This window comes from Grampus griseus (assembly GCF_964374135.1).
Source record: "Grampus griseus genome assembly, chromosome: 15".
In the NCBI taxonomy this organism is placed as follows: Eukaryota; Metazoa; Chordata; class Mammalia; order Artiodactyla; family Delphinidae; genus Grampus; species Grampus griseus.
Window position 1 is genome coordinate 77,444,981 of NC_139009.1, and position 121,896 is coordinate 77,566,876.

At 44.6% G+C, this 121,896-nt stretch overlaps 1 protein-coding gene across 1 annotated transcript; it reads right to left on the minus strand.

The window, feature by feature from the left end:
* Positions 1-8,047: 8,047 nt before the first annotated feature.
* MERTK (MER proto-oncogene, tyrosine kinase) lies at positions 8,048-121,543 on the minus strand (the record flags this gene model as incomplete). Its single annotated transcript, XM_082672844.1, has 19 exons — positions 8,048-9,062; positions 15,702-15,838; positions 16,511-16,670; positions 18,677-18,786; positions 25,061-25,179; positions 26,707-26,799; positions 32,019-32,099; positions 32,822-32,917; positions 34,878-34,963; positions 37,959-38,112; positions 41,688-41,841; positions 55,349-55,500; positions 63,099-63,282; positions 68,847-68,962; positions 72,271-72,357; positions 82,993-83,166; positions 86,260-86,360; positions 96,962-97,382; positions 121,483-121,543. The coding sequence occupies 19 exons, from the start codon at positions 121,541-121,543 to the stop codon at positions 8,549-8,551; spliced, it is 3,000 nt and encodes a 999-aa protein (XP_082528970.1). The 3' UTR covers positions 8,048-8,548.
* Between the last annotated feature and the right edge of the window lie 353 nt (positions 121,544-121,896).

Below are 121,896 nucleotides of genomic sequence, written 5' to 3' on the forward strand. Positions count from 1 at the left end.
ATAATAACAACAGCATATATGTTATTTATTTTTTAAACATCTTTATTAGAGTATAATTGCTTTACAATGGTGTGTCAGTTTCTGCTTTATAACAAAGTGAATCAGTTATACATATACATATGTTCCCATATCTCTTCCCTCTTGTGTCTCCCTCACTCCCCCCCTCCCTATCCCACCCCTCTAGGTGGTCACAAAGCACTGAGCTGATCTCCCTGGGCTATGCGGCTGCCGCCCACTAGCTATCTATTTTACATTTGGTAGTATATGTAAGTCCATGCCACTTTCTCACTTCATCCCAGCTTACCCTTCCCCCTCCCCGTGTCCTCAAGTCCGTTCTCTACGTCTGCGTCTTTATTCCTGTCCTGCCCCTAGGTTCTTCAGAACCATGTTTTTTTTAGATTCTGTATATATGTGTTAGTATTTGTTTTTCTCTTTCTGACTTACTTCACTCTGTATGACAGACTCTAGGTCCATCCACCTCACTACAAATAACTCAATTTCGTTTCTTTTTATGGCTGAGTAATATTCCATTGTATATATGTGCCACATCTTCTTTATCCATTAATCTGTCGGTGGACACTTAGGTTGCTTCCATGTCCTGGCTATTATAAATAGAGCTGCAATGAACATTGTGGTACATATCATACTATTTTGATGATGGTAGATTTGTTTTTTGTTTTGGATGTATTAGGTCTTTGTTGCTGCACGTAGGCTTTCTCTAGTTGTGGCGAGTGGGGGCTACTCTTTATTGCAGTATGTGGGCTTCTCATTGCAGTGGCTTCTCTTGTTGTGGAGCACAGGCTCTAGTAGGCCTGTGGGCAGGCTTCAGTAGCTGCAGCATGTGGGGTCAGTAGTTGTGGCGTGTGGGCCCTAGAGTGCACGGGCTTCATTAGTTGTGGCTCATGGGCTCCAGAGCGCAGGCTCAGTAGTTGTGGTGCACAGACTTCATTGCTCCACAGCATGTGGGATCTTCCCGGACCAGGGCTCGAACCCGTGTCCCCTGAATTGTCAGGTGGATTCTTAACCATTGCGCCACCAGGGAAGTCCCTGCATTATATTTTGAAATCAGAAAGCATGATACCTCCAGCTTTGTTCTCCTTTCTCAAGATTGTTTTGGTTATTTGTGGTGCTTTGTGTTTCCAAGTGCCCATTAATAGATGAATGGATAAAGAAGATGTGACATATATATATACACAATGGAATATTAGCCATAAAAACTAATGAAATCTTGCCATTTGCAACAACATGGATGGACCTAGAGGGTATTATGCTTAGTGAAGTAAGTCAGACAGAATAAGACAAATACTGTATGATTTCACTTATATGTGGAATCTAAAAAACAAATGAACAAATATAGCAAAACAGAAACAAAGTCATAGATACAGAGAATAAACATGTGGTTGCCAGAAGGGAGGGAGGTGGCGGGGAGGAGAGAAATAGGTGAGGGAGATTAAGAGGTACAAACTTCCAGTTGCAAAATAAATAAGCCATGGATATGAAATGTACAGTGTGGGAAATATAGTCAAGAAATATGTAATATCTTTGTATGGTGACACATGGTAACTAGATTTATCCTGGTGATCATTTTGAAATGTATAGAATCACAATGTTGTGTAACAGGAACTAACATAGTGTTGTAGGTCAATTATACTTGAAAAACAAACAAACTCATAGAAGAAGAGATTAGGTTTCTGATTTCCAGAAGTAGAGGGTAGAGAGAGGCAGAACTGGATGAAGGCATTCAAAAGGTACACACTTTCAGTTATAAGATAAATAAGTACTAGGGATGTAACGTTATACATGAAATGTGTTCAGTGAGTAAATCCCAAGAGTTCTCAACACAAGGAAAAAATTTTTTTCTATTTCTTTAGTTTTGTATCTATATGAGATGATGGATGTTCACTAAACTTATTGTGGTGATCATTTCATGATGTGTGTAAGTCAAATCATGATGCTGTACACCTTAAACTTATACTGTGCTGTATGTCAATTATATCTTTATAAAACTGGAAGAAAAATATAAAAATTAGGTTGTCATTTTACTGTTGAGTTGTAAGAATTATGTATAAATTCTGGATAAAAGTTCCTTTTATCCAGACTGATGATCTGTGATTTTGGATTGGAATATTTAATCCATTCACATTTAGTGAACTACTCATCACTGGCTAAGCAAGAAACACTGGGAATGCCAGGCAGACTTGTAAACTTCCTGAACTTGGAATATATTATCCAAGCCACAGACAGATCCATAAACAAAATGTGGAGGCCTCATTGGCCCAAGATGTTTAAGTACAACGTCTGATCAATGATTGGCTTACTACTAAGCTCTGCTTGACTCCCGGATGACCCCTTAAAAGCCAGACTTAAAAATAAAAATGCGAATAATTTTAAAAAAGCAACTGAGCAGAGGCACCAGTGTTCAAACATTGCAGGAGAAACGCAATCTACAGGATTAGTTCAGGCAAACCCCTAAAGAAACAGTGATAACAACCACCCCTGGAAGGAGAGACAAATTAGAATCCATAGTTGTTGCAATATATGATCTGAAATATCCAGTTTCAACAGAAATAGATTAAATGGGTAAATAAACAAGAATATTAATGTGTACACAGGAAAAAAGTAGTCAATAGAAACTTTCCCTGAAGGGATCCAGATGTTGGACTGAACAGACATTTTATATGTAAAAAAGCATCTATTTATAAATATGTTCAAACAATGAAAGAAAACCATTTTTTTTAATCAAATAGAGAATATCAATAAAGAAAGAGAAGTTATTAAAGTAACTGAATGGAACTTCTGGAGTTGAAAAAATACAATTACTAAGATGAAAAACTCACTAGAAGGGCCCAACAGCAGACATGAGCCAGCAGAAGGAAGAATCAGTGAACCTGAAGGTAGATCATCACTGATAATCTCACCTAAACGACAGGAAGAAAAAGAGTTGGAGAACCACACATTTTTGAATGAGAAACTATCTTCTGCCTCTGGAGAAACTATGTTAAAACAAGCCTCGTGGAGTTAAGTACTCATGGAGTACTCCGTGGAGTTAAAGAAGCAGCCTGCATTCTCTTGTTCAGACTTGTAACATGATGGAATTTTGGTTTTCAAACTCCAGCTGATGGCCCTTTAATTTTAAGTCCGATGGGGCGGGGCCTTGGAGCCTGCTTCCAGGAAAAGCGTTTGATCTAGCTCTGAAGTTTGTTACAGAGTCTGGACAGCATCTGCAGGCCTGGCTGATCTGCTTTACCGTGGTATTAATAGACTTCAATAAAATGTGCAAGTCAGAGCCCTCTGAGGAATAGTCTTTAAAAGAAAGTATTCATTTGAAGCCTTCTATTCCCTCTTCTGGACTGTTATCCAAGACAGCAAGGTCTAGATTGCTGTGCTTTGCAAATCCCAATGTCCCAGTTCTGTTCAGAATATAGTCACTAATATTCTCAGTGAGTATCAGTTGAATGGGTGAGTTGATTGTATCCGCACATGGTTGATGTTCAAAAACACTTTTCTTCTTTCAAAAATACTTTTTTGGTTAGAATTTGTAGATGTGCAGTTTCAGTAAATCCAGAGATTCATTTAAAATGATTGTGTCCTTAAGAGGTAGGAAGGGTTAATATACATAATTCTCAAGCGTCTCTTCCGAATATCTATGCATGGAATCCTAGATATTATACATTAAAATATTCTAAAGTAGTGGTCTTTGGGTTACAATTTCTGGAAATAATCACTACATTAAAATACAAATAAGTTAGGTAATTTAGACATGCTTTTTAAAGTTAAACAGGATTGGCAATTTTACTTCTATTCTTAGACCTTTAAAAGGGAGAAAATAAAACCTACATATAGAAACATCACACGTTACTGAAATGTTCATTAAAGAAAGCAAAACTTCCAGTTTTCCCATTTGTCACTCAAGGTACCTAAATGTCTTTAGAGAAGTTAAGTTGCTGTTATAACTGGTTTATTTTTGGGTGAGTTACTTTCCTACCGACTCAGCAGAAGTTCCAACTTGCTTTTTTCATTTACCAGGAGAAGTTACAAAATTCTTTACTTTCATGAGTCAGGACAAGTCTGGCCAGAATCGACCTGATTTGTAAGATAAGAGCTGTGGTTTGGCCTGTTTCCTGAGAGGGAATCTCTGCTTGGTCTGGGGGACATGGAAGAAGAGGGAGGGTCTCCTCCTCCCTGGAGGGCACTCTGACACCTCAGGTCCCCAAATCCTGTTGGTAAAGTCACCACTGCTTGCCATCACCCATATATGGAAAGAGAATGGTCACTGAAGCTCAAATAACTAAACTCCAGGACGAGACTGATAGGAGAGGTATCTGGGCATCGCTGTGTAGGCAGGTGCCGGCCTCTGGGGGATGAGGACCACTCTCCTGCACCCTGGCCACTTCCCCTACTGTGTGCATCAGTGGCAAAGATTAAGTCTTTTTCTTTTCCTCCTCTCCTTTCTCCTCTCCTCTCCTCTCCTCTCCCTCTTTCTCCCTTCCTTCCTCTCTCCCTCCCTTCCTGCCTCCCTTCTTTCTCTCTCTCTCTATTCTCATTATTATTATTTTTTGGCTGCATTGGGTCTTAGTTGCGGGATCCTTCATTATGGCGCTCGGGCTTCTCTCTAGTTGTAGTGTGCAGGTTTTTCTCTCTAGTTGTGGCGCGAGGGCTCCAGAGCGTGTGGGCTTTGCAGTTTGTGGCATGCAGGCTCTCTAGTTGAGGCGTGTGAGTTCAATAGTCGTCGCATGCTGGGCTTAGTTGCCCTGCGGCATGGGAGATCTCAGTTGGACCAAGGATCGAACCCACGTCCCCTGCATTGGAAGGCGGATTCTTTACTACTGGACCACAAGGGAAGTCCCTTTTTCTTTTCTTTTTTGAATTAGTTTGCGTTATTTTGGAGGCGGTTGATAACATAATCAGGGACAATATTTCTACTATGACAAATGGTGAGTTTGTACTGCATAAGCAATGAAATTGGGAGAAGCCTCTGATTGGGAGAAGCCTCGATAACAAGCATAAGGTCCTTTCAAGGACCTTGCCACCTCCCCTTCCTACAGGGGGTTGCAGGAGGTGTTGCAATCTCTACTGTACACTGATGGACACTTGGGCTCCGGGAGATCAAAGTGACCTGACCAAGATTGCCCAAGGAATGCTCACAGGACTGGTTCCTGTCTAGCCCTTGCTGTTGGCTGCGTGGTCTGACTCCTGAGGCCCTGATTCTTCTCACTTCTCCTTTCTACTCAGAAAGAAAGGCCAGAAAAAGGAATGGAAAGGGGGGTGGGGAGGAGGGGAGAAAAGAAAAGGAAAGGAAAAAGAAGAAAAAAGGAGAGAGGTGGGGAGGGGAGTGAGGGAGGGAGGGAAGGAGGGGAGGAAAAAATAACCCTCCCAAGGCAGAGCTAGTCTCACCTGTAGGTCACAAGTATTTCTGGTATTTGTTTATTTCTCTTGCTCTCCCCAGCCCTGTCCCAGCCCTGTCCCAGCCCGGCTGAAGAGAATGACTGTCTTGTTTCTCCCTGTTTTCTCTCCCAGACTTTTGGCCCATAGGAGTCACTTACAAAAGTAATTTGAGTTTATACAAAAGAGAACTTGAAGGGCTATGTTCAGTTCATGCTCAGAAGTCTATACAAGACTTTGCCAGGGATCGGGTCCTCTGAAAGTTACTTCTTTCAAACATTCCAGCGTGGCTGAGAGAAGAACATGGTGGTAGCGACCGTCTCAGCGAGTGTCTGAACGAGGGGAGTCCGGCTCCATTCTCCTGTTGAGAAAAGGAGGCTGGGATGGGAGTTCTGCCCATCACGCCCCATTTACCCAAGGCCCTGGGGCATCGCTGTGGGGTTGAAGTGAATTTCTCTGCCATGTTTGTTACTGTCTCAGGAAAAGCCGGAAGTCACAGCTTTCTCTCTACAGCAGAACTGGCCCAGGCTTTCCAGCCCTTCTCGGGCCACACGGCATATACTGAGCAAACTGGACAGGATTTGGGGGGCTGTGGGCATTTGACGACCTATTCATTATATATTTATTTACATTATGTAATTAAAATTAGAAACACAAAACACAAAGTGTATTAGTTTAGATATTTAATATTAAATGTGTATGAAACTCCCAAGTATGTTTTTCAATTTGCTTATTTATCTTACAGATGCAAATATACATTTTAAAAAAAATATTTATTTAATTTATTTATTTGGTTGCGCTGGGTCTTAGTTGCAGCAGGTGGGCTTCTTCGTTGTGGCTCATGGGCTCCTTAGTTGCGGCATGTGTGCTCCTTAGTTGCAGTGGCGGCCTTCTTAGTTGTGGCTCATTGGGTCCTTAGTTGCGGATCACCAGCTCCTTAGTTGTGGCATGCAAACTCTTAGTTGCAGCATGCATGTGGGATGCAGTTTCCTGACCAGGGATCGAACCCGGGCCCCCTGCATTGGGAGCACAGAGTCTTAACCACTGTGCCACCAGGAAGTCCCGAACATACCTTTTTTTGGTGGGAGGGGAGCTGCACGGCTTGCAGGATCTTAGTTCCCTGAGCAGGGATCAAACCCATGCCCCTTGCAGTGGAAGCACAGAGTCCTAACCACTGGACCACCAGGGAAGTCCCCACGAACATACCTTTTTACCTTGGGTTTTTTTGCTTAAACTAGCCAGTCAGTTCCTGATCAAGACATTCTCAATAGTTACCACCAGTAGGAAACTTTATTTGCACAAAGTAAAAAAATAAAAATTTTCTACGGATTTTCAAATAACCATTCAAAATTGTCCAACAGTAGAAATGATCTTTCTAGGCTCTAACAGCCTTTTGTTTTTTTCCTTTCACGGATAAAATGTGGTGCTAGCATTTCTCCTAACAATGCAGTTTCCTCGCCAACCCGCAGAACTTTCTTGTCTGGAGCATTTCACAGTAACAATAGAGCTGGCAGACCCTGGAGACTGGGGCATCTGGGCTGGCATCCGGGACCAGGACCCAGACTGTGAGGGCCACACACTGATCCCTGCAGGCTGCAGTGGCTTGGGTGAGGCTACTCACAATTGCAACACACCTGGGGATGCCAGTGGCCCTGCGCCTGCGTGGCTGCCCCAGGGGCTGAAGGGATCAACACTGAAACTGACCACATCAGTCTACTGCTTTACTAGCAGAGTAAGTGAGCCTCCTCTTGCCTCAGTCTGCCCAGCTGTGACATGGAGATAATAACAGTAGTACCTACCTGGTAGGGTTGTTATGAGGATTAAATGACTGCCAGGCCTGGCCACATAATAAGGGCTATCTATGTGTTTGTTAAAAAAAGTTAAAAGGTCGAGAGGCTCTAGAACAGACCCCCAAATCACATGCTTAGAGCCAGCCAGAACTGGATTCCTTCGTTCTGAATTCTAGCTCCCGCCCTCTCTAGACACGGGCCATAGCAGGCCCTCAACCTTTCCAGCCTCTGTTTCCTGGCCCATGCGTGATGATGGCACTGGTACCCACGTTAATGATGTACATATTAATGTACAGTTCACATAAAGTGCTTGAGACATAACAAGTGCTCAACCAGCAATGGCTGTTATGACCCAGCAGAGCCAGGACGTGAACTCAGGGGTCCTAAGCTCTGAGCTTGTTCCCTGTCCACTGCCCGCGTCTCCCTCCTACGAGTCTCGCCTTCCCACAGAAAAGTGCTTAACTTCTTGGACCCTCTTCTAGAATTTTTTTTTTTTTTGGCCATGCCACGTGGCATGCAGGATCTTAGTTCCCTGATCAGGGATTGAACCTGTGCCTCCTGCAGTGGAAGGGCAGAGTCCTAACCACTAGACCACCAGGGAAGTCCCTTCTACGATTTATTTGAAATCTTTCCACTCAGATTGTATTTTTCAACCCTCTAATATTTTGTTTTGTTCTTCATCTTTGGGCTCTCTGGAGTGGTTTTTCCATATCTTTAAAAAAAACAATGTCAAGTGGTCAGAGCAATTGCATCGAGGGCCCCGCATCAAGGGAATTCCTTTGCAAAGGCACTGAGGCAGCCAGTGGCCATGTCTTTCCAAGTCTCAAGTAAGTACCACGCATCTTTCCTCATTCATATTTTATTAGGAAGCCAGATCGGAGAATTCATCAGTTATAAAACTTTAAATATGAAATGAATCTCTCTTATCAAAGAGATGATTCAGGTGGGAATACCAGATTTTTCTTAAGAGCAGAAGCAAAGGCAAATATGGCATTTTATTTTACAAATATTTAATAGTCATGAAAAAGGAAAAGAACTTTAAAAAAACAACTTTGTGCCAACGTGAACATCCAGGAACTGCTGTGGAGATGGGGCTGTTAGAGCTTAAATGTTAAGATCATCCAGAAAAGTGACATAAGTCATCTTTTATTAAAATAGAATATCTTTGTCTCTTTCCACCATATACATATAGATATTTTCTCTTTAAATAAATATATGTTACGTATTCTAAACGATGACTTACTTGACAACATTCACGTGGTGCTTTTGGGCCAGGGCATTGACTTGGTAAGGAAGACATATACCAAAAACATCGAGTGTATGTGGGTTCTCGTATGGAGGAATTTCCAGGATTTGGGAATGTGTCTCAGCTCTCCTCACATGAGGACTTCTGAGTCTTCTGAGGAGTCGTTGGCAAATAAGAGTTCATCTGACGCTGGGCTCCCCAAGGGCAGCGTGCTGGACTGGGACCAGGAGACCCCATTCCTTACCAGCCTGTCCTCCAGTAAAACACCGTTCCTTCCCGCCGTCCCCGTCGCCGGGGCAGCAGGAGCCTGCTCTTCCCAGCCCTCGCTGACCCCGTTCAGGATGTACCTTCCCTCGTGAGGTCTGTTGTCATGGATTTCTGCGGTGACCACACTGACGGTGGCGCCGGGTGTGCAAGAAGCAATGACCAAGTCGGGATGGATGTTCACGTCCAGCTGAGCAAGTGCCGAGCCCTCGGCCGGGCCCTCGCAGCTCCCCGGAAACTGTGTGTTGACGTAAATGATGTCGGCTTCGTCCTGAACTTCAGGCAGGCTTTCCAAGAGCTTTTCTAGCTGCAGCCTCAGCATTGAAAACGTGGGGCGGTCCAAGGGCTCAGCTCTCCAGCAAGAGTGCATGACTTCATACCTAGAAGCAAAGAAGAGTGTTATCTCCTGGCTCAGCACGCACAGCCCAAGTGCAATCCGCCCCTGCTTCTCCCACTCAGGTGGGAGTGGAGGGGCTGGGGGAGGGGGAGGGGAGCGGGGGTCCTGGGAGCAGACAGGTGTCGGCGCCAGCTCCACACTCACCATCGTTCCAGGCCTTGGGAGGCTCGAGGCATGAAATCGAGAGGGGGGCTGGCGTGGGCAGGTGTGTGAAGAATAAGGGCAGTGCTGTGACAGCGGCAGGTGAGCCCTGGGCTGGGACAGCCCCTGATTTGAGGCGGCCGCAGCTTCGTGGCACGTGTAGGGCTGCTGAACCTTGGCCACCTGATGCTGTTCCGTGAAGGAGAAACGCTCGGGGGCCCCTGCTCTTCTCCGTGACTTCGACCTCCTCCAGTAAAAGTAATAACCGCTGACCTGTCACTGGCATTTACTATCCGACAGCCGTCGTGTAAGGTACTTTTAGAGACACTAGCCTGCTTGGCAGCACGAGCCCACACACAGGTACTGTGATCCCCATTTTACAGAGGATCCCGAGAGCGTGATGCTTGGCCCCAGGACGAGGGTGAAGCTGTGACCCACATCAAAGAGTGTCTGACGCCAGAGCCCATGTTCTTAACCACGGGGCAGCCCTGCTTGCCATGGGTCAGACCCTGACGGGTTTAGGTTCTACCCCGTGGGCAAGGGGGAACCACAGAAAGATTGTGCTTCAGTGCGGTCCCATGACCAGATGATAATTTTAGGAAAGTTGCTTTGGATGTCACCCAAAGGATGTATCAGGATCCTGGGGGTGATGAGAACAAGTCAGGAGACAGAGGAGCCTGCACTCCCCTGTAGGAAACAGGGATCCGCTCGTTCACGTACATATACTGTGGATGTCACTGCGCCAAAGTTCCCACAAGTGTCACCACCCCCAGGCCCCGCCAAGCCCTGGACCTCTGTGGTCTGACAGTACTAGCAGACCCCGTTTTATTGCACTTCGTTTTATCACGCTCCAAAGATACTGCGTTTTTTTTTTTTTTTTTTACCAGTTGAAGGTTTGCGGGAACTCTGCATCGAGCAAGTCTATTGGTGTCATTTTCCCAGAAGCATTTGCTCACTTGGTGTCTCCGTGTCACAGTTTGGGAATTCTGACAATATTTCCAACTTTTTCCATTATCGTTATGTTTGTTAGGGTGACCTGTGATCTTTGATGTTACTAGGATAATATTTTTGAGGTGCCGCACACCGTGTCCACGTAAGACAGCAGATTCAATCAAAGGACGTCGTGCATGTTCTGACTGCTCCACCGACCGGCCATCCTCTGCCTCTCTCCTTCTGCTCGGGCCTTTCTATTCCCTGAGACACAACGCCAGTGAAATGACGCCAGTTAATAACCCTAGAATGGCTTCTAAGCGTTCAACTGAAAGGAAGAGTCGCAGGCCTCTCACTTTAAGTAAGCTAGAAATGATTAAACTTAGTGAGGAAGGCGTGTCAAAAGCTGAGGCAGCCCGAAAGCTAGGCCTCTAGTGCCGAACAGCCCAGGTGTGGATGCAAAGGAAAAGTTCTTGAAGGAAATTAAAGGTGCTACTGCAGTGAACACATGAGTGATGAGAAAGCAAAACGGCCTTATTGCTGATGCGGAGAGTCTGAGCGGTCTGGATGGAAGATCAAACCAGCCACAACATTCTCTTAAGCCAAAGCCCAATCCAAAGCAAGGCCCTACGCAGTGGTTGAGAGTCCGCCTGCCGATGCAGGGGACGCGGGTTCGTGCCCCGGTCCGGGAGGATGCCACATGCCGCGGAGCGGCTGGGCCCGTGAGCCATGGCCGCTGAGCCTGCGTGTCCGGAGCCTGTGCTACACAACGGGAGAGGCCACAGCAGTGAGAGGACTGCGTACTGCAAAAAAAAAACAAAACCAAAAAAAAAAACCAAAGCAAGGCCCTAACTCTCTTCAGTTCTATGAAGGCTGAGAGAGGTGAGGGAGCTGCAGAAGAGAAGTGTGAAGCTAGTAGAGGTTGGTCCATGAGGTTTCAGGAAAGAAGCCGTCTCCATAACAAAAGGACAAGGTGCTGGTGTAGAAGCAAGTTATCCAGAAGATCTAGTTAAGATCATTAATGAAGGTGGCTACACTAAACAGCAGATTTCCAATGTTGACAAAACGGCCTTATATTGGAAGAAGATGCCACCTAGGACTTTCACAGCCAGAGAGGAGAAATCAATGCCTTGTTTCAACGCTTCAAAGGACAGGCTGACTCTCTTGTTTGGGACTAACGCAGTTAGCAGGTGACTTTAAGTTGAAGCCAATGCTCATTTACCATTCCAAAAGTCCCAGGGCCCTTGATAATTATGCTAAACCTACTCTTCCTGTGCTCTATAAAGGGACCAACAAAGCCTGGATGACAGCACACCTGTTTACAACATGGTTTAATGAATATTTTCAGCCCACTGTTGGGACCTACTGCTCAGAAAAATGGATTCCTTTCAAAATATTCCTGCTCATTGACAATGTACCTGGTCACCCGAGAGCTCTGATGGAGATGTATAATGAGATGAGTGTTGTTTTCATGACTGCTAACACGACATCATACTGTAGCCCAGGGATCAAGGAGTAATTTAGATTTTCCCATCTTATTATTTAAGAAATATATTTTGTAAAGCTAGAGTTGCCATGGATAAGAGATTCCTCTGATGAATCTGAACAAAGTAAATTGAAAACCTTCTTGAAAAGATTCACCATTCTAGATGCCGTTAAGAACATCTGTGATTCATGGCAAGAGGTCAAAATATCAACATACACAGGAGTTTGAAAGAAGTTGATTCCAACCCTCATGGATGACTTCGAGGGGTTCAAGGCTTCAGTAGAATAAGTAACTGCAGATGTGGGGGGAAGAGCAAGGGAACCAGAATTAGAAGTGGAGCCTGAAGATGCGACTGAACTGCTGCAATTTTAACCTGTGGTTTTTTTTTTGGCTACACGGAGCAGCTTGCGGGATCTTAGTTTCCCAACCAGGGATCAACCTGGGCCCTCGGCAGTGAAAGTGTGCAGTCCTAACTACTGGACCGCCAGGGAATTCCCTGAATTGCTGCAATTTTATGAATTTTAATGGATAAGGAGTTGCTTCTCATGGATGAGCAAAGAAAGTGGTTTCCTGAGATGGAATCTACTCCTGGTGCAGATGCTGTGAAGATTGTTGAAATGACAATAAAGGATTTAGAATATTACATAAACTGAGTTAACAAAGCAGCAGCAGGGTTTGAGAGGATTGACTCCAAGTCTGAACGAAGTTCTCCTGGGGGTAAAATGCTATCAGACAGCATCGCGTGCTACAGAGAAATCGTTCATGAAAGGAAGAGTCGATCGATGCAGCAAACTTCGCTGTTGTCTTATTTTAAGAAACTGCCACGATAACCCCAGCCTTCAGCAGCCACCGCCCTGATCAGTCAGCGGCCACCAACATCGAGGCAAGACCCTCCACCAGCAAAAGGATTATGACTTGCTGAAGGCTCCAATGATGGTTAGCATTTTTTAGCAATAAAGCGTTTCTTTAAAAAAAATTTATTTATTCGGCTGCGCCAGGTCTTAGTTGTGGCATGTGGGATCCAGTTCCCTGACCAGGGATCGAACCCGGGCCTCCTGCCTTGGGAGCACAGAGCCTAAGCCACTGGACCACCAGGGAAGTCCCCATGGAGTGTTTTCAAAATTAAGGTATGTACACCATTTTCTAGACATAATGCTATTGCACACTTAACAGACGACATAACTTTTATATGCACTGGGAAACCAAAAGATTCCTGTGACTCACTCTACTGCAGTGCTCTGGAGCTGAACCCGCAATATCTGGGAGGCACGCTTGTACTGGGGAAAGGGGGACCCTGAAAGACACCTGCTGGCTGTGGGGACCCAGTGAGATAAGAAAGAACAAGGTGGCCTCTGTGTGTCACCCTGGAGATGAGGAGACTGAGGGCCGGTGCCACGAACCACAGTGGCTGCAGCTGGGAGGCTGTGAGTTCGGCCAAGGAAAGGTCCCCCGGAGGTGATGGGCGCACCGCCCAGAGCGGCCTCTTGGGTGATGGGGACCTGGTCATCCAGAGGTGGGGGTGATGCCGTAAGAAGAGGTGGCCCTCAGCGGGCAGGACCGGGGAGCGGGGCTCCAAGCACACCCTGTTATTTCCATTGCTGTATTTCTCAGGGTTGACTGTAAAATGACCGAGGGGCAACCAAACACAGGAGTCAACTCATCTCCACCAAGGTGAGACAGCAAACAGAGGTGCTCCGAAATATCTGCCTCAGTTTTAAAAGAAAAGACCCCAGATATGGAAATGCAGAGAGCTCTCTGTCCTTCGCCAGTATCCAGACTCAGAGGGGACCTGGGGAGCGGGCTTGGCTCACCAGAGCCTCTGCGAGCCCGCGGTGTGAGGAACCAGCCTGGGGGTGGGGACCGCGGGGCCGCTGCTTCCTCCGGCTTTTCCCCAGCCTCCCTCCCCCAGCCGCAGGGCACTGCTGACACTGCAGCTCCTTCACCTAAAAACCACCTCTCAAAAACCGCCTCAGCATTCCCTCGTCATGGCTCTACACGCAGCATCTAAAACCACAACGCGACACAGCTTAGACCTTGCTAAGACCCCAGATAATCAACTTCCCCTGGAGCACCGAAGAAGCCAAGAAAGAAACAGCCACAAAAGTCTCCATTCAGTATTGGTTGACAGAAATGGCTTCCTCATTTGCAGAAGCAAACGTTTCGTTCATGTGGCCCTTTCAGAAAGGACCGTGAAGCCTCAGATCTAATTGAATTAGGATTTTATGATGTTTCTTTTAAAGGGCTTATGATTTCTGTGTCTGTTCTAAATGTTATAGATTTACAACCATAATCACCACCACCACTACCATACCCCCCCAAGCAGTGTGAGGCTCTGATCAAAAAAAACTTTCCTTCTGTTTGGCCACGGTGGATCTGGGAGGCCCATGTGCAAACTGACCGGGGCCTCCTCACCGGTACGAGGAAGCAGGGCCAGAGTGTGAGTGTGGGTGCGTGTGTGTGGCGCCCTGCACAGGCCCACCTGCCCGAGCAGCGCGGCCCGGCGTTCCACGGCGGAGCCCACGCAGGCCCACGGTCCTGAAATGTTCTTGCTAAACATGGTGAGAATACCCCTCTCCAAGCCCATGACCCCTGTTACGCTGGGGACAGACTCATCATTAGGAAGGTTCAGATCACCAAGCTAGAGGCAGTGCCACAAGAAATGAGTTTTTAAAAGTCGGCAAGGTGTTTGGGAGGGGATCGAGTTGTAAAGATGCTATTAATCACGGGCACCATATGTGACACTTAGCGTGCGTGCTTCCTGCAGGCTGAGAACTCCACACACTTCTCTGTTAACCCTCCAGATACCTCTGCAGAATACGTGACTACACTTTTTTGGTGGCTGGTCACGTGGCACGGAGTGGTCAAGTCAGCTGCAGTGGCCACAAACGTGGCTAGTTAGGAGGCAGAGCCTGGCCTCTCTGACTCCAAGTCCCAGGCCTCTCCCCGTACTGTCCACCCTGAAGAGAGAGGGGCCTGTTGGGATGGGAAGGGCGCTGTGGTCCTGCACGCTGGGAGCTGGGGGGCGTCTCACGCCGGCTGAGTGTACAGTCTCCCTGGGATAGTTTTTTTTTTTTAACAATATTATTATTTTTATAAATTTATTTATTCATTTAGTTATTTTTGGCTGCGTTGGGTCTTTGTTGCGGTGCGCGGGCTTCTCATTGCGGTGGCTTCTCTTGCTGTGGAGCACGGGCTCTAGGGGCACGGGCTTCAGTAGCTGTGGCACACGGCCTCAGTAGTTGTGGCTCACTGGCTCAGTAGTTGTGGCTCGTGAGCTTTAGAGCGCAGGCTCAGTAGTTGTGGTGCACGGGCTTAGTTGCTCCACAGCATGTGGGATCTTCCCGGACCAGGGCTCGAACCCGTGTCCCCTGCATTGGCAGGCGGATTCTTAACCACTGCACCACCAGGGAAGTTCATCCCTGGGATAGTTTTAAAACATATACATTTCTGGGCCTGCTCTGTACCAAGAGAATCACAGTCTCCAGGCACAGGGCTGAGGAATCACATTCTTAGAATCTCCCCTAAGCAATTCTGAGGACCAGCCTGAAAGCAAAGCCACTGGCTCAGATTTCTAAATTTCCTGATTCAAGATATTCCTGTGATTGGTTTGTTTAAGATGTTGAATGAAAAGAGAAGCATGACTGCTTCAAAAGAGGGCAGAGAATTATCCAAGTACCTCACGCATTGTAAAGTCGGCCTATTTATCTATAGGATATATAGTCATCCCTCGGTGTCTATGACAGATGGGTTCCCAAAGCCCCAGCGGATACCAAGATCTGCAGACCCCTTACAGTCAGTTGGCCCCCCCCGTATCTGTGGGTTCTGCATCCGCCCGTACAGAGGGCCGACTGTATTTCCTAGAGGGGCTTACAGAACTTCAGAACACGTGCGGGCTCACTGGAGATGTGCACACACCGCTTCCCACACCAGGAGAGGCTCCTGTGCCGGACATCTGCGTGTGTCATCTTCTGCCCACACCCGCCTGGCTGAGTGTCCCCACCCACTATGGCTGTGTGTCCCCCAGGTCTTTGCACGGTGCCCCGAGATGAAGAGCAGCTGACTCACAGTTCATCCAAGCAGTCCTCTGGCTGTTTCAGCCTGTGGCCGTGCAGAAGGTAGTCATATATTTCGTGGTTCTGGACTCCGGGATAGGGGGTCATTCCTCGTGTGGCTATTTCCCACATGGTCACGCCAAATGCCCACTGAGGACAAAGTGACAACGTCAGGATGCAAGTCTTTTCAGAAAGGCTGAATGGACTTTTTCATCGGGAAAGGTCATTTCCTTAGAGCCCCGGCAGTCATGCACAAAGCTCACAATTATGTTTGAGATACGCCGCTCTCCCAAAACGGCAATAACGTGGGGTCGGAACGTCACAGTTCCCCATTTTTACTAAAGCTGTTTGGGAAATGAGACAAAGGCAGATCTAGCCTTGTGTCACATCAGTGCTCTGTTTAATGTTCTGTTCCTACTGTTGTCGGCAAGAGTTTTCTTTTCCTGATCTCTGGTTAAGGGTATCCATACACAGTACCTTTTATACAGCACCCTAGTCCCAAACAGCCATGGGATGAATTCATTTAATTTAATGTGAATATGAAATATCTTAGTTGCAGACAATGCATCACTATACTGTAGCAGAGGAAAGTGGAGATGAATTAAGGGCCTTTGCCATCCTCTGAATGTCAGGCTACTTCATCAGAATCTAATGTTCCGCCTGAATTAAAGCATCTAGCGATAAATAGAGAAGTGTGAGCTGCCCCAATCCTCAGTTGATCAAAGAGTAAGATGTCCTGCATCACCAGCTTAAGCCATCTCTTTCAGCAGGGCTTCATCTTTGCAATGCGGGGCCCCGAATCAAAACTCTGTACGTACGTACCACGTCACTTTTACTGGTGTATACTCGGTCCGCGAGACTCTCTATGGCGATCCATTTCACAGGCATCTTAGCGATGCGGCCCTGGCGGTAGTAGTCGCCACTGTAAATCTTCTTAGAGAGGCCGAAGTCCGCGACGCAGACGGTCATGTCGTCTCGCAACCTACAGAGAGAGACAGAGTGAGTTCATGTCCTCAGCGACCTCAGAGGCAAAGCCTGAAATCACAGGTCTGCACCTGATGCAGCTGAAAACATTCACGACGAGTAACCAAAAGACAGAGACCCCACAGCCTGGGAGGGTCCTGCTTTGGGACCAATGGCAGAGCAAGTGAGGGGGAACCAGATGAGTTATAACTTTCTACCCTTCTGGTCTGTGTGGGAATCTGGACCAACCAGGGCACCTGGGCACAGAGGATGGAACCATCTGGAGGAACAGAGGGGCACGGGAGTAGAAAGATAAGCAGCTCCAAGCCAGGGCCCCCTCGTGGACTCATCTAGAGCCCAGTAGCCTTCCTGCCTGACGTCTGGAAGCAGCACTGGCTCCATAGATTAAACCACCTGACAGATTGGGGGAGGTGGGGAAGCACGTGCTGTGCGCGGGGGACACTGGACTTCCTGCTAAGACGGTGCCAGGTGGTACCTGAGGAATTAACTGGAAAATTAAAGGAATACAATTGCATTTACAGCCCAAGCAGTTAAAATTGATCTTAGACAAGAAGGAGAGGAGGAGGGGGAGGAATGAGTGGTCTGGACGTAGGGCGACTACCTTGTCCCTGTTTGCCTGACGCTAACATTTAAAACTAAAAGTCCCACATCCTGGGAAATCCCTCAATGCTGGACAAACCGGACAGCTGGTCACGCTACCTCGTGGGAAAACCATGAAAGAAATGTTAAGGGGAAGAAGAGGTTTTCATGATTCTCCCTCCATGGTAGACAAATTATTTAAATAAAAAACAAAACCAAGGGCTTCCCTGCTGGTGCAGTGGTTGAGAGTCCACCTGCCGATGCAGGGGACGCGGGTTCGTGCCCCGGTCTGGGAAGATCCCACATGCCGCGGAGTGGCTGGGCCCGTGAGCCATGGCCACTGAGGCTGTGCGTCCAGAGCCTGTGCTCCGCAACGGGAGAGGCCACAGCAGTGAGAGGCCTGCGTACCGCAAAAAAAACAAAAAACAAAAAACAAAACAAAAAAAACCAAAACCAAGACCCTTCTGGTTTTCAAAAATGAGGTGAAAGTGACAGAGGGCCGGGGGGCAGGGTTGGTTTGGAGGAGGCAGGGGACAGGCTCCACTGTCACATCTCCAACAAAGAAAAACGAGTAACAGCAATACATTTAAGGAACACTCTCTCTTCTTGCAATAGTGAATTTCCAATCAAGAAATAGTTATTGTTTTTGAAGATTTACAGCAGATAATGGCTGTTGAAGCAGACTGAAGAGATGGGGAAGGTGAAATTCGAAGTTCTTGCTTAAGCCCTTGTCTCTCTGCTGCAAAAGGAAAGCTACGGTGTAGTCAGGACAAAACGACTTCACAAGGCAGTATCATGAAAACTCAGGGACAAAACCATTATGATCTTCACACTGTCTTCATGATCAGCTGACTTATATGTAACTCTGGATCCAAACAAGCTGATGGCAGTTGGGGAGGATCCCAGAGTTCACACCTAGTGCTCCTAGCTGAGTGAGAGTGTGAAAATAAAGAAGTAGTCACACATAAACACATGACTATATAGAAAATAGATAACGAATAAGGACCTACTATATGGCACAGGGAACTCTACTCAGTACTCTGTAATGGTCTATATGGGAAAAGAATCTAGAAAGGAGTGGATATATGTATATGTATAACTGATCACTTTGCTGTACACCTGAAACTAACACAACATTGTAAATCAACTATACTCCAATAAAAATTAAAAAAAAAAAAAAAAAAGAAGTCCCAGGGGAGTTTTGGAGGCCAGCCAGACTCTTAGTGGCAGAGGTAGTGAAAACCCTCAAGCAAACACCCAGTCATGTGTCAGGGCGGTAGAAACCCCAACTCCAGAGCCTGCCCCACTGTCACCTCCCAAGCCTAATCTTCCTCCATACTTTAACATCAACAGGCCACCCCACAGGCCCACAAATATCTACCACCATGAGGTCCAACCCACTCCAGGATGGGCCAGGGCTCTTACATGCAGTTTCGAGCAGCTAAATCTCGATGAAGAAAGTTCCTGTTGCTCAGATACTCCATTCCCTGGGCAATGTCCACCATGAACTTCAATAGTGTCTGCACAGGAATATGCTAGGGGGTGGAAGACACAAGGAGACAGATTATTATTATTATTATTATTATTTTTCTGGCCACACCATGTGGCTTGCAGGATCTTAGTTCCCTGACTAGGGAATGAACCCGGGCCCTGGCAGTGAAAGCGCAGAGTCCTAACCACTGGACCGCCAGGGGATTCCTGAGAGACTATTATTATTATTATTTTTGATAAATTTATTTATTTATTTATTTATGGCTGCGTTGGGTCTTGGTTGCTGTGCCTGGGCTTTCTCTAGTTGCAGCGAGCAGGGGCTACTCTTTGTTACGGTGCGTGGGCTTCTTATTGCAGTGGCTTCTCTTGTTGTGGAGCACAGGCTCTAGGCACGCAGGCTTCAGTAGTTGTGGCACGCAGGCTTCAGTAGTTGTGGTTCGGGCTCTAGAGCGCAGGCTCAGTAGTTGTGGAGCATAGGCTTAGCTGCTCTGCGGCATGTGGGATCTTCCCAGACCAGGGCCCGAACATGTGTCCCCTGAGTGGGCAGGCAGATTCCTAAGCACTGCGCCACCAGGAAAGTCCAGGATTATATTTTCAAAGGAAACCAAGTTACTTCCATTTGAGGGGGTGAAATGATGGCTTTATGACTGAGAAGCGTGGCCATGAAACAAGTAAATTTCCATATCACTAATGTCACAAATAAGGTTTTAAAAATGAATGAAAAACAAACAAAACCCAACAAACCCTAAAACTTCTTGGTAAGTATCACGTTTTCTTCTCCTCGTCTTTAAAGGTATTAAAAAAATCAATTTATAACTTTAATGCAATTCCAAAGATACCGCCAACAATTTATTTTGTGTGTGTGGCCAGTTAATAACATTCTTTTCACAAGTTATGAGCTCAAATGCGATCCTTGTGTCCTTCTGAGTGGCAGTGGGACAAAGAGGGGAAAAGAAGGGGGGTCTGGCCTCAGTGGGGGAGGATCTAATGCTTTGACAGCAAAAAGCCCATGGAGAAGGAGCTGTTCCCAATTATGCACCCACATCTGGTATCATTTTATTTTGAAATGTTTCAAAAGAGGCTTTTTTTCTTCTGGACAGAAAGTAGGATGGTCTTTACCCCTTATCGTGGGACCAAAGTACCACAAGTAAGTATTCGGGAATTTTCACTTTTGTTTCTCTAGGGTCTTCCTGTAAGTTTTAACAGCCTAGTGTTTTTTTTCCTACGTTGTAAAAATCAAACCAGACTGTGTGTTAGAAAACCTGCCGTGTTGGGACTGATTACGAGGATGATGACTAATGAAGACTTCTGTGTAGTAATTCAATGTTTTAGTGCAGTCAGAGCCCTGAAGAAAAGGGTTCACAAAGTTCCTAGAAATCATAAATGGGTCCACCCGTGATATATTCTTCCCCAAAGCATTGGATTTATGGTTTATTCTAGTCTTCTGAAGTGGTACTCGTGAAAACACTGAATTTTTTTTTTTTTTTTTTAATTGGGCTGTGCTGGGTCTTAGCTGTGGCATGCAGGCTCTTAGCTGAGGCAGGCGGGATCTAGTTCCCTGACCAAGGATCGAACCCAGGCCCCCTGATTTGGGAGCATGGAGTCTTCACCACTGGACCACCACAGAAGTCCTGACACTGAATTGTTAATGATTTATATTTCTCAACTAAGACACGTGTCAGTCACAGACTGTATATATAACAAAAATGCTTTATCCTTTACCCTTACATAATGGAGTTGTTAAAAAAAAGGTAAGTAAGTCAGGCATGAAAGCCTTACGCCTCTGCTCTATATATGTGGGGTATTTGATTTTCTGGATGCTAATTTCCAGGAAAGGACTTGGGTGCTAAGAAATATCCAATCTGCTGACATTCATGAAAGTATAATGAATATCCGGTGCTATTCGTTTGTGTTAGTTTTTTCCAAGCAGAACTATGTTAATCTTGCAGGCTGTGACCAAAGGTCATTTAAAAGATCATTGTGTGGTAAAACTAATAAATGAGGTCAATAAGGTCGCAGGATACTAGATTGACATGCAAAACTCCACTGCATTTCTACACACTAACAATGAACTGTCTGAAAATGAAATTAAGAAAACAACATCTGCAAAAGAATCCACAACAAAATACTTAGGAATAAATTTAACAGAAGAAGTGCAAAACTTATACTCTGAGAACTACAAAAGCAAAGAATTAAATTAGTTTCTAAATGAATGGAAAGGTATCCAGTGTTCATGGATTGGAAGAACAGGCATGCTATTCACACAGAGGACAGAATGGCACCCAGGTCCTGCTGAAGAAGCACACTTATATGACTGAGACCTAGTCTTGGGCCACTCTAGCAGGACCAGAGGTATTTATTGCCAAGGAACTGACTGATAAGGCAGTAGAGATTTGAATAAAAGCTTGATTTTCTAGTTTGTCTATGACGCATTTTGTGACTTTCAGCTTTACATGTGGCTACAAAGTGTCAAAATATGAAAATACATTCCTTTTAAAAATATTCCTTTAAAATTTTTATAAAACCTGGGAGTTTCCATCATTGGAGATATACTTTATATTTCTGCAAATCGAAACTATTCATTAGTCAGTAAAATGCTGTGTACTTGTTTCCTTGTTATTCTGTTCAAAAGAACATAAGATGACAGCAGTACTTTTGGCAGACACAAACTGATTCTATAATTTATACAGAAGGGCAACAAAACTAGAATAGCAAAAACAACTCTGAAAAAGTAGGATAAATTTGGAGGAATCACATTACCTGATTTTAAGACAATAAAGCTACAGTAATCTCAATGGTGTGATGGGGCGAAGGATGGCGCATAGCTAAACGGAACAGAACAGAGAACTCAGAAATAGACCCACACGTGTACAACTGATTTTTCACAAAGGTGCAAAAGCAATTAGTGGATTAAGGATAGTCTTTTCACAAATGATGCTGGTCATCTATATGCAAAAAAAGCAACGAACTAAATTTCACACCTTATACAAAAATTAATTCAAAATGGGTCACAGACTTAAACGTAACATGTAAACCCACGAATTTTTAGAAGAAAACACAGAAGAAAATCTTTTTTATCTGGAGTTAGGCAACGAGTTCTTAGAAATGACAGTGAAGGTATGATCCATTAAAAGAAAAAACTGATGAACTATACTTCATCAAAATTAAACTTTTTTTGCTCATGTTAAGAGAATACAAAGCCAAGTTACAAACTGGAAGAAAAGTCTTTGCAAATCACATATCCAACAGAGGAACTGTAGCTAAAGAACTCTCAAAACTCAACAAGAAAACCAACAACCCAATTAAAAAATAAACAAAAGACTTTAACACTCACCAAAGAGGATATAAAGATGGTAAATAAACACAAGATGCTCAACATCATTAATCATTAGGGAAATGCAAATAAATTTCATGATAAGCTATCACTATACACCTATCAGAGCAGCTAAAAACAAAACAAAACAAAAAACTACAGATAATACCAAGTGCTAACAAGAATGCAGAGCAACTGAATTTCTCATACCTTCCTGGTGGAAATGTAAAATGGTACAGCCATTCTGGAAAGTAGTTTAGCAGTTTACTATAAAGATAAACATACATTTTCCATATGACCTAGCATCCCATTCATGGGTATTTAGCCTAGAGAAATGAAAAGTTATGTTCCCTCAAAAACCTGTATGTGAATTTTTATAGCAACTCAAAACTGTCATAGGTCCTTCAATAGGCCAATGGAAAAAGCAAACTGTGATACAGCCATACAATAGAAGCCTTCACAGCAATAAAAAGAGCAATGAACTCCTGATACATGCAACTTGGATGGCTTCCAAAGGCGTAATACTGAGTGAAGGAGGCCAGTCTCAAAGAATTACAAACTATATAATTCCATTTATACGGCATTCTCTAAAAGACAAACTGTAGTGATGGAGAACAGATCAGTGGTTGCCAGGGGTTAGCCATGTGGGCAAGGTGTAACTATAAAGGGGTAGTAGCAGGAGGAGGAGTTTTTGGTGATGGAACTGTTCTGTATCCTGATTGTAACGGTAGTATATGAATCTATACATGCATTATAATTTATATAACTATAAACCAAAAAGGGAAAAAAGTCACTTTTTTCTGTATAATTAAAAAAAATTTTTTTTTAAAGCAGAGGTCTTCTTAGAAGCCCATATGATTTAAATTTATTTGTTTATTTATTTATTTTGGCTGTGTTGGGTCTTGGTTTCTGTGCGAGGGCTTTCTCTACTTGTGGCAAGCGGGGGCCACTCTTCATTGCGGTGCGCAGGCCTCTCACTATCACGGCCTCTCTTGTTGCGGAGCACAGGCTCCAGACGTGCAGGGTCAGTAGTTGTGGCTCACGGGCCCAGCTGCTCGGCGGCATGTGGGATCTTCCCGGACCAGGGCTCGAACCCGTGTCCCCTGCATTGGCAGGCAGATTCTCAACACTGCACCACCAGGGAAGCCCTTAAAGTATTTTTATAAAGGATATAAATGGTCTATTTCTCTTCTACAAAGATTCAAGAAAGACATCCAATCTGAGGCTCACTACACTTGCACAGGGGTCCAAAAAAGGGAGGAGAGTTAAGCTTCACAAGACGGATGATTGCTGGTCATCAAACAAACCTGTGTATTTTTATTTTTTTTTACTACAGAAATCACTCTTGTGAAATATGAAATCCCCCCCTGCAAATTATTAGAAAAATCATACCATATACCAGGAAATTAAATGTAGGCAAAATCACTCATCAACATGAAGTGAAATCCATTCAAGGGGATGCCATGCAGCCATTCACAGACATCTGTCTGGAGGCTGCCCTATCGGGCAGGGGCACCTATGGGATGGGGCAGAGAAGAACTAAAGGCATGGGGTCTGCAGCCAGTTCTGCCTCCACCACTGCTGCTTCATGCCTCAGTTTCCTCACCTGAGATTCTATTCGTAATTACTCATTATGGTGGCGGTGCCACTGATATATGCGAAACACAGGCTGGCCTCTGCCAAACATTTGAGAGACGTTAGCCCCTGTTGTTGGCCTACAGACAGATGTGTACATACGGAGCCCCTGCCTGTGAAACACACAGATGTGGAATAAACGGTTGCGATGTGAACGTCCAAGGATGCCAGCGTTGGGAATTATGGGTAATATTTTCTTCTTCTCCAGGCTTCTTAGCATGTTACTGTTTCTTGGGAGACGGGGAAGAGAAGGAAAGCACTCAGCCATGCTGAGTCCCCTACTTTGGATTAGGCCCTTCACCTCTTTGGAGGAGCCCCAGTGACTTTGTAATAGGTCTGTGATGTGGCTACAATTTCCTGTCTCTGGTTAGTATTTGTGCTGGTGAAAGACTTAAAGAAGCCATGAACAAAACAGGTGTGAGCACAGGACCATGGGGTTAGCTAAAAAAAGGAAGGGGCTCTCTTTCCCGTTTAGGTCCCTTACGCCGTCCCTGGAAAGAACAGAACAAGTACAAGAAAAAGGAAAGCAAAAATCTCCTGGCCTGTTCATAACACACAGGCATAAACTACCAACAGGGGCAGCCAGACACAGGGAAGAAGGCTCTAGAAAATGTTCCCCCTAAATTGGGTCTCAAGTTTTATGTTTTTTTCAACTGCCTCGCCGTATTATAAATAAATGGCCGTTCCTACAGGTTCACCTGTCTCTTGGGATGAGGACCTTCCCTATGACGCTCCCCAGGCACCATCTTATTACTACTATCTCATCACGACTCTTTCCACCACCTGTGACCGGTGGGCGAGGTGTTTCAGTCTAAGAGCTCGTTTCCATTTGGTGTCTCTGCTCTGTGGGGCTTCAGGGCAGGGTTTGCCCTGTGGGGTCAGTGTTCCTCTCAGGGGCACCTTGGAAGGCAGGCAGGCTGGCCCACCAAATCCCAACACACTTTCTGATTCTGAGGACAGAGCGGCTCGGGATAAAGAGAAACACGGACCCCCTCAGGGTCTCTGAAAAACAACTCAATGCAACTTCTCCCTGAAAACTGAGATGGCTCCGGCATTCAGGAATTTCAGAGTGAACAATCTAAAAAGAGGAGACTTTCAAGGAAAGAGACCACCCTGACAGCAAGAGGGGCGCCCTCTGCTCCACTCCCAGCCTGCTTCTCCCTCACATAAAACAGGAATAATGAAATCTATGGGCAGGCCGGTTATGAGGACCACATTTCAACCCCCAGGGTGCACAGTGAGCACGGAACAGAGGCCAATGTCCCCTCCTTCCCTCCTTCATTTTCTAGGTTAGATGCTGGTGTTGTCCAGGCCCTGTCACGGGAGCCCCAAGCACTGTTCAGAAGCCACGCAACCGGGTGATTAATTACCTTTGGTCCCGTCTCCAATCGGGAGTAGAGTAAATAGGTGTGCAGATCCCCGTATTTCATGAAGGGTAAAATTACCATGGGCCTGGGGATGCCTTGAGGGCTAATTTCTATACACACACCTGGAATTAAAAACAGAGAGTAAGTTACAAAGAGCCCTTGTTACCAGTGACCAGAAAAAACACTGCAGGAGCGCTGGCCAAATTGAAAACATGTGCTCTCAAGTTAGCGGTTAAAAAAACAAAACAAAACCAAACCCTCACAACTCACGCTGTATTCTAGAATATGGAACACACACTGGGTCCACTTCTTGGTATTTCTTTTTCTTTCAGACTACTGCCAATCTTTGCATGAAAGCTCTCAAAAATTAATCGATACCAAGTACAGCCATCTATAAACCCATGGCGTTTCTGTTATACTGAGTCTAAGTGAGGGGTAGTGACTGCAGCAGAATTCAAGGGCAAACTAGTTTCATGTGATGGTTCAATACTTAAGCGTATGAAGAAGTCCCCTGCAACCGAATGCTTAAAACTATTGGAAGAATTCTGAGGGCCAATAGGTGAAATTCACATCTCTAAATGTTAACACATACACGGGGGGAAAAAAAACATCATTTGTCATGGATGCTAGAATCAGAGCCTGTCTGTCACCTGAGATCAAGCTTACAATGCTCTTGCACATGGTGGCACAATTACAAAGCACCACTGTTCTCAGAGTCCGCCGAAGTCAATAGTCACAAATGAGCAACAGTAGTTTCTTTGACATAACGTCGTCTCCAAACATTAGTTTTCCCATCTCTCTGCAGTGTTCATCATAATAAACCTTTGAAAGTTCCCCAAAGAATTTAGCATTTATCAAGTCACAGGACAGCAAAAAAAAAAAAAAGTCAGCAGAATATTCAATTATTTTTAAGTCGCTCTTCCCTCCTGGAATAGTATCACACAGCAACCACTTGATACGGGCTCTCCATTTTGTGTTTTTTAGCAAACAGTGCCATAAAACCAAATTCTGCCCATTAAATCACTGACTCAAATCACTTGAATCGAGTGCCATGAAATTGTCAGTGCAGATCCCGAGAAATCAGTACTTGAAATATGTCAATAAATTGTTTCTCAAGATGATCCCTGGAATTTGTCTACTTTTACAGCTTTACTCCACTAGCTTTTGATTCACGGGTAAACTCAGTCAATACAAATTATAGCATAACCAGCTTTCATGTGTTGTAACTGGGGTGACCGGGGGCTGTTTTAATCCACAATCACCTAGAACTCTGTGGACACTGAACAGTCCTGAGCCCACTGATGTCCAGGAAAATGCAGGCCTATTTTTACGACCAGCCTCAGAAAATATAACCATAAGAAGTCTTTTGGGTGAAAACGCCCTTATTTTTATTTTATTTTATTTTTTGCCACACTGTGCGGCTTGCAGGATCTTAGTTCCCTGACCAGGGATTGAACTCGGGCCCCCTGCAGTGGAAGCACCCAGTCCTAACCACTGGACCGCCAGGGAAGTCCCGAAAAACCCGATGTTATAAACAGCTTCGGAGTTACACAAGGTGTAAAATTTATCTGCCCCAGAGATGTTTCCTGTGGCCCAGAGTGGATCAGCTGAGCCCCTCTGGCCACCCAGTCCTATGTTTCTCTGAGTACCTAGGAGTCGGATGACATTTGGGTGGTTGAAGTCTTTCATGCACGCAGCCTCACTGAGAAACTCCTCAATCTCTCGCTGCGAAAAGTTGTCCACTAAAAGAAAAGACAGAAAATGTTAGGCACGAGTTATTTACTCAGAGAAGGGGAGGGGCAATAGCAATTTTGTTCTTTAAAAGTAACATCAGGCAAAGGCAAAATGATAGCAACAGTAAACAGATGAGTGGTTGTCAGAGACTGGTGGGGGGAGGGATGAATAGACGGCATATGGGGGTTTTAGGAAGCTGAAACTTCTGTATGACCCTGGAATGGTGGACACAGGGCATTATGTATTTGTCAAAACCCACAGAACATACAACACAAGGGGAACCCTAATGTAACCTATGAGTTTCAGTTAATAATGTATCACTACGGGTTCATCAATTATAAAAAATGTACCATACCCATGCAAGATGTTAACAGGGGAGACTGTGTGAGGGGAGGGGGCATATGGGAACCCTCTACTTTCTGCCCAATTTTTTTTTTTTTTTTTCAGCTGAGCTGCAAGGCATACGGGATCTTAGTTCCTTGGCCAGGGGTCAAACCCATGCCCCCTGCAGTGGAAGCCCCGTGTCTTAATTACTGGACTGCCAGGGAAGTCCCTGCCCAATTTTTCTATAAACCTAAAACTGCTCTAAAATGAAAGCATATTAGTTTAAAAAAACTAAAATCAAATCCAACTGATCTGTTGCAAAGATTTTTGCCTTCAAAAAAGAAAGAACACATGCTTCTCTCTCTCACCACGTTTCTTGCAAGTCTGGTTGCCCAATCACGCTTTGTGAACTAGATACACTTTCATACCAAGTTTTTGCAATTAAGCCAATTTAAGAGAAACATTTAAAATTCTATATTATGGTAAGTGAAATAAGTCAGTCACATGAGGACAAATCCTGTATGATTCCGCTTTTATGAGGTATTTAGAGAAGTCAAATTCACAGAGACAGAAAGTAGAATGGTGGCTGCCAGAAGGAGGGGGCACGGGGGGTGGAGGGTTGTTGTTTAATGGGTACGGAGTTACGGTTTTGCAAGGCGAAAAAGTTCTGGAGATGCATGGTGGTGATGGTTGCACAACAGTGTGAATGTACTGAATGTCCCTGAACTGTACACTTAAAAATGGTTAGGATGGTATATCTTATGTTATGTGTATTTCACCAGTTAAAATCAAACACAGAGCCAAGCATGCCTTAGGGAATCTGCTTTAACAGGGGGGAAGTGTTGATTGAAATTACATGTAAGAGCATGGAGTACAGCGTCTGTACCTCCTATGGGCTTAAGATATATTAACCTTCCTATCAAAGCAAATTTAAGCAAAAAAATTCTATAGACCTGCAAGATGTCTGCCAACTTTGCCCCAAACAACCAGGTGAAGTGGGCAACCCCCTCCCCCAGGGTCTAACCCCTCCAGGCAAATGTAGATGAGCCTGGGATTCAGAGGTCAGAGACTGGGCTTTTAATCTTTGATAATTAGCATGGATGCAATTCACATACAAGTTACTCTAACTAAGTTAAAGGATTGCAGAGCCAAGGCCAGAGAGGAAACAGGTTCCAGCTCCTTTTACTAGGGCCCCTAAACTTTCTACTCGGTGAATTGGGATAACTGATGGAAGGAGCCTTCCTAGGGACACACTGGGGGGTTAACAGAAAAATGAGAGAGGCAGGAAGGATGCTGACTGTGGCTTGATACCCAGACTCGGTTCCACATGGGTTCAGCTCTAGTAAGTACTCTAACTTCGGGTTTTCTCAGTCTATGGAGGAGATGACCCACACCTACCTCCTAGTTGCATTGATTTCCTGCTCCTGCTGTACTGATGAAATGTGGGAATAACTGCAGTGCCCTCTGGCACACAGTAAGAATTACATAAGTATTGGCCATTATTATGTATATAGAAAGCTTCCGTCTGACTTATTGGTTATTAGGGTTACTTTTTATATTTAAATTAAAACTTCAGCCTCCAATTCTGGTTAAGAAGTCTCAGTACATGCTTATAATCTAACTGATGCTTTAATGCCCAATAAACAGTGGATTTAAATTTTAGGAAGAAACCAATTTTACTTTACCCCTTGATCAAAAATAATATTGAATATATCCAAGGGGTAAATGAGGAAGCAATATTAAGAGCATTAACAAACACAGCACCAAATAATTTTCCTCTGTATGAATGGTGAGGACAATTCAGGTGAATGGTATACGATCATGGTCAATTTCATGGGTGCCCAGCTGGACACCTGAAGAACCGAACTTAGACAATCATGTGTCTCCAGGCCCTGGAGATGTTTCCTGGAGAAGGGCATGGGGGGACCCGTTATCATGTTCCGCCATTGCAGTCTGGTCAATCTATGGTGAGGAAAACTCTGGCCCGACCCTCCTTCTTTCTAGCTATTTGATTTGGACAAGTCACCACCTTTCTGAGCCTTCGTTTCCTCGTCTAGATGGACATGGGCACAGACTCTGAAAGGGCTCTAACTGGCATCTGCCACTATTTTTGTCAACACTGTAATTCATTCTCCTCCATGCTGCAACCAAAGTGAACTTTCTAGAATGTAATAATATGCTCTTGTCCTCATTTGCTTAAGACTCTTAATAGCACTTTACTACTTGTGGGATGAAAACAGATTCTGTGTGATGACTTCTCAGGCCCCTCCTGACCCAGATGTAAGCACTCTTCCCAGCTCCCCTGGAGACTGCAGTTTATGATTATAGCTCTTGATATGCCTTTAACCAAAGAATATTTCTCCTCTCTCTGGGAATCTTACCTTCCAGGCAGTGCACAGCCTCCTGCAGGCCATACAACCACCCTCAAGTGAGGAAGTGAACCCACCAAGCCAAGTCAGACCAACCCCTGGGGTCAGATGCTGCTACCAGCTCAGTCCTGCCTTGGAAATTCATGCTTTACTTTGGAATCATTATCTCTACTAAGTGATGACAGAGGGGGAGGGAGAGAGTAAAAATAACAAATGTTATTGCCTTGAGTGTGCTGGGGCTCAGGGTGGGCCACCCCAAAATATGTCATGATGGCATATTGATTACTTTGAATTACAGTTACTTAGGAAATGGCCAGTGCAAGGGGGACACTTTGACACTCTAACACTCCTTTCTGTCTTCCTGAAAGCAGGAAATAACTCTCTCATGTGAAGGATGAAGGACACCCTTATTGCCAGAGAGAGGGAATTCTGGCTGAAGAAGCCTGTATAAACAAACCTTGTTAGTTCTTTCTTTCTTTCTTTTTTAACATCTTTATTGGAGTATAATTGCTTTACAATGGTGTGTTAGTTTCTGCTTTATAACAAAGTGAGTTAGCTACACATATACATATATCCCCACATCTCCTCCCTCTTGAGCCTCCCTCCCACCCTCCCTTTCCCACCCCTCTAGGTGGTCACAAAGCCCTGAGCTGATCTCCCTGGGCTATGCAGCTGCTTCCCACTATCTATCTATTTCACATTTGGTAGTGTATATATGTCCATGCCACTCTCTCACTTTGTCCCAGCTTACCCTTCCCCCTCCCCGTGTCCTCAAGTCCACTCTCTACGTCTGCGTCTTTATTCCTGTCCTGCCCCTAGGTTCTTCAGGACCATTTTTTTTTCTTAGATTCCATATATATGTGTTAGCATACGGTATTTTTCTCTTTCTGACTTACTTCACTCTATATGACAGACTCTAGGTCCATCCACCTCACTACAAATAACTCAGTTTCGTTTTTTTTATGGCTGAGTAATATCCCATTGTATATATGTGCCACATCTTCTTTATCCATTCATCTGTCAATGGACACTTAGGCTGTTTCCATGTCCTGGCTATTGTAAACAGAGCTGCAATGAACACTGTGGTACATGACTCTTTTTGAATTATGGTTTTCTCAGGGTATATGCCCAGTAGTGGGATTGCTGGGTCGTATGGTAGTTCTATTTTCAGTTTTTTTTTTTTTTTTTTTTTTTTTTTGCGTACATGGGCCTCTCCCGTTGTGGAGCACAGGCTCCGGATGCACAGGCTCAGCGGCCATGGCTCGCGGGCCCAGCCGCTCCATGGCATGTGGGATCTTCCCAGACCAAGGCCCGAACCCGTGTCCCCTGCATCGACAGGCGGACTCTCAACCACTGCGCCACCAGGGAAGCCCCTATTTTCAGTTTTTTAAGGAACCTCCATACTGTTCTCCATAGTGGCTGTATCAATTTACATTCCCACCAACAGTGCAAGAGGGTTCCCTTTTCTCCACACCTTCTCCCTTGTTAGTTCTTTAAATTGACTACCCCAAGCCCAAACTTTGAGCTTTGCTTTGATTCTTCATTTATTGAGCACCTAAAACCCACGTTTCTTTGTCCTGTCAATTCCTCACAAATTTACTATTTCTTTGTCTAAAACATATAAAAGCTGCCTCTTCCGCCACTTCGTAGGTCCCATTTCTATGACATTTCCTGCACATGAATTAAAACTTATTTCTTTTTCTCCTGTTAATCTGTCTTGTGTCAATTTTATTAGGCCAGCCACAAGAACTTAAAAGGGGTGGAGGGGGAAATTTCCCCCTCCCTGACAAGTGTAAAGAGTATATAATATTCTGAATCACTTTGCTGTACATCTGAAACATTGTAAACCAACTATACTTCAATAATAAATAAATACATAAACAAATACATAAATAAATAAAACCAAACATTAAAAAAAAAAAAAGAGGGCTTCCCTGGTGGCGCAGTGGTTGAGAGTCTGCCTGCCGATGCAGGGGACATGGGTTCGAGCCCTGGTCTGGGAAGATCCCACATGCCACGGAGCAACTGGGCCCGTGAGCCACAGTTACTGAGCCTGCGCGTCTGGAGCCTGTGCTCCACAACAAGAGAGGCCGCGATAGTGAGAGGCCCATGTACCGCGATGAAGAGTGGCCCCCGCTTGCCACAACTAGAGAAAGCCCTCGCACAGAAACAAAGACCCAACACAGCCATAAATAAATACGTAAATAAATTAAAAAAAAAAAAAAAAGCACCATCAGAGCTTCAGACCCCTCCCCCAAACAGACAAGCCCTGAATTACTGTTTCCTCATGTTCAGTTTGGAAAAAAAAAAAAAAATATATATATATATATATATATATAAAATGCAGGTATGAAGAACTCATTACAGTAACTTTCCATCTGTGACCTTAACAGTGCTCTGGATGGCCTTCTGACCCATTGGTGACCGAGACCATGACACATGAACTCCATCATTCATCACTGGCCTGATGAAGCACCGGATACTGAAGCAGCTGCCCACCCCTAGAAGAATGGGTTTCATCAGGGTTAACTCACACTTCATGGTTTTCACGGCCACCTTCTGAGAGGTCCCATCCTGCTGATTAAGATTTCCTTCCACGACAGACCCAAACTCTCCTGTGAAGTAAAACAACATCTATATTGACCTTGTGCAAAATCTCTCTTGCCCACAGAAATGCAATAGCACTGTAGCTGCTGTTTTCACGTGGCTCCATTGTGACCCCAACACAGCAGCCGGGCAGAGCTGGCCAGGTCACCCACACTGGTAAACCCAGGGCACAGGCCATGGCCTAGCCTCCTGCTTGTCACAAGCTTGGTTGGCTCAGACTTAGCTCAGCTCATCACTTTATTAAGCATCATAACTGATTCAAGAAACTTACAAGACAACATGGAAATTGTTACTGACGTGCATCAAGTACAAACTCTTAATACCATTATCATTTATCCTAAGACCATTTTGACAAATAAGTATTTTCACCTCTGTTCCTATTTAATTAGGAAGGTGACAAGAATACTAAACTTAAGAACTAGAGGAATAAATTGAAAATATATAGGAAGCCGACCCATGAATTGCATTGCATTTTAATGAAGAGAGGAAATGAATATTTTTCGAGAGCCTACCGTGTTTGTTAGGCTCTGCAGAGGCCTTTTTCATAGGCCAAATATGAGTTTCAAAAATCACTATTTCCTTTGTCATTTTAAAAGTTATAAGACAGAACTATTTGTATTATAACTTCAAGTCACAAAAATGGTATTTTATTTAATAAATATATATTTTTAAAAATGACTGTGAACTGTTTACCTTCTCACTCATATTTTAAAAGAATGAAACTGCTTACCTTCACCCAGAATTTTTCCAAGAATTAGAAGGTTCCTGTCAATCACGACATCCTCTAGTTTATTTTGCAGTTCCTCACTGACTCCCAAGCTATGTACTATAAAAGGAGTCACAGAACATACATGACCTGTCAGTACGCTTCCTTTCATCTGAATATAATTAAAATTGTATATAAAGTCCTATAAAAAAGTTAAACATTTTTCTCATTTTATATCCGTAGCTCTCCCCCCAAAATGCCAGTAGTAAAATATCACACTGAATTGTACTTAATGATTAAACTGAGTCGAATGTTTCAGGGCAAAATTAATCCTGCAGGATTATAAAAATCAGAACCGTATTTCTCTTCCCGTTGGGTGGTAGCAGCAGCTGGCACTCCGATGCATGCAGGGGACCTTTGCCCTTGACTCTAAAGGAGTGAGGAAGCTAAGTTCATATTCTTTCTTTTCTTTTTTTTAATTTTTAAATATTTATTTATAAATTTATGTGGCCGCGCTGGGTCTTAGTTGCAGTACGCGGGATCTTAGTTGCCGCCTGAGGGATCTTCGTTGCGTCACGCGGGATCTAGTTCCCTGACCGGGGATCAAACCCGGGCCCCCTGCATTGAGAGCTCGGAGTCTTAACCACTGGACCACCAGGGCAGTCCCCAGTCAATATTCTTTCTAGTGGAGCATTTACTAGTATACCCCTAAGTGTGGGATACAAAAAAAGTCATCAGGACACCTCCCCTGCCCTCCCATGCCAGGGAAGGTGGCACAGAATCCACAGGAAACATGTAGAGAACAAGGTACAGTTGGTTTTACATATGGTATATAGAACCTCATTATAATGACATAGAAAGCGCTAAATTGAATACTTGGTGGGGGACTGAAGGTTAAGATTTTCTATGAGGTGTAGATATGCAGCACAGGCAATCAGTGTTATCAATAAAGGCTGTTAACCAGGAGAGGGAGACCAATTCAATAGCCATTGGGCAAATGATTCAGCTTGTGCCATAGTTAGGGAACGAGCAAGACTTAGAAAGAAAAAAAAATGTGGTAATTACAAAGGACACATTAGCTTTTAGTGAAAAAATTTTACCCAAATAGTGCTTCAATCAAGGAAAGAAACTGGTCTAAATGACAGATTTTTTTTAAATGCAAGAATAGACATCTAAAAGGCAAAACTTCTAGATTAGAGAAGTAATAACATCCTACATCAAATGAGTTTTTGTTTCATAGTAACCTGTCTTCCATCATCCTTATATTTATTTGTTGTTGTTTGTTTTGTTTTTTGGCAAACATCCTGAAGCTTGAATTTGATAATATTCACACACTTCCAACACTGTTTCTTTCTTTTTTTTTTTTTTTTGCGGTACGCGGGCCTCTCACTGATGTGGCCTCTCCCGTTGCGGAGCACAGGCTCCGGACGCGCAGGCTCAGCAGCCATGGCTCACGGGCCCAGGTGCTCCGCGGCATGTGGGATCTTCCCGGACTGGGGCACGAACCCGTGTCCCCTGCATCGGCAGGCGGACTCTCAACCACTGCGCCACCAGGGAAGCCCGTACCAACACTGTTTCTGAAATTATTCAAGAACACAGCTATCTGTCTTTCCCATTCTTTGAAACTAAAAGAGTTCCCGCTCTGATTCAGCAAAGCTCAAACCATAACTGTCACAAAGCATACTAGCAAATTGTTCCCTGACTTGGTTGTCAGGAAAAAACAGGAAATGAGCTCAAGATTATGACAGTTGCTTTGCTGTTTCCTTTAAATCCCTCTGCCCACATCTTCTCCTCTCACCCTGAGAGTTCCTTCTTCCCTCCATGTTTCATGGCATCGGGAGTCCTTAACCCCTGTCACTTCACCGTGGGTCCAGCTCCAGATTTCCAGGAAACTGGCCAGTAGGGAAGCCCAGGGCCATGTCTGACTCTCTACTTGTTGGTTTCCAGAGACATTTTGCATATTAAAGATAAGACATTCTTCGACTCCTTTGGCTTTTGTTAGAAATCTATCAATTTGTGGTTTTCTTTGCTCTCAACCATTTTAACTTTTGCCAAAACAGAGAAATGAGAGTCAACTTACAGGTGAGTTCAATGGCTCGCCGACAGAAGGACTTCTTTGCTATGTAACTGACAACCAATTCTGAATCCTCCTCTGTGAAGGCGCTCCTGGGTGAATGAGAACAGACATCTCACACAAGCAGCAGAAGGCTACCCAGGCTGGGGCTGGTTCCACAAGATGCTACTAAGCTTCTGACTGTTAAAAGGGCTCTTCTAGTACAAAGACCTTTCTCACTGGGAGAAATAGGCTTCTTTCCTTAGATCCATTTTAGGCTTACCTGGCAATATCAAACAACCCTGTCTAGGAACCATCAAGAGCTGAGAACAACTCATAAGCTCCCAACGGCCAAAGCTGCAACAGTTTGAGCAACACGATAGTCGTATTGGATTATAACCCAAAGTATAAAATGAATATTCATGAGTCCAGACTGATAATACACACACACGCATGTGTGTGTGTATATGTGTATAAATAAATAAAATGGGGGAAAGAGAGAAGTCTCCTGCGCAGAAGAATTCCAAATATTTTATATAGATACTCTGTCTTTAAGAGATGGGGGTAGCGTTAACTCCTTACCCTGTAAGTGTGAGCTGCATATATGGACTTGCTTCCTAAGAGCCCAGTATAAAAAGGGAGAAAAAATAACTATGGTAGAGAAATCAGGCAGACACCACCTCAGCCAGGTGATCAGGATTAACATCAACAGTGATAAATCATGTTGACAGTGTGTATCCTCGAAGTAATGGGATGAAGATAGCACTCTACCTCTGTAGTCTTCCACTCAATAACCTGTAACCCCAGTCTAATCATGAGCAGAACATCACACAAATTCCAAGAGAGGGCATCCTACAAAATACCTGAGCAGTACTCCCGGAAACTATCAAGTTCAACAAAAACAAGGAAAGTCTGGGAAACTGCCATGGCCAAGAGGAGCCTAAGGAGACATGATGACAAAATGTAATGTGGTGTCCTGGACAGGCCTCTGGGAAAGAAAAGGGATATTAGGCAAAAACAAAGGAAATCTGAATAAAGTATGGACTTTGTTAATGACAATGTATTGATATTGTTTGACTGATTGTAGCAAATATACTGTCCTAACATAAAATGTTAATAACAGGGGACCCTGGAGGTGATGTATATGGAAAGTCTCTGTACTACCTTCTCAATTTTTCTGTAAATTTAAAACTTTTTTCTGAAAAATAAAACCTATTTAAAAAAATCCATTTAGTCACTGTTTTAGACTAATTGGTGGCAAGTACTATGAATTCATGAGTCTAAATTATAGACTTAACCTCACGTTATCTTGCATATATAGATTATTTTAAAAGAGAGAACACATTTAAAAAATAATATATTTGTATGCAAAGTAAAGAATTTGGAAGGATTTATGCCAAAATAGCAACTGAGACCAGGTATAAACCCTGGAGTTACAGGTGGGTTTCACTTTCTACTTTCAACTATTCTATATAATTTGATTTTTTAAAAAAACTAGAAGAATGTTACTTTTATAAGTGGAAAATAAAGGTATTTTCATTAAAAAATGAACAAATGAAAGGTGCTTGTACAAAATGAACAAATGAAGAGGGTGTTGCAGTGAAGACCCAAGGAAACTGACTTCAGTATAAAATAATGTATAAAATAACCTGTGATCAACTTCTCACTTGTTTTCCGGTTCTGCTCAGCTTAATGGTTCTTGGAGATAATTTTATTTCTAAATATTTGAAACAGTACTGGAATCTTATTAATATATCTGCTGTACTTTGCAGCCCCACTTTTTGGTAAGTTTTAAAACATTCAACATTAAACTTCTCCAAATTTTTACAGCTAGGGTTGAATCAGATAATATCTAAGATCTATTTTGGTGGTAAGCTTCTGGGCTCTGTGGAACCATGAGTTAGTGGAGGACTAGCTGATAAGAATGTTTTCACACGGAGCATTTTCTTCTGCATTTCTTAACTGCTAGACTATAAGCTACATGTGGGCAGCCCCATGCTTGTCTTGTTCATCTCTCTCCATCCAATCCCTAGAACAGGTTCTGTTTTTTGAACATTCCTTCCTTTCTCCACAGATCTGAAATGCAATCTTCATTGTATATTCTATTCCCACACACATATGGGCACCCTGTGATGTCCATACACTGAGTTCTCACCAATACCTCGCTGTTCTAATCATTTAACATGTTTTCATACCTAGTAGGATGAGCCCTCTCCACCCAAACTTTTGTGTTTTTCAAAACTGTCTTGGCTGTCTCTGCTCATTTACTCTTCAAGGTAAATCTTCTTTCTTTCTTTTTTTTTTTAAAGATGTTTTTTGAGGTGGACCTTTTTTAAAGTCTTTATTGAATTTGTTACAACATTGCTTCTGTTTTATGTTTTGGTGTTTTGGCCACGAGGCATATGGGATCCTAGCTCCCTGACCAGGGATCGAACCTGCACCCCCTGCATTAAACCCACACCCACTGCATTGGAAGGCAAAGTCTCAACCACCGGACTGCCAGGGAAGTCCCTCAGGTAAATTTTCAAATCAGCTTTTATCAACAATCCTGCAGCAATTTAGATGGTGATTATATTGAATTTATGGTTAACTTGGGGAAAAATGATCTCTTGACAAAACTGAGCCTTCCCATCTATGAACATGGTACACATCTTTCCATTTATTTGCGTTGTCTTCTGCAATGTCAGTAAAGCTTAATAAGTTTTTCCACAAAGCTCTTGTACATATATTGGGTTTCTTCTTAGGAACCTTATAGTTCTCGTGCTCTTGTGGATGGGATGTCATTCTAGCACCTTGACTTTAATGTATTTTAAAACCAGAATCAAAATATTTTCACAACATTTAATGTCCTAAAAAATATTAAGTTTCCTCTTAAAGGAAAACAAGAAAGGAGGAAAGCAAGAAGAGACTTTGGAAGAAGTAAAAAGCTTTCACTATTGCCTGCCTTTGTGGCACTGGCCTAAGTAAGGAAGCTGCCTCCCCCCGGGGTGTGCATAATACAGGGACCCAGCTGGGTACCGGAGCTGGGCCAGCAGAAGAGGCATTAACGCTTGGCAGAGCAACTTCATCGATACCACTGAGCAAAACATTGTAAACTGAGAAACTTACCCAAACTTTGTCTCCTGGAATCTTTTCCTGATGGCCAGAGATATATATAAAGTCAACCCGATCAAAACAAATCCACAAAAACAGCCAAGGATGATGAGCACAGGATCTTTGTTGCCAGGTGCTGGGGTTGACGAGGGGGCAAAGTTGACCCAACCTGGTAAAACACCAATAGACTCAATTCAAAACATCTCTTTGGGATTCGGGGTAGCTGATTTACAGTATTGGGGAACTCTCTTCATGTCAGTTATGAATGTATAAGCAATGGAAAAAATAGTAAAACTAGTATTTAACTGGTATGTTCTGGAAATACTGAGAATCAAAATGCTTTATTTCTTTGTTAAAAAAAGTATCAAGCGTAGTTTGAACACTGCTTGCCAGCTTCTAGCCACATAGCTCAGGATATAGAGAGAATGTATTTTCCATGCCCTGACAAATGTCATACTCCTTTCCAAGTTTGGATCAGCTTCCAATGCTTTATCCTTTGTGCTTTCAGTGTCGTAAAATACCTCTGTGAGTTCCTTTAATGTTGTGATGAGAAGGCAGAGACTTTGAGTTGCTGCTGAGGCATTTTCTTTTATTTTATTAAAAAATATTTATTTATTTATCTATTTACTTATTTGGCTGTGTCAGGTCTTAGTTGCGGCACGTGGGATCTTTTGTTGTGGCGCACGGGCTCTTTGTTGTGGCGTGCAGGCTTCTCTCTAGTCGTGGCGTGCATGGTCCAGAGTGCGCGGCCTCAGTAGTTGCAGTGCATGGGCTCTCTACCTGTGGCGCGCAGGCTCACTTTCCTGTCGGCATGTGGGATCTTAGTTCCCCAACCAGGGATCGAACCCGTGACCCCTGCATTGGAAGGCGGATTCTTAACCACTGGACTGCCAGGGAAGTCCCTGCTGAGGCACTGTACAGTATGACAACCCTGCTTGCAACCCAGTATGACAATTCAGAGTCTGGGCATTTTGATGAGGATCTGAGCTTAGGAGTCCTGCTGCAAGTTTCTGCTTTGCTTTTCCAGGGGCACCTTTTAAAATAACCATTTAGAGTTGAGCCTCTGAAAAGTTAAGTACAGGCGTTTTCTATCCCCTCTCTACCGCCTGCTCTGACGTGGGATGAAGGACCACCCTTGCTCTGGCTCTCCCACCTCCTCACCCCACACCCACATCTGGGATCTGTAATAGATCTTGTGACTCTGCTTCCTTTGTGTGGGTGTATTGAAACTGCACAATCAAAATGACCCCAGGGTTTTCACTTCCCCAAAGTGGCAGCTCAGATGCTGAGGGAACTATCTACCCACCCCATGGGGGTGGTGTGCGCTCCTCATTCAGTGGGCCATAATCTGCATATTCTCAATTCAGTACATCAGCTTCGGGGCCCCTGACACACAGGTGAAGACTGTGGCCAGTGTAACTCCCTCTGGGACATCTTTCGCCTTTTCAGCACAACCAGTTCACTCATGTGGGTAAGTCTACCTTCACTGAGTTCCCTGGCTGCACGTCTCATGGACCAAATGGCAGCAGCGTCAACATGCCCACAGTCAACTACTTCTTTCGTAATTCCACACACATTCAATTCAAATTCCACTTCCAACACTATCACTTTTTCTTTCTTCTCTACATTTTCATCTTTGTTCACCAGCTCCGTCTCTCAATTATCTGCTTCTGTGAAATGTCATGTGGGTTCGCCCCTGCGAGACAAGGAAGTAGCACAGCTCTATGCCTGTTAGACGCATGTGAACTGAATAAGGAAAGCACGGTGACCAACCACAGACTTTGAAAGAAGTGACCCGACTGGTCACAACCAAGATGCCCCTGTTATTTATGGAGTGATCTGTGTACTGAAGAGCTGGCGGTGAAGTTTATCAATTACTCACAGTTAATATGTGCTGGCACCTTAAATTTGAACCATATTGTTGGGGAACAGGTGTGATGTCACTAAACTGTGGTAACTGAAATGTATGCAGACAGGAACCATGCAAAACCAGGACTGCCAGAACAGCAAAGCTTTTTACAGTTTTGGACAGTTTATTATGAATGAAGATGAAAGCTCTGTCATCTTAAACCCTGACTTTTTTAAAAAAAATTGAAGAATAGGACTTCCCTGGCAGTCCAGTGGTTAAGACTCTGTGCTTCCACTGCAGAGGCCGTGGGTTCGATCCCTGGTCTGGGAACTAAGATCCTAGATCCCACGTGCCACAAGATGTGGGGAAAAAAAAATGAAGTATAGTTGATTTACAATGCTGTGTTAGTTTCTGGTGTACAGCAAAGTGATTCAGTTATATGTCTGTGTGTGTGTGTGTGTGTGTGTATATATATATATTATATATATAATATATATATTCTTTTTCATATGCTTTTCCATTATGGTTTGTTACAATATATTGAATATAGTTCCCTGGGCTACACAGTAGGACCTAATTGTTTATCTATTTTATATGTACTAGTTTGTATTTGCTAATCCCAAACTCCTAATTTATCCCTCTCCCACCCCCTTTCCCCTTTGGTAACCATAAGTTTGTTTTCTATGTCTGTGTTAAACTCTGATTTTTAACCTGTGCCTCTAGAATCAGAATCTCATTGTCCCTGAATTTCTGCCAGGTAGGCATGCCTTGTGTCCCCAACACCAGTTACTAATGTTCCCTCGGGACTGGGCTTATGGGCTGTAGGAGCTGTAATATGGATCCAATTTGGCACTAAAAGGGAGAACATACTTGAGGGTCACTGGGACAGACATAGGGGGACTCAACGGTCTGTTCCCAAGTCCTGTCTGCTACGGCTACAAAGGCTATATATTTGGCAAGAACTTGTAAATGCACAAATCACACCCATATAGATGTCTGCGTAGAGTTCATGGTAGCAGTTCATTAGCAAACAACCTAGGGCAGGTCAGAGTCAGAACGAAGGCGGCTGCCCTGGTCTAAAGAAGCAAACACAGCATTTGGGCCACTTGGGGCACCATGGCGTCACCTTGCTTAAGGCCACTCCAACAACAAGCAGAAACCAGAACGCAGGGATGGGCATTTAGCTGAGCGAGCCCAGCGCCGTGTAAAGATGGCTTCTATAGGAAACGCTTCTTGTTCTGTACCAATGAATCACAAAGCATGTTACCTAAGGTTTGAATGGCTAATAACTGAGCAACCTGCACCGCTTAAAGCAAACAAAGAAAAACGGTGCCAATCATAGAGAGCTGAGGATTAGCCACATTGCCTACCCAAAATTCAGTCATGTAGTATGGACGCATTTAAACAAATTCAATACTATATATAAAATAGCTAACTAATAAGGACCTACCGTATAGCACAGGGGACTCTACTCAATGCTCTGTAATGAGCTATGTGGGAAAAGAATCTAAAAAAGAGTGGATATATGTACATGTATAACTGACTGACCTTGCCGTACACCTGAAGCTAACACAACATTGTAAATCAATTATACTCTAATAAAAGTTAAAAGCAAAACCAAAACACCTAAATTCATTAAGTCCAGTCAAATTCTGGGTTCTGAAAGGGACGAATCTTCCTAGGAAGTTATTACACTGGAGAGTAACAGTCGTGGGAAGACTCAAGGGTACCGACAGCTCTGTGATCAGCGATCAACTACCCTCATCCCTGCGAAATTTCCTTTTGGTCTTTATGTTTCATTCTTAAACAAGCCGTCCATGCCACAGGCTACTCTCTGGCCACCTGTGTGCTGCCCGGACTGATGTTCCGTCAGTCAGTCGGGCACCAGCGCTCACCGTGTGCGGGGACAAATATTTTCACTGGGTCACTGAAGGGCCCGACTCCCCCTCTGGTGACGGCTGCAATCCTCACGGTGCACGAGGCGTTGTGGACTTGAACAGAAAGCCGAGCGAGACTGTCGTTCTGGCCGACTTCTTCTGAGAGCTCTTTCTGGGGACAGAGAGGAAAGGAAAGGAAAGGAGATACTGAGGCACCAGGGGCCTTGTTGCCTGAGGGAAGTTCTTCCGAGGGAAGCTGCCCCACCCACATCCCAGGGGCAGCGGCCGTGTTCCCACAGCATCCCTTCCTCACTCAGCCCACAGCCAAGGGAGCCAATAGGTGGGCAGTGATGCAGGACAGGCTGGCAGCATCCTCAGGTCTTGGGGATCTGGGCCTACTAGGGTCGTGCGAACATGGTACTTAGAGAGGTCGGTGAAGAAACCTCTGGAAGAAAGGGAATATGTGGCAGATGCACCCGAAGGCAAAAGCAAGACTGTCTCCTCGACACTCCCGCCCTCAGAACCCCCAGAGAACACTGCCCAGGAGCTGCACTGAACCTTGACATTGACCCCCTGCCAGCTTCCCTGAACCAGCACAAGTGGGCTCGTGTTCCTTGCAATTCTAAGAGTGGTGACTACAGTCTACATTTAGAAGGGCACTGACACTTTTTCTTCCAGCGACAGACACACAATGTGCTCCGTTTTCAAAAATCTGGCTTTACTTATTTTGTTTTAAAGCCATCGCTGCACAACTTGACCCATTAAAACATGGGGGATGGGGGAGATTTTTGAAAAAATAACCAGGGGAAAAAATACTTTCCCCTTTGGTTCCAAACCTTGACTATCATGGTGTTCTCTGGTGCGGGAAACTAATTTTGCGTTTGAGATTGGCTTTTCAAATAGGAACCACAGGGTTGGTGAAGGCTGAAATGTAGCACTAGGAACATGTCTTTAATTCTGAATTAGGGAGATTTGTTTTCACAGAGAGATATCACACATGGAGCACAGATACCATGGATCAGCAATGGAGAGCAGGGGCCTGGTGTGGGTGGTAACTTCCTCCCCCAGTCACTCATGCTGGTCACTTCTCCCAATGGTGCTGGGTGGAACCCGGTCAGCCCTTACGGAGAGGGCAGTCCCATCACTCATGACCAGTGGGGACACCTGGGTCAGCCACCTGGAGACTGTTTATAATCTAAACAGACAGTGACCATCAGGACCTAGAAGCGTCCCCAGACAAGGGATGAAAGGGAAAACTATGGTCTTAATTTTTTTTTTTTTTTTTGGTGTTTTAACCCCATCGGACTCAGTGCCTAAAAGATTTGCCACAGATTTTTTGTTAATTAGGTAGACAAATTAGTCATTTTTTCTGATATATCAAAAAGCATTTTCTGTATGGCTAACCCAGTTTTGATTATGTGTTAGTTGGTCATTCTCTGTATAATTTGGGAAGAACAGAAAATCATCAAGTAGAGTAACTTCATTGTCAAAGCCCTCACAGTCATGGGACCGTGACGGGCAGCTGAGAAATAGTGCATATACCCCACAGCTTAAAACCTAACAGCTCTTCAAAGTACAAAAGACTTCATGCCTGACAAGGAACGTGGGGCCTGCTCCTGGTGTCATACATTTTGTCTGCAAAGATTCAAACACGATACCTTGTTTATGAGAAAAACTGTCTTAAAATAAGGGGACACACATAGTTTTGAAAGAACTCAATCCCAAGAAGAAGAGAAATCCTAACAAAACCAAAATTATCCTTTTGGAAATGAACATAAAAGCAGTTGATAACACCTATTCCCATAGGGCCTATAACTCCCTATGAAAACCCAGAGGAGTTACTTTTTAATTTCCACCTCCTACTCTTTGAGTTAATAAATTTAAGGAGTTAATCTGTGAAGTGCTTGAAACAGTGCCTGACCCAGAGCAAAGGTTATCCAAGAGTCACAATGGCCACCATCACAGTTGGCATTATCCTGAATCTTTTAAAAATTTAATTAACTAATTAATTTTACAAAATTATTTATTTATTTTTGGCTGCGTTGGGTCTTCGTTGCTGCACGCGGGCGTTCTCTAGTTGCGGGGAGCGGGGGCTACTCCTCGTTGCAGTGCACAGGTTTCTCATTGCGTTGGCTTCTCTTGTTGCGAGCACGGGCTCTAGGCGCACGGGCTTCAGTAGTTGTGGCACATGGGCTCAATAGTTGTGGCTCACGGGCTCTAGAGCACAGGCTCAGTAGTTGTGGCGCAGGGGCTTAGCTGCTCCGCGGCACGTGGGATCTTCCCAGACCGGGGATCAAACCCGTGTCTCCTGGTTAAGGTGGATTCTTAACCACTGCGCCACCAGGGAAGTCCTATCCTGAATCTTGAAGCATGGAAATGATGCCAGCCACCGCTCACTGGGAATCCATTTTGGAAATACATAAAAAATCATCCCACTTTAGGGGTGGAATTGTAATCAATGTTGAAGTAGTGATTAGAAAGATAAATGATAAACACTTAGTGTAGGTGTCCAATTTTCTCCAAGAATATCCTTAAATAGTAATCTCAAATATAATTTAAACATGATTTCCAATGTTAAAAACTAATGTAATTTATTCATACTGTTTTGATGCCAAATACGTAAAGAAAGGTGTGAGCACATCCATATCCCCAAGTATTTTAGTTTTGATCTTGAAAGGTGGCAGAGATCCTTCTAATTTCAGACAGCTGTAGGAGCCCCCCGCTCACCCCCGTGTGTTATCTCTCTTGCTGTCAGGGTGCAGACCGCTGAAGGAGGGGTCATCTCATTGGCACAATGTGGTCGGGCCACAGGACACAGGTCATGGGTCAGCTGCACATTTCTCATTTAGTGAGCTTTCAATTTCACCAACACAGGCCCATATCTCTAAGAACTCAAAACCTAAAGGCATTGGCAGGTAATGAAATCAGTTTGACTACAGCTTTGCTTACACAGAAAACATACGGACCTTGCCTGTTGGGGAAAGTGATAGCACATCTTTGGAAACACAGTTTCTTTTTTCTCATTGTGTGGCTTCAGTGTTGGTCAGGGCAATTAGATATTTGTTTTCACTTATCAAAAAGACCTTAATATCTTCAACTCTGTAAGAATTCACAACCCCATAATTTGTAACTGTAATTAAAAATATAGGTAATTCCCTGGCGGTCCAGTGGTTGGGACTCTGCGCTTTCACTGTCGAGGGCCTGGGTTCAATCCCTCGTTGGTGAACTAAGATCCTGCAAGTCATGCAGCACAGCCAAAAAAGAAAAAAGAATATGGCCCATTTCAAAATTACTCAGGGGGAGACAGTTCAAGATGGTGGAAGAGAAGAACGTACTCCCACTCCCTCTTGCGAGAGCACTAGAATCACAACTAACTGCTGAACAATCATCAAAAGGAAGACACTGGAACTCACCAAAAAAGATACCCCACACCCAAAGACAAAGGAGAAGCCATAATGAGATGGTAGGAGGGGCACAATCACAATAAAATCAAATCCCATAACCGCTGGATGGGTGACTCACAGATTGGAGAACAATTATACCACAGAAGTCCACCCACTGGAGTGAAGGTTCTGAGCCCCATGTCAGGCTTCCCAACCTGGGGGTCTGGCAACAGGAGGAGGAATTCCTAGAGAATCAGACTTTGAAGGCTAGCGGAATTTGACTGCAGGACTTAGACAGGACTGGGGGAAACAGAGACTCCAATCTTGGAGGGTACACACAAAGCAGTGTGCACACCAGGACCCAGGGGGAAGGAGCAGTGACCCCATAGGAGACTGAACCAGACCTACCTGCTAGTGCTGGAGGGTCTCCTGCAGAGGCGGGGGGTGGCTGTGGCTCACCACGGGGACAAGGACACTGGCGGCAGAAGTTCTGGGAAGTACTCCTTGGCATGAGCCCTCCCGGAGTCTGCCATTAGCCCCACCAAAAAGCCTGTAGGCTCCAGTGCTGGGCCACCTCAGGCCAAACAACCAACAGGGAGGGAACTCAGCCCCACCCATCAGAAGACAAGCAGATTAAAGTTTTACTGAGCTCTGCCCACCAGAGCAACACCCAGCTCTAACCACCACCAGTCCCTTGCACAAGCCTCTTCGATAGCCTCACCCACCAGAGGGCAGACAGCAAAAGCAAGAAGAACTACAATCCTGCAGCCTGTAGAATGAAAACCACATTCACAGAAAGACAGACAAAATGAAAAGGCAGAGGACTATGTACCGGATGAAGGAACAAGATAAAACCCCAGAAAAACAACTAAATCAAGTCAACCTTCCAGAAAAAGAATTCAAAATAATGATAGTGAAGATGATCTGGGACCTTGGAAAAAGGATGGAGGCAAAAATCGAGAAGATGCAAGAAATGTTTAACAAAGACCTAGAAGAATTAAAGAACAAACAAACAGAGATGAACAGTACAATAACTGAAATGAATAATACACTAGAAGGAATCAGTAGCAGAATAACTGAGGCAGAAGAACGGATAAGTGACCTGAAAGACAGAATGGTGGAATTCACTGCCATGGAACAGAATAAAGAAAAAAGAATGAAAAGAAATGAAGACAGCCTAAGAGACCTCTGGGACAACATTAAACACACCAACGTTCATATTACAGGGGTCCCAGAAGGAGGAGAGAGAGAGAAAATATTTGAAGAGACTATAGTCAAAAACTTCCTTAACACGGGAAAGGAAACAGCCACCCAAGTCCAGGAAGCACAGAGAGTCCCAGGCAGGATAAACCCAAACAGAAACACAACGAGACACACAGTAATCAAACTGACAAAAATTAAAGACAAAGAAAAAATATTAAAAGCAACAAGGGAAAAAGGACAAGTAACATACAAGGAAACTCCCATAATGTTAACAGCTGATTTCTCAGCAGAAACTCTACAAACCAGAAGGCAGTGGCACGATATATTTAAAGTGATGAAAGGGAAGAACCTACAACCAAGATTACTCTACCAGGCAAGGATGTCATTCAGATTTGACAGAGAAATCAAAAGCTTTACAGACAAGCAAAAGCTAAGAGAATTCAGCACCATCAAACCAGCTCTACAACAAATGCTAAACGAAGTTCTCTAAGTGGGAAACACAAGAGAAGAAAAGGACCTACAAAAAGCAAACCCAAAACAATTAAGAAAATAGTAATAGGAACATACATATCGATAATTACCTTAAATGTGAATGGATGAAATACTCCAACCAAAACATACAGGCTTGCTGAATGGATACAAAAACAAGACCCATATATATGCTGTCTACACGAGACCCACTTCAGACCTAGGCACACATACAGACTGAAAGTGAAGGGATGGAGAAAGATATTCCATGCAAATGGAAATCAAAAGAAACCTGGAGTAGCAATACTCATATCAAATAAAATAGACTTTAAAATAAAGAACGTTACAAGAGACAAGGAAGGGGTTTCTCTGGTGGTGCAGTGGTTAAGAATCCGCCTGCCAACGCAGGGGACACAGGTTCGAGCCCTGGTCCGGGAAGATCCCACAAGCCACAGAGCAACTAAGCCCGTGCGCCACAACTACTGAGCCTGCACTCTAGAGCCCGTGAGCCACAACTACTGAGCCTGTGCACCACAACTACTGAAGCCCGCATACCCAGAGTCTGTGCTCCGCAACAAGAGAAGCCACTGCACTGAGAAGCCCGTGCACCGCAACGAAGAGTAGCCCCTGCTCGCCACAACTAGAGAAAGCCCTCGCACTACAATGAAGACCCAATGCAGCCAAAAATAAAATAAATAAATTAAAAAAAAAAAGACAAGGAAGGACACTACGTAAAGATCAAGGGATCAATCCTACAAGATATAACAATTATAAATATATATGTACCCAACATAGGAGCACCTCAATACATAAGGCAAATGCCAACAGCTATAAAAGAGGAAATCAACAGTATCACAATAATAGTGGGGGAACTTAACAGCTCACTTACACCAATGGACAGATCATCCAGACAGAAAATTAATAAGGAAACACAAGCTTTAAATGACACAACAGACCAGAGAGATTTAATTGATATTTATAGGACATTCCATCCAAAAGCAGCAGAATACACTTTCTTCTCAAGTGCACATGGAACATTCTCCAGGATTGATCACATCCTGGGCCACAAATCAAGCCTTGGTAAATTTAAGGAAATTGAAATCACATCAAGCATCTTTTCTGACCACAACGCTATGAGATTAGAAATCAATTACAGGGAAAAAAAAATGTAAAAAACAAACACATGGAGGCTAAACAATACGTTACTAACTAACCACGAGATCACTGAAGAAATCAAAGAGGAAATCAAAAAATACCTAGAGAGAAATGACAATGAAAACACGATGATCCAAAACCTATGGGATGCAGCAAAAGCAGTTCTAACAGGGAAGTTTATAGCAATACAATCCTACCTCAAGAAACAAGAAAAATCTCAAATAAACAATCTAACCTTACACCTAAAGGAGTCAGAGGAAGAAGAAAAAACAAAACCCAAAGTTAGTAGAAGGTAAGAAATCATAAAGATCAGAGGAGAAATAAATGAAATAGAAACAAAGAAAACAATAGCAAAGATCAATAAAACTAAAAGCTGGTTCTTTGAGGAGATAAACAAAATTGATAAACCTTTTGCCAGACTCATCAAGAAAAAGAGGGAGAGGACTCAAATCAATAAAATTAGAAATGAAAAAGGAGAAGTTACAACAGACACCGCAGAAATACAAAGCATCATAAGAGACTACTACAAGCAACTCTATGCCAATAAAATGGACAACCTGGAAGAAACGGACAAATTCTTAGAAAGGTATAACTTTCCAAGACTGAACCGGGAAGAAATAGAACATACGAACAGACCAATCACAAGTAATTACGTTGAAACTGTGATTAAAAATCTCCCAACAAACAAAAGTCCAGGACCAGATGGCTTCACAGGTGAATTCTATCAAACATTTAGAGAAGAGCTAACACACACCCTTCTCAAGCTCTTCCAAAAAGTTGCAGAGGAAGGAACCCTCCCAAACTCATTCTATGAGGCCACCATCACCCTGATACCAAAAGCAGACAAAGATACCACAAAAAAAAGAAAATTACAGACCAATATCACTGATGAATATAGATACAAAAATCCTCAACAAAATACTAGCAAACAGAATCCAACAACACATTAAAAGGATCATACACCATGATCAAGTGGGATTTATCCCAGGGATTCAAGGATTCTTCAATACACACAAAGCAATCAATGTGATACACCATATTAACAAATTGAGAAATAAAAAACATATGATAATCTCAATAGATGCAGGAAAAGCTTTTGACAAAATTCAACACCCATTTATGATAAAAACTCTCCAGAAAGTGGGCATCGAGGGGACCTACCTCAACATAATAAAGGCCATATACAACAAACCCACAGCAAACATCATTCTCAAAGGTGAAAAACTGAAAGCAATTACTCTAAGATTAGGAACAAGACAAGGATGTCCACTCTCGCCACTATTATTCAACATAGTTTTGGAAGTCCTAGCCATGGCATTCAGAGAAGAAAAAGAAATAAAAGGAATACAAATTGGAAAAGAAGAAGTAAAACTGTCACTGTCTGCAGATGACACGATACTATACATAGATAATCCTAATGATGCCACCAGAAAACTGCTAGAGCTCATCAATAAATTTCGCAAAGTTGCAGGATACAAAATGAATGCACAGAAATCTCTTGCATTCCTATACACTAACAACGAAAGATCAGAAAGAGAAATTAAGGAAACAGTCTCCTTCACCATTGCAAGAAAAAGAATAAAGTACCTAGGAATAAACCTACCTAAGGAGGTAAGAGACCCGTACTCAGGAAACTATAAGACACTGATGAAAGCAATCAGAGATGACAGAAACAGATGGAGAGATATACCATGTTCTTGGATTGGAAGAATCAATATTGTGAAGATGACTATACTACCCAAAGCAATCTACAGATTCAATGCAATCCCTATTAAATTACCAATGGCATTTTTTACAGAACTAGAACAAAAGATCTTAAAATTTGTATGGAGATACAAAAGACCCCGAATAGTCAAAGCAATCTTGAAAGAAAAAAACGGAGCTGGAGGAATCAGACTCCTTGACTTCAGACTATACTACAAAGCTATAGTAATCAAGACACCATGGTACTGGCACAAAAACATAAATATAGATCAATGGAACAGGATAGAAAGCCCAGAGATAAACCCACACACCTCTGGTCAACTAATCTATGACAAAGGAGGCAAGGATACAAAATGGAGAAAAGACAGTCTCTTCAATAAGTGATGCTGGGAAAACTGGACAGCTACATGTAAAAGAATGAAATCAGAACACTCCCTAACACCATACACAAAAATAAACTCAAAGTAGATTAAAGACCTAAATGTAAGACCAGACACTACAAAACTCTTAGAGGAAAACATAGGAAGATCACTCTTTGACATAAATCACAGCAAGATCTCGTTTGACTCACCTCCCAGAGTAATGGAAATAAAACCAAAAATAAACAAATGGGACCTAATGAAACTTAAAATCTTTTGCACAGCAAAGGAAACTATAAACAAGACGAAAAGATAACCCTCAGAATGGGAGAAAATATTTGCAAACGAATCAAGGGACGAAGGATTAATCTCCAAAATATAACAGCACATGCAGCTCAATATTACAAAAACAAACAACCCAATCTAAAAATGGGCAGAAGAGCTAAACAGACATTTCTCCAAAGAAGACATACAGATGGCCAAGAAGCACATGACAAGCTGCTCAACATCACTAATTATTAGAGAAATGCAAATCAAAACTACAATGAGGTATCACCTCACACTGGTTAGAATGGGCATCATCAGAAAATCTACAAACAATACATGCTGGAGAGGGTGCGGAGGAAAGGGAACCCTCTTACACTGTTGGTGGGAATGTAAATTGATACAGCCACTATGGAGAGCAGTATGGAGGTTCCTTAAAAACCTAAAACTAGAATTACCATATGACCCAGCAATTCCACTACTGGGCATATACCCAGAGAAAACCATAATTCAAAAAGACACATGCACCCCAATGTTCACTGCAGCACTATTTACAATAGCCAGGTCATGGAAGCAACCTAAATGCCCATCGACAGACGAATGGATAAAGAAGATGTAGTACATATATACAATGGAATATTACTCAGCTATAAAAAGGAACGAAATTGGTTCCATTGTAGAGATGTGGTTGGACCTAGAGAGTGTCATACAGAGTGAAGTAAGTCAGAAAGAGAAAAACAAATATCGTATATTAACACATATATGTGGAATCGAGAAAAACGGTACAGATGAACCAGATTGCAAGGCAGAAATAGAGGCACAGACGTAGAGGACAAATGTATGGACACCAAGGGGGCGAAAGCGGGGTGGTGCTGGTGGTGTGATGAATTGGGAGATTGGGATTGACATTTACACTAATATGTATAAAATAGATAACTAATAAGAATCTGCTGTATTAAAAAATAAAATAAAATTCAAAAATAAATAAATCAAATTACTTAGGCTAAAAAAAAAAAGAAGAATATGGTCCATTTTATTAACTCAAAGAACAGTAACCTTCAATAGGGAAAGAACTACCCCAGGCGACAACAAACTTGTTCAAAAGGGCTTCAAGTGCACGATCATCAGTGTAAAACCCTCACATCTTCCTCTTGAAACCTGTTCTGTTTTCACTTCTTTCTGCTAAGAGGCCATGCTGTGGAATTTGAACAAGAAACACTGTACTGTGAAGAAAGCCAAGGGCATCTGGAGAAGAGTAGTGGGGCTGTGAAAAGCACTGGCTTTGGAGTCAGTGTGACCTGGGTTCTTATTTCAATGCTGCAATTCTAAGCTGTGTGACTCTGGGTAAGTTACTCAATGTTTCTGAGTTTCAGTTTCCTCAAATGAAAATTGAGAAAATAGTATCTTTCTCACAGTGTTTTTGTAAGGGTTAAATGAGGCCTTTTATGGAAAACACTTGGCACAGGGTCTGTAAGTAATCAACACTGTAAGTAACTGATGATGGTTATTATTATTCCTACATTCCTACAGCACCTGTAAGGTGCTGTATTTTGATCTTCTTTCCCTATAACTGTAAGGCTCTAGGATAGAACTGAGCGAGTAGTATCTTTCAAGTCTTGGTGCACTGGAGAAAATAATCAAGGCTGTCTAGTTCCCAAAGCAAGAATTTTATTTGACCCATCCATAGAGCTGCTCTTCATTGTAGCTTTCTCTTCCAGGCAAAAGGCACCATCCTTGAAGGATCCTTGGGTTTCAGAAATATTTCAGACCCCGGTCTGGCCTGTCTCACAAGAACCTCACCTGTTCTTTTTACCTTAAAATGACACTAGCTCGCAGGCTCTGCCCTCCTGTGACAGTGAGTGAGAGGGAGAAATGAGGAAAGGGAAGAGGCAGTGGGCACATCTACCCTCCAGGCATGCTGCTTGCTAGGAGGCAGGGGTCTGGGCCCAAGGAAGGAAGCCTTGAGGGCACTGCGGCTCCCCTGTGTCTTTAAATAAGCTGGTTCTACATGTCATGTCTCTTGGCCCATCATAATCGGCTATGAAACTTCCTTCTGATCAAAGATCTCCACCCTTTCCAAACACAGTTAAACCAGCATTAGAGCCCCAATCCCAAAACAATGAGCTCTACAAGAATGACACGTATAAAAATGAGTCTCTGTCTAAGGTTCGGGCAAATCTCGGTCAAAGATAAACAGATTTATTTATTGCAGAACACTGGAGAACCTTGAACTTGCCAGTATACACTGTGGGTCTTCCAGAAGGGGGTATAGTACGCAGTATTTTATCAACTTATCTGCTCACTGAATTCTCACAGGTCTACTGACACTTTATGGGAATGGGACAAGAAATACCAGTCCACACTCATCAAAAGACTGTCCCATTCAGACAGAGAAATTCTCCTGCTGGTTTAGATGTCAGTCAGGTCCATACATCAAGTTCATAGTGCCATAAATGCCTACAAAGCAAGTTTAAGGTCCTGTGTTCAGATGGTACAAAGATGGGCAAGGCACAGCTCCAGCTTCAAGGAGAACAGATTTTACTTGATCCTGACCTTTGTATTTTAAGCTTTGATTTGGAAGGCAAGGGACAGCAAGAAAAAGAGAGCAAAAAACATTGATGGCTTCATTAAGATACAGTAAATGTCCATACAGTAAATACCAGGAGTTTCTTAGTCTGAAAGTGACACAACAGTTGTAGGATACTGAAGGTACAAATTTTGAAAACTAAATTTCCAGCAAACTGTAATAGCCCACCCAAAGACTACTTCAACAATGTTCTGAAATTCCATACCAAAAACCCCTCCCTTATTAGAGTAATAAATAAGAATATCTTCCAAAAATATCCAATTTCATCACCTTACATAAAGATGTAGTTTTAGTAATGGTTTTCTTTCTTTTCAAAAAATATTTATTTTATTTTTATTTATTTGGCTGCACTGGGTCTTAGTTGCTGTATGTGGGATCTAGTTCCCTGAGCAGGGATCAAACCTAGGCCCCCCTGCATTGGGAGCGTGGAGTCTTAAATGCTGGACCACCAGAGATGTCCCTAGTAACAGTTTTCAAATGAAAATGAAAGGACGATTTCGAGAGGAAGTTGTGTCTAACTCTTGCCCTTCGGAAAAGAAGGGAGTTTAGGGAACCGAAGTGATGGGTACAGAGGTCATTTCAAGCTGCACTTTGGAAGGGGGTTTTAGGCCCCTCCCGGGCTGAGCTTCTCTTCAGTGTTCTTATTTGTCTCCAGCTGCAGCTGCTGAGCTGGGAGCTTAGCTGACTCAGAGAATGTTACCCAAAGTAAAGTGAGCCACTAAGTCTTCTGTTGTCACAGGGCTGTCGTGATGCACAGAGGACAGCATGAGTACAATGCAAATGACCTTCCTGCTGGGATGATCTAGCATCTCCAAGGAGGTAATGACTGGAAAGGTCACAGCCCTAACTGTGGCGGTATTGTTCTCACTACAGAGGGGGGCATTCTGAACAAAGGGCAGAGAGAATGCAAGGTTGGGTGTTAATGGCACTCGTGTGTTAGGCTCCTTGGCCACGTCATGTCATCTGTAAGGCTTTCATCACTCCTGCCCTTCAGCGCCTCTGCTTCAGGGGTCCCCCCTAAAGAAGTATCTTTCGCCCACACCAGGGGAGAAGGAGAAAGGATGACCTGCAGCTCTTCAAAGAAACTGGTTTGTTCCTATATCACTCAAGTGTCTGCTGAGAATCATCATCTTCCGCCAGCCAAAGTTCCTACTGAATCAGAATGCAATCGCTGGACCTTCATGTATCTCTACTAAGAATGTAGTATTGTCATCAGGAGCCATTCTCCAAGAGAGGCATTTGATTCCCCTGACTTGACAGTGTGCAAATGTGATCAACAGGCCCCTTGCAAAATGCTCTGAGACAAAAGTCCAGGAAGTGAGAGACTTCTTATCTCATAGCTGCAACTCTCTTAAGCAGGGTTTCGACTGGTACCAGTAGCATCCTTTTATCATCTACTATAAGGCAGAACAAACCATGGATTTCTAAGCTCTCTTCCTTTTCCATCACTACTGCTTCCGACAGTCTGCTTCCTGATAGGTAAACTGAGGCAGGAAAAGAAAAAAAATAAATTCAAATTGATCTTTTGGAAGACAGCAGTTTTGGTAAAAGCTGGGTGACATGAGGTTAAAAGTGACCGACACAAAGCCTGGACGTCATCCGTCAGTGCAGCTGTTCACCCCTTTCCTCTCTCGTGCCAAGAAATTGTAACTGTCCTGTGATGCTCCCTACAGATGCCACAAGGATGCTGAGGTCTGACCTATTACCAGGGTTAGATCAAGGAGGACTGTAACAACACGGAACAACAACACAACACAAAAAAACAAAGCATGCTTTCCGCAATGGCGGTAAAGAAGAGACAGTCCTGAGGATAAAGCCAGTGCGTCTGCTCTTCTACAGATCCTCTGTGTCATGAGAAGTCAGTGTCACCTCAACCCTCTTCCCTTCTCAAGTGGGAAAGGGGCCTGTCTGGGAGCTGCCCACCTAACCACAGTCAGCTGTCCCCCTCACCACTTCTGTCTTGGGTCAGATGTTCCCACCATCTCTAGACCTCTCGGCAATCAAAATCAGATGGCCCTCTGGGATTGACTGGAGTCACATCTAACAAAGCTGTGCTATACAGTACATCCTACAGGGCTGTGCCAATCCACCTGCTAGCCTGCTCGACCCTCTCTTTCGGGGTCCAGTTACTCTTGCCATCCGCTACGAGGCTGGGGGGCTTCCCTGACAATCATCTTCTGGAATTTTCAAGAGGTTATGAATTGCAGGACTGCTAAGCCCGGTAACCCCTCTCAGTAGTTCACACTGTCTTCTTCAAAGAGCCTAAGTTCCCTGAAGGCAAGAATCAGGTGACAACAGAGGATGAGTTCTATTCACATTGACTAATGAAATAAATGAATGGATGAAGAGTGAGTGAGGAAAGCCCCAAAGATTTCTTGGAATTTTGTAACTTTTCAGGCACTTCTAATTTTTACTACATTGTTTATCTCCCGCTGAAAGGTGCCTTGCCTAACCCAATAATATCAGGCCTTTTCACGACAAAAGGCAAGATCCTAAAGCAGTATTAAATCAGCAGATCCAAGAAGACAAGTGCACTCTGTTAAAGTTCAGACTTACAGACGTCTCTGCGTTCTGCCACACGTGAGAGATCCGGTAGCCCACCAGCTCCCCATCCTGCCGCTTCATCGGAGGCTTGATCCATTTGACATCCACCTTGTTGCTAGACTCATTCAGAAACATAGTGACATTCAGAGGTGCTACTGACGGGGCTACAAAAGAGAAAGGAGAGAAGGATGAGGAAGTACGAAGAAAGGCACATAGAGAGTCATTCTCTTCTTGGTTTTTGTACGTTTGTTTTTTTAATTTTCTACGGAAAGCACTCAAATGAGGCTGAGATTAATAGTGGACTTTCATACATTTCTATGAAGATTTATTAAGATATTATATGTAAGCGCTTAGCACAGTGTCTAGTTCAGAAAATGTTAGTTCTTCTCATTTTCCAACGCTTCCTTCGTGATAAAATCTCTTCAATGTCACATTAAAAAAAAAAAAGTGGACTTTCACCTTCTTTTCAATCGAGAACCATTAAGATATCATGAGTTTAGAAAAGTAAGCTTTGTGTCTAAGATTCCAAACAAAATGATCCCTGCATTTCCTCAAGATGTTTAGTGACAGGCTGGTAGGCAAGGCAGTCCGAGCAAGAAATAGGAAATGCAGAAATAGTTTTGTCTTGTTGCATATAATCTTTGCTCCTTTTAGGCTCTGTGAGCTCTGAAATATATTTTTGGGTTACTTTCGTGTGTTTGACAAGACAGCTTGATATTTCTATCAAACAAATGACTTTCATATTGCAACAATCTTTGTAAGAACCACTCAAATAAAATTCTCTTAAAAAGGCCACACACAGGGCTTCCCTGGTGGCGCAGTGGTTGAGAGTCCGCCTGCCGATGCAGGGGACACGGGTTCGTGCACTGGTCCGGGAAGATCCCACATGCCGCGGAGCGGCTGGGCCCGTGAGCCATGGCCGCTGAGCCTGTGGGTCCGGAGCCTGTGCTCCACAGTGGGAGAGGCCACAACAGTGAGAGGCCCGCGTACCGCAAGGGAAAGGAGCAAAAAAAAAAAAGAAAAAAAAGGCCACACACACTCACACAAGCGCTATGGACCTAGAGATGATCATACTAAGTGAAGTCAGACAGATAAAGACAAATATCATATGATATCACTTATATGTGGAATCTTAAAAAATGATACAAATGAACTTATTTATAAAACAGAAACAGACTCACAGACAGAAAACAAACATGGTTATCAAAGGGGAAAGGAGTGGGGAGGGATAAGTTAGGAGTTTGGGATTAACAGACACAAACTACTATATATAATATAGATAAACAACAAGGACCTACTGGATAGCACAGGGAACTATATTCAATATCTTGTATTAACTATAATGGAAAAGAATCTGAAAAAGAATATATAACTGAATCACTTTGCTGTACACCTGAAACTAACACAACATTGTAAATCAACTCTACTTCAATGAAAGTTTTTTTAAAAAGTAAGCCCTGGGCTTCCCTGGTGGCGCAGTGGTTGAGAGTCTGCCTGCCAATGCAGGGGATGTGGGTTCGAGCCCTGGTCCGGGAAGATCCCACATGCTGCGGAGCAACTGGGCCCATGAGCCACAACTACTGAGCCTGCGCGTCCGGAGCCTGTGCTCCGCAACAAGAGAGGCTGTGATAGTGAGAGGCCCGCGCACCGCGATGAAGAGTGGCTCCTGCTCGCCACAACTAGAGAAAGCCCTTGCACAGAAACGAAGACCCAACACAGCCAAAAATAAATAAAATTAAAAAAAAAAAAAAAAAGTAAGCCCTTTCCAAACTAAAACAACAAAGAAGTGGAAGACAGGGAAGGAGGTAGGTAGAGCTCACGGACTCCTCTTGGGGAAGCAAAACACACACAACTCCAAGACGCTTCTCCAGTAGACACCTGTGCAGCTATAGGCCAAGAAGGCCAGCTGGGGATCAGCTCTGTGTCATTTGAGCTGTACAAGGCAGGGAACACTGCTGATCTCAGAAGGAAGCCACATTTTAAAGTCCAGAGCCAGGTTACTAATGATCTGAACAGAGCTAATCAGTGAATAAATTTAAATATGTATGTGTATGTGTGCGTGCGTGTGCGCGTGTGCGTGTGTGTAAGACACCTCATGAATGAAGATCAGAGGGTCAAATACTATTTGCTGGGTTAGGTGACGAACTAGAATTTAGCGCTGGTTTTCACTCTCTGGTTTATAGTAAATCCTACACAAGCCACATAAGCACTTTATGTCAAAATGTCTATATAAAAGGATAATAAACGTTAACGCGCTTTTTAGGAAACGTATGTATGTGGGTACAGTATGTGTATGAAATAATTTGGGAAACAAGTCAAGATCACAACTACATTCTTTTTTTGGGCGGGAAGAACGTGACTGTAGCTATTAAAACCGAAAAACATATGCCTCCTGACCAATATTTTCTTTCCACGAATTTAATCTAGAAAAGTTCTCCTGTAGGTAGTGTTATATTCATTGAAGCATAATAGTGACAGAAAGGAATAAATGTAATGTTCAGTCAATAATTACGATATAATAAATTCTGATAATTTTCCAATGGATTACTCACTACCCCACACTGAAAAGAATTTGAGAGACCATATAAATTGATATGAAAGAATATCTAATGGTGGGGGGGTGAATAAAACTGCAAAAAGGTACGTATCAATGATCCATTTTAGAAATTAAAAAATAAGTATTTTACATATAGGAAGAGTAAATATGCAATAATATACACCAAACTGTTGTTGTATTTTTATTTACGGGAGATTAAATTGTATATTTCTGATATATCTGAAAGGGAAACAAAAGGGCACTATAACCTCTTTGTCTCTGCTGATTCCAGGAGCAGTAATAATGAAGTTAGAGCAAATTTCAGCTTAGGAAATATATAGCTAAAGCTGTATCTATGAAACGAGTCACACAGTACAATTTACAGAGAAACATGGTTGACTCAACATGTCTTTATGTCTACTCCCTCCTAAAACCCCTCTATGATGACAATAAGAAATTTATAACAGTATAAACTCACAGGGTACAGAGGAGTCAACAGTGGAAGAGAAATGCCAACATACATATGAAAGCTGAAAAGCAGAGTAAGAAGGTGTAATTAACTCAGTAAACTGATTCTCCCCAAAGAACCACAGAGAGGCGCAGAAGCAGAGGACCAAGGGACCAGAGTGGGGACTAAAACTGGAAGATTGAAAGTTTGATCAGGAAGTAGCCCTCGAGATCCCTCTAACCTATTCCCACACACAGCTGGCAGGTATCCCTCAAATTCCCACAGGAGACAGGATGCTTTATTCTCTGAACTGAAAAGCTACTGGACTTGGGGCACCAGTAGAATGGAGGCACGATGAGGGGCTGACAACTAGGGAAATAAGAGGAAGTTCATACATTGACTGAGGGGGACTCCACCTCTGGCTCCTCCCCACCTGATCTTAGAGCATCAGCAGCTGTGTTCATATTCCTGAGGCAGCAGACAGGAGACTCAATTCTAGAGGAAGTAAGTGGCTCCGGGGGAAAGAAAGCCAATATTGACACTTGGGGGTATCCAAACTAAAACACTTAGGTCGCTGGCCAATCACCTGACAGTGAAGCCTACAAGCCCCACCCATGCTCACAGAGCTTCCCATCAATCGCTGGCTCTTCACTCTTCAATAGGAGAGACAGTGGAAGATCAGAAGAGGCTGGGGAGGCCTCCTTCATGAATGTCAGAGACCAGAACGAAACACAGGACAGAGCACTCAGAGGAGGCAGAGACAATGCAGGGAACTAGAGAAAACTAAAACACAAACAAACAAAACCAGTAATGAACATAGTCAAAGATAAGAAAAGGCTCTCATAATTGAGAACTGGAAAAAACTGTCAATGAAAAATAAAATTATTCTTATATATGACATTGCCAATTTCAATAAAGTATTCAACAGAAGAATTAGAAGATAAATCAAGTAAATCTCCAAAAGAAGAGTAGAATAAAAATTTTAAAAAGGAGGCCAATTTGAGGTAAAAAAAAATTGAGGAAGCAATTAAAAGAGTTTCAACAAGTGTCTAATACAGTTATCTGGAAAGAAAAATAGAAGAACATTTTGAAAGGAAAAAATGTATAAGAAAAAGTCTCAAAACCAAAGCATTTGCATTCCTAGATTGAATGCCTATGATGACGAATGAAACAGATCCCACATCACAGCTCATTACAGCACCATGATTAAAGAGAAAAGATATTAAAGAAAAATTAAAACTAAAAAACAGTTCACCTAGAAAACTCAAGTTATCAAAATTCCCTACAATGACACATGAAGCTAAAAAACAATGCAGAAATACTTTTAAAATTTTGAGGGAAAATCATTTCCAACCTAAAGTTCTCTATTAGGAAAAATTACCAATCCAGTATGACAAACAGACATGCAAGGTCCCACAGTTTTTATTTATATATATATTCTCTCTAGAGCTAATTGAGAATGTGCTCCATGAGAATGAGAGACAGTAAACCAAGAAAGACAAACACCCAGGAGACGGCAAAGGAGTCACTAGGATGACTCTGGAGGAAGACAGGAAAAGAACTACATGAAAAAATTAAAGATAAGAGTGGCTGGGCCTCACTCAGGGCCAGGAATAGTGCCTGTTCCCATCAATCAGCCTGGAAAATCTAATGATTCGAGGAGCACTGGGTAGAGTACACATAATGGTTTTGTCTCAATAGTGGGTAATAGTTGACCCTAGATGAAGCACTGCTCTGGTCCAGCCTAACAAATACTAAAAGCAATGTCCAAAAGGATCAGTCTTTTCCCATTAGCTTAACTGTGACCCCAAACAAAGCTCACTATTTATAAGAATACAAAAATATCTAGCACTCAACAAAGTAAAATTCACAATGTCAGGAATCCAACCAAAGATTACCAGACATGTAGAAAAATTGGAAAGTACTCTCCACAAGGAATATAAATGAATCAATCAAAACCACTCCAGAAATAAGACTGATGTTAGAATTAGCAGACAAGGACATTAAAACAGTTATTATAACTGTATTCCATATGGTCCAAAAGTTAAGTAGAAACAGGAAAGATACAAAAAAAAAAACAAAAATTACAATGTGAGAGTTGAAATATACACTAGATAGAATTAATGGCAGATTAGATACTGCACAAGAAAAGATTAGTGAATTTGAAGACATAGTAATAGAAACTACCCAAAATAAAACACAAGGAGAAAAGCAGGGAAAAAAGCAATAGCATCAGTGAATTATGGATAACTTCAAGTGATATGATACATGGGTAACTGGAGTCCTCAAAGGAGCGGAGAGGCAGGAACAGAAAAAAATATTTGAAGAAGCAATGGCCAACATTTTCCAAATGTGATGCAAACTATAGACACACAGATCTCAGAAGTTCAATGAACCCCAAGCCCAAGGGGTATAAAGAAAATTACACCAAGGCACATCATAATTAAATTGCTCCAAATCAAATACAAAAGGAAAACCAGAGACATAAGACACATTATACACAGAGGAATAAATTAAGAATTACCACAGGTTTGTTATCAGAAACAACGCAAGCAAGAAGACAGTGCAGTAACCTAGAACTCTATGCCTAATAAAAATACCTTACAAAATGAAGTCCAAAGAAACCCCTCAAAGGTAAAATAAAGATTTCTTTCAGACATACAGAAGCTCAATTTCTCACCAAGATTCCCACTACAAGAAGTAATGAAGAATCCTTTAGGAAGGAGGAAAATAATACCACATGGAAATATGTACAGATTTACACCAAAAAACTGAATAACATTAGAAATGGTAACTACCATTTGGGTAAATACCACGTGGGTAAATATAGGTTTTTTATAATTATATAAATCACTCTAAAAGATTAGGACTCTTTGAACAAAAATAATAACAATCTAGTGTGGGTTTATAACATATGTAAAAGTAAAGTGAGTGACGACAATAGAATAAATATCTGGAGATATCAAAAGAAAAATGAAAGTATACTATGTTAAGGTTCCTACACTATACCTGAGGTGGTATAAACATCCCTTGAAGGCATATGGTAATAAGTTAAACCTGTATACTATAAACCCTAAAGCAACCATTGAAAGAACAGAAAAAAAGAGTTATGGCTAAGAAGTCAAGGAGATAAAATAGAATAAAAACATTCAATGAACCCAAAAGAAGGGGAACAAATTACAGACAGAACAAATAGAAGACAGATGTAAACCTACCCATATGAATGATATCATTACATTTTAATGGATTAAATACCCCAATTTAAAGGCAAGGATTGTGAAGTAAAGTACTGCCTGCATGAAATACCCATTGAATATAAAGATACAAGTAAGTTAAAAATAAGTATGAATAAAAGATACACCACGGAATCAAAAGAAAGAGTAAAATGGCTATTATTAATATCGATAAAATAGATTTCACAGAATATATTACCAAAGATAAAGAAAATAATTTCATAATGATAAAGTGGCCAATGTATTAGGAGAGCATAGTAATATTACACAGTTATGCACAAAATACCAGAACTTCAAAACATGTGAACTGCTAGAACTACAAATAGAAATAGATAAATTCACAGTTATAACTACAGATTTCAATGCACCCGGCTAAATAACTGATAGAAAAAGGAGGCATAAAATCAATAAGAATACAATTTAAAAAACACTGTCAACTAACTTGACCAAGGTAACATTTATAAAACACTGCATCTAATAAGAGCAGAATACACATTCTCAAGTACACATGGAACATTGTCAAGATAGACCATGTTCTGGGCTGTAAAATTGAGTCTTGATACATTTCAAAGGATTCAAGCGATATGAATTATGTTCTTTGGCCCCAACAGAATGAAATTAGAAATCACTAATACAAGTATTTGGAAACTACGTTAGACACCTAAATAACTAATGGGTTAAGGAAGAAATCAAAACAGAAACCAGAAAGTTTTTTAAACTGAATGAAAAGGAAACACCATATAAAAATTGTTCTCAGAGGTTTTTCTTCCTCATTTAAGATATGTTACAATCTTGGCACTAGTTTCATTTGTGCAAGGATTAAGCCCTAACAATTTATGACCTAGACCTGTCCCACCGTCTGTATTAAAATTGGAGCACTGATTATGTAAGGCTGGAGTTAAGGGCAGGAAAGAGGTTCTGAGTAATCCAGAGCTCTAAATTGGAAAATAATGGAAACTGGACAATTCAAATCTAACATAACTACAATATTCATAGAAAAAATACAAACGCTTGGAAAACCAAAAGCAGCACACAGAAATGAAAGTTTACAGATGTAAATAAAATTTGCTATAAGAAAATAATGTAGAGACAACAGTACCTACTTCATATGATTGCTATGAGGAGTTAACGAAATAATGCATGTAAAGTACCTAAGATGGTCCCCGGCATGTAGTAGGTGCTTATTGAACATTAGCCACTTCCACATTTATTAGTTTTCTTAAGTTTGATGCTATGAGTAATAACTTTCATATATTTATATTTTAATTAAAATAATATATGCTATAAAGAGTATGCGACTATTAATATCCTCCTAGGTAAAAGAAAATATTCCCTATACATAGTAAGTATAAAGTTTGTCACTAAACCCTTTTCAATTATAGAAGGAAACATCTTTCTTATTTTCATTGGTCACCTCCATAAAATTATCCTCCAGAGACGAAGGCCACACAAAGAAAAAGTTAAACTCTGAATCAGGCCACTGGGAAGGATTTATTTCATCACATGCCATCAGGCACAATATGCATTCTGAACCCCAGGAATTACCTCTTTCAGTCGTGCTGGCCAGAATCCAAGGGCTCACTGCGGACCAGCCGACTTCATTCATGCAGGACACACCGATGCTGTAATTCGCCAGAGCCTGCAGCTGCTCGATTTGATACAGATGTGGTGAAGCAGAGGTGTTAAAAATCATGACTGAGCCATGACTCAGTGGCTCAACTTCCTCGACCTAAATGAAGAGTAAAATTGTGGACCAGGCGTTAGTAAGGGGGCAGGAATGTCAGACTCGGGGCATTCATGCATTCGGTGTACATGGCCCTTCCTCTCCACTGAGGGGAAGTACCTGCTTCCTTTCGGGCCACACCTTAAATTTCCCACCAGGATCACTGTGTATTACTCATGCTACTCGCTGGGTGCAACAATCGAGGACCTGATGAAAAATGCCTAAAATAAGTGTTCTCACTCCAGCAGGTAACAGAGCAAATAATCGTCATCATAACATTATAGTTATTCTACATTATAACTTATAATAAAAGTAGCTCTTCCTCAGAATCACTTCACTTCTTGATCATTTTTTTCAGCTGTTTCACAGAATACACAGTAAAGACAAGGGACATCGTATGTGGGGCAAAACCTGAAATATTTACTGTCTGACCCTTTAGAGAAAATATTTCCCAAATCCTACTTTAGAAGATGAGATACTTAATTTTTTTTTTAAAAAAATCTGTATTTCTTTTCATTATGTCTCCTGAGGAATTCTGCTCTTGCTTTGAGGCTAATTTTAGCATGTCCTTTATTCTTACCCCCCAATTCCCACTCCCATATAGATTCAACTCCAAAAGCAAACACAGATAGTATAGATTTTATGGCATTTTTTGGTGGGGAGATATAGGAAAGGGTCATTTGCACCTCACCCAACAAGCTTTTCTCCAAATCTTTTAAAAACCCATCAGCTCTTTCCCCTGAGTCCTTGTACCTCATCTTTCTCTCCATAAACTCCACCAGTCTCTCCACATCCCTCTCCATGTCTTCTGTATGCACAGGCAAGAGAGAGAGATTCCCAGCAAAATTCAGTCTTAGGCTAAACTTCCAGCTTTTCCTTTAAGGAAACCTCTTATCTGGGAACGGGGATCATGCAGAGTTTTCTCTCACTGTATGTTTTTCACAACTTCTAAAATATGTTGTACATATAAAATCAGAAAGACAAAAATAGTATTGGACAAAAAAGAAGCCACCAAAAACAATTTGGGGAAAAAAATCTTAAACCCACAAAATATATTTCTGATAATAATGGGCTTGCAATTATGGGGTGTGGAAACAATGCTGTTATTTCAGGATATGTGTGTTTGCAATTTAGGTCAAGGGGCCACAGATCAACATTTTGGAATTCCAAATCCCCTAGTGGATACCATGAGGGCGGTGCTGGGACCGAGTCTCACCTCTGACTCAGACCCGCAGACTCTGCGGGGTGACAAGAGGGTACCAGTTGGCCTGAGGAGCCACCAGAGGACAAACCAGGAGCTGTGTGCTTATCTTGGTGGTGGCTGTTGGCAGAAATCACTCTTTGTTTCTTCACTTTAGAGTCTGCACCTACTTCCTGCTGACCAAGCGCTGGAACTAAGGTGGAGGAAACCTTGGCTCCCCACCCCTGCCCTATTTCCGGAACAACGCGCTGGACCATTTCCAGGCACAGGGACACTCTTGGAGGGCATGTTCCTAGAAGAAGACGGGTTTCTCTAACAGTGCTCATTGGGTTCTGGGGGAAAGGAGGGCATGAAACAGCAAGATATATGTGGGAGAGTTAAAAATAGAAACGGAGTCCATAGCCCAAAAATGGGTGAAGAAAGGAACTAATGCCAAGACCAGGGGAAGTGAGAGGGTGTGTCCTGCTAGTGGGTGGATGTGAATCTTGTCCAAAACATTCATTTGTTACCAAGTCAGAGTTTAAAATTGTAACAAACTGGGACTCTGCTACAAAATGATACTTGGTCCCTTCAGAAATGGGAATACATTGTTAATCAATAGAATGTGAAAGTATATAACTTGTGGAGCCAGTTTTGATCGACCTCACTAGGACTGCCAGAGAAAATAAAGGACACCCATTTATATTTAAAGTTCAGATAGACCATCAATAATTATGGGTATAGGTATGACACAAAATCAACAGTGTAATTAACTTGTAAAGTAACTGGATTCTTATTTGCTAAATCCGGTAACCTTAGGAGAGATGGAAAGGAGAATGGGTGAAGGAAGCCTGAGCTAGCTGGTGGGGCAAAGACAGGATAACCATGTCCTGCACAATAGGATCCAAGGTGGGCAAGAGGGGCTGCAATTTAGCAGTCTCAGGATGATTTTTCACGCCCTGGCCACCCAAAGCCAAGGCAAAGAGAGTGCAAGTGAAGCTTGTGTGATCATCCTCCACCTGTAGGGGTGACCTGGTGTTTTCAGACCACTCCACCACCCTACTCTACCTCCCCTCGGCCTCACGTCTACCCTGAGACACACTCTTCTCCAAGTGGGGGCAGTACTCTTCCTCAGTTTCCCTGAAGGTAACACCCTCCTATGGGAAGGAGTCTCATGTCCTCTTGGACTCTTCAAACAGTTCAGTAACTGGAAACAATTTTTAAAAAGGCTGGTCCACACAGGGAATATAGCCAATATTTTATAATAACTATAAATGGAGCATAATCTCTAAAAATTTTGAAGCACTATGTTGTGTACCTAAAACTATACCTCATTTTTTCTTAAAAAAAGGGCTGGTTCATGCTGTATTTGTGTCCATATGTAGGTTCAGTTATGTCCATATACAGGGAAACAGGCCCTGGCTGTTCCCAAAACAACAGAGTCCTGAAATATATGAAGCAAAAAAACTGATAGAACTGAAGGGAGAAATACATAATTCAAAAATAATAGTTGAGACCTCAATTTCCTATTTTCAATAATAGATAAAACCATGAGGCAGAAGTTTAACAAGGAAACAGAATAAGTGAACAGGACTATAAACCACCTAGATCTAAGAGACATATAAACGTTCCACCCAACCACAGCTGAATACACCGTCTCCTCAACTGCACATGGAACATTCTCCAGGATAGAACATACGCAAGGCCATACAACAAGCCTTAATAAATTTAAAAGGATGAGGACTTCCAGGGTGGTCCAATGGTTAAGACTTCACACATCCACTGCAGGGGGCATGGGTTCAATCCCTGTCAGGGAAGTTCTGCATGCCGCACAGCATGGCCAAAAGAAAAAAAAAAAAGATGGAAGTCATAATAAGTATATCCTCTAAACACAGCCAACGAAGGAAGAAAACTTAAGAAATTCACAACTAAGTGAAAATTAAATGACATGCTCCTAAATAACCAATAGAACAAAGAAGAAATCATAAGAAAAGTGATCAAAAACTTGATTTTGAATGGAAAAACCCCCAAATACCAAATCTTATGGTATACAGCCAATGCAGTGCTTACAGGGAAATGTATAGTATAACTGCCTATATTAAAAAAGGAGAAATTTCAAATCAATTACCTAAACTTTCACTACAAGAAACAAAAAGGGGAAAAAAATTAAGCTAAAGTAAACAGAAGAAAGGAAATAAAGGTTAGGGCAGAAATGAATGAAACAGAATTTTAAAAAATAGAAAAAATTAATGAAACCAAAAGTTGGTTCTTCAAAAAAATCAATAAAACTGACCAACCTTTAGTCAGACCGACCAAGAAAAATAAGAGACAACTCAAATTATTAAAATCAGGAATGAAAGAGGGGACATTACTTCTAACTTCAAGATAAAAAAGCTTCTAATGGAAGATTATGAACAACTGTATACCAACAAATTAGATAACCTAAGAAACGCACAAATTCCTAGAAACACACAAATTACCAAAACTGACTGACGAAGAAATAGAAAATCTGAATAGATCTATAACAAGTAAAGAGATTGAGCTGGTATTACTCAGAAAAACTTTCCACAAACAAAGGCCTAGGAACAGATGGCTTTGCTGGTGATTTCTACTAAATATTGAAGACAATTTCACATCAACCTTTCTCAAATTCTTCCAAGAAACAGAAGAAGTGGGAACGCTTCCCAACTCTTTCTATAAGGCCAGTATCACCCTGATACCAAAACCAGAAAAAGCTAACACAAGAAAACTACAGGCCAATATCTCTTATGAATACAGTCCCAATAAGGTAATGGTGATGACTGCAGAACTCTGACTATACTAAAAACTACTGAATTGTACACTTTAAATGGGTGAATATTATGGTATGTAAAATATATTTCAAAAAAGCTGTTCAAAAAAAAGGATATCCCTGGTGAGACTTTGAAGATACAAGGAGAATTCCTAACACTTACCAGTACTTGGGAGGTTTGCAAATAACGATGGACAAGATTAAGCAAGGCTGTGGGTAGCAGGGTGAGGGTGGAGGCTATTTTGGGGATGATATGTTTTTACTCTTCTGAGAAGAAACAGCTGTTACACAAGGGTGGGAGGCAATAAGAGCAGAGAAATGAGTTCCACTTGGTATTAAAAACATCTAGTTGTCAACACATAAAATTCTATGGAAGTCACTTCTCTCAGCTGAGTTGGCATGACTGGCCCATGTCAGCTTAATATGTTTTTACCTAATAAGACCAGACATTTATAAAACGAAGAATAATCCCTGACCTTACTGTATGATCAAGTACAGGCAGAATGCATTCATGTTTTCAGCGGATAATCCATGTGTGTTCAACTACCTGTTCCCACCTGCAACGTCTTCCTGAGACACGGAGGAGCAGGTGGTCCTGAGCATTGCTTTGGGCATCAGAGTTTCCTGGGCTTGAATTCCGGTTTTGCCACTCACAGGCTCTGTGTGCACTGTGGCCCTGCAGTGCTGGTGTGGGTTCCAAGTTAAGATAATGTCTGCAAAGTCCCTGGGCCATTGTGGGCACTCGGTAAAAGGTAGTTACTGCTACCCTTCACTTTTTTTTTTTTTTTTTGCGGTACTCGGGCCTCTCACCGTCGTGGCCTCTCCCGCTGCGGAGCACAGGCTCCAGACGTGCAGGCTCAGCGGCCATGGCTCACGGGCCCAGCCGCTCCGCGGCATGTGGGATCTTCCCGGACCGGGGCACGAACCCGTGTCCCCTGCATCAGCAGGCGGACTCTCAACCACTGCGCCACCAGGGAAGCCCTACCCTTCCCTTTTTTATGAAATGAACACTCAGAGCAGAGCCTATCTCATGGCAAGGTGTCATTTTAGGATGGCTAACCTATATTTCTTACAGCTCTATTTTATACCAATTTTAGGTAGTGGTTAAAAGTGGGTGATGACTCTGTAAGGCCTGTAATCCCCAGGTTTCCCTGGAAGCCACAGGCTGAGATGCAACATTCAATAGTAAAGATGATCCATCTTGTGCTTGCCCTTCTGTCCTTCATGGCCACCAACCCAGGAGAAGCCAGGCTGCAGAGGACCTGGCTCCTTGGACTCCTGGTTACAAGCCAGATGGGTTTTCGTATCTTAAAAATGAATTCTCCCTGGTCTCATGACATTCTATCTTGGAAACGTGTTTCTCTTCCAGTTGGCCCTGGACCATGCACAGGAAAGAGGCAGCATCACAGGGGCGCGGGGAGGGGCAGGGGCAGAACATCATAAAATGGTGCATGCCCAGTGGACGCTGATCGGGGGGAAGGTCAAGGGATTCTGAACGGGGGTGTTGAAATGATCTTGGCACCCATCCTCAGGAGGAAGAAAAATCAGGCAGACCCACTGAGCACCAAACAGCTACTTCTTTTCATTACGGAAGTTCACCTGAATGCTGCAGTCACTGAACGGGGAGTATCCGTCAAAACCGGGGACCCAGGAGATCAGGATGCTGTGTGCGGTACTGTTGCGGACCCTGACTTCAGTTGGCGGGGAGGGAATTGCTATGTAAAAAACAAAGACACACCACAGACACAATTATAAACCACAGAAGGCCACAGCTACCAAACAAATGCATTAATAATACCAAGGCTACTTCTGTTTCTTGAGACTGGGAAAATTAAACACAAGTTTTAAAGACGAGCCATCGTACCCCTAAGGGCAATGGTATTAGCCTACGGAAAAGTCTTGCAGTGATAGGATGGCTCGGCCAGGGCCAGAGAAGTGGGATGTAGACCTGCTTTCCTGACCCCTGATGAAGTGAGAAGTTTTAGCTGGACAAGGATGGGGAGACATCCATTTCCTGCTGCTGTATGCAGGGGCGTCACTGGGCGCCGGTGCTCTCAATGGGGGTGAAGAGCCATGGCGCTGCCCTTGTGGAGCTAAAGGCTGCGTTGGGGAGACCCACATTAATTGAGGATGAGTGCCTTGTGCTGAGAAAAGAGGGGTACCATGGGAACAAGCATGTGTGTGCATGCGTGCGTGCATATGCACGTGTGTGATGGAGGAAGGAAGCTTTCCAGGCCGAGGAATAGGGGAGAGTCAGCTCAAGCAAAAGACCCAAGTACATCTGCTTGCAGGGAAGGGAGGGCATACCGTAATGAACGTGCAATGACCTCAGCCACGGGTGGGACATGGATAGATATTTAAATTAGAATCCAACAAGGATCTGAAGTTTGAGGGTTTTAGTGTCTTGTGCTATATTTAACTCTTTTTAAAAAAGGAAATATATATTAAAATCTGTGAATCAATATTATTTTTATTTATTTATTTTGGCTGTGCCGCACGGGATCTTCGTTCCCGGACCAGGGATGGAACCCTCACCCTCAGCAGTGAAAGCACGAAGTTCTAACCGCTGGACCACCAGAAAATTCCCATACGTTTAACTCTTAATTAATGGTAATAACCGCACTTATAATCCAAAATGATGACTCATGTTTCTGAGTGCTTACTCTGTGCCAGGAACCTATGGACTTCATTAAACATGACTAGTCTGATAGGAAGAACCCTATCAGAGCAGCAGTCTTACGATCCCCATTGACGGATGAGGAAACTGAGGACCAGAGAAGTTGAAAACTTGCCAAAGCGCACAGAGCTCATAAGCAGCAGAATGGGGACTTAAACTCGGGTCTGCCTGACTCCAGCACTAGTGTCCCTCAACAGGACGCTGGAAGCTGGTTGCAGGGGCAGCAAGCAGACCAGCGAGTACCAGCAGGGGCTGGGGAGTGGGGTCACCACTTAGCCAGCTGCATGGCCCATGGCTCAGCTCAATGCCCTCTCTAAACTCAGTTCCCGCTTCTACTAAGGGCGGGGAGTGACCACACTGCTCCACAGGCTGGGGTGAGGATGAAATGCGGTAACGCACGTACGAGGTCTGGGGGAGGTGCGCTGGTGGTAAAGGCGAGGACAGGATGCGCAGGGGATGAGAGGGAAGGAAGGCTGGGACCGTGTTAAGCGCTCACTGGGTACGGTATTTAGGAGTTTCAGTTTTACCAGGAGACACAGATGGATGAATGGGAAAGAGTCAGTGTTTCGTTTGACTCACTTCCCTAAATAGAGTATCTGCCTTTCCAGATCAAAGTTTGGCCACGTATATACCTCAGTTGATAACAGACGAGCAGGGAGTTTTGGTTGCTTTGATATACATGCTTAAATCAACGAAAGCCCCACACATAAGGTTTGGAAATAGGCTTTATTAAAATAAAGTCCTAGTTGCGACTCTGTCTGAAGCATAAAATTCAGGAAGTGCTTCTCATTTTATGGATTTTTAAACTTTACGATGTTGATATTTTATGAAAATGTCTTTATAAATTTATGCCCACGCGTGGATTCCCGAAATTCTCAACATTTCTTTTGAAAATTGTAATAATGGAATTCGTAATGAAGGAAGGAAGTTATTCAGTTCCTCTCCTAGTAACTTTCAGTTTGCTCATTTTTTTTCTTCCAATGAACTTTTTGAAAATGCCCTCTCATAGCCTCTTCTAGTTGATTTGCTGAAACTAAACCATCAGCACCTTTAAAAAGTATGTCTTTTGTAATTTTGAGTCTTCTGCTGTGCACTACCCACCCTTTAACTCATTATTAAGCACATTCTACTTTTTCCCCTCTATTATTTCCCCAAGGATAAGACCAAAAGGAATATAAACTCAATATTGCCTCTCAATATTTAAATTAAGAACAAATAACATAGAGAACAGACTGGTGGTCACCAAGGGGGAGGGGGGTGGGGGAGGGATAGAATGGGAGGCTGGGGTTAGCAGATGTAAGCTTTTATATATAGAGAACGGATAAACAACAAGGTCCTACTGTATAGCACAGGGAACTATATTCAATATCCTATGATAAACCACAAAGGAAACGAACATTAAAAACAGAATATATATATATATATATAACTGAATCACTGCTATACAGCAGTAATTAACACAACATTGTGAATCAATTATACTTCAATAAAAATAAATTAATTAAAAATAAATTAAGAACAAATACTAAAACATACCATTTCCCTGAATTTCTATGAGAAAGGTTAAGGGAGATGAGTTGAAAGGGATAAAAAGACAGTAGGTTTTCCTTTCCTTTCAAGTTTCAGGTTTAAATACCTTTGATCCCACAAAAGGAAGAGGAATCTGATGATTGGTTTGGATTGTCCAATCCAATGGCAGATAATTGGACTGGAATGTCTCCACTAGCCTGGGGGAGATTTCAAACATGCGCCTTTCATTCTGTTATATCCCACCTCAGAGGAAGCAAAGGGGGTGGAGGAGGTTAGGAGAGAGAGGGACAGGAGCCCTGTGCCCCCAGAAGAGTGACTCTGACCTTCTCCTTCCTCAGGACAGCTGCTGGTGGAGACTTGCTTCAGCCCCAGATGCCCAAGGAAGGACAGAGCCCATCCTCAGATCAGTGCCCCAAGCTGCGCCCACCCTGGGGGCTCTTCAAGGAGTTATGGGGACTAGTTCAGGGTAGAAAAGGAAAAAGTGAAAATAGGAGCCAAGATGATCCAGGGTCAGCATTTCAGACAATTTTCTTCTCCATCTGAGCAGAACTAAACTAGCTAATGTTGATCAAAGACAAGTGTCAGGCCCTGTTATGAGTACTTTTACTTGCATTATCTCATTGAACCCTCAAGAGGAGGTAGGTTCTGTAATTATCCCCATTTTACACAGGGGAACACCGAAGGCAGAAAGGTTAAGTGACTTGTCCAAGGTCACAAAGGGAAGCCAGGACTCAATCCCAGGTGGCTGGCTGCAGAGATCACACTGTACCCCCTAATCCCCGGAACATGCAGGGGGCACTCCACCCTGCCGCTTACCTTTGATGTTGATCTGCACGCCCTTGGACACGGTCAGCCCTTTGTCATTGTGGGCCTCACAGCTGAAGATCGCGGTCTCAGTCAGACCTGGAGGGGAAGGAGAGCCGTGAGACCAGCTGCAGAGAGACGGGCTTCTGTTTATCAGAATCCTATGGGGGTTTCAGCATCCTTTTACTTCTTGGTTCACTGCTTCAAGCCATAAATGCAAAGTTAATTAAAAATACGTGTTGGTGTTTGAAAAACAAACCTAGGATTAAACCCTAGGTACCAGGAGCAAGGCAACCATGGGCTTAAAAGGCAGCTGTGAGAGAGTGGCATGGACATATACACACTACCAAATGTAAAACTGATAGCTAGTGGGAAGCAGCCGCATAGCACAGGGAGCTCAACTCGGTGCTCTGTGACCACCTAGAGGGGTAGGATAGGGAGGGTGGGAGAGAGATGCAAGAGGGAAGAGATACGGGGATATATGTGTATGTATAACTAATTCACTTTGTTATAAAGCAGAAACTAACACACCATTGTAAAGCAATTATATTCCAATAAAGATGTTAAAAAAATTTTTTTAAAAGGCAGCTGTAATTCATTAAAAGCCTTTATTTTTCCCCGATGACGAAACATTAGGTAACAAAGCAGTATCATTTAGTTTTAAAATTTCTGCGAGGAGGTATGGGAATCCCTGGCCCCCAAATCAAGACAAGTATTTTCTGAGGCTTAACCCAGACACTCTCCTGCTTAGCACCCCGTACACTCCACAGCACAGTATGGACACGTCAGGGTACCAGAAACAGCAGGATAAAAGTTAAAGTTTTAAAAATTTCAGGTGATCTGTTGTAATGAATCCCTTTTTAATAGTAAAAATCAATGTATTCATAAGGAATTATATAAACACAAGGCATCATTATTAATTACTTGAAGAAAAGACACTGGTGCTGAATGAAGAAAATTCTATCATTTCAGAGGTCTGAAGACATCTTGGAAATGAAAAAAATTAGCTGACATTAATTTTAAGGAGAAAGGAAGAGAGGCAATCCAGATCTTGGTTTCTTATAATACTATTCTCCAGTGAAAGGAACCAGAGCTCCTCGGAGAAATGGATGAATGTCAGGTTGGAGCAAAACACACGTGAGCCTGGAGCAAAATATAACACAAACAGCACACCACACACACGCGCACGCGCGCGCGCGCGCGCGCACACACACACACACACACACACACACACTCACTCACACACGGATGGGGGTACGGCAAAGAGACACAGGATCCAGCTGAAAGAACTCCCAATGGCCAAAGCTGGGACAATTTGAGCAAGAAAACAAAGTAGCATTAAATTGTAACCCAAAGTATAAAACAAATATCCATGAGTCTATATTGATATGAACAAATGATTAAATAAAAGGGGGAGAAGAGACAAATGCCCCATGCAGAGGAATTCCAAATGGTTTTTATACAGATGCTCCGCCCCCAAAGAGGGGCATCACTCCTGACTCCTTAAGGCTGCACAAAGTGACTTCCTTCCAAAGAGGACAGTACGGAAAGGGGAATGAAAGGAAAACTTCTGAGTGAGAAACTGACAAACGTCCAGCTCAGCCAGATGGTCAAGGTCAAGACCAACAATGGTAAGTCATGTTGACAGAATGTACCCTTGATGTGATGAGAATGGCATTTCTCCTCTACGGTCTTCCTCCTCCAAAACATATAACCCAAATCTAATCATAAGAAAAACGACCAAAAACATCAGACAGGTCCAAACTGTGGGACATTCTACAAAAAACCTGACCAGTACTCCTCAAAACTGCCCAGATCATTAAAAACAAGGGAAGTTTGAGAAATTGTCACAACCAAGAGGCGCCTTAGGGAGACATAACAACTAAATCCTGGAACAGTAAAAGGACATTAGGTAAAAACTGAGGAAATCTGAATAAACTATGGACTTTAGTTAGTAATGATGTATCAGGAATTTCCAGAGACAACAGAATAATCAGTTATGTGCTAGTTTCAGGCTTACATTTACTGAAGGGACATTTCAGTGAGATAAAGAGGTTTGCTTTGGGACTTCCCTAGTGGGCCAGTGGTTAAGACTCTGTGCTTCTAAAGCAGAGGGCGCGGGTTCGATCCCTGGTTGGGGAACTAAGATCCCACATGTTGTTTGGTGCGGCCAAAACATTTTTTTAAAATTGTAAAAAAGAGGCATGCTTGGAAGGGCTGCTGAGAAGGACACCCTGAGGTCCACTACCTCCCAAAGTCTCAAAAACACCTGTGAAAATCTCTCTGGAGAAGCTGAACCTACAAACCTGTTAGGGAACGTTTCATTCCCGATTCATTATGCTAAGTTCTAAAAATAATGCAATGGGTATAAGGAAGCGAAATAATTTTTTATGGTACACTATACTGTGTCACATTAAATATAGTTGTTCAAAAATGCTGCTATCAGTATTGGTTTATGAATTGTAACAAATGTACCACACTAATTAGTGTAAGATGTTCATAACAGGGGAGTGTGGGCGTGAGGTTTATGGGAATAATCTGTACGAGATGGCACACAATTTTTCTATAAATCTAAAACTATTCTAAAATTTTAAAAGATTATTTTTAAAAAGCACAGCCATATATCTACCATCTAGTTGAATCTGGAAACTTTCTCTCTGACACACAAGGTGCCTGGCCCAGAGCTTTTATCATAAACTGGAGAAAGACAGATAAAATTCTTGAAAATACACCATCACTCACTTCTTGCCAGAAAGGCTTGTATGTTTTTTTGTTTGTTTCTCTCTACTTGTGTAGGATATTTTCCATCGGATGATTTTAAAATCCAAAGCTCGTCACTAATGAAGTCATTAAATATTTGAAACAAGCTGCAGAGGGAAACCCAGCCGGGAACCAGCCAGGAAAGACTGTCCACGTTGGATGCCCACACAGTGAAGGCTGCACTGAGGCTGGGCCACATGGCCTGGGAGAAGTTCTAGGAAGAAATGCAGATCTGATCCCTTTCAAGTCAGTGCCTCTCCTGAGGGATTAGCTGTGCCCAAAAAAATCAGTGTTGGTGGGTGTTTGTTCTTTTCCATCCACATGGAAGTCTGTCCCAGCATCTGAGCTCTTTTGACTAGACTCTCTGTCCTACAATTCTGTGGTGACCTTTGACTTCTCCTAAATAATTTTAGATCAGAATATGATAGCTACTTCAGGTATTTTAATTTTCCAAGATGAGGATTCCCCTCAGACTGGAGGAAAATCCTAAATCAGATTGCTTAATTAGATTCTCTAAATCCAAGTGCTAAGAAACTACAATTCCAGGTAGGAGCCAGCTCTTTCACATTGGGTCACCTCCTCTCGAATGAGAGATGAAACTAATAGATGGTGTGATGGTTTAGAAAATATTTATTTCACTGAAGAGGAATATTTATTTCAAACCCACTAACCACATCTATAAAAGAACATCTGTATACACGGCCTCAAGGAGTCTTTGGATCTTCTGCTTGTATCCCTCCCAAAGAATTTTGAAAAATATATGTAGCCTCTTACACATTTTGAGGTTTGCATCTTAAACTGTTCATCATTTAAACAGCTGCAAAAAATGTAATTTCAGGTACCCTGGATATGCTGATAATTTAAAGTAAAACCCCTTTAGAGTCCCATGCAATATACATATTACTGGGATGGGAGACCCAGCATCACCTGCTGAAATAATTCTCCCCAGAAATCAGAAGTTTTCAATCGTGACTTTGCTACTTCCCCTGCAGAATTTTATCCTAATGGCATATAAGTGTGTGTTTGAAAGTCACTGATAATCACCCTATGATACTTCTCGGTGATAAAATTACACTTACGTATTGAAATTGGAAAACAAACTTTCTTCTAGATTGATGACCTTTACAAGTATTATTTAGGGCACAACGGATCAAAACAATATACATGTCATTTTTAAACATACAAAGCAAAATTTTATGGGAAGCACAACTCCTTTGCTGGACAAAATTTGGAATTTTCTATGTGGTAGTCTGGAATTTTGTTAACCTTGAGCCAATGCACTAGAGCAGCTGTTCTCAGAGTGTGGTCTAGAGGCTCCCGGGCATCCCAGAGAATCTTTGGGGGGGCCTCAAGTTGAAAACTATTTTTGTGAGAATAGCAATATGTTATTTGCCCTCTTCACTCTCATGCTCTCGGGAATGTATGATGGAATTTTCCATAAGGTGTATGATGTGTGATGATGTCATAGCTCTATGAGCTAATGAAACGTGCTTGTGTATTATTGTGTTTTAATTTCTAATTCAGTAAATGGCAATAGATGTATCTCACATAAACAAAAACGTGTAGGTTTTCAATCACTTTTAAGACAGTAAAGAGGAGACCAAAGCATTGGAGAACTGATGCCCTGTTGTGACTCCAGGTAAGGCAGAGAGAGGTCTTTTTTCTTTTGTAAAGTAAGAAAGAGATGACAGGGAAGTAGAAGGTGAAAAAGAAAAACTGCCATAGAGTCAGGACTTCGGGCATTTGGTCAGGCACTGACTTTCGGAAAGAGGACACATACTGCATGAGGATCCACTGACCCCTCTAAGCCGTCACCTGGGGCCCCTGCTGCCAGTCACTTTCCCAGGCAGGCCTGTGACACCTGGCTTTTCACCTTAGCTTCCAGGTCATCAGCTCCCAAATGAGAGGCCCGTTTTGCCAGGCTACATGGACTCGCAAAACTTGGCTTATATTTAGAAAAATCAGCTTTGGCTCGGTCAGAAGACACTCAATCAAAACTTATATTTTGTACATATTTGAGCAGACATCTGCAGGCTAAAACCAGTCATTTGATTTCAATCGCTCTTGTCCAAACTCTTGGGAAACACTTGAGTACGAACTACAAGTGACATTCCCAACTGGTTGTGAGGGCAAGAGGAGCCCTGCTAGAAAACAAGAGAATGGAGTTATTTCCTGGAGATCCACCATCTAGTTATAGATCGCAAAGATGAGTTAAGCCCACAGTTCTTCGGTCCTGCAAGGTTGATCAATACCGAGAGTGAAACCGCTCCTCGGGGAACATGATTTTAGGTTAAGCGGGAAGTCATTTTTCCTCTTCGTGTTTCTCTTCAGAGGACACACAAAGTCAGGAAGACGATCTGCAGCTAATTCCCTGGTACAGGGCACCCACTCCGATTCAGAACTGCCCACAAGTAGCCAAACCATCTAGGAGAGCAGATCTGTCTGGGGGCTGAGGTGGTGAATGTCCACAGGCCAAAAGGATGCCAGCAGAGAGAAGTGGAAACTGCTTCCAACCCAGGTTAACTTTCTCCAGAACTGGATGGGCCAAAACTTAAGGCCAGATATAGGCTTCCTGGCTTAATGTATTCAGTGACATTTCTTTTTTTTGCTTAATGGCACAAGCTTCCTAACTGGAGACTCATTTATAAGCCTGGGTTGAATACAGCAACCCAGATGTACTAAGAAAGACAGCTCCCCCCGCCTCACTTTTCTGTTCTCCCTCGGGATGAACAATAACCAGACTGGAATAGACCTTGAAGTTTTAGAGCCCAAACACTTGTGGCTTCCCAGGGAGAAATTCATCCACATACCCCTCCGTCTCCACCCTACCACCCATTCTCCCGAGCGCCCCCAGCACCAGCGTCTCCACATCTCCTGTTACTGTGTCCTCTTCTCGTGGGCATCCCTCTTACTCCATTATGTCCCACCCAAGTCCATTATGATGGTTCATGCCCCTCTTGCTTGGTCCTCTGCTAGTTTAAAAAAAGACAGCCCCTGACGCAAGGTCTGAAAGACATTTTAGGGAACATTCAGCCACAGGATGTTCCCTGGAGGAAAGGACAGTCAGAATCGCTGAGGAATCAGCTTCTAAGAGCACCGTTAGGGCAGTTCTTTGAGTTCTAGGTTAAGGAATCCTGTCCCTTTAATTTTCTTCCCTGGTGTTCATCTTTCTACCCAAAGAGGCAGGAAATAGAAGAATACGCTGCATAAATGAAGGACTTACACTTATTAACTTGGAATTCACTATCTGCCCGGAATTCACTCATTCAACATTTACAGGCACTTGGGATCTATCCGTGAATGAAACAAAGATCCTTACCCTTAGAGAGCTCACATTCTCATGGAGAAAAGTGGGTGGGAAATAATAAACTTAATAAATAAGTAAGCTGCATGTTCTATTAGAAGGTGATTAGTACGATGGAAAAATAGGGATCAGGGGGTCAGGGTGGGTAGAGAGAAGTGGCTGTGGTTTTAAATATGCAGGTCAGAGGGAGCTCTTTGAGAAATGGCCTCTCAGGAAAGACTCAGGGTGAGGGAACGGGCCAAGTTTATTCTGGAGGGTGACGGAAGGTTCAAACCAGAGGGAACATGTGGGTCAGGCCTTTGTCCTCCAAGTGAGGTGGGGAACCTGGGGCTTTGAGCAGAAGACTGATATGATCTAGTCTGTGTTTTATAAGGATCGTTCCAGCTGCCACGCAAAGACTAGCCCTTCGGCCATAAGGTCCCTTAATTGCTCCAAATTTTTTCCTGATCTGCAAAATGGGAATTAAAAAATGCCTAACTATATCACAGGTTGCAAAGAGGCTCAAAGTAAATCTTTACCAAAAGCACTGTGAGAATGACGAACTGATTTATATAAATTCTCATTATTATTGTTACTGTTGTTATGACAATGAACATTACGAATTATAGCCAATTAACTAAAACCAAAACTAGCTTAGCTGTTTTCTAAATGTGGATTTAAATATAAAATGAGTAGTTTTTAAAAAGTAAAAACCAGAAAGATGAGCCTAAGTCCCCCACTCTTGGTAGAAAGGTAGCTCAAAATTGACAATGAGTTAGTAACTGTTGCATATGAAAATTTGTAACAGGTAACATTTCAGTCATTCCTGTAGGCTGCTTCTGTACCAAGGCCTTTACATCCATTATTTCACTGAATCCTCATAAATGTTCTATGAAGTAGACACTGTTATTACCCCTATTTTCTATGAAGAAGGTGAGTAAGTTGCCTAGGGACACAGTGGTGACCTGGCATTAGTCTGTATCAGAGCTCGGGATCTTAACCACTAACCTGTAACGCATCCCACCACTGAACACCATGCAGCAAAAGCTTTCTGCAGTTCTGCTCTTTATTTGGGGACTTTATTTTGCCAATGACGAAGTACTTCCTTGGGGAAAATAACTTTGCTTTGAAATAGTTTTCAATTCACAAGAAACTGCAGAAAGAGTAAAGAGTTCCTAGCACCCTTCACCCAGGTTCCCCTAAAAGATAAGATCTTACATGATCATAGTACAGCCATCAAAACTAGGAAGGTGACTTTGGTATGATAAATACTTTTTTTTTTTGGGCCGCACCTCGCGGCCTGCGGGATCTTAGTTCCTCCACCAGGGATCGAACCCGCGCCACCTGTAGTGGAAGTGCAGAGTCTTAACCACTGGACCACCAAGGAAGTCCCTGGTACAATACTATTAACTAAAATACAGACCTTATTCAGAGTTCACCAGCTTTTGGTTGTTTTATTTTGTGTGTGTGTGGGGGGGATTTCTATGAAATTTTATTACAGGTACAGATTCGTGTACAGATGGAGAACTGTTCCATCACCAAAAAGAAGCTTCCCTGTGCCACCCTTTTTACGAACATCCTTCCCCCAACCTAACATCTGGCAGGAGCTGATATGTACACCATCACTGTAAGTTGTCATTTACGTATGGACACCAAGGGGGGAAAGTGGTGGTGGGATGAATTGGGAGATTGGGATTGTCACATATACACTAATATATATAAAATAGATAACTAATAAGAACCTGCTGGATAAAAAAATAAAATAAAATTCAAAAAAAAAAAAGATAATGTTGTCTAAATGGAATTACATAGCATGTAACCTTTTTTTTTTTTCCCCTGTACCAATGGGATCATTTATTTACAATTCAGTAAAAGTCTCAGCCCAAACCAGCAAAACCATCTATATGATTGTAGAGAGCCATATACGGGTAATTTGCCTTCTGACAAAAATCTGGAGAGCAGAAAGGTGCCACAAATTGAATTAGCCTCAGATTGTTCAGAAAGGAAATCACAGCTGGAAAACATTTCAAACAGAGATCCCTTCGAAGAGCCTTCCAAGGACAGCCGCCAAGTATATTTTACACGTAACCTTTGAGATTGGCTTTGTTGACTCAGAATAATGCCCTTTAGACAAAGTACTTCTTTGCTCATGGTTCTTGAAGACAGCGCTTACATCACAGAGGAAAAAACAAAACAAAACCGATATCAAGAGGGGAAAGCGTATGACCTTCCTGTTCAAACATGTCTCAACAATCAGGGCTCTTTAAACCACTTCCCTGCTCCGCTTCCTCTTGGTAGAAGGGATGGGAAAAGTTTACTTCAGGGTTAATTCCAAGATAGCAGGGTGCCTACCTGCAAACATTCAGATTTTATTTTATTTTTTTTGCGGTACGCGGGCCTCTCACTGTTGTGGCCTCTCCCGTTGCGGAGCACAGGCTCCGGACGCGCAGGCTCAGCGGCCATGGCTCACGGACCCAGCCGCTCCGCGGCATGTGGGATCCTCCCGGACCGGGGCACGAACCCGCGTCCCCTGCATCGGCAGGCGGACTCTCAACCACTGCGCCACCAGGGAAGCTTTGTTCTATATCTTGATTGAAGTGGTGGTTACGTGAGTGTCTACATTTATCATGACTCACTGAGTGGTGCATTTAATTGCTATGCATTTAACTGTATGTCAATTTAACCTACATATTTCATTGTATGCCCCATAAATCCTCCTTTATGGGACTTAAGCAATCATCCCAGAGAGGGAGGAATGTATTTTTTTTAAATTAATTTTGAACAAATAAGTTACTTGACGATCAATTCCTTGGAGAAACTCAAAGAAAACTCAGATGAAGGCAGAGACATAACATTGCTTGTGGACTCGGGAGTAAGAAAAGTGATTCAGAAACAATACCTCAGGTTGGCATTCACTAGCTGGTCCACTCAGCATAAATATTCAGTGAGTATTACCATGAGTCAGGCACCACCTTGGGGGAGACAAAGTCCCTGTTCTTGCTGAGTATACATTCTCTAAGAAGATAGACAAGCAACTAAACAAATAAACAGGGAAATTACAGACTGTGACCAGCGCAGTGAAGGAAGTCCACAAGAATACATGCCTGGGAGTCAATAAAGGAGTGGGGAGGAACTAAAAGAAGGACCAGGAAAGACTTCTGTGCAAAAGTGATGTCTGAGACGTGTCATGGGATGAAGGGCAGATGGAACAACACGGCAAGCAGACAGAAAGAAAGTGCAAAGGTCCTGAGGCAGGGAGAAAGGTGACGTTTCTGAGAAAATGAAAGACAATCAGTGTGACGGGTGCGTAATAAGCAGGGAAAGAGTGGGATGGGTTTGGGCTGGAGAGTTGAGCGGGAACCAGAGCGCGCAGGTCCTGTGAGCGGGGGCAGGACGGACTCTGAGTGCCAGTCAAAGATAATGGGAAGCCCCTGAAGGGTTCCAGCAGGCGGGGGACACGAACTGCCATGGAGGACGAGAGTGGGGACAAGGCTAGAAGCAAAGAGACCAGTTAGGAAGTTACTGCAGTGCTGTGGGCAAGAGCTGGCAGTGACGTGGACCAGGGCACTGCAGCAGTGACAGAGAAAAGACAGATTTGAGATGTACTGTTGGAGCAGAACTGACAACCTGCTGATGCATTCAGTGTGGAAAAGGAGAAGGAAGGAAGGATGGGCAAATGGTGATATCATTTACTAAGATGGGGAACTCTGGGGCAGAGCAAGTCTTGGGGGGAAATCAAGAGTTTCATTTTAAGACGCTTCCATACCCAGTAAGTGGAAATGCCAAGCAAGGAGCTTGAAGCTCAGGGGGGAGGTCTGAGCTGGAGACATGAAGTTCAAGGTTGTCATCACACAGATGGTCGCGAAGCCAGGGGCCCAAAGGAACTCTCAGAGGTGGGTCCAGGACTGAGCCCTAGGGCACCCTCCCACATTCAGAACTCCTGTCAAGGGAAGAGGACGAGTCGGGAGGCAGGAAGGAAGCCAGGAAGACAGGGCTTCCTGAAGGTCACCTCTGGCGTGCGCATCCCTCAGAACGTTTGCTGAGTGTGTGAAAAAAAGGAAGGATCGGGGCTGGTAACCTTGCCAGATGTTGCTGGAAGATGCAGTGACAGGAGCCAAAGAGGAGCCCGCTGGATTCAGCGGCACAGAAACATCAGTGGCGCAGACCCCGAGAGCGCTGTCGGAGGAGCACGGCAAGGAAGCCAGGGCACGCCCATTCGGAGGGAAATCAGATGACCGCTGACCATCAGGGCGGCCACGGCCTCACAGTGACTCAGTCCTCCCGCAGCCAACCCCGTGGCCAACGCAGCTTCCTTGCCGCCAAACCTCGCTGAGGTCGTCCCATCAGTGGTTCCTGAAATGCAAGCCCTGCCAGCCAGCAGGGCCACAGCTGCCACGGAAGATGTGAGCAGGGCTCCCGCTGCCCAGGCTCAAGGACTCTGGCCACTTCGCCAACTTAACCACAGACACCCGCGGTGGCCGTATCCCCACGCCCCAGTCCTGCCCTGTGACCTCTGACCCCCGAGATTCCCACCCGCCTCCCCCTCCACCTGGCCCCTACCCTCAGCTGCCTCACCTGCGGTTTCATCCGCCTCGACTCCCTGCTGCTGTGCACACGGCGCTCATCAAACTTCTGCTCCCCTTCCACCATTCCAGGGCAAACAGTATGGAAATCCCACAACTCAGACTCACCAGGGACAGTCAGAACGGAGGGGGATTTTTCTGGAAGTTCATTGACACGGCTGCTGTTCTGAACCCAGAAAATGTTGACGGGCTCAGGTGGGCCCACGGCCTGACAGGTGAGGTTGAAGGCTGTGTTTCTGGTGACATTCATGCTCTCAGGCTGCCTCGTAAAGTGAGGAAGTCCTGCAGAGGAAGAGGTGAGTGAAAGAAGCTATTAGATCAGGCCGAGGCACAGCCCCCAGGGGAATGGAAACCACACGGGAGCTTGGCAGCGGGAGCCTTCTCTGTCCACCACCCAGGTCTGAAACGGCCAGTTTTTACCTCCCTGAAGTTGGGTAGGAAAGAACAAAGGGGCTAATTCCTGCCAGCCTAGCTCTAGCCTGTCTTCTAGGACACTTTCCCAAAGGAGTCATGGTGATTCAGAACTGTTTTTTTTCAGAAGGGAGGCCTGGCAGTTCTGAAATTAGGTGTTGCTCAAACTCCTGGGAAAGGCTGGCAGGTTTTCAGGATTCCTTACCAATAAACACAAAGTGAAAATGAAGCCACATAAGAGTCTACCCAATTTTTTTTTTCTTTTTTAAATTTAAGCATACTTGATTTACAACGTTGTTATTAGTTTCAGGTGTACGGCAGAGTAATTCAGTTATACGTATGTAAAAATATATTCTTTTTCAGATTCTTTTCTATTATAGGTTATTACAACATATTGAATATAGTTCAATATCAACTATATTGTGCTACACAGGAGGTCCTTGTTGTTTATCTATTTTATATATAGTAGTGTGTATATGCTAATTCCTAACTCCTAGTTTATCCCTTCCCTTCTTTCCCCTTTGGTAACCACAAGTTTGTTTTCTATGTCTGTGAGTCTGGTTCTGTTTTGTAAATAAGTTCCTTTGTACCATTTTTTTAGATTCCACATATAAGTGGTATCATATGATATTTGTCCTTCTCAGTCTGACTTACTTTACTTGTATGATAATCTCTAGGTCCATCCATGTGGCTACAAATGGCAATATTTCATCCTTTTTATGGCTGAGTAATATTCCAGTATATACACCACATCTTCTTTATCCATTCATCTGTTGATGGACGCTTAGGTTCCTTCCATGTCTTGGCAATTGTAAATAGTACTGCTGTGAACATTGGGGTGCATGTATCTTTTCAAATTAAAGTTTTTGTCTTTTCCAGATATATGCCCAGGAGTGAGATTGCTGGATCATATGGTAACTCTATTTTTAGTTTTTAAGGAACCTCCATGTTGGCTGCATCAATTTACATTCCCACCAACAGTATACGAGGGTTCCCTTTTCTCCACACCCTCTCCAGTGTTTATTATTTGTAGACTTTTTTGGATGATGGCCATCCTGAACGGTGTGGTCTGCCTGTTTTTGAGGACAACCTATTTTGTGTGAGACTTTCAGGTGAGGGATAATAAATTTTAAAATCTGTACACTCGTACAGGGCTGAACACTTCTCCAAGCACATTCTCATGAAGAGTATAGACAGAGTTACACAGCTACAACCCCAAGATCTCCCACTATGATTCCAGAACCGGGGTCATAGGGAAGGGACGTTAAGAATAGCTCAGAGAAAACCAGTTGGTACTTATTTGGGGCATGTGACAAAAATTTAACAGATCAAGCTAACTGGCCTCAGACGTTTAAGCTGTGTTCTTTTGGGACTGGGAGCTCACAGATCTGGTCCCAGCAGGACTGATGTGGGAGTGGTAAAATGGGATTCTTTTTTCATGTTTCAAAGTTTTGCAAAACTCCATTTGCACCTAACTCATTCCTGCCCTGGGCATTTTTTCTGGGATTTTACAAGTGAAATGTCCTCTGAACAGTTTTCCCAGATTAGCAGCAAATGTAGCAACCCTCCCCTCTGGCTGATGCGGACAGATCCCTGTGGCACTGGCTGTGCAGCCTGGGATGGGCTCAGAGCAAAGCTCCAAAAGAGATTCCTCTGAGGGGCCCCTCCCTCAGGCCTCCTGCAGCATTAGAGGGTATCAAGTTCATGTCTGCAAAAGAAAGGGTAGCACAGCAGCCTTTTTGTGGGAGATGCTTCTCGTTGAAGTTCCTTGAAAAGCTAATCACCTGCTCTAAAGCCTTTGATGAGGAGGGTCGGGAGAAAGCAGAAAAGTTGTTCTGAAGGCTCTGCACCTCAGCGAGCAGGGATGCAGAGACCCTGGAGGGCAGCCCCTAGGACAGTGGGGAGCAGCCACTTGGGGTGATAATGAAGATGCTTCCTCCTCAAAGCCTCACTTGACAGGCCCTGCCATTGCCGAACCGGACGTGCAAACCCCGAGATGCAGGACCCGGGCCCCCCTGGCCTGGCTCACCTGTGCATCAGCTCACGTTCCCCACGAGAGTCCAACTTCCTTGAGGGCAGAGACTGCCTTCTCCTTGCCTGTTGCTCCAGCTCCCCCACCAAGCCCATCTCATGTCATGGCATCGAACTGCACTGAATCACGCGCCTGACAAATCCTAGGGCCTAAAGAGGAATCCCAGGCCGAGCTGCAGGCCCAATCAAGAAAACGGCTCACTCTCCCTGATTTCACCGTCTGCATAAGCGAGACAGTAACAGATACTGAATAATAAACAAATTGGCACTTGACCAGGTGAGTGGCATCTGGTGCCAGCACTGAGAACTGGATAATAGGTTGCATTTTGTTTCTTAACATAGAAAGACTTCAGTTGTTTTAAATTGTAAATAACCTTAGGACAAGGAGGTCCACAATCTCTTTTTAGCTCAGCCATAGCGTGTAGGATAGAGCTAAATCTCTAAGAATTAAGTGAATTTCATAACTACCTAAAGTCTGCAAAGCAGATGGCCTTGTAAAATTTCAGTGCTTATGGATTTGCAAGGTTTGCATACAGAGTTACCAATGGGATAAATTAGGAATTTGAGAGTAACATATATATGCTACTATATATAAAATAGATAAACAACAAGGACCTACTGTATAGCTCGGGGAACTAGCCTCAATATTTTGTAATAGCCTATATGGGAAAAGAATCTGAAAAAGAATATATATACACACAAATATATATATACATATATATACACACACACATATAATAAACTGAATCACTTTGCCGTATACCTGAAACTAACACAACATTGTAAATCAACTATATCTCAATAAAAACAATTAAAAAACAAACAAACAAATGGGCATGCCAAACTCTGGAGCATTATACACGAAGCGATTAATGCAGGCTCTACAACAAACCGCCCTGTGGCAACTGGACACCCTGTGGCCTCTGGACTCACCTTGCACCTCGACGTAGATGGGGTCAGACACGATCTCGTCGTTGTTTATTTTCATCTTACAGATATACGACCCATTGTCTGAACGCTGCACACTGGTTATGCTTCCGGGAGAAACACAAAGATATTTATCGTGACGACCTTTAGAGTTCCTACTATAGGAACTTCTTTGTCCTACTTTGTCCTACTTTGTCCTACTTCTTCAACTTCTTTGTCCTTCGCGGTGATGATTAACATGGCTAATGTGTGTCACGTGTGTCTCAACATGGCTAGGTCACAGTACCCAGATCCTTGGTCAAACGTTACTCTAGATGTAAAGATATTTTTCTGTGAAGGTGTTTTTCAGGTGTGATGAATATTCCGACCAGTAGACTCAAAGCAAAGCAGATGACCCTCCATCGCTTGGGTGGGCCTCGTGTAGTCAGTTAAATGCCTTACGAGCATAGACTGAGGTCTTCCGAGGAACAGGAAATCCTGCCTCCAAACTGCATTTGGGCCTCAAGGCTGCAACATCAACTCTTCCCTGGGCCTCCCACTGACACCCCACAGATTTCAGAGTTGGCAGCACCCACAATTACATTAGCCAATCCTTAAAATAAATTTCTCTCGCTCTCTTTGTGTGTGTGTGTGTGTGTGTGTGTGTGTGTGTGTGTCCTCTACCGGTTCTGTTTCTCTGAAGAACCCGGTCTAACACATATATTGTCACTTGTTTGGATTTCCATGGTAGGCTCTGTACCAGGGTTCTCTGTATCAGAGTACCACCCCTCCAGGCATTTTGCAAATTTGTGGAGTTGTTTTGGATGGTCACAAATAACTAGGGGCGACATGGTTTTCAGGGGCCAGGGGCAACTTTTCCACATCCCAAATGACCTTCTTCTTTTTTTTTTTTTTTTTTTGGTATGCGGGCCTCTCACTGTTGTGGCCTCTGCCGTTGCGCAGCACAGGCTCCGGACGCGCAGGCTCAGCGGCCATGGCTCACGGGCCCAGCCACTCCGCGGCATGTGGGATCTTCCCAGACCGGGGCACGAACCCGTGTCCCCTGCATCGGCAGGCGGACTCTCAACCACAGCGCCACCAGGGAAGCCCCCAAATGACCTTCTGAGACTAGAACCTAATCTCACTGTACACACACACAAAGTATTTTGCCTGGTGTTAATATCCATGTCATTTCCCAGGACCGTGAAAATGGAGGGCCAGTATCCCTTTGTCCTGTTTGGAACTTGGCTGTCACTCAGTCATCGTCTGGAAGATGGATCACCGACAGCACTGCTCCGTCTGCAGCTGCCATGTGCCTGGGGGCAAGTCACTGTGGACTTTATTATAATCTCTCCTGGTGTGGTCACACCCAGCATTTACATATTCACATTCATATTATTTAATTATCAATTGCCTTCCTTTCGTTTCCCTCTTATTACAGGATGAACCTAAGATATCTTATATAAACAGGCAGCCTTGGCTCTAAGAGGTTCAGAGTCCTGCTTGCCAATTTCCCAATGTGTTTACAAACAGGGAGTTACACCACAGACGTGAAACCCGCTCTTAGCCGGGGTAGGAAGGGGTGAGACAATGAGGCACACTTTGAAATGCTCTCAGATGCTCTCCTACAGAGGATGCCTTTATTAGCCCCAAGCACTGATTTCTTCTCTGCCCATCAGACACAACCAAGAAGACTGTGAATGAAGGAAAAAGAAAAAAGAAGAAAAACGTGGAGGGGTCCACCTGCCTTCCTAGCAGCTTGTTCCCCAATATAACCAGTTTATCCCAAAGCAAAATAAAATCTGTCCTCAACCTGTCAAGGGCTACGGCTTAAGGCTTAAAAGAGACCAGGAAGCTGGCAAGGTCAGAAGGGGCAGCTGCCAGGGTTATTAACACAGCACAGTCACCACCAGGAGCTGACAGGCGGCAGTGAAGGGTCCCCGGCCTCTAGAAGCCACGGTTTTCAGAACAAACACTGGACACTGTAAATACCGCTTCTCCCAACACTATTCTGCAGACCCCTATTAGCCTATGATAAACAGAGTAACGAAGGTACACATCAAGAACGGCATCAGGGGGCTTCCCTGGTGGCGCAGTGGTTGAGAGTCCGCCTGCCGATGCAGGGGACACGGGTTCGTGCCCCGGTCCGGGAAGATCCCACATGCCGCGGAGCGGCTGGGCCCGTGAGCCATGGCCGCTGAGCCTGCACGTCCAGAGCCTGTGCTCCGCAACGGGAGAGGCCACAACAGTGAGATGCCCGCGTACCGCCAAAAAAAAAAAAAAAAAAAAGAACGGCATGAGTCAGAACTACGAGGGCCAGAGCTGCTTGGGTTAGCATCACCTCCTTAACGGTCTCAGGATCCAGCAGTGTGATGGTCCCCTGTCCCCTGCATTTCCTGATGTGCCAATCTAAGCAGTGCCCCATTGACTGGGAATACTCTGTCTTCCCCTCTCCCCTCATTCCTATGTAGGAGCAACATAATTCTGGAAGGCACCGGATGAATGACTGTTGGACTTGGGGAGGATGCAGGGGTCAAGGAAAGGCCGGTCTCTCCATGCTTTAGGGCAGGAGCTGAATGTCACAATGCTTAGAGGTCACCAGGAGAAGACAGAAAGAGACCTCACAGGACAAATATCTCCAAATAACGGGCTAGCTGACGCTTCCCCTAGAATCTGCCAGGATATCAAGGTGACAGGAAGGGGCTGAAGAAAGCGGGAGGGGAGCAGGCGTCTAGGACGATGCGCTGCCCATCGTGGGTAACACCCAGAGGCTGGATGGTACGACGTGGCTTTCAGCAGCTCCTGCAGATTCTCCACGGCTGACCTGTCTAGTCTTAGCAGTTCCAAGGGAAACCAAGGTTACGGCTACTGAAGAGAGGATCCTTTCTACTCATCACTTTACAAGAAGCAACATTTTCTTGAGGCAAGACTCAGGGAGGGGCTGGCTGCGGCAGACGATGAGATCTGACAGGCTGAGGACACCTACGCCCTCGGAAAACTGGGCTCTGGCTCACGGCCTGGGACCCCAGTGCTGTAGCAGGCTTGCTGCGTGACTCAGTGAGCCAGGGACCGGAGAGGAAGTGAAGGCCAGAGAGGGAGGCAGGGCACATCCCCAGGGGGACCGCACCCAGCCCAGGTATGGTCAGCACTCCGGGAACCCAAGAAGCCAGCAGGCACAAATGACCTTCGGCAGCAGAAATCAGACCACACAAAAAAGTCCAGGAGTACCTTCAACTAACCAGCAAGGAAAATTCAGACTAGGAGTAAAGCACGAGAATGCAAAGGGAACGTCATCAAAACTTGGTCTTTACTCATTCGCATCAGGCAGGATCTAGCGTCACTGGGTGAAAAGGACAACGTGTCTGCGTTCATTAGCAAGTCCAGATCCACCTTACCTATAGCACAGGAAACGTTTTTCACAAATAATTCTCTTGTTGCTTTCTAGACATCACGTAAAGGCTCCCAGGATGATGGCAGTGTTGGGGGGTGGGACTGGAGATGGGCGACAGGCTCCCAGGATGACGGCAGTGTGTGTGTGGGGGGTGGGACTGGAGATGGGCGACTGGTCCCCAATCTCCTCCCTCTCCCCCGCAGAAACAGCAGGAAAGGCTCTGAGCTCAGAATAGCAACCTAGGCATTCGGACAATGACTGAGTAAGGAGTTCCAGAAAGAACACAGAAAGGGGAGGAGGGAGGCATCATTCAGGAAAATGTCCAGAACTGGCGATACGGGTCTTCCCTAACCTGACACCTAGGTGGGCAGCACAGCAAGAGAGACAAGACCCACCAAGGGGCTTCACCAGGCAATGTCACACCTCAAGACAAAGTGGAGACCCCCCAGAAGCTTCCAGAGAAAAGAAAGGCAGGTGATTTATGAGTGAATCAGAAACGTGTCATGCTTCTCAAGAACAACTGTGAGAGCGAAAAGGAAACAGAGCAATGATTTCAAGATGACAGCAGGAAATTATTTTCCTTTAAAATTCTGTATCTGGCCAAACTACCTCAAGGTGGAGGTGGGAAAAACATGGCATTTTCAGACACGTGAGGGCCCAGCAAGTGAGTAGAGGCTGGGCTCCAGGCCAAGGTGACGGGGTAAAGCCAGGAAGAGGGGGAGCTGGGCTCCAGGGAACAGACGCTGGAAGTCAGTAGGAACAAGGCTCCCAAAAATGAAAGCAAAGTTGACTCAGCCACAGACCCCAGACCTGGAGGGCAACGTGTCTGGGCTGGAGGAAAAGGGACAGATCCAGGACTGGCACCTCCAAGGAAAAACACCAGTCCTGAGAATCTGCTCATTTTGAGAGGAGGTGCATTATTTTCCTTTAAAAGGTGGGGGGAGAATGAGCGATTGAAACTTAGACAATTCAGTGCACCAGCAGGCAAGGAAACTATTAAATTCAGGAAAATCAAAAAGCTCTATAACAAGTACAATGTAATTACAGTTGACTACATGATTTGGCTGAAAATAGCATTTCCATAGCCACAAAAATTGTGAACTCTGGGTACTGATTTAACCACAGCTATGAGTAGTACCCTATTAGATTAACACACCATGCTGGGGCCTGGCACGGGCATGCACACACACCACACGTACACATACACACACACACGACTCATGGACTGAATATCTCTGGAAAGCTACCCAGTAAACGGGTCACCTCAGCTCCCCACTGGGAAAGAGCAAGGGGGCTGGAATGCAAGAGATAACTTTTGGACAGTTAGACTACTTTACCGTGTGCAGGCACTTAAAAAAAAAAGTATAAGAATTCCATCAGCTTTTGGTCAAACATCTGAACAGGGGAAGACCAAAGAAACCACAGATTCTGCCACAGTGTCTAGACAGGAACCACCTGGAGAGAGCCATGGCGGTGGGACAGCAGCTGCAAAAGCCCATCACACCAGCATCCCCTCAGCTGACGTAGCCCCAGGGCATCCTACAAGGACACACAGCATCTCTCTGGCCCTCAGACCTATTACAACTAGGCTGGCCTGCTCAGAAATGGCTCACAAGGAGTACCTAAGCTCTCAAGCCTTCTTAGAAGACATATAAAAAAGGACCAATATTGGATGAATGCCTAGAGTAGTCAAATTCACAGGGAAAGAATGTGGAATAGAGGTTACCGAGGGCTGGAGGGGAAGGGGAGCGGGGAGTTAGTGTTTCACGGGTATGGAGTTTCAGTCTGAGATGATGAAAGAGCTCTGGAGATGGATGGTGGTGACAGTGGCATAACGTCGTGAATGTACTCAAGGTCACTGACTTGGATATTCAAAAAGGGTTAAAATGCTAAGTTTTGTTGTGTGTTTTTTTTGTGGTAAGCGGGCCTCTCACTGCTGTGGCCTCTCCTGTTGCAGAGCACAAGCTCCGGACGCGCAGGCTCAGCGGCCATGGCTCACGGGCCCAGCCGCTCTGCGGCATGTGGGATCTTCCCGGACCAGGGCACGAACCTGTGTCCCCTGCCTCAGCAGGCGGACTCTCAACCACTGCGCCACCAGGGAAGCCCTAAAATGGTAAGTTTTATGTTATGTGTATGTTACCACAATAAAAAAAAAAAGCCATGAAAAATGGAAAAAAAAGCTTTTAAAAGAAATACAAAGACGACCCACTGCTAAGCATCCTGTTTTACCCTCTGCCATCGTTCAAACGGCGCTGACAGGATTCCATGGATCACCCGAGTTCAGGGATCTTGGACAAAACCTTAGCTGAAAGGAAGTCTGAATATAAAGCAAGTCCAAAAGTCTCAGGGATCAATGGCTAAAAATAACTTTTCCAGCTGATGGTTTGGCTCAACAAATTAGGTTCTTACTTTCTAGATGTTTGGCTGATTTCTCATGCACGATTCCATTTTGGGGTAAAGAACAGCCAGCAATGGTACCAGGCAGATGCACACCCGCACCCCGCCCCGCCTGTGGCAAGGGTCTCGGCACGCAGCGCCTGCGGGGGCGCCGCCAACACAAGCGGCTCAGGCGCCAGGAGTCCGCAGGGACCCAAACTACCTACTTAACATGTTTACCAAGAAAATGTAGGAAGAAAGTAAAATCCTTCTAGCTTTAGCTACTGGGAAGGATGCCAGGATTTAAAGAGTACTGGGAATACCTAGACTACAAAGAAAACAAACATCAAATACTTTCCCTCCTCCATAAATCACCCAATAACTAAATGTGCAGGGCCTGTCAGTTTACAGGAACATCAGCTTCTGTTTTTGCTTGAGGGTGAGTCTCCCCAAGTCTTCTGATCTCAAGGCTGGTGCCTTCCTGATGAGGGAGTGTTTCCACCGAAGCGAGAGAGCTTTCTACACCCCATACCAGATTTTAGAGCTACGTCCCACAAATTACACCGTCCTTTAGAGACTTCAGGGGAAGCTCTTGGCTAAAGAGGGTCCTGGGGCTGGACGAGCTGATAACAGGTGTAGATGGGGCGGGATACTGGTTGGAGTGTCAAGGGGGGTGCTCAGCCTGGTGACCTAAGTCCCACAGTCTAGCAACTGCTTTCAAGTGATGTACCCTGCAAGGGGTGGGGGGGGGGTAAGTAGGGAGGGTGGTGTGGATTTTCAGTATTCACCACCAAGCTATCAGTTAAGAATACTCCAACCTACTAGCAGACACTGAATGCGTCCTACACCCATGAATGAAAGATGACTCGACTCTATCAATAATAGTAGACATCTAAGGGCATCGTGAACTGTTAGCACAGGACAGACCCAGCTCAAGAGGGCATCTGGATTTGAAGTCCCACATCAGTTACTTCTTCCCTTGTGTATGCCACCAACCTTGGCATTTTGAAAATAATTTTTAAGGTTTCCCCTTTATAGTTTCATTTGCACTCTCTATACATGAATCTGTTTTACAATAGCAAGTTACAGTGGCATTAAAATATTAAATATTAAAAATATTAAATAATAATTAAATATAAATATTAAATAATATTAAATATTAAAATATTTTGAAGACTTTTAGCAATATAGGTAAATGTTCATCCTACAATGATAAGTGCATGAAATAAGACATACATCTATGTAATAAAATACTAATTTGATTTCAAGCATCTTAGAGTTCTATATGCTTGGAAAAGGTTTCTTGGGGTTGTGGGCCATAGTTTCCTTCTCTGTACTTGTTTGGTATCTTCCAAGTATTTAACAAAATACATATAACTATGAAAACAAAATACATATGTAACTATTAAAATAACTTAAAAAATGCACATATAGAGGAGCTAAGACCAAGTAGTTTCAGAAATCTTCTGGGGATACTCTCACGCATGACGCCAAAACAAATCTCCTTTAAGCTTTCCAGGGTACATGGGACTCATGCTGAAATGCCTGTGAGCTCCTCCTATCATTCCCACCCTCCCACACCTAGTTTCAATAAACTGAGGGGTGACTACAAGATGTGGTCCCCCCTGAGCAGCAGAAGTGTCCTTCCCTTGGTCCTGATGCAGGGCCCTCCTCCCCTAAAGGCCAAATTTAAAATCTGATGGCAACACTACCTTAAACACATCACCACCACCTTAGCGCTTCTGCACTTGACATTTGAGTCTTCCTTCCCCTCCATTCTGTTCACAAGCAGAAGGACAGGGACCAGGTCTGTCCTTCGTGTCTCAATGCCCAGACGTTCAGGGCAAGGCTGGCTGATTTTATAACTAGTGGGCGGTTGCCTGTGTTGTGATTTGAAAACAAAATCTCTATTCCTTGTGTCCAAAATGATGTCACCAGTCAATGGTCAAGCTTTCCTTAGTGTAAATTACTTATCCCATTCTTGCCTTCCTTTGGAAAGGAAAGCACTATGATGGCCACTGTGAGAGAGTGGAAGGAATAACAGATGAAAGTTCCAGTGCTTTAAATCTGCACGCCTCTTAAACTACACCTTCAACCGGGACAGGTTTTGTTTTAGGATCAAAGACCAGAAGCGTGACTAATCCTAACGTTTAGAATGAGGAGTTTGGGAGTTTAAGTGTGGGGCGGGCAAAAGCCAAGGGTCTGCATGATATGAAAGAGAAAACATGAACCAATATCAGGCTAAGAGAGTTAAACGCAGCATCCGCAATCCTGCCAGGCTCAGCGACTCACAGCTGCTTCGTATTTAAAGCACAAGTGCAGGTGCAAACTGTGGACTCCCCCATCCGGAGACCTAATTATTTCAAAATTCGTGTCCATTCTGTCCTTTTTTATTATAATAACCTTATAGAAAAATGGTTCCGTGATCTAACTTAAAATACTTTGCGTTTTTCTTTATAGTTCCTCTGACCCCTGCCTATATACGGACATCTATCTTTTGCACATTCCCTTAAATAGACGTGGTCCGTGCCGGCCCTGTTAGTGGCAACTCCAGCAAAGTTGCAGGCTAACGAATTCCTGATAAAATGGCATCTATTGAAAACCTAGAACTAGTGTTTAACTCTTCACTGTTTCTGGGAACCAGAGTGGATTTCCTCAGGGCCCGTGAAGATTTGAGAAGAGAGGATACTGCAGGTGTGCATATCAGGCTCCCTGGTTGAGGATGACCAGCTTACTACCTAGTGATCCTGGGCAAGACACCCTACTCTTAAGGACCTCAGGGTCCTCATATAAAAGACATCAAATTAGGGTCTCCAACATCCTTCTCTCTTGGGAAGAAATGACACAAATATTGATAATCTTGATCAAGTCACTATAATTTACTTCACTGAATCACCCACAGCTACAGTGCTGCCTGTACGTTACTTTAGTCAAGCTGAAGAATATCCTAATGGTGGACTTACTGCTGTTCCAGATATTACTCAGTTCAGCTGAGTGTCCCTCCTTTGCAAGAATTCTGATCACGAAATTTGCTTAGTTGGGAGGTCACGTAAGATGTTTTTCTCTTCCAAATGAGTTTATGAGAGTCCAGCGGAATACATGCAAAAGTATACATTCTTCTCTAAAGTTCTCAAAATATCACCCAGTCACCTTCTGAACTCTAAAAACATCAGTTCAGAATAAGACACTGTCTAAGTTTAAAAACTCTCCAAATCTTTTGACTATCTAATGGCCCCTTAGAGCACACCTAGAGCTGCCAGTCAGGCAGTCCAAACCCATCTCCTTGGCAAGAAGACCAGGGAAGATGCAGCGGCTCACCCACGGTCTCATGGGGGCTGGTGGCAGGACCCCCACTTGGGACTCGCAGCCCAGAGAGCAAGGCTGTGCTTTCCTCCTAAATGACCCCGGGTGAGACAAATGTGCCAGCTTTTTGTTTCTATAAGCCCTTAAACCTCATTCATTATGAAATGGTGATTTTAATTCTCCCATCAGAAGCTGTGTCTATATAACGGAAAAACATCTGTGTTTTGTAGTTGATGGAGAAAAAAATATAGCCATGGGCAAGACACCCGAGTCTTGACACTGGCGGAGAATGGCAGCACGAGAGACCCAGCCAGAGGTTAAATCGACCAACGGGAAATGCGGAAATTGTTTTCTTTCCTTGATGATGACAAAGATAACTTGGAAAATGCTAAAAAGGGGGTCATCTTATGAATGTGTTGACACGCTAAACTCTAACTGGAGTCATCAGGTCTATGGTAACCCCGAGGTGGTTTTCTGAAAAGGAAACACACAATGATTCACCAGAAGACATGACACAGTCTGGAAGGGGCCCAAACATCAGGTTGGAGAAAGTAAAAACACAGCAGATCAAAGAGGACTCCACTCGGAGTGGAGGAATCCCAGAGAAAAGCCTATTGAGTCAACGCTGCCGGGCTCCGAATTCATTTAGAAAGTTTAGTGACCACAGTCCACCTAATTCTAAAACTGTACATGCCAGGAAGTCCTGATATAAACACAAACAAACAAAACCCCTCCTGGCTAAGAGGAAAGAGTAGAGAATGAAAAGGGACGGTGAGAAGAGAAGCAGCTGTCTCACTGTCTCCAGCATCTGCGGTATGAGGACTCAATCCTTGGGACGACGGATTATTCCACATTTATGTCCTGGCCTGGCTTATCCTCGTCACCCCCTCCAACTCACTGGGCCTGCCCCTGCCAACACAAAGTGGAATGCTGAGATGGGGGGCCACGTGGCCGAAGATCTGTCTCAATTCCCCAGACTTCACACTTTCCGCCTCCTTCCTACCCCAACAGGAGGGCAACACCTGCAGCCGCAGGGGGTGCTGGGAGAGGGAGAAGGGAGAGGAGATAGGGCAAACGAAAGGGGTGGAGGGCTGCCTTGTTTCACAAGCTCCACGCCCACCTGGTGAGTTAGATGTCTCCTCCTACCAGGCAGGAACACTCTTCTCACCCACTGGGAGAGCTCTTGAGTCCAGCAGGCCTTGACAGGACTGACAGGCCAGCTGGGAAGAGCATTTGATCACCAAGAGTTCCAGTAGGGCCAAAAGCCAATAGAAAAGAAATCAGCAATACAATCAGCTATTAATCTACCCTCTAAATGGACCAGTGGGGTTGCTAACACAGAAAACAGAAGGTTGTTATTTCTTTACAAGCCTTTTGCTTTTGAATCAGCAAAAGCACAACAACAACTTTTTTTTTTTTTTTTTTTTGCTGTACGTGGGCCTCTCACTGCTGTGGCCTCTCCCGCTGCGGAGCACAGGCCCCAGACGCACAGGCCCAGCGGCCACGGCCCACGGGCCCAGCTGCTCTGCGGCACGTGGGATCCTCCCGGACCGGGACACGAACCCGTGTCCCCTGCATCGGCAGGCGGACTCCCAACCACTGCGCCACCAGGGAAGCCCCACAACAACATTTTAAAAGAAAGGAAGAAAGAACACTTACCTGAAGGAAGCGATGATTGCTGTAACTTCATCATCTGGATAAAATTGAGTAATTGCATGATGGGCCCCCAGCAATTCCTTCCCATCCTTCCACCAAGAAATAGTTGCACTGTCCTGGTATATATTAGGTATGTTGATCGAGCAATTAAACTTGACCTCTTTGTGTTCAGAAAGTATTATGTGGCCAACCGTGTGATTAAACGCAAGAGGCAGTAGGGACGTGGACCTGGCGGAGGTCACTCTGGGAAGAGCTGCATTTCCGGTGTGCGGTCTTCCAGGCTGGATGGGTGGAAACGTGGAGGTGGGCTGGAACCCACTGGTGTGAGGAAAGGAAAATGGTGTGTGGTCAGTCTGCAGGCTTCCCGGGAAAGATCTGGGGAACAGCGGGTTGGGCTTGGTTTCTTCGCTCACCTCAGCGACAGCTGCAAAACAGAAGATTGGATTTTTAGCCTTTTAAATAATGGAGTTTTCCAAGTAGGTCCCCAACTTAATAGGCCATGATGAGAGAGTGACGGGCATCCTGAATGTCCTCAGAAAGCATGAGCGGAATTTATTTAACACACACGAATAGTGTGAATATTCTCTTTCACAAGTTCATTCATTCGCTTACTTCCTTCTTTCTAAAGAATACGTAAGAAATATAATGCCCCGTCAAAACTTTTTCTTTTTCTTTTTTAAATTGAGACATAATTGATAGATATATATATATATATAACATATTTGTTTCAGGTGTACAATGCAGTGATTCCATACTTATACATTTTGCCAAATGATCGCTGCAATAAGTCTACTTAATATCCATCACCACACATAGTGAGACACTTTTTTTTCTTGCTACCCTCTTAGCAACTTTTAAATATATGATACAGTACTATTATCTACAGTCAGCATTAACTCCATTGCATCGCCAGGACTTACCTATTTTATAACTGGAAGTTTGTATCTTTTGACCACTTCACCCATTTTTTTTTTTTTTTTTTTTTGGCCACCGCGCTGCGTGGCATGTGGAATCTTAGCTCCCCAACCAGGGATCGAACCCACGCCCCTTGCATCGGAAGCACGGAGTCTTAACCACTGGGCCGCCAGGGAAGACCCTCACCCAGTTTTTGAAATTCGTGACTCATTCCAAATCCCTCACACCCATCTCACCAGCATGGCAGGCAGGTGATGGCGCCTGAGATCACCTTCCTACTGTCTTCTCAGTCACAAGACTATGCTTGGCCAACAGTCTTGCAAAGGCTGCTACTGGTCACAAAGGGGCGAGTTTACAATTCTTGTGCCTCAGCATGACCCACCCTAAGCATGGGGGAAAAGAAATCAACATGTGCTTATGTCACCAGCTATAGAATGACTTGGAGCTTCCAGCAAAATGCTTGCCTGCAGGAATAGACCTGGAAATATTTTGATTTCATTTGACCCACAAGAATTTCTAAAAATATAGGCTCACATCAGTTGTACTTTTAGTTTTTTTTTTTTTGTGGTACGCGGGCCTCTCACTGTCGTGGCCTCTCCCGTTGCAGAGCACAGGCTCTGGACGCGCAGGCTCAGCGGCCACGCCTCCACGGGGCCAGCCGCTCCGCGGCATGTGGGATCTTCCCGGACCGGGGCACGAACCCGTATCCGCTGCATTGGCAGGCGGACTCTCAACCACTGCGCCACCAGGGAAGCCCATACTTTTAGTTTTAATGGCATTTTTGGAACGTACATTCTATACTAGTTGTAATTTATTCAAATACATTGACCACGGGTGGTGAGACAGGCAGGGAGGAGAGACACAGGCTGGCACCTTGTGGGTGAGTGATGGGGGTACACAGAGGCACCTCATGCCTCCTGTCATGCTCAGGACGTCATACCTTCCTGCGCTCCTGAGTGTGAGTGTGCAGGGGGTGCAGACTTAGCAAACAAGAACAAAAGACACCCAGTTAAACTTGAATTTCAGATAAACAACAAGTAATTTTTAGTATAGGGACTTCCCTGGAGGTCCAGTGGTTAAGACTTCGCCTTCCAGTGCAGGGGCTGCAGGTTCGATTCCCGGTCGGGAAACTAAGATCCCACATGCCTCGCGGCCAAAAAACCAAAACATAATACAGAAGCAATATTGTAACAAATTCAATAAAGACTTGAGAAATGGTCCACATCAAAAAAAAAAAACTTAAAGAATGTTTTTGAGTATAAGGATTCAGTTAAGTACTTATTGGGTGAATGGAGGTACAAGCAGATTTGGGGGCAAAAGCGGGGATCTGAGAATTTATACCTCTGGCTTCCTCCCTGCAGGTCACTCTGGACCACACTTATCCCTGAATGGAGGGCCGGGGCTCCTGCCAGGGAGTCCTCTCCATCCAGCTCTCTCTCCCCAACCAGGTCAACTCTCCCAGTTGCTGCATTTGGGAACTGCGTCCGGGGTGAATGCCAGGTTGGAGGACCAGAGGTTTCACTATAAGAAACAAGGGAGAGCTCATTGCTTGTCCTTGAGGCTGAGGTCTCAGGGGCTCTGGGAGTGCAGGGGTTCTCTGCAGGCTCTGGGGGAGGGCTTTGTGGGCCGGCTGCTGGCTGGCCTTGAGCTCAGTCGTCCAGACAGATTAGTGTGCTGTGATGGGAGTGATGTTTATTCCAAGGAGTGGAGGTCAGGGTGATTCTGCAGAGAGGGGCCCCTGCCTCTCCTGTCATCCCCACGCCAGGCAAACTTTATGTACAGGGATGGTAGGAAGAGGTGAAGCCCATCTTCTCTGATTTGGGGGGTCCCTTCTGCAGTAATGGATGCTCCCCATCTTGTCTGATTTGGGGATCCCTCTGCAGTAATGGCTGCTCTAGCTATTTATCTTATGCCTGTAGACCCTGCTCAGAACACTCTTTTTCTACAGGCTTCAAAGCACTTACAGTTCACCTCTGCCTCTTGGAGGCAAACTTACCTGCAGTCTTTCCTATTTCTTGAGGTGGAGAGTCAGGGGTTTTGTCCAAATAACTTTTTTTTTTTCTTGTGTGTTAAATATAAGGCAAAAAAGTAGAGTGGGAGAAACAAATGATGCTTCCTTTGGTTTGTTTAATTTCCTTAAAAACACTGAACATTCCTGGGACTTCCCTGGTGCTCCAGTGGTTAAGAGTCTGCCTTCCAATGCAGGGGACACAGGTTCAACCCCCGGTTGGGGAACTAAAATCCCACATGCAGTGGGGCAACTAAGCCTGTGCGCTCTGGAGCCCGTGAGCCACAACTAGGGAGCCCACGTGCTGCAACTACTGAGCCCGCACACTCTGGAGCCCACCTGCCGCAACTAGAGAGAAGCCCCACACGCTGCAGGGAAGAGCCCACGCACCACGATGAAAGTTCCCACACGCCGCAACTGAGAGCTGACGCAGCCAAATAAATAAATATTAAAAAAAAAATTGAGCATTTCTAATTATAAAGGTAACACAAGTCTGTTGTAAAAAGTTCAAATATTTATGGGAGCACAGAAAGTATAAAATGGAAACCTGTTTTGTCATCCCAACCGTGCAAGATAACCTCTGGTTATAGTTTGGGGTACAAGCGTTAGTTTACTATGAGCTGCTCACTGAACGAACTAATGGCAAAGCCATCCAGTCAGATGACATCACTGAAACTGGGGAGCAGTCAAACCCCGTAATCACTATGGATGGTTTAAAAGTAACTGATCTCCACAATTTCATTTGCCAGAAGCTGGTAGTATGATTGAATTGCCAACAGATATTTATATAACAGCACCTCCAGGTCTAAGATTTGCTGTGACTGTCTAATGAGATACGGAAAGGCACTTGCCCCAGAAGACAGGCAGCAGAGGGTCCCAGGAGTTAAAGGGGGGAGGGGACACAGCTAACTGTGTGCTCGTGGGAGGCTTTCCCTGATCTCTCCACCGCCACCCTGTCTAGTTAAACCTCCCAGGTCAGGTGGTGGGACCCTCCCCTTTGTAACATCTGTAATTTCTCATTCAATTCTTTCTCCCCTGCCGGGTTGACTGAAAGTCCCCCACACTGTAGTCAGTTCCTCGGAGGTGCTCAAAATAGGTTTGTTGAATGAATAGGTAAGGGCATGAATTAAAGGAGGGGTAGGGGAGGGTTGACAGGGTTTCAAGGGGCAGAGGTGGTGGAAAACTGGAGTGAAAGGAAGAGGCCCTCATAGTTTGGGAACACCAGTTTAGCTGCAGGGTGGTGCTTCTGTGCTAGGAGAAAAATGAGAGATACAGTGAAATGAGGCTGAACGTGGAGAGCCCTGAATCGCCGTGGAGGGAATAGGGATTCCTGGAAGGTTTCTGAGCAGTGGAGGGAGAAGATGAGAGCCGTGCTTGACCGGGGCGTGGACATCTGCCTGAGAGGGAGGAAGGAGGAGGCCAGGACGTAGGAAACACGGCAGGAAGGTATCGGAGCCCTAACTACGGGAGGGGCCAGGACGTAGCAGGAAGGATGCAGGAAAGAGAAGAGGGGCTGATCCCAACAGTGTCCTCGAGTACTGCCATCACGTCAAAAAGAAAGGTCAGTTTCAGATGCAAACCACTACATACAGAATGGATAACCAACGAGGTCCTATTGTGTAGCACAGGGAACTATATTCAGTATCTTGTGATGAACCATAATGGAAAAGAATATGAAAAGGAATGCATATATAGGTATAACTGAATCATTTTGGTGTACAGCATTAGTTAACACAACATTGTAAATCAGCTATACTTCAATAATTAAAATATATATATATTAAAAAAAAAAAGATACGTCAGTTTGACTCCAAATGTTTAGGAAGGGCGTAACACAGGGCAGCTCTCAGGAGTGGACACCTGGCAGCTTTATCCTGGCCATTGCTTGGATAGCGTGGCCCCCATAGGGAAAATGGGGATGTAATAATAATGGTGTCCCCCAGGGTTGCGGTTAGGAATAAAGGAGTCATTACTATGTTTGGCTCATAGTAAGCGCTCAGTAAACGTTATTACTTCTATTACTTTCTCTTTGTATCAGTAGAACCTGCCACGGCCCAGTACTTGAGAACTGCTGATCTACAGGGGTTGACGCTGAGGGCTGGACAACCACGCATGCTTGGTGAGGTTCTCACTGTGCAGCTTTGGCAAGGAGTGGGGCTGGGATGGGGTGTCGCCCCACATAGTTTTCAGTGTAAACAGTGCTTTACAGTATGTGCTGTGCAGTGCATAACCTCGCCAGCTGTATATGGGGGCCTTGACTGAATACGGATAATGTGGGAAAAGGCAAGATGAAAACGATTCCAAGGTTTTGGACCCCAAAGTCAGAGCAATGATCGATTAGAAATTACATGTTAAGCTGCTAATTTTTCAGTGTTCTGACTACTTCAGTTGTATAATGTCCCTCCCCCTGTTTTTCCTCACAGAAGTGGAAGATTTTAAAATTATTTTGTTGGTGGGGCGAGGTAGTGACAGTAGGAGGATGCGATCAGACCAAAAATCTTTTAAACTTTTACTTTTTATTAACGTGTTCTTGTTAATTCATTTTCAAGATGACAAGAGCAAACGTGGTGGGCCTGTTTGATGATCCCCATTGTGGAGACAATGTTTTTAGCCAGAGTCAGAGGTGTATTAAAAGCCCACAGCCAGAGACTTAATGAGAATTTGGTCCTCTCTCCATGGCACACGTGGAAAAGCAGGCTGCCGCTGGAATTCATGAGACATCTCCCCCTTCTCTTCCCCACTCCCATCTTCTTTCACGGTTATTTTCTCATGTGGACGGGACAGAGGCTAAAGTGGGAAGTTTGGCCTCACAAGCAAATGCAGCTGAACAACTTGGATAAATGGCCTCCCACTCAGGTCCAAGAGTAGCTTGTCCACATGTTCCAGCAGTTCATCCGCCCACCCCAGGGGGCCACATCCATCCAGTCCTGGAGTTGGTCGTGGAGCGCCTCTGCTGTGTGCCCCTGTGTTTCCAATGACCACCCAGGCCTTGACCAGATTCCAAGGCCAGCTTCATAAAGACAAGGATTGTGTTACCATCATCTTCCTCCAGTGCTCAGCACGGGGACAGGCCCATGGGATATGATTAGCAAATGTTTCTTCAGCCAACGAATAAAGTGATTAGACCTATGGTCCATTGTTTGAGGTTTGCCTTGTTTTTCTGAACAAATTTGCCAGCAGCTTCCTTGAGGGCTGGAGGCGGTATCCTCTGAACCCAGCCTGATGCCTGGCACGGAGCTGATATGCAGCAAACACCTACAGAACAAATGGGTGTGACACAGGCAGGGACACTGCTGTGGCTGGGAGTGGGACTGTGGTGGGTCTGTAGCCAGGCCTCTGCAGCAGCATCTCCTCCCCAAACCACCTGCAGCTGCGGTGGGGCAGATACTGAGGACCACAGCCTCTCGGACTCAAAACTGGTCAATGAGGGGATGCTAGGGAAAGAGCTATTTTCTGAACTATAAACAGAGCTGCCATACGATCCCACTCTTGGGCATACATCCGGAGAAAACTCTAATTCAAAAAGATACACGCACCCCTATGTTCACAGCAGCACTGTTCACAACAGCCAAGACATGGAAGCAACCTAAGTGTCCATCGACCGATGAATGGGTAAAGAAGATGTGGTACATGTATACAATGGAATATTACTCAGCCATAAAAAAGAATGAAATAATGCTATTTGCAGCAACATGGATGGACCTGGAGATTATCATACTAAGTGAAGTAGGTCAGAGAAAGACAAATATATGATATCACTTATATGTGGAATCTAAAATAGGACACAAATGAACATATCTACGAAACAGAAACAGACTCAAGGACATACAGAACGGACTGTGGTTGCCACGGGGCGGGCGGGGGAGGAAGGATTGGGATGGAGTTTGGGAACAGCAGACGCAAACTATTATATACAGAATGGATAAGCCACAAGGTCCTACTGTATAGCCCAGGGAACTATATTCAGTATCCTGTGATAAACCATAGTGGAAAAGAATATGAACAATGTATTTATATGTGTATAACTGAGTCACTTTGCTGTACAGCAGAAATTAATACAACATCGTAAATCAACTATATTTCAATAAAATAAAATTTTAAAAGTAAGGGATTTTCTGTGTGCTCGAGTAGCGCATCCCACCCTTAAATCCATGAATATTTGCTGAGTGCTTGCGGAGCGTGCATGATGGCAGACGGGTTGGTGGGCAGTGATGCTTGGGTGTTGGCCAGCAACTCTGTGGTTGGAGAGCCAAAGCCCACCCAGTCCCTGGATGCCTGACCCATGACCTCAGGAAAGCTCTGTCATGCTCTGACCCCCTGTAAGGACAGGAGTACCCGGCGGGGTGGGAGACGATCAGATGATCAGTGCCTCCACAGACACCAGCTGCTGCTGTGACTGGCCTGCATCTGAACCCGGCCTTTGACCACACCAAGGAGGAATTTCTGGGCCTTGTGGGAATGAGCGCTGGGACTAATGGGTAAGGTCTGTCTTAGACAATGCATGGAGAATGGCAACACTGGAGCAGCATAATTGCCACCCATGAATGAGAGGCAAAAGCATACTTCAAGTCTGTGAAGTAACCCCCCTCAGCCTGCACCCCACTTCTTGACTCGAGCATTTGACTTCTTCTTGGTCGAAGTGCTTTGCAAAAGAAAGCACTTTTCACCAGCAGAACTGCGACCCCCCCGCCCCCAGTCCTTTCTGTTAGGTGGGCATCGATGCAACCATTAAAGAGAGCTCTAAGGAATCTCTCCAGGGCTGGTCTTCACCACTCTTTCCCAGCATGAGCTCCTTTAGATTTTTTTTTTTTTGTAGTACACGGGCCTCTCACTGTTGTGGCCTCTCCCGTTGCGGAGCACAGGCTCCAGACGCGCAGGCCCAGCGGCCATGGCTCACGGGCCCAGCTGCTCCGCGGCATGTGGGATCTTCCCGGACCGGGGCACGAACCCGTGTCCCCTGCATCGGCAGGCGGACTCTCAACCACTGCGCCACCAGGGAAGCCCTCCTTTAGATTTTTATTGAAGCTTCAGGATCACAGCCCAAGGTGGATAAAGGAAGCAGCGGCTGCTGAAATCGCAGGTCCCGGGGTATTAGGTGGAGTGGCAACCTCACGCCGCCTCCCTGACCCTGGAGTCCCTCTAAGCTGCAAGAGGAGGGTTGGGCAGGGCGGCAGCTGCGCGGGAGGGAGAGTGCACGCTGGTGTTACGTGCCATCAGCCCACTTTACTACCCCGAAGACCTGGGAAAGGACCAGAAGCACCTGGGCCGGATGGGTCAAATAACAGCAGGGTTGCAGTGCCAGCCAGTGGGAGCCACACCGGGTTCTCCCTACTCCTTAGACAACACAACAGGTGGGGACATGAGCCGAGCTCTCTGAAGTTCAGCCTCAAAATCCGGAGACCCAGAGGCAGCTGCACGAGGGAGGACTTATCCTTGAACTCCTAGGGGTTCTTTGCTCCCCGCCGCGGAGCAGAAGGAGGATTTGGCCCAGGCGCTAAGGGTTCCTCGGCCTCGCTGCCCACGGTGGGATCTGCTATCAAGCAGGCCCCAGCGGTTGGGAGGAGAAAGGCCCCATTCTGGGGCGGGTTTGTAGTTTATAGTAAAGGCTTTTTGGCATCTGGAATCCTGTTTGTGTCCACTTCCCGTCCCTCTCCCTTGTCACACCCTGTGTCGCCCCCCCGCCCAGGAGAAAGGGCTGTTCTGTGGACCAGAGCCCCCCCCATTCCATGTGTGCCCCCCAGGCCGATGTTTGAATTGTGTCCGTGGGCGCTTCACTGTCACTTGGTTAAAAACTCCTCCTCTCACCCCCGAAGATGGCTGAGGCCAAACCCAGAACAAGCAGAAACTGTCTACTTAGAATCATTTCACTTTATGCAAACGCAAAGGATTCTCAGTTGATAAAGCGTAGCAACACTGAATGAGAGGACATTTAAAAAAAAACCTTCAACCTGAAATCACCTGACCTGATTGTCCCCAAATCGTAAATGGTAAAAATTAACTTGAGTGCACAGCACTCCACCACTTGGAGAGAATTAAAAAGAAGGGGGCTTCCCTGGTGGCGCAGTGGTTGAGAGTCCGCCTGCCGACGCAGGGGACACGGGTGCGTGCCCCGGTCCGGGAAGATCCCACATGCCGTGGAGCGGCTGGCCCGTGAGCCATGGCCGCTGAGCCTGCGCGTCCGGAGCCTGTGCTCCGCAACGGGAGAGGCCACAACGGTGAGAGGCCCGCGTACCGCAAAAAAAAAAAAGAAAAAAAAGAAAAAAAAGAAGAAGGGCCATTCATGGGATAAATGCACCTAGTGCAGGAAAAGTGCAGGCAGAAACCGAGAGCTGACCTGAGGGAAGGGGCCCCGGCAGGGGCTTTACCGGAAACAAGGGGGAGTAATTGGTGGGTTGCATGTGTCTGGAGGGGTCACAGCCTCAGCAGAAGAAAGCAGAGGTGACAGTGAACCACTGAGATGCCCGCACCGGGTAAAAAGTGGGGTTGGTATAAAACATGGTGCTGGTGAGTCAGATTTTCTACACGGGCTCCGGTGGGCGGGCACCGGGTTGCCAGATAAAAAATGGGATGCCCCACTTACACTTGGATTTCAGATAAACAATGCCTATGTGGGTTATACTTAGTTAAGTAAATGCAACTTAGTATCCTTTAGCACAAACCAGCTGGAGCCGGTGCCCAGGGAGTTCACTGTCGCCCTCCCCCTAGGCTGGCCTCCTGGGGCCTAGAGCAGGATGAGGAAGGGGTGTAGAGGGGCAAACAGGGACCCCAACACACCAAGCAAGCTAGCCAACCTCTCTGTGCCCTCACCTGGAGGATGTGCGGCGGCTCGGGCCTCTGAGCCAAACGCATGATTATCAGGGTGACTCCTCACTCCCCCTGGCCCCCGAATGCATTGGCTCCAAAAAAAAAGACTGGAGCCCCACAGGTGCCTCTCCCCCTTGCTTGGCCTTGTGCACACACTTTAGCAGTAGAAGCTCCAAGGAACTCAAAGGGCTTTAGGCAGCCCCCCATAACCGCCTTCAGCCTGCACCCCACTTTCTGACTTGAGCATTTGACTGTTTCTTTTTTTTTTTTTTTTTTTGGCGGTACACGGGCCTCTCACTGTTGTGGCCTCTCCCGTTGCGGCGCACAGGCTCCGGACACGCAGGCTCAGCAGTCATGGCTCACGGGCCCAGCCGCTCCGCGGCATGTGGGATCTTCCCGGACCGGGGCACGAACCCGCGTCCCCTGCATCGGCAGGCGGACTCTCAACCACTGCACCACCAGGGAAGCCCCATTTGACTGTTTCTTGATAGAAGTGCTTTGCAAAAGAAGCTTCCCCAGCAGACTGCGACTGACTGACTCTTTCCCATCATTTTCTAACTCTCCACCGTGCTTTCATTACAAACCCAGCAGAACATCAGGATCTCTAGGGAAGCTTTTAAAGCTCTGATGCCTAGGTTTCACCCAGAGCTTGAATTAACTGGCCAGCAGTGCAGCTTAGGCATCTCGGGATTTTAAAAAACCTCCTCTAGTGATTCTAGAGGAATTAGGGTCAGATCTAATTCCTAGAGAATTAGGGAATGGATCCATCCGGTGGCCCAAATCATCTTGTGGGGGGGGGGGCGCTCCTGAGGGTTTAGACCTGATGCTTAGAGTCCATGTGGCTTGGGAGCGTGGGAAGAACAAGAACTCTGGTGCCTGAGTTCAGTCCCAGCTCTGCCACTCAGAGGCCAGGCGCCAGTCCCTTGTCCTTCTGAGATTCAGTCTCCTCATCTGTGAAGGAAGACAGGTAACACCTCCTCCTCTCAGAGATCAGAGCAGAACACTGCGCACGGAACACTGCGCACGCACACGATCCATGCCAGTTACGGCTTTCATAACATGAAACATCTGATCTGCCTGGTTTCAAAGGTGCAACTAGTCATGTCTGGACTATCAACGGCCCACATATGGAACCGATTATGCTGACTTAGATCCTTCAGCCTCTTGCAGTGAAACAGGAATATATGTTTACCCAACCAAGGGTGGCTTTCCCTCTCTTTCCCCTTTGGCAGCATGCCAAGGGTCACAGAAAGGCTGAGGGGACACTTTCTGGCCAGGGTTGTGAAGCAGCCGCCCCCCTGGTCCCCGGGTCATCTGGGGCTGCTTCTCCGCAAGAACCAGCTATGGTTTTCACAAGACCCGGGAGAGACGCTCTGTCCCCGAGTTTAACTCCTCTGTCCTGCCACCCCTGACACACATCCTCCAGCCCACCAATACCTGAAATCCTATTAATTTTAGTCTTTCTTTTCAGGAAAAAATATTTCCTTCTAAAACGTGACCGTCGCTAAAGACCAAACACCTTAGCAAGCACAGTTTGTCCAAGTCTTTCTTAAGTGACAGAGGGCACAGAATTCCCTCCAAAAACAGAGTAGATGGACTTTCCCCTATTTCTTCCACTAAGTACACCTAAAAACACCGGGCATTATATTGATATATAAAACGAACATTTTTTAAAACCCTGAAGAGTGGACAGATGGTAAACCGACTAGGGACCTCAGGACCCAGGAACAACATGGTGACGAATTCCCTGGGTCTCCTTTTGTCCTTTGTGTCCCAGATTTGGAAATGCTAACAGGCAAAGACAAAAAACAACAACAAAAGCCTGCTATCTCTAGTCAAAGGACTAGGAGAGGGCACCTCAGCAAGACAGAAGGCTTTTAAACAGTAAACTGCTCTCCTCCAGGCAAACAGCCCAGGAAAAACCACGGCCCCATCCCCACCCAGGCCAGAAAAGATCAGTGGGGAGCCTAGACTTGGACCCTTCCCAGGCTGTGAAGGGGTGCTACAAATGTTCCACTGGGTGGTATCAGAGCAGGTCAAGGAGGGAACAGGCACTTTCATCCCTACTGGTTGGCGTTAGTAAAGCCCACGTGGGGAGCCTCGACTTTTATTCCCACATGGCATTAACAAGGCATCCCTCCTCGTCCCCAGCAGGGTGGTATGAGAGGAAGCCTAGTAGAGATTCAGGGCTTTCACTACTCCCTAGCGTCGGTGGAGGTCAGGTGGGGAACAGTTGGAAAGTAAGCAGGCACGCCTACCCCTCCCTCAGCCAGAACTCCCACCCCACCCCTGACCAGCAGTAATGAGGACGAGGACCAGCCCATACTTAGATGTCAATGGCGGCTGAGTGGGGAACCTGGAATTCTACCCCCACCAGGCAGTGAGGCCCCCTACCAGAGCGTTTCAGAGAAAACCAAGTAAAACAAAAGACAAATAAGAGTCAGTCTCATAGTACCCCAAATGTCTAGGTTTCAGTTAAAAAATTCTGTCTGAAACTGAACGAAATACAAACACCAAGATGACAGGGAATTATCTGAAAAAGCTTTTAAAGAAGGAATCATAAAAATACTTCAATGAGCAATTATGAATATGAAACACATGAATAAAATAGGAAGCCTTAGCAAATAAATGCAAAGTCTCAGTAAAGAAAGAGAAGATTGAGAAGAGAAACAAATGGGAATTTTTGAACTAAAAAATACAATAACCAAAATAAAAAACTCAGTGGATGTGCTCAACAGCAGAATGAAGGGGCAGAGGAAAGAATCAGTGAACCAGAAGATACAGCAATAGAAAATTATCCAATCTGAACAACAGAAAAAACTGAACAGAGCCTCTGCAACCTGTAGGACTATATTACTGAAGAGCTAACATTTGTATCATCAGAGTCCTGGAAGGAGAAGACAAAGATGGCAAGGCTGAAAAAGCGCTTGAAGAAATAATGGCTGAAAACTCCCCAAATATGACAAAAGATACAAACCTACAAAATTAAACATCTGAATGAACCCAAAATAAGATAACCCCCCAAAATACCCACAGCAAGGTACATTATAATCAAAATTCTGAATACTAAAGACAAAGAAAACATTTTGAAAGCACTGAGAGAGAGAGATGACACCTTACCTAGAGGGGAAAACCAATTCATATGACAGTGAATTTCTCATTAAAAACCATGGAGGATAGAAGGAAGTGGCCATTTTCCTAAGTGATGAGAGAAAAGGAATGTCAACTCAGAATTCTTCTGGAATGAAGGGGAAATCAAAATATTCTCATATTAAGGAAAACTAAGAGAATTTGTCATCAGCAGACCTACTCTAAAAGAACAGCTAAAGGAAATTCTCTAAACAGAAAAGAAACAATAAAAAAAGAAAACCTGAATCATCAGGAGGGAGGAAAAAACACAGAAAGCAAGAATACTGGTCAATACAATAGAATTTCTTCCTCCTCTTGATTTTTCTAAACTACATCTGATGGTTGAAGAAAAACTGTAACACTGTCTGATGTGGTTTTATATATGAAGAGGAAATATTTAAGATAATTATGCTTTAAATGGGGGAGGTAAAGGGACTTAGAAGAAGGTAGGGATTCTATAATTCACTTGAACTGGTAAAACATCAACACCTAATAGACCACAAATTACATTAAATGTAAATGACATAAATATTTCCATTAAAAGACAGATAATGGCAGAGTAGATTAAAAAACATGACCCAACTATCTGCCAGTTATAAAAAAATCACTCCAAATATAATGATATAGGCAAGTTGAACAAAAAGATAGAAAAAAGACATATCATGCAACCATTAACCAAAAGAAAAGCAGGATGCCTACATTAACATCAGATAAAGTAGATTTCGAAACAAAGAAAATTATCAGAGACAGTAAGACACATTATGTAAGGATAAGAGTCAATCTACCAAGAAGACACAGGAGTCTTGAATGAGTATGCACTAAAGCAAAGAGCTTCAAAATATGTGAAGCAAAAACCAATAGAACTGAAAGGAGACATAAACAAATCAACAATTATAATTGGAGACTTCCAACATCTCTCTTTCAACAATCGATCAAAGGACTGGGCACAAAATAAGCAAGGATAAAGAAGAACTTGATGAGATTGCCAATGAAAAGAGTCTAGACTACATTTATAGAACATTCCACCCAACAACAGCAGAATACACATTCTTTCCCAATGACGATGGGATATAAACCAAGAAAAACCATTATCTTGAGCCATAAAGCAAATCTCAACGAATTTAAAAGAACTAAAATCATACAGTTTATACTCTCTGATTACAATGGAAATTATTATAAATTAATAACAGAAGGTAACAAGAAATTTTCCAAATACTTGCAAACTAAATGTCTAAATAATCTACGGATCAAAGGGGAAGTCTCAGGGAAATTTTTTAAAAAATACATTGAACTGAATGAAAATGAAATTACAATGTATCAAAATATGTGGGACACAGTTGACACAGTTTTGAGGGGAAATTTTATTTAGTAGTTTAATCTCATAACATGGAGAAAGAAGAGCAAAGCAACCCCAAAACAAGCAGAAGGAAGAAAATAAATATAGGAAATGAATTGAAAAAAGAAAAGCAATAGAGAAAATCAATGAAACAAAGAGCTGGTTGTTTGAAAAGATCAATAAAATGGATAAATCTCTAGCAAGACTGACAAAGAAAAAAAGAAGACAAAAATTACTAATATCAGGGCTTCCCTGGTTGGCGCAGTGGTTGAGAGCCCGCCTGCCGATGCAGGGGACACGGGTTCGTTCCCCGGTCTGGGAAGATCCCACACGCCGCAGAGCGGCTGGGCCCGTGGGCCATGGCTGCTAAGCCTGCGCGTCCGGAGCCTGTGCTCCGCAACGGGAGAGGCCACAACAGTGAAAGGCCTGCGTACCACAAAAAAAAAAAAAAAATTACTAATATCAGGAATGAAACAGGGAGTATCACTATAGACTCTGAAGACATCAAAAGTATAATAATTAAATACTATGTTTGCAGCCAACTAAGCCCACCATGCTCTCTTCCCCATGGGAGCCCAGTGTGCAGTGGATGCAAACAGCAGCCTCCTCGGAAGTACACGCAGCCTGTTGCCTGTACGGGTTGCTCTAAGGGACCCTGGAGACAGCCCTCTGCAGTGAACATTCATGTCTGGCATGCTAACTCCAATCTAGGCTCCAGACAGGTATGCACGGTGCCTTTGGAAAGCCCCAGGGCACAGTGGCCAGTGGCCACACTGGCCAGGTCATAATGTCCATCCACACCAAGTGGCAGAACAAGGAGCACGTGACTGAGGCCCTCGGCAGGGCCAAGTTCAAGTTCCCCGGCCTCCAGAAAATCCACATCCCCAAGAAGCGGGGATTTACTAAGTTTAATGCGGATGAATTGCAAAATATGGTGACAGAAAAGTGGCTCATCCCAGATGCCTTCGGGGTCAAATACGTCTCTGACAGTGGACACTGAGTTTAATCACCAATGGCCAATGACTTAAACCATCATGCTTGTGTCATAAAACCCCACATAAAGGGCTTAAACAACAAGGTCTGAGGAGCTTCTGAGTTGGTGATGAGCTGGGAGGGCGGTACACCAGAGGGGGCATGGAAGGCCCGAGCCCCTTCCCACATACCTTGCCCTATATGTCTCTTCCATTTGGCTGTTCCTGAGTTGTATCATTTATAATGAAACAGTAATCCTAAGGATAGCGCTTTACTGAGTGCTGTGAATCAGTCTAGCGAAGTATCAAACCTGAGGGGGAGAGGAGGCCATGGGAATTCTGAATTTATAGTCAGCTGGGCAGAAGTGTGGGCAGCCTGGACACTCCATCTGAGCTGGTGTCTGAAGTGGGCGTTGGCGGGGAGGCAGTCTTACGGGATTGAGCCTTTAACCTGTGGAGGCTCTGCTCACTCTAGGCAGTTAGTGTCAAAACCGAAATGAATGGTAGGACTCCCAGTTGATGTCCCCTTTGGTGGAGCCGCTGAAGCGAGGTTTTCTGTAACGTGCAAACAAACGTAAACCCCAAGGACATGGTAACACTACAGTGTTACCAATATAATTATGCGTGATCAAAGGATAGAGAGATGAGTGGGAATTAAAACACCGATGGCGGGGAGGGGGTAGTGCTTTTCTCCAGGAGGAGGGGAGCAAAGGGATGAGACTAGAGAGGGGAGCAGTGGGGGGCTTCAACTGTACCGCTCGTGTCTGATTTCTGATGCTGAGTGGTGAGCACAGAGGTGAGTTTTATTCCTGTATATTCTTCTGTGTATCCTAAATATTTCATCGCAAGATTTGAGTATGTAAATAAAAGAGTAGGTAAGAAAAAAAAATGTGATGGTAAAAAGAGAAAGATAGGCCTTTCTGTTTACTAGCCGGCCCACCTGACAAGAATGATGGGAACCCTCCTTGAATCTTTTTTCCACCCGTAGGTCCCAAAATCATAATGTTGCAGGAAAAAGAGTGGGGCACAAGAGGATGGTCTCGTCCCAGGTCTCGGGTGAGTCCCTGGGATGGGCCGCCAAGTGTGGGTTCTTGGCTTCACGCAGGAAAGAATTCAAGAGTGAGCGATAGTAAAGTGAAAGAAGGTTTATTCAGGGAGAAACGCACTCCACAGACAGAGCGTGGGCCGTCTCAGAAGGCAAGAGATGCCAGGGTCTGGGGGTTGTTGGTTTTCATAGGGGTGGGTAATTTCATAGGCTAATGAGTGGGCGGATTATTGCAACTATTTTGGGGAAGGTGCGGATTTCCAGGAATTGGGTCACTGCCCACTTTTTGACATTTTACGGTTGACCGGGGCACTGTCATGACTCCTGTGGGTGTGTCATTTGGCTGATGTATTACCGTGAGTGTGTAATGAGGCTCAAAGTCTAGTGGAAGTCGACTCGTCTGCCATCTTGGACCTAGTTGGTTCTAACCAGTTTATGTCGTGTCCTCCAGGGCTATGTCATTCTTTTAAAGGTTGTGTGCCCTGCCCCCTTCCTGTCTCAATAAGAGCACTTGGCTTGAGGAATCATCCAGCCTCACAGCTCTCACCCTAGTCCCAGACTTGCTGCCTTCCCTGGATAAACATAACTATTTTATTCTTACCCTCAGCGGCCAGGTTCTGATACATGCCCTGGGGGGAGGAGTCCAGGGGGTGGTGTGAGGCTCTGCACCCCTCCTCCAGAATCACACACACTGGATCCATGGAGCGTAACAAGAGATGTGGCACACAACGGCCTGGACCCACGCAGGACAGGGCCACACCCCAAAGATGGAGTCCATAGGTCCTGGGTGGGACCTGGGCTTCTGTATTGTGAAAATGCTTCCTAGTTGACTTTCTCCTGGTTCTTGCAGCCAAAATGCTTTGGAGCTTAACATTCTACAATGTTTTTAATAAAAGAGTTTTAAATTTCTAAATATAAAATTATATCATAATATTGAATAATTAGACTTTTTTGTTGTTGTTTGTATGTGTGAATACACATTTTTTATTTGTCTTGGATATCCACCTAAGAGGAGAATTGCTGGGCCATAGAGTAACTTCATGTTTAACCTTTGAAGAAACTGCCACCCTGTTTCCAAAGAGGCCGCTCCCTTTTACCTTCCCAGCGACAGTGTATGAACAATTTCTCCAAATCCTTGCCAACCTCTGTTACTGGCCTTTTGTTGTTATTCCCATCCTAATGTGTATAAAGTGATATCTCACTTATTTCCTCTCTAGTTTTTATTATTTACTTCCTTCTGCTTGCTTTGGGTTTAGTTTATTCTTCTTTTTCTAGTTTCTTATGGTGGAAGTTTAGGTTATTGATTTGAGAGCTATCTTCTTTTCCAATATCAGTGTTTACAGCTATAAATTTCCCTCTTAGCACTGCGTTAGATGCATCCCATAAGTCCATAAGTGTTGCTGTGTTTTCATTTTCATTCATCTCAGAATATTTTCTAACTTTCTTTGTGATTTCTTCTTTGACCCATTCGTTATTTAGTAGTGTTGTTCAATTTCTACTTTTGTGATTTCTTAAATTTCTTCCATTGTTAATTTTTAACTTCATTCCATGTGTTCAGAAAACACACATTTTTTTTTTCTTGCGGTACGCGGGCCTCTCACTGCTGTGGCCTCTCCCATTGTGGAGCACAGGCTCCAGACGTGCAGGCTCAGCGGCCATGGCTCACGGGCCCAGCCGCTCTGCAGCATGTGGGATCTTCCCGGACCGGGACGTGAACCCGTGTCCCCTGCATCGGCAGGCGGACTGTCAACCACTGCGCCACCAGAGAATCCCCAGAAAACACACTTTGTATGATTTAAATCCTTCTAAACGTATTGAGACTTAATTTGTGACCTAACATATTGTCATTTGTTTGGGCAGGTCCAGTATCCTCAGAAATACACCTCCGTGTTTCCAGACTATTCTATTGCCCCAGATAGAGCTGGAGGGGGTCCTTCATGGGGACACAGCCCAGGCAGCGGGGAAGGGCAACTTCCCACAGTAAAGAAGCCACTGGCATGACTCATTTTTAAGAAATACCCCACACTGCCTCTAGCCCCACTTCTGGGCTGATGCCTGCACTCCTTTTGCCAGCGTCAGGCGCAGGGCTGGGGCCTGGCGGCATCACACTCATGGAAGGCACCATGTCTGAACCTCACGATGAGAAAACATCCCAGCCCACTTGTCTCCTTCAGATACAATCCATTTTCTACCCACCAGGGGCCCCAGAATCACCTATCTGCAACCCGCCCCCCACGCCATTTAATCAACGGAGATGTGGAATTTCAGACAGGCGAAGCATCGCACCCCAGCTGTCCCTGCACGTTGAAACTGGGATGAGGACTTACATCTTCAGACTCTCAAAGTGGTTATTTTTCTTTTAAACTAATGCTTGAGATCTCATGCTAAATCTAAGAGCTTCTTTTTTTCTTGGTCCCCAAACTTTCAAAGGACATTGTTTTCATCCACAAATCTTTGAATCGTGTGCCAGAATTGGAAAAAGGCTTACAGGCTGCTTTCACTTCCTGCGTGGAGGCAGCCTGCCCTGAACTGCAGCGAGTGGAAAACGGGCCTCCGAAGACAGGCCACCCTTGGGAGCCCATGAATATTCATCACTTCGCTGTGCATTCACTAAGTAGCGCAGGGACAGAAGAGTACTTTCAGCAAGTTTGAGTCTATGTTCTAATATCCTCCACGAAGACAGCCTGTCCTTACTGGTAAAAAGATCATTTTCTAAAGCGATAATGAAATCGGTCTTCTATTAGTAGCTTTTAAAAGCCCCACGGCTTACAGTAGTAAAACAATCTCGTCTCCAAAATAAACAAGGCTTTCCTTTGTATGTCCAAGGAGAGGCAGGACCAGAGCTCAGGCACATTCTAAGGCGTCTACTGGCCCTGAATGCCTGTAGTAGCTAGAGCACCCAACCCCACCCCGTGCCCCAAAAAGCAGACTACAAAGAAAAGGGATCTGTCAAGCAGTGTTTGCCTGACTGTCGAGCGGCAGCCTGAGACCTAAATTGTGAGGATGGGCCCCCTCCCTGAGTGAGCTGGGGCAGAGCTCTAACCCCATGATGATCAGATCCCGCTGGGCCCTTGGCTGGCTCCCCAGAAGCTAGACAACACCTTTGAAGGGATCGACTGGGAAAAATCCGGAAGACACCGTTAATGACTGCGGACAAGGAGAAACATACAAGCATAAAATGTGGTGCCACAAATATCTATGCATTGCTCTTATGAAATGCAATGGTTTTTCTCCAAGCGTAAGTCTCTCAAACATGCTTAGCTTTTGGTGTAAAACTTCTCATATATGATATTGGGCCAAACATAAAGTCAACATATGTCTCCTCTCTCTCTTTTTCTCCCTCTCCCCTCTGCCCTGCTCCTTCCGCCACCCCTGCCACCCCCAAGACTCATGGAAAGTCCATTTTATCGTTAAGTGAAAGAGGCATTAACAGCGGATGAAATGGACAAAAGGATGAAATAAAATGGTTTAGAATGGAGTGCAGGTTTCTCAACAAACTCTTGAAGACATACTATCTTTCCTTCACTTGAAAACACCAGGACCTAAGAAGGTGACCTGGATGTGGTAGCTAGGCCAGGCCTACTGGATCCTGCTGGCTGACAGAGGCCCAGACAGAGTGGGAATGACAAGGCAACCAAGAAGGGAGGGCTGCCCAGCTGCTCCAGGTGCTGGAGGGGCCAGGCTTCCAGGCCTCACAAAATTGGGGAAGACCTGGGCTCTCACTGTGGTTAAAAATCTTCCATACGGTTCAACAGCCACACTTCAGACAAAGAAAAAAAAGTCTCAGGAAAGAGAAAGTGCTGGGTTGGTAGGTACTCTCGGTATTCTTGCGACGGGCTGCATACAGGATCCTCCTGCCACGCTGCATTTTCAGCATTTAGCTGGAGGCAGCAGGGCTGGAACAAGATAGGGAACAAGTTACCTCTGGGTCAGGGGTTAGCAAATGCCCAGAGTGTGGGATGCAGAGGAGTCTGGGCCTTTCCCAGGGGGGGCTCGCTTACACCTGCCACCAAGCAGGAAGCATCTGGAAGCCAGGAGTGCACCTGGGCCTCCCTGTCCGGTCTATCTGCTACAAGACTACCTGCACACACCCACTCAGACACAGAACGTCATCTAAGAAACAAAGCCTCATTCTCTAGCCATTGCAGCCAGAAGACTGCATTTGGCAAACCTAGTTTTAGCTGGAAAAAAGGAAAGGAATTATCTGGATGTTTACACTCAAACAACCCCCCCAAAAGTTATGAAACCAAAACAAAACCACACCCACTTTAGAGTAGAGTGATGTGGGAAAAGCTGAGCAGGAATTGGACTTCATTTTTATACCTTCCTGAGAGGCACATGACAGGAAGCGATTCCTGGACTGAGTTAACCCTGAATTCAACAAGTGAGGGTGATGGGGGGGTGAAGAGGGGAGTGGTCAGGACAGGCCCTGCCTCATCTGAGGCGACAAGCGTGGGTTTTGCTAGCAGAACTAATAGAAAACAGTCCCACAGAGCAAGGACTTCAGCGTTCTGGGGTGGACACCCACAGCCCCTCCACCAGAGCGCTCTGAACAGTGGAGGATGGCCCATAGGTCCGCCCTCGTATTTCAAGTTGCAATTTAGGACTTATTTCAGTGAGAAAAGAAGAAACTTTTCCCCCAATACCTTTTGTTTAAGAAAAACAATTACCGCAAAATTTGAGTTGAGAAGGGAGAGGAAGCATGGGTAATAATGGCTAACAGTTTTGAAGCATATACCATGTGACACCGGCTCATTCATCCTTCCATAAATAACAAAGAGTCCCACAGGACCAGTGAGGAAACTGAGGTCCTGAGAGTTAGTCACTGCCCCAGGGCTCCCCAGAGGCCAGCTAGGCAGGACAGGAAGCCCAGCCCACTGGCCACTCAGCCCCTGAGCTGCAGCCCCTGTTAATTTTCATTCCAAGCCCTAGGAGCACACAGACTGAACCCGCTTTTTTCAGGTTTTATAATGTTTAACTTCCTGCTGAGATGCATCCCAACCAGAGCCACGTGCTTTGGTTTAAGATTAAACTAGTAACAACAGGCCAGAGTCAAGGCACTCGGGACCCCAATGACCTGGGAATTGGGCAATTCGCCCTGGGCAAGGAGCTGTTAAAACTGTGTCTTTAACATGAAAAATTGGCTTTTGACTTATTTTTAAAGTTGGGATCGTTAAGAGACTATAAAATACGTTAACCTTGCTCTATTGGCCTTAATATAGTCCAAAAATCTACCCTAACATTTCTAGTAAGGAGATCACTTTGGCATCACGGTGAAATGAAAGATTGTTTTCTAGCAACCAAGCCCCAAGCACAAGGTCATGGGAGCTGCAGCACCTGTTTCTGGAAAAGCCAGTAGGAAGAGAGAAGCGGGAGGAACACACGGTGAGACCTGCAGAGGCCTGGGTCTTTGATACCATCTGCAGATGCTGAGCACCTGAAATGAGTATCACGCTCTGAAAGCGAAGAGGAACCCATCAGGTGGCAGTAGTGTTGTTTCATGGAGTGTGTGTGTATAACTTTGGCAGCAGTGGCAGTGAGGGAAGGCCTCTCCAGGAGAACATCTGAGCTGAGACCCAAACGACTAGAAACAGCCAGTGTGCAGAGATCCTGGGGAAAAGATTCCAGCCAAAGGGGACATCCACAGCAAAAGCGCCGGAGAGACGTGCCGCTCCAGCCACAAGCGGGGAGTAACTGGAAATGAGTCAAAAAGGGAGAGGGAGGCCCCTGAGTCCTTGCCAACTCTCGTTAAAGAAGGGAGGCCACTGGAGGATGTCAGACAAGGGGGCAACCCAGCCCGATTCATCTTCAAAGTCTCATTCTGGCCATTATGTGGGAAGCGGAGGGTCTGCATATGTTCATTTCCAGGCCGGGGAACCCATTTAAACCAAGGTCCGGCCTCAGCCTCCCTACCTTGGCGGCATGTTCCCAATTCACCGGCACCTAAAGATGCAACCTGTTCGTAACCAGCTCTGATTGGCAACCCACTGGCCCTGCTCCTAGAATAACCTGGAAATTATTTCTAAAAATAAGACAAAAAATAATTATTCTCAATTTGAAAAACCCTAACCCTAACCCTAACTTTAAGGAAGTGGATCAGAATAAGTTTTGAAAAATTACTTAGTTTTGAAACGTGCCCTGCTTACTTCCACAAAGCATTTGAGTCCATTGATACAAAGCCCATAAGCAACTAGACATCTTAAAGTCCTTTCTGGGAAAATGTTGACAATATATTGTAACGTGGTGACAGCTTCAGTTTGGGAGAGAAATGCTAACACTGAAGAGTTTTAAAAGTCCAATTAGTTCTAAGGGCTGAGTTTCGGGGCAACGGCTAGGTCCTTGCAATGCCTTCGCTTTCATCCACCTCTGTATTTCTTGTCCTCGAGCTTCTCCTGGGCCCTCTAGAGCTACCCTTTGCTTGATTTGTTGCTCACTGGCACCCCCATCAGAGACAGAACAGAAAGGAAAGACTGGTGAGCCCAGAAACACCCCTGGTTCAGCAGTTTCAGTTCTGTGTGTGTTTGTCTTTGTGGGAGGGTGTTTGTGTGTATGGGGTGGGGGTGAGCGGTAGGGAGGATTCCAGGGTGAAAGTGATGCGTAAACTGTAATTATCCATTCCTTTACAGTGTAGAGTCTAAACACACATTCACACCCTGTCTCTCTCTCCCCTCTCCTGCCTGGTGAGCAAACCACTGGAAACCACAACATGCAATATGAAAATCGTAAACCTAGATGAGGGGTCCAATAACCATTTTTAATCTCTTCCTACAGCACTCTTACTTCTGCCCTAATTTGGCCAGTGAGAAGCCCATTCTTCCAGCTTTTCACAAAGTAAAATGTAACACTGCCAGACATCTCACAGATAAATTCGAGATGAAAAGCAAAAGGTAGGGAAAGAAACACTGGAGAAACTTTTCGTTCTTCCCGCTGGGTGGATTTTAACAGACCTTTTATGATTATCTGCCTAAACTGATTATTGGCTACAAAAGTTTCTTTATTACAGCTTTTTAAAAAAATTAGAAAAACAGCCCATTTAAAAAATGTCTTCCACCAAAACTACTGTTTCTATTACTTTTCCCATAATTTTCACCACATTCACTATGTCCAAGATTACCATTAATGGCCAGCCTTCCCTAGTAGCAAAATATAACAGATTTGCAGCAGATTATGAAAAAGGATCTGGCAGTAATGCTGAGGAATTTTTGAGGGTTTAGTGGAGGGCTGGGGGTAAAGAACAGAATTGCTTTAATTCTTTGCTTGGTTTATGTTTCGGATGTTTGCTTCAAATTGCTATGTTGCCCCAAATTATAAATTGTCTATGTAATTTAATGTGTGCACTGCTTAAGAATTTCTTATTTGAGCAACTGAGCTTTCCAATGAAAACTTCACGGGGAAAAAATCTGAAGTAAATTGTTTAACTATAAATTGAACTTCCCAGGTATTCTTAAAAAACATCTTTGACTATAATAGGTGAAAGCTAAACCTTTTAGTTTAGGGAAAATGCCTGAGATGTGTTCATTCAGTATAAAGCCTGGTTAAATTTCTTCCAGCTTCCTTAAGCAATGCATCAGCGATTAAACTTCTAACCCGTTAATCACTTACCCTCCAAACAAGCTGCTGATGCAGAATGGGACCTGCCCTCCCTTGCCACCACTTACCCATCCAGTACTGGATGGGTAAGAGTATTTATACTGGAATGCCTGGCAGAGTCGAGATAAACCTAGACGCTGACCAAGCACGTTAGATTCGGTTCAGCAGTAACAGGAGTGAAAAGAATGCTTCCCATTTTTCCGGGGTCCCCACGCTCCCAGGGTGTCCCTGCTAATGTTGCCCATGAGGGCCCGGGGGGAGCAGCCGGACCACAGTCCCTCCCGGTCGCACTCTGGGCCTTGGGGGATCTTAGCACCGGGATTGCGACCCCAACTCCCGCAGCCTGCTGGTCTCCGGCCCCTCGGGGGATGATGGGGTCTGCGGCTCCCACAACTCCCGCCAGAGCCTGGGTCCAACCACGCAACCATGTCCAGGGAAAAGTTTTCGGCGCATTCCCCTCTGCCGAAAATTTCAGGACTTGCAGCGCGCCCGGCCGAGCTCTGTTTCCCTCTTGGAGGTTAAGGGGAGCCCTCGGCGCCCACCCCTCCCCGGCTCCACCGGGACGCGCGCCCTCGACCCAGCCTGGGTGCCGGGACAGTGCGTCGGTGGGAGCACCCGGCACCGCTGGGGCGGGGGGAGGTGTCTGCAAACTTGCCAGCTGCTGGGTGCGCCCGAGTCGGCGAGCTCCCGGCCCCCCGCGCCCGGCCCCCGGCCCCTTGCACTCACCTCCCCTCCACAGCGCGGGGAGGAAGAGCCACGGCAGGAGCGGCAGCAGGGCCCGCCCCATCCCGGGGCCGCGGAACTGGATATTCTCTGCGGACCGACGGACAGATAGACGTCCAGAACCTGCCGCGTCGCCGGCCAAGCGCGCCCGCGAAGCAGCCCACTCCCGGCGGCCCCGGGAGCCAGCGCCGAAGTGGCGGAGCCGAGCCGCTGAGGGTGGCGCCGAGGGCTGGAGGGGGCGGGACGCGGGCCAAGTCCGAGCGGACCCAGCCAGTCGGGGAGGGGAGGGGGCGGGAAGGAGGCCCGGAGAGGAGAGCCGCGGAGGGGGAGGAAGGGACGGGGCTGGACCGGAGGGGCGGGGAGAGGCGGGCAGAGGCGGGCCTCGGGTCGAGCCTGGGCAGACCGGGATGGGGGCGC